At 40.1% G+C, this 144,179-nt stretch overlaps 4 protein-coding genes across 5 annotated transcripts; 2 read left to right on the top strand and 2 right to left on the bottom strand.

The window, feature by feature from the left end:
• The first annotated feature begins 24,399 nt into the window (after nt 1-24,399).
• On the top strand, nt 24,400-42,517 carry CDKN3 (cyclin dependent kinase inhibitor 3). Of its 2 annotated transcripts, XM_047079825.1 has the most exons (8): nt 24,400-24,460; nt 26,630-26,712; nt 29,619-29,674; nt 30,190-30,234; nt 33,391-33,613; nt 37,752-37,783; nt 40,064-40,167; nt 42,046-42,517. In XM_047079825.1, the coding sequence occupies exons 1-8, from the start codon at nt 24,452-24,454 to the stop codon at nt 42,130-42,132; spliced, it is 639 nt and encodes a 212-aa protein (XP_046935781.1). In that variant the 5' UTR covers nt 24,400-24,451; the 3' UTR covers nt 42,133-42,517. The 2 variants fall into 2 exon arrangements, with proteins under 2 accessions (XP_046935781.1, XP_046935782.1); XM_047079826.1 differs by lacking the exon at nt 30,190-30,234.
• Nucleotides 42,518-48,226: 5,709 nt separating this feature from the next.
• CNIH1 (cornichon family AMPA receptor auxiliary protein 1) lies at nt 48,227-62,260 on the bottom strand. Its single transcript, XM_047079633.1, has 5 exons — nt 62,114-62,260; nt 56,842-56,910; nt 52,796-52,908; nt 51,236-51,379; nt 48,227-49,143 (listed from the first exon to the last, which is right to left on the bottom strand). Exons 1-5 carry the CDS (start codon nt 62,192-62,194, stop codon nt 49,116-49,118), a joined length of 435 nt encoding a protein of 144 aa, XP_046935589.1. The 5' UTR covers nt 62,195-62,260; the 3' UTR covers nt 48,227-49,115.
• Nucleotides 62,261-76,957: 14,697 nt separating this feature from the next.
• Nucleotides 76,958-91,654, bottom strand: GMFB (glia maturation factor beta). The gene is made up of 7 exons (XM_047079632.1): nt 91,547-91,654; nt 86,799-86,895; nt 84,881-84,930; nt 84,136-84,185; nt 83,335-83,417; nt 82,347-82,420; nt 76,958-80,661 (listed from the first exon to the last, which is right to left on the bottom strand). Exons 1-7 carry the CDS (start codon nt 91,547-91,549, stop codon nt 80,590-80,592), a joined length of 429 nt encoding a protein of 142 aa, XP_046935588.1. The 5' UTR covers nt 91,550-91,654; the 3' UTR covers nt 76,958-80,589.
• Nucleotides 91,655-102,198: 10,544 nt separating this feature from the next.
• CGRRF1 (cell growth regulator with ring finger domain 1) lies at nt 102,199-131,062 on the top strand. The gene is made up of 6 exons (XM_047079631.1): nt 102,199-102,336; nt 115,799-115,938; nt 123,027-123,204; nt 123,610-123,757; nt 129,741-129,848; nt 130,066-131,062. The coding sequence occupies exons 1-6, from the start codon at nt 102,233-102,235 to the stop codon at nt 130,384-130,386; spliced, it is 999 nt and encodes a 332-aa protein (XP_046935587.1). The 5' UTR covers nt 102,199-102,232; the 3' UTR covers nt 130,387-131,062.
• The last annotated feature ends 13,117 nt before the right edge of the window (nt 131,063-144,179 follow it).

The raw sequence follows: 144,179 nt of genomic DNA, 5'->3' as shown, positions 1-144,179 counted from the left end.
CAAATAAAACTATAGAACACCCAGCTAAAATTTGAATTTCAGATAAGCAATGAATAATTAAAAATTAAGAATATTTTTAAGACTTTTTAATTTTTAATTATTTACTATTTACCTGAAATTCAAATTTAACTGGGTGTCCCATATTTTATTTGAAAACCCTACCTCTAAGTAACTCCCTTAGAGGCCACGTGGCAGCCATGGGCTAGCAGGTGAGGACAGATGTGCCTACACAGATGTGGATATGGCCACCATCACTCTCCCTTTCATAGACACTGAATACGCCCTTCTGACTGAAAAGAACAGAGGGCTGAACAGGTTTGTATGGTAAGGTATTGCTTTGCCGTGGCAGCATCAGTGGCCAAAGACAAAGGTACAGGGCTCTAGGTTAAGGTAATTCTCTAAGGTCACTTGTGGCCCCAGAATTTCCTGAACATGATGTGTGGAATGCTCCAGAAGAAGTTTGCAATGGGGGTGGGGAGTGTCGGGCAATGCAGAGAAATGTTCTCCCAGCCCAGGTAATAAACGTATTCTTTCCCCCCAAATACCGTTAAAGATGTTTTCAAAAAAAAAAAAAAAATCTTAAAAAAAAAAAAAACCCTTTAAGCTGACCTCCTGCCAAAGTATACATCAATTATACAGCTTCAGTCAGGCGGATGCTCGAGGAAAGGGGGATAATGTTACACCCAGCTGGGCACTTTGTAGTTAGCACAAATGTAATATAAAGCACAGCAGAGTTCGTCAAGTGTCTGTCTGGATTTTCAGTTTTCATTAGTGCTATAATTAAAACCACATTTTCAGCTCTATTACCTGTAACAAGAAAGGAATGAGAAATGAGGTTGTCAAGGTCAGGCTTTTCCAGCTATTTATACTGAGTATCTGCAGGCCACAAGTTGTTGAATTTGGTGTAAACCAGAGAGACGGCTGAATGTCGCACAAGGACCCATCCTGTGTGGCTTGAAAGGCACGCTTATGAGGTCACTTCCTTTGAATGGCCACGGGGCCACGCATGTCTACTGAGCAGCAGGACCAGGAAGATGGACAGTCGGGCAATCCACTCTCAGCCATGGAGACTGGCCACAGAAGGGGTACTCTCCCATTAAACCAAACTGGTCACACATCTTGAAACAGCCCCGAAGGCAGTCCTCAGACACTCTTGCTGAGGACAAGAATCCTAAAAATCTAAAGGTCATCTTCTTCCTACCTTGAGTGTGAATGTGCAAAAGAGCGCTGGATGGGAATGTAAATGGTGGACCTCTATTATGGCACTCTCCCGCCCGCATACATTTCCCAGAGGCCTCGCTACGGGCAGCAAATCCCGTTGGCCTGGCTTTCAAAACACATCTAGAACCCAGCCTCTTCTCACTGCCATCTGGTCCACAGCGCCATCATCTCCCCTCTGAGTCCTGGCCAGGCCTCCCTGCGTCTGCCTCATACTCCCTGCTACGATCTGAATGTTCACGTCCCTCCAAATTCATTTGTTGGAATGCTAACCCCCAAGGTGATGGTCTTAGGAGGTGGGGCCCTCTGGAAGGTAGTTAGGTCATGAAAGCAGAGCCCTCAGGAAGGGATTAATGCCTTTATAAAAAAGACGCCAGAGAGTTCCTTCACCCCTTCTACTATGTGAAAACACAGCAAGAAGTCAGCCATCTACGAACCAGAAAGCACTCCTCACCAGACACCAAATCTGCCAGCGCCTTGATGTTGGATTTCCTGGCCTCCAAAACTCAGAAATTTCTCAGCCAACCCAGTCTATGGTATTTTGTTCTGTTAGCCCAAATGGACTAAGACAGTCCCCCACACCCAGGCACACACACCCCCTATAGCCTTTTCTCAAGAGAGAAGCCAGATCGTGTCACTCCTTTACACAAACCCTATGGTGGCTTCCAGCCCTCTCAGAGTAGAACCTGCAGCCCTCACGGTGGTCTTCAAGGCCCCCATCCCTCTGGCCTACTGTTACTTCTCTAATTGCACCTCCCATCACTCTCCCTCTCTCGCTTCATTCCAGGCACACTCCTTCCTCTGGGCCTTTGCACTTGCTGTCCCCTGTGCCCAGAATTCCTTCCTCCTGTGATCTATAGGATATGATCTATATATATAATCTATGTCTTTACTCAAAAAGCACTGTTTCTTCCAGTGAGGCATTCCTTTGCCACTCCAGTTCATAATGTAAACCACCAGCAACCCCCCCCCCCCCGCTCTGCCAACCACAGCATTCCCTATTTCCCTTCTTGCCTTTATTTTTCTCCATGGCACTTACACCATCTGATATTTTTTACTTATTTTCTTTATCAGTCTCTCTTCACTTCCCAGAATGCAAATTTCTTGAGAAAAGCGATTTTTGTCTGTGTTTATTCACCACTGTATCCTCAGTTGTTGAAAAGAGCTTGGCACATAATAGACATTCAACAAATGTTTGTTAAATGAATGAATGGATCCAGAAGTCACATAGATCAATGGAACAGAATAGAGAGTCCAGAAATAAACTCACGCTTATATGGTCAATTAATCTACAACAAAGGAGGGGAACCTGGGTGGCTCAGTTAGTTAAGCGTGTGACTTCAGCTCAGGTCCTCATCTCACAGTTCGTGGGTTTGAGGCCTGCATCAGGCTCTGTGCAGACACTCAGAACCTGGAGCCTGCTTCATATTCTATATCTCCCTCTCTCTCCGCCCTCTCTGTCTCTCTCAAAAATAAATAAACATTTGGGGCGCCTGGGTGCACTGACTTCAGCTCAGGTCATGATATCACGGTTAGTGAGTTCGAGTCCCGCATTAGGCGCTGTGCTGACAGTGCCTGGAACCTGCTTCAAATTCTGTGTCTCCCTCTCTCTCTGCCCCTCCCCTGCTCATGCTCTGTCTCTGTCTCTCTCTCTCAAAAACAAACACTTTTTAAAATTTTAATAAACATTTAATTTTTTTTTTAAATCTACAACAAAGGAGGCAAGAATATACAATAAGGAAAAGACTTTCTTCAAGAAATGGTGCTGGGAAAACTGGACAGCTACATGCAAAAAGAATGAAACTGAACCACTTTCTCACACCATACACAAAAATAAATTCCAAATGGTTTAAAAACCTAAATGTAATGGGAATGCAAGCTGGTCCAGCCACTCTGGAAAACAGTCTGGAGGTTCCTCAAAAAAACTAAAAATAGAACTGCCCTACGACACAGCAATTGCACTACTAAGGCATTTATCCAAGGGATACAGGTATGCTGTTTTGAAGGGACACATGCACCCCCATGTTTATAGCAACACTATCAACAATAGCCAAAGTATGGAAAGAGCCCAAATGTCCATCGATGGATGAATGGATAAAGAAGATGTGGTATATATATATATATATATATATATATATACACACACACACACACACACACACACACACACAATGGAGTATTACTCTGCAATCAAAAAGAATGAAATCTTGCCATTTGCAACTATGTGGATGGAACTGGAGGGTATTATGCTAAGTGAAATTAGCCAGTCAGAGAAGGACAAAAATCATATGACTTCACTCATATGAGGACTTTAAGAGACAAAACAGATGAACATAATGGAAGAGAAACAAAAATAATATAAAAATAGGGAGGGAGACAAAACAGAAGAGACCCATAAATATGGAGAACAAACTGAGGGTTGCTGGAGGGGTTGTGGGAGGGGGGATGAGCTAAATGGGTAAGGGGCACTAAGGAATCTACTCCTGAAATCATTGCTTCACTATATGCTAACTAATTTGGATGTAAATTTTTAAAAATAAAAAATAAAACAAGAAATTTTAAAAATCATAAAAAAAAAAGATAACACATTTGTGTACCTCAAATCCAAAAAAAAAGACCTAAATGTGAGATGTGAAACCATCAAACTCCTAGAAGAGAACATAGGTAGTAATTCCTCTGACATCAGCCATAGAAACATTTTTTCCTAGGGATGTCTCCTGAAGCAAGGGAAACAAAAGCACAATTAAACTATTGGGACTACATCAAGATAAAATTCCTTTGACAGTGAAGGAAACCATCAACAAAATGAGAAGGCAACCTACTGAAATGGGAGAAGATACTTGCAAATGATATATCCAACAAAGGGTTAATATCCAAACTTATACAACTGAACACCAAAAAACCCAAACAACTTAACTAAAAAATAGGCAGAGGACCTGAATAGACATTTCCCCAAAGAACCACAGTTGGCTAACAGACACATGAAAAGATACTCATCAGTAATCATCAGGGAAATGCAAATCAAAACCACAATGAGATACCAATTTACACCTATCAGAATGGCTGGAATCAAAAAGACAAGAAATAACAAGTGTTGATGAGGATGTGGAGAAAAAGGAACCCTCATGCATTTTTGGTGGGAATGCAAACTGGTACAGCCACTGTGGAAAACAGTATGGAGGTTCTTCAGAAACTTAAAAATAGAGGGGTGCCTGGGTGGCTCAGCTGGTTAAACGTCTGACTTCGGCTCAGGTCATGGTCTCGCGGTTCGTGAGTTCAAGGCCCACAATGGGATCTGTGCTGACAGCTCAGAGCCTGGAGCCTGCTTCAGATTCTGTGTCTCCCTCTCTCTCTGCCCCCTCCACCACTCACCCTCTGTCTCTCTCTCCAAAATAAATAAACATTAAAAAAAAATTTTTAATATAATTACCATATGATCCAGTAATTCCACTACTGGGCATTTACCCAAAGAAAATGAGAACACTAATTTGAAAAGATACATGCACCCCTATGTTTATTGCAGCATTATTTACAACAACCAAGATATGGAAGCAACCCAAATATCCACTGACAGATGAGTGAATTAAGATGTGGTCACAAAAAAAAAAAAAAAAAAAAAAAGATGTGCGATATCCATCTATCACATCTTTTTATATATTTCTATTTATATATTTTTTATTTATATATACTATATTACATATTATTTGTATTTATTTTTTAATTTTTTAAATGTTTATTCATTTTTGAGAGACAGAGAGAGACAGAAAGCAAGCAGGCTGAAGCTCTGAAGCTGAAGCAGGCTCCAAGCTCTGAGCTGTCAGCACAAAGCCCGACTCAGGGCTTGAACCCACTAACCAGGAGATCATGACCTGAGCTGAAGTCAGACACTTAACCAACTGAGCCACTCAGGTGTCCCTTATTTTTATTTATATATATACATATACACAATGTATATATGTATGTATACATTTACGTGTATATATATAAATAAATATATTTCTATATTTAAATATAAATGTATATACACAATATATATATAAAGATGTATATATTTACACACATGTACACACACGATGGAATATTATTCAGCCGTAAAGAAGAATGAGATATTGCCATTTGCGACCACAGTGGATGAACCTAGAGGGTATAAAGTTAAGTAAATCAGACAAAGACAAATACCGGATAATCTCACTCATATGTGGAACATTAGAAACAAAATAAATGAACAAAGAAAAAAAGAAACAAAACAATAGACTCTTAAATATAGAGAACAAACTAGTAGTTGCCAGAGGAAAGGTGTGTGGGAGGATGGGTGAAATAGAAGAGGGGAATTAAGAGTACATTTATTGTGATTGGCATTCACTGAGTAATGTATAGAATTGTTGAACCATTAACATAACACTGTATGTTAATTATACTTCAATTTAAAAAAAAAAGATCCAGAGGTGGCTCAAGTCAATACCAAGTAGGCTCTCTCTGGGTGAGTGATCAGTAGGTCCCAGAGGCCCACCCGGTAGAAAGTATAGGAACCACCTGCTCATGGACCCTCTAACCCAAAGATGGCTCTCAAGCAAGTACTTGTTCTCTGGGTAAATCTCACAATGCTGAGACACATCCTTACCCATCACGACCACCCATGGTAATACCTTACCACGTAGGAGCTATATTCCCCTCACTTTGTGGGAGATGGAACGTTCACAAATACTGCCCCCGCCCCCTGCATTCCAGCCCAGGCCCTGAGCAGGTTGAACCCAAGCACCAAATACCCAGTTTTGATGGTTAATCTTATAAACCCAATTTGGCTGGACTCAAACATTATTCTGGATTTTCTATGAGGGTGTTTTGGGATGGGATTAACATTTAAACTGGTGGACTTTGAGCCAAGCAGATTTCCCTCCCTAATGTGGGTGGGCCTTATCCAATCAGTCAAAGGCCTGACTGGACCAAAGATCTACCTCCCCTGAGCAAGAGGGAACTTTTCAACAGATAGCTTTCAAACTTGAACTGCAGAATTGGCTCATGCCTGCATCTCCAGCCTTCCAACCCACCCTGCAGATTCTATTTAAAAAAAAAAAAAAAAAAAAAAAACAAAAAAAAACTTGTCATATATATATATATATATATATATATATATATATATATATATATGGGGTGTGTGTGTGTGTGTGTGTGTGTGTGTGTGTGTGTCCTATTGGTCCTGTTTCTCTGGAGAACCCTAATACACCACCTAAGCTGTTAGAGGCATTTCTCCTGGGGATCAGCCTTCCTGCAGTAAAACACTCTCTTCCAAGTGCCAGCTGCTGTGAAAGCACAAGCTGCTGTCACTGACAGGAATTCTTCCCTCCTTCCATGTACCAATGCTTACATAGCCCCTAGGGGTGCCAAAGGACACTAGCTGGTCACTTCCCTAGCCCAAAGGACGGACAGCGGAGAATCCCATAAGAAAGACTGCTGCTCTAGTGCTCTGCTAAGAACCGCAGAAATCTTTATTTATGATGTCATCGTTGTGAAGAATCTTACCACTGCAACAATATGAATTCATGTATCACATGCCAACATGACACCAGTACCTTGAACAAACACATGGCTGACACCTAAGAAGCTGAATAGAATTGGTTAAGAAAGTGAGCCCTAAAGGCTGACTGCCAGGATTTGAGTCTCTGCTCCATCATAAACCAGCTGAGTAATATGTGTCCATTCCCTAAGCCTCACTGTTCCCGTCTTCAAAATGGGATGATAATAGTAGTGCCTATCTCACAAGGTTGTAAGAAGACCATTGTAATAAGTGAAAAAGATGTAAGTAGCACACACATCCCCACGCTTGGCACATGTTCCCTGGATGTTACTATTATTATTGCCATGGTATGATCCTAGCCCTTGAAGAGTTTTCTAGAAGCCCAACATAGCATTTGGTTGAATGGAATTAAATCAGTCACAACTGTGGGTTGCAAGTAAAGGACAGAAAATACTTGGGGAAGATCTGGAGACCAAACAACTGTTACTGGAAATATAATGGATAGGAAGATGTTGCACAGAAACTTGGAAGCTTTGAATTGGAACAGCTCTTAGAGGTCATCCTGCCCAGCAACGCAGAACTCTCGTTGATTCACTCCCACCATACGAGGCTGAACCCACTTCAGGGCCAGTCCGACTGAATTGGAAAGAAACTCTACAAGTTAGTCATGGACTATGAGAATAAACAATAAGCAAGTAAACAAACAAATGCACATGTGCCAGGAAGAAAACAAACAGGGTGCTTTAATGGTTCAAAAGAGGAGGGTATGAATTATTCAGAATAGACAAATCCCCAGAGACAGGAGGTAGATTAGTGAATGCCAGGCACTGTGAGGAATGGGAGTGGGGAGAGACTTCATAATGGCGGGGGTTCTTTTAAGGGTAATGGAAATGCTCTGAGGTTACATCGTGGTGATAATTAATTGTACAATCTTCTGAATATACTAAAACCTACTGAATTGTGCACTTTAAAATGGTGACTTCTATGCTATGTAAAACATTGTCATGTGAATCATAACACAACTTAAATTTTTCTAATTAAAAAAACTAGATGTGCAGAGGCCTATTTTAGCTAGGGCTCACAAAGAAGAAAGCCTCTCTGAGGAATTGATATGAAGCAAGGGACTGAGAAATGGGAAGGGGCTGGCCACAGAAAGACGTGTGGACAGGCTCACTGAGCAGACGCAGAAGATGCAGAGGGCACTGAGTGTGGACCAGCTAGGCATAAACTGTTTCAGATTTAGCCTGGAAGGCAGGGAGGGAGGTGAGGGAGAGACAGAATGTTGATGGTGGGGAGAGGCTCTATACAAAAGGCATTGGTGGGCACAGTAAGAAGTGGGGTTCATTGTAAATGAGATCAGAAACCACTGAAGGCTTTTATGCAGAGGGGTGCCCTGTTCCAACTGCCATTTTTGAAAGACCAGTTACATCTCCCTGCACACACAGCACCAGTTACCAAGGGGCAGGACCCCCCAAGGTATAAAACATTAAAAAGGCTCATTCTCACTGGGTAGGGCTTGCACACTTCTTACAAAACCATCATCAAAAGATGCAAACTAGAAGATAAGTTTATTCACAAGAAATAGACAATTTAGTGTCTATTCCAAAATGCACCTTATTTCCTTCCCCATAAAATATCTAGCAATAAAAGGATATTCTCTCCCTACAACCTGGCTTCTTTTTCTACTGTTGATGGCAGTGCTATTATTAAGACACGCGCGCCCTCTACAGCTATGAGCCTAGATTGCTCCTTACTGCTAAACAACTAATCCTGGAAAAAGGCATTTTTTTTTACTTGTGTGACTGAAAGATTACCATCCCCCAAGCCCATGTCACCCATGGCAAGCTAGATCCTCCAACACTGTCCTGAAAACTAGAGACGAATATAAAAAAAGAAGTGAAATCGGCAATTTTCTTGGGCAATTATAATGTAAACACAGATTCATCTGTCTGCTCTTTTGGGTAATGTGTTCTCCCTCCATAGACCAAAAGGAAGGAGTGTGTGTGTGTGTGTGTGTGTGTGTGTGTGTGTGTGTGTGTCTAAATGATCTTCCTTTGTTCATCAAAATACTTGGTTTCAAGTCAATGAAAACTATTTGCCATAAAACAATAGAGCAATGAGGTTAAGGGGCTGGCTTTCCCTGGCCAGGGACAGGAGGCCAGGGGAAGAACTGTAATCAAGCAGCTGAACAATGGTACGGACGTGTTTGAAAATGCAATGGACACCCAGAAGGGTGGCCCTGAGTGAAAAAGCAGAAAAATACATGCAAATATGAAAATCTGGTGTGAGACGATTAAAAAAAAACAAAAACAAAACAAAAACAAAAACAAAAAAAAAGAAGAATATCCATATAGAGGTACCCAGTGTAGCAGCGGGAAAGGGGATAAGGAAAAGCTGTATGTCTGGGGGTTGATGCTCTTCAACCAGAGCTGAGCAGCTCGGAAAATGGGAAAGCACAATTTGTGAAGTGCTCTTGTTGCTCCCTGCATGGTCGACTCTTCGTGCCCAGTATTCTTAGGCAAGGCTATTGGGGAAGGGGAGATGTACCGGGCATCTGGGCACGGCATGTGAGTTCAGACCTGGTCTCCCTCTAAACCTTCCAGGCCACCTTAAGTACCAAGAATAGGGAAATGTCCCTGAGAGCCACAAGAGGCACAGGGGAGGGGGTAGAAAAACAGATTCCATTCTGCAACTCTGCTTTGCACTAACACAGCCATTAAAAAATGAAATCTGTTCACTAGACAAAATATAGTCAAACATTCCTGCGTGCTCCATCCTTTAAACAGATTTAAATATTGGCCTGTCTTCTCCGTGTTTGTTTTGGTTCCCTCAGCCCACATTGAAGTCCACGGGCTCTTTCACTCACTCATCATCTCGCCTCCCGCTGCTTCGGCAGAGAATGAAGTAATAATTCAGCAAGCTGTTCGGGGCTTCCCATCAGCCGGACGGCACAGCGCCATGTGTTCACAGCTCAGGCATTCGTGGCCTTGAACTCCACAGCCCAGCAAGCCACGGGAGGGACCTTGCTCACACTGACTCTCCCGCCTCAGTGAAGGCAATTTGGGAAGCCAAGAGAGAAAAAGCACTAAAAAAGCACATTAATTTCTCCTCGCTGGATCTCACATACACTTTCTTATGAGGCTGGATTGTTTGCAGCCCACACTTCAAGTGCACAGTGGTGAGGGGTTCAGAAATAGCTTCGAAGAGAAAGTACAAATATATCTCAGTAAAGTTGGGGAGGGGGAAGAAAAGACAGCTATCCAATAGAGGCTGGTTAATAGATTGCTTAAAAATAAATCACTGATTCTCCTTTCCAGAGAGCAACCTGCTGTGGTCTTTGGAAGTCTCCTTTTGTGTCCTTGCTTTGGCTTCTGCCTGAGCTGAAAGAGCCTGCCAGAGTCCCACTGTTTGGGTCATTACCCAGCTCATCCTTCTCCCTCGGAGCCTGGTATTAATGCACGCTATAGGATGTGCTGGTACCCAGAACTCTCCAGAGTCAAAAGGTTTCCAAGTGCTTCACAGTAACAATTTAGTCATGAATGAATTTTCAAATGTTAGAAAAACATAAGTGTTTGGAAGAAAAGGCAATCCTTCCCCCCATCTTAAAACAGAAAGAAGCGGCCTCTGAACTCTTGAAGGTACTACCCAAATCCATGAAATACTATCTTAATTATTGAACACGAGCTCTGTAGGACCCTCAGGCCTAGTGATTTTCTGGAGAAGACTTGATGTCAAAGAAAAAGCTTTCCCCCAATGTAATGTAATGTTTTGTTTTGTTTTGTTTTGTTTTGTTTTGTTTTGTTTTGTTTTAAATGGACTTTCTGTGTTAATTGCTGACTTAGTTTTGGCGCTGGAAAATCAGACTAGGCACTCCACTCTTTTCACGGGACTAAGTGTTGAACTTTCACATAATGAGCACAAAATAAGGGGACAGAGGCTGCCTGGAAATCGTTTGAAGCTGTTTCTGAACCATCACGACAGAACTGTGAGGGATGAAAGCCATAATATGGTTAACAATCCTAAAAATGTTAGGATGGGCAAAGTGAGAATGAGCAGGAGAGCCACGAGGAAAACTACATCAGATATTATATTTTGGCTGCTGATTCCTAGCAATAACACTAATAATAATAATAATAGTATTCTATTATAATATGACCAATGCACCTTTTAAACAGAAAATATTTTTACATGTAATATAAAGAGAGAAACAGAGAGGAAGCATCATGGAAAACTACACACTGTGGGTAAATGGCATAAACTTGGGAGCAAGATCCAAGAGACTCCCCAGATGCAAAGACCCTGAAAGTCATGCCTGAAACAACCATTGTTTTCATCTTAATTCACTTAGCACGCAGTCAACATGTACAGATAATTCAGCTCCAGCCACCACAGTAGGGACTGATGGAAGTTTCAGGATGCCTTAAATCAAAAGCTTCAAAGGGCAGAAACTCTGACTCCCTGGCCTACTCACTCGCTCATACAACAGCACATAACTACAAGAGGTATGGTTTTCACGCCATGTCTTTATTTTCTTATCACTCTCTGCTTCTCGATTTGTTTCCTTGTGGTAGTATGTATATATGTATTTCGCAGATAACGAGAACGAACATTTATTGTTTGCCGGGTGCCAGACACCATCCTAAATGCTGCACACACCCTCAGATTAGGCCCCATGAAGGAGGTGGCATGGTTGCCCCTCTCTTTGCCAGAGGGAAAGGCGCAGAGAGACTCACATTCTCTATCTCGATCCCCCATTCCAGGTGCTGGCAGAAATTACACTTCTGGCCATTTCAAGTTTAAAATCAGTTCTGGAGTTCCTCCTCCCCCTCCTTTCACCCTGAGTGGTCTCCAAGCTCCTGGGGCCCGTGCAGCATCATGACACCTGGAGAAGGCCTCTCGCCACTCATTGCCATCATCTGTCCTGCACCGGCTTCTGCTGAGATGCTCGGCCCTGTTCTGCCCTTGGCTCTGATGGATGACCCTCCAGGCCCGCATTTGCTGAGGGGGCTGAATTCCCATCTGGTCTCCAGCCACACAATACGTATATTCTCACCACGGCTGGTCTCCCTACCAAGAGACCCCTTCAGGCCCACCTGCTCTTGGCTAGCTTCCAAGTCCTTTTCAATGTGAAACTGTGCCTGCTCTCCCATAGCTCATTCCGCCAGGAAACATGGCGGGCCATTGAGGCCCTGTCTGTGTTGACACATTCCGCTGCCTTATCTACACTTCTTCGGGGACATCTCACCAGTGCAGTAGGGAAGCTCCGGAGTCCGCCTTGCTTTCCCAGAGCCCACTCTGAACATAATCACAGTCCCTCTGTCCTCCTATCCCCTTACACAGCTGAGTGTCCTGCTATGCTGCCCCTCCCCCAACACATGCTCTCCAAGGAGGGGGTGGGGGACAGCAGAGTTCCTTTCCCCAGGAACACAGCAGCATCCAATACCTTCATTTCTGCCTCTATCTCCCCCTCCAGGCCATAGTTTTTCACATCTGTGGCTTGTGGGAAAAAAACTAGCTCTTTAAGTACTCTTCACAAATCTTACTTATACCCATAAAATGGTTTTTTAATTTACAGTGAAGGTCAGACACTTGTGTTCTCTACTTTCACACCAACAACCTTTCTCTAAAGTGATGGTGAATAATGTTGCATGCCCCTGGCTCTGGGCAGGTCCTCCATATAAAAATGAGGAAGTTCAATGAAGCATAGGGGAGGAAGGTGCACACAAGTTATGACCCCAAGATACCATGCCCCCATAGAACCACTGGGAGAAAAGCTTAACAAGCGATAGAGACTTTGGAAGGCATCCATGCCCTCTAAAACAAAGATCAAAACATCTCATTGAACTAGAAAGGCTACAGATTATATGATTTTATTTATACGACATCCTTGCAAAAGCAAAACTAGAAAGACAAAGAAACGATCATAACCATACAATGGAATATTATTTGGCCACAAAAAGGGACGAAGTATTGATATGTGCTACGAACAGCATGAACAGCCAAAATATTATGCTAATTGAAAGAAGCCAGACACAAAAGGTCATATGTTGTATGATTCCATTTATATTAAGTATCCAGAATAGATGAATCCATAGAAACATAATGTAGAGTGGTGGGTGCCAGGGGCTGGGGGTGGAAGAGAATGGGAGAGAAAACTGTAAGGAGTCTTGCTTTGGAGTAATGGAAATGTTTTGGAACTAGACAGAGGTAGTGGCTGCACTATGTTATGAATAGTAAAGTGCCAGTAAATTAAAATAGTTAATACCACTTTATGTGTATCTCACCTCAATAAATGGTTTAAAAACAAACAAACAATAAAAGATCAGTGGTCAAGGGGGAGGCCTGACTACAAAGGGGCACAGGGATATTTCAGGAGGCAACCAAACTGTTCTTGTACCTTGACATGTGGTGGTCACACAGCTGTCTACATTTGTCAAGGCGTGCAGAGCTGTGTACTGAAAGGGTGTGCATCACTGTATGTAAATTACCTTAATTTTAAAATGGGGAAAGAGAGTTCTCCAACATCTAGAAAATAAATAAATGTGTTGACTAAAATCTGTCACAGATAATTTTGCTAGAGAATGCTCCATAGAAAGGACCATAGGAAATACTTTCTACAATTCCATGCTCATGAAACAAAAAATATACTTGGTACTAGAAGATGGAATTTATACTGGCAACTTCTCATCATCACGTCAGTCACTGTGGGAGAATTTGGTGGATACGAACCTGTTAGAAAACTTAACTAAGATTTTTTGATGAATATATAAATGTATCAGTAGTACATAATTTAGTGAAGGAAACTGCACATTTAAAAGCTCTTACCAAGGGGCACCTGGGTGGATCAGTCGGTTTAGCGTCCGACTCTTGACCTCAGCTCAGATCATGATCTCACAGTTCATGAATTCAAGCCCTGGATTGGGCTCTGTGCTGACAGTGCAGAGCCTGCTTGGGATTCTCTCTCCCCTCTCTCTCTGCCCCTACCCTGACTCTATCTCTCTTGAAATACATAAACTTCAGAAAAAAAATTTTTTTTAAAAACCTCACTGAAGCATGAAGTCAAGTAGGTTATTTGTGAAATAATGTAGCACAGAACTCCAAGGTCAATTGTAACACAACGGGTTAAACTATTCTTTTTTTTTTTTAATTTTTTTTAACGTTTATTTATTTTTGAGACAGAGAAAGACAGAGCATGAACGGGGGAGGGTCAGAGAGAGAGGGAGACACAGAATCTGAAGCAGGCTGCAGGCTCCAGGCTCCAAGCTGTCAGCACAGAGCCCGATGCGGCACTCGAACTCACGGACCGTGAGATCATGACCTGAGCTGAAATCGGACGCTTAACCGACTGAGCCACCCAGGCGCCCCTAAACTATTCTTGACATAGTAATTTCAAGCACATTTTATTTGCTTCTAAGGTGTTCTGGCTATCCATCCCTGTATTAACAAATCACTCCAAAACTTAATTGGCTTCAAATGTAATTTTATCATTATCACATAGTTTTGTGGGTTGAATGGGCTCAGCTAGGCAGATCTCACTTGCAGAGGGGCATCAGGTAGTTAACAGTGCAAAGTTGGCTATGGCTTCAATATGAAGGCTCAGTTGGGCTAGATGACCAATATGCCCCACTTCCATGCTGGCAGTGGATGCCAGCTATTGGCTTGAGGCTTCAAAGGAGTCTATATCTGGCCTACATGTGTCCTCTTCATGCCTCTCCACACAGCAGAGCAGCTGGGTTACCAGAGAGACTGAAAAATAGCAAGCATTCTAAAAAACTCAGATGGAAGCAGTAAGACCTCTTCTGACCCAGCCTTGGAAGTCATACAGGGTCTCTTCCACCTTACTCTATTGGTCAAAAAGCAAGTCACAGAGCCAGCCCAGATACAAGGGGAGGGAACTACACAAGGGCATGAATACTGGGAGGCATGTTCACGGGTGGCCATCTTTGGCACTGGCTTCCCAAAGAGGCACCAATATCATAGTATCAGTTATGAAGATTTTGGAATGATATTAGGTTTTCAACTATAAAATGACATTTTTGGTGTTTCTTTTTTATTATTATTATTTCTTAAAGTCTATTTATTTATTTTGAGAGAGAGAGAGAGAGCGTGCACGTGTATGCACAAGCAGAGGAAGGGCAGAGAGTAGGAGAGACAGACTCCCAAGCGGGCTCTGCACCATCAGCACAGAGCAGGGCTCAAAACTCACAAACCGTGAGATCATGACCTGAGCAGAGATCAAGAGTTGGACGCTTAACCGACTGAGCCACCAGGCACCCCTAACATTTTGGCATTTCTTGATAAAAACTAAAGTGAGTGTCAGTTTTAGAAAGTGCACATCTAGTTTATTCATTCAACAGATATTTATTAAGTGCCTACTATGTGCTAACCACAGTGCTAAGCCTTATGGATATGTGGATAAACTTGTCATGGAAACTGTCCCCTTGCAACTTATAGTCTAGAGACCGCATTATGGAAACAAAGAACAGAAACAAAAGAAGTTCCACAGAAACTGTTGGAGGACAAAGGAAAATGACTTGGTTCTCCATAAAGTGGAGTGAAGGAATGTCAAGAAATGCTTCAGAGAGAAGGGACTCAGGAGGAGGGACTTGACAAATTAGGATAAACTCCAAATTCCTTAGCATTTATGTGGGAGAAGGGTGGGTGGGGTGGGAGGAGTGTGAGAAGGAAGGAAGGCATTCCAAACAGAGCAAGCCAGCAAAAACAAAGGTGAGGAGGCACGCCACATGCTTAGGGCACTGGAAGCAGTTCCATGTGGCTACGATGCAGAATTCAGGGGGAGTTCTAGACACAGGCATCAATCTTGCACAATCTTGCACAGATGTGTTTCATTTAGTCCACAGATCATGTGTTTTCCTTCTTCACTTTCATAATGAACTACCGCATGTTTTTTAATTTTTAAAATTAGTTTCCAACATTTAATAAATAGAAAGCGTAACATAAAAATCCAGCTTCTTATGGAAAAAAAAAATCTTTAATTTGGCTGTACTGGGCCCAAATTCCCACCAAGCAACAACAGGCTGGAGCCACAGAATGTCCCGTTTAGATGGGGTCATAAACTCTCCAATTCACAACACCCCCATCTGGTCCCCACCGTTCCCTCCACTGTAGGCGTTTGAATCTGAGCCCCCCAACCAGAAAGCTAACATGCATAGTTTATGTGGGGGGTGGGGGAGCAATTAACAAACAATATTTTATGTGATGCTCAAGGTTTGAACTTCATCCTCATTTACTAGTGGAGAACTAGTAAATGGTATTCAAAAGGGAAGTGACATGATCAGATTTGCCTCTTAAAATGATCCTTCTGACATCATCAAAAGATTTATGTGGAAAATGCCCTGAAGAAATATAGGAGCAGAAGGAAGCAGGCAGGTGGGAAACCCTTCCAATAGTCCAGGTGAGAACTGATAAGGTCTGATCTGTGGCAGTGGGGATCTGTGGGGTCTGGTCTGTGGGGAAGGAATAGAGAGAAGGAGGCCCAAACAAAAGATGATATTTATTGTGCAATTAAGAGGTTGGGTTTATAATTATCTATTCACTCATTATTCTCTCAACAAATATTTACTGAGTGGCTACTATGAGCCAGGTGCGGATCAAGAAAGCATTGACAGTCATTAACAAAAAAGACAAAAATTCCTGACTCGTAGAACACATATCCCAGTCCTCTCCATACATGCCAGGATAGTCCTTGCTCACATCCCTGAAAAGCGTTTGGTTTCTTCCACCAATTTCCACTACTATACAGAAATGCCAAGCAACAGCCTCTCTTTCTACTAAAGGGCTGAAGCACAAAGAACAACTGTTAATCGGGTACGGTTGAGGACAGGTGGGTTAATACTCATTCAAATAAAACCGGAAGGACGTTTCAAAAAAGAATTGCCATTACTTAGTTTGGAATTCGGCCAGGCCTCCAGATTTAACAGTCTCTGAAAGAATTAGTGTTTTCTAATAACCCATCTGACACATTATGTTCTGAATGTGATTTTCTGATTCAGGCACGAGGCATGAAACTACTTCTGGATAAGCAGCAGACAGACGCTGTAAAGCTCATGCAGGCTCCCCCAGGTGTTTGCTGCGGAAGCTGAAAGGGGCGAGGGATGTGGCCATATCCTTTCTGGTCAAGTTTCAGGATAAATAGATTTAAAGGACAGAACTTAACCAGGATTTGGCCACCTTGGGAAGGAACGTGGTGTTTGAACAACATCCTTCCCAGACTGAAAGCCGCTCAGACATGGATCATCATTCCAGGCATTTGGCATGCTGCTTTATACTAGCAGCCAAGTGCATAATTGCCAGGAACTGGCCAAATCCACGGAGACACCAGTCACTTCTGAATGCTGAAAAATGTTTGTAATATACCGTAATAAATGTAAGCCTGACTCATTTAATCAGATCTCAGTCCTACACTGGGGATTTCTGCACAGGACAGAGATGTTTACTGAAACTACTTTTCTCCACTGCCATCTCCCATTCCAGGAAGAACAGAACTATTATCTGGTTGGCCTTGCCAATCTCTCTTTTATATTTTAGGTCATTAATATGGATGCTTATAACATACATGTTTCCAACTCATTCCGAATTCACTTCAGCATAAAGGGATGAAAAGAATGCTTTCTCCTTATTTTAGATTGCATTGAAAATGAACCTAAGTGTGACTGAAAGGCAGAGATTTGAGAGTCTCAGACTCTTCTCCATTCCTGACAAATTTCACAAAGTAGTTTCTCCAAAACCAATGACATGAGATGGGGGAAAAGGTTCTAGTTGCACTAGCCTGTGAGAAGCCATCTCATTCAAGGCCTTTCTGGATTCGAAGCAATTTTGGGATAGGTGAATAGCTCAGCTGGCTAACCTTTCTCCTAATGTGAAGATGGAATATCAAGTTGGCTGTACCAGGTTCTCTTCCCCAGCTTCTTTTTATGTAAAGCCTTGATTCCTCAAGTTCAGAAATCTGATTTTTCCAAACATTGACCCAACCTCATAACTGATTTATACAAAAAAACAAATTCTCTGGGAAATTCTCTGAGCCCAGAGGTACACTTTTCAAGTAGCAATTTCATTTCATATGCTACACATGAGGAGATGGTAAATCAGGTTAGGTGACTGGGTAATCAGTTTGCCAAGGTCACACAGCTAATGACAGAACTAAGACTTGCATCCAGGTCTTTGGACTTCAGCAGCCTTGCCCTTTCTTCTAGAGCACCTTGCCTTCCTGGTGGGAACCTAGCATGCAAGTGTGATAAGAGGTTACAAAACTTCCAGAGAGCAGAGTGCACTGACTGAGGGATCAGGGCTGGCACAGAGTAGGACAGGCTGTGTGGGAAAACCTGGCAGTGGACCGCAGAACCATATGACTGAGGGTCAGGAGCCAGAGTCCAGTTCCAGGGCATGCCACAGGATGGGGTAAATGGCAAGAGATCATTAGGGCCCCATTCAGAACTAAAGTACAAAAAAAGGAGGAACTCTTGGGAACACAGCAGAAGCCAGATTAGGAAATCTGGGCACAAGGGCGTGCTAGGTGGGCCCACTACTCCAAGTATTAACCTCCAACTGAGTTTCAAGCACTCCACTCCAGCTCCGTGAAAGAAGCCGTCTGGGATCAGAACAGAGAGGAGCCTGTAGGTGGAGCCAAGCGGCTGCCAGCTGGAGGCCCAACAGGAAGAACAGGGGCAAGACAGGAGGCAGGTCAGTGCACCGTCAACACCAGCCTTCAGGGTTCAAAATCCTCTTCTACATATTCTATTTCATGACTGCTCTAAAAGGTACTGTTGATTCTGCTTTACCTCTGAAAGACTTCCCTAAAGATGTTTAGAGAGGGTGACTAACTTACACCCAAACGCAGAAACTTTTGAAAGTAAAAGAGAGAGCTGTTAATAACTATGCCAGTGCAATAGTCATAAACCAGGACTAACCCAGGCCGACCCAGACGTGCAGTCACCCCAGCTTGAGACCAAGCACTCAGGACTCAGACATGCCTGGGCACAGCTGGCAGAGGGTGACATAATCTTGCCAGGACTGTTTACAGGAGAGGCCAGAGAACTCCTGGAAGTAACTCATCCGAACAGAAGAGAAGATCAAAGCACACAAGTTAGGCTCCATGACATCAAGACAGGGCCAGAGGGGAGGGATGATTCCCAGTTGTGCCCAGTGTTGGCCACACCCAACGTCCTGTGACCAGAGCTTTAAAAAGCCAGTGAAGTTAAAAAGAGCTGTTTCATTAAAATTTCCATAGGGCATGAAGGTGCATGGGTTAGCGAAATCCCGTGCCAGGAATTTCATCAGTGACAGAGAAGGTACAATTGGCACTACAAATGGGTGGGACGGCAGTGGATAGTCACAGCACCTTTGGTGGATGTCAGCATGGCTGCTGCTCCAGGCTTGGGCAGTGACCAGACACATTACCCCAGCGAGCGAGAGCAGGGCAGCCAAAGGCTGTGCCTTGCTCTTGTATCCCAGACCATATGGAAGGCCATCCATGAGGACTCACTGAACTACCATGAGGAATACAGAGAGGCTGCAGTTTCATATAGTGGATAAAGGAAGAACCAGAGGAATATTATTTCATAAAAGATGATTCCTGGGACTTTCATTTTAGCCCCAAGCTGGCGATGCCTTGGGAACTTAATTATTATTTCTTCCAACATAGTGTGAGGTGCTCATCGATGTTATCTCAATTTGAGAACCTTCTTAATTTGGAGCCACTCAGTTCATATCAGTAGCTCCACGATCTAAAGCAGGCATAAACCCTCAAAATATATATGTTGCAATGATACATACATTTCTAAAATAATACACAAAAATACATGTACATAGTAATTAACATATAATACAGAAAAAAATTTCTTAAAAGTCCTAAAAATTATGAACTTTTGCTACCTCTTAAAGAACAGCATCTACTGATTCTGTTATCCAACTGATTAGTGTTAGCCTTTCAACAATTTGAAATTAGATGCTGCTTTAAAATAAAATTACTCACACAGTGGCTAAAATGAAAAAGACAGACAATACCAAATGCTGGCAAAGATATTGAGCTAGAATTCTGACACAGCATCAACAGGAGTGGGAATAGGTATAACCTCTTTGGAAAACTGTTTGGCAATAGACTAGGAATGAACAAGTGCACTTCCACTCCTAGTATATGCCCAACAATGTATACATATGTTTACCAAAAGACATGGACAAGAATGTTTATAGCAGCATTTTTTTAACAGTCCAGCCCTGGAAACTACCCAATGTCTATCAACAGTGGATTGGGTACATAAATTGTCTTTACCATCCAGATGGCCAAACGACACATGAAAAAAATGCTCAATATCGCTCATCATCAGGGAAATACAAATCAAAAGCACAATGAGATACAACTTCACACATGTCAGAATGGCTCACGTTAACAACTCAGGCAACAACAGATGTTGGCGAGGATGCAGAGAAAGAGGATCTCTTTTGCACTGCTGGTGGGAATGCAAACTGATGCAGCCACTCTGGAAAACAGTATGGAGGTTCCTCAAAAAACTAAAACTAGAACTACCCGACGACCCAGCAATTGCACTACTAGGCATTTATCCAAGGGACACAGGTGTGCTGTTTCGAAGGGACACATGGACCCCCATGTTTATAGCAGCACTATCTGCAATAGCCAAAGTATGGAAAGAGCCCAAATGTCCATCGATGGATGAATGGATAGAGAAGATATTGTATATATATACAATGGAGTATTACTCAGCAATCAAAAAGAATGAAATATTGCCATTTGCAACTATGTGGATGGAACTAGAGGGTATTATGCTAAGCAAAATTAGTGTCAGAGCAAGACAAATATCTTATGACTTCACTTATACAAGGACTTTAAGACACAGAACAGATGAACACAAGGGAAAGGAAGCAAAAATAATATAAAAACAGGGAGGGGGACAAAACATCTCTTAAATATGGGAACAAACAGAGGGTTACTGGAGGGTTTGTGGGAGGGGGGATGGGCTAAATGGGTAAGAGGCATTAAGGAATCTGCCCCTGAAATCATTGTTGCACTATATGCTAACTAACTTGGATATAAATCGTCTCTTCTCCTCTCTGAATGCCCCTCCCGCACCCGCACTCTCTCTCAAAAATAAATAAACATTAAAAAAGAAAGAAAGAAAAGAAGAGCACCAGCAACCAAAGCACACAAAACAAGAAAGGATGCTCCAGTTTGTGTTACTTGTCTTCCCTGGACCAATAACTGTGACCAAAAGAACAGGGAACACTTATGAGTCAGTCCCATCACATGCTTAACAAGATCACATGAAATGAAAAAGGGGCAACTCTCCAAAGGGAAAAGCAATGGGGAAACAACATATGCTTACTGTCGTGTCATATGCTGTATCTGATGGTCACCACCATAAGAGAAATTCTTAAACTTGGTATGTCAAGAATAAGGAAGTATGTTCCCTCAAGTTGCATTCAACTCTAAGGTTCCAGTGTTCTTTCCCTAACACACAGGTCATATCCATTAGTATTAATATTAAAATATTTTTAAAATATGGATCTAGTTGTAGAATGTACATCCAAGTGCAACTACTGATAGCAACCATGTTTCATTTCTCTTTGAGCATCTCTCAAAATACTCATCTGTCTGTGAACACGTGTTAACACTTTTCCCACTGCTAGTTTGGATAAATATTCCACATTGTTTTGACCACATACATTTCTGTTAACAGCCATGAAATCACATACCAACAAATTAACTGAAGACTACAGGTGTGGCAGACTGAACTTAAGCCCCCGAGAGAAACCAGGTTACTACCATGCCAGGTTAACCAGACAGCTCAGCCAAAGGCCTTGTCAGTTTATGCGGGACCCTCCATAATAAAGGGACCACATCAAGCAGAGAATATTTCTTTAGCATAATAAGGCCAGGACTCTTATTTTGCAAGAAGTAGACTTAAAATCATGTTGTTAGAAGACATATACATTTCTTTCATAGACTATATACCAGGGGTGGGCAAACATTTTTTGTAAAGGGCCAGATAGTAAATATTTTAGGCTCTGCAGGCCATACAGCCCCTGCTGCAGCTACTCAGCTCTGTACTGCAAAAGCACCATAGACAATACTTATACAATTGAGTATGGCTCTGTTCCAATAAAACTTTACAAAAACAGGCCTGCGGGACTTGGTCCATTGGCCATCGTTTGCCAACCCTGGGACTAGACAGAAACATACAAACAAAAACAAACTACATCCTAGAGGTGAGATGTGTTTGTCTAGGTAAAGACAAAGCCTGAACACAGCCCTGCTAATGGAGAGAACAAACCAGAAGTTTACTCCCAGTTTACCCCCAGCCCTTCCTACCCCCTTCCTACCATGAGACTAAAGTTCATCTTCCCCAACTCTGCAGAATCAGTAGGAGCTACAACAGATTGATTCTGTGTTCACATGCAGCTGAGGCCGAGGTAGCAGAATTTACACAACATGACTCGATGGAGCTGGGACTCCATTAATTCCGAGGAGGAAGGTATATTCTGAGGAACTGAAAGATGCTGAAGATTAAAGAGATCTGTGAAGACAACATTGGGAGAAGTGGAAAGAAGAGAATTAGAGAATGAGGGAGAACTGAATATCCACCAGAGAGGACTTCCCTGGAGTCCAGGTCCCAATCTTTCTTTGGACCCTTTCCTGAATCTTTTAGAAAAAAAGCTCTTAAGCCTCCCACAAGGCCCTGATTTATTTCCTACTACTCACTGCCTCATTCACCTCCTCATTCTTCTACCACTGGCCTCCTTACTGTTCCTTGAACATACCCAACACATTCCTACCTCAGGGCTTTCGTGCCTCCTTACTTTTTATTTTTTATTTTTTTTTTAACATTTATTTATTTTTGAGACAGAGAGAGACAGAGCATGAAAGGGGGGGGGGGGGAGGTCAGAGAGAGAGGGAGACACAGAATCTGAAACAGGCTCCAGGCACTGAGCTGTCAGCACAGAGCCCGACGCAGGGCTCGAACTCACAGACCGCAAGATCATGACCTGAGCTGAAGTCGGCCGCTTAACTGACTGAGCCACCCAGGTGACCCACCTCCTTATTTTTTAAACAGACTGAAAACTCTTTTTCTAAATATTCAAATGGTTCACTCTCTTTTCATTTGGATGTCTCAGATGATGTCTCCTCAAAGATGCCTTCCTTTACTTTTCTACCTAGAACGGCATCTTTATCAGGCTCTGCTTAATTTTTCTTCACAGCACATCACTACCTAAATCTCTTCCCCAATAGCATGTGAGCCCCATAAAGGCAAAGACTTGGGTTCATTCATTCCAGTTGATTCCCAGCATTCTGAATAATACCTAGGACACAGATGGTGCTCAATAAATATTTTCTGAATGAATCAATCAATCAAGTCCAGCACATCTACGATGGCTAATTTTATGTGCCAACTTGGCTGAGCAATGGCACCCAAATATTTAGTCAAACATTATTTTGGATGTTTCTGTGGAGATGTTTTTAGATGGGATTAAAAATAAATAGTGGATACTGAGTGAAGCAGATTGCTCTGTATAATGTGGTTGGGTCCCATCCAATCAGTTGAAGGTCTGAATAGAACAAAAGGCAAGAGAGTCTGCTTGTCCTGGTTCTAGTCCTGGTTCTAAAGCAGACTGCCTTTGAATTCCAACCGCAACTCCCTCCTTAGACTCCCCTATCAGACTTTGTGGACTTGCCAAACCTTCACAATTGGGAGAGCCACATCCTTAAAATAATTCTCTGTTCTGTTTCTCTGTAGAACCCTAATACACACTCCTAGTCAAACTGTGCTATCTTCTTTACTAAAGAATTTCTCCTAATGGCTGTATACCCACTGGTTTTCACAACATGAGTAAGGGAGCCAAAATATCCACATATTCCGCAGATTTGCAGGTAATATTGCTACCAGTGACTTTCTCCCCATGGTCAGCTAAATAAGGACTGGAGAATGGGGGAGAAAACAATCAAACACAGCTCTTAAATATTATAGCCGATTAGGTAAAAACATTGGCACTTAAAATCATCTGGAGACTTCTCTTCCCTTCATACAAAACTATTTCATTCATATTTAGCAAACAGGAAAGTGGATCTACAACCTGTCTAGATCCTAGAATGTTAAAGAACATAAAATATCAAACATACAAGGTATGTTTATATTCTGTATTTTTAGCCCTGTGACCATAAGTATAAAGTCTACGAGGTGTGGTGTGTTTTCATAAGGTGCTCCAGGACAGCGCTCCCCCTCTGCCCTTAAAATTTTTTTAAATAAAAGAATTAAAAAATTTAAAAAATTTAAAAAATCAAGAAAAGAGACAAAATTCCCTACCCTGGTACCACTCTGGAATCCTGCCATGAGAAAGGCTTTCCAGCATCCTCAAAAGTGTTGGGGGCCGGTCAGAGGCTTTCTCCGGGCCCCGCGCTCCGCCCCCTCCCTCTATGGTGCCCTCCCAGCCAATCAACGTTCTACAGGGCCCTCCTCCCGCGCGTCTTTCAAAAGCCCCCTAGAAACCAATGAGCAGTTAAAGGTACTCGGGGGCGGAGGAAGAAATAGGGAGAGGGTCTGATTGGTTCCTAGAAGTCGCCGCGCCCCGCCTCACAGAAGGATGTACCAATGAGCTGAGCGGAGGGGCGGCCTCCGCGCGGGGCTGTCGCTGAGGCGCGGGTGCTGCTAGACGGAGGCGGCAGCAGGTCACGACGTGGGGCGGCCAGCGATGAAGCCGGTGAGTCGGGCCGAGGCTCGGAGAAGCGAAGCCACAGGGAGAGAAGCGGTCCCCGAAGCCAGTATGCGGGCCCAGGGACAGCCCAGGCCTGGTCCCGGGCCTGACTCGCGCTGTAACCGTCCGAGGTCGGGGAGGTGGCGCTTTCCTAAATTGGGGAGAGCGATGATTGAAAAGGAACAGGGTCGGTGGCGGACGAGGGGAAGGCGGACATTCGTTGTGAACCTGTCGTGCACAGGCTGGGAACTGTCTCCTGAAGAGTCTCCTAAGCCTCAAGAGAGCCCTGCCAGAGAGGGCTGAATCCCGTTTTATGGAGGAAACTGAGGCATGGAGAGCTTAGGTGTCTCCGTGTATCAGTTTGCCTGATACCCAGCCCCAAGGGATGTCCGGGGCTGCCCCGCGCCCACTGGAGAGCGGTCCTCACCGCAGACGGGGAAAACCTCACTATAAAAGATTGCCAATCCCCATTTGTGGGTGCTTCACCATCCCCCGGGGCCAACTGGCACCGCGTCCTTTTCTGGGGTTCAGAATCCCTGGGCCAGGGGAAGCAGAAACGTCCAACTCTGTTAGGATTTGTAAGCCTGGCTGGGAAAGGCTGAGTGAATGGGCCACACTCTCTTTCTTTCTCTCTCTGAAAATCTGGAATCATCAAAACGGCTTTAAAGAGAAAGGAAAAACAGGAGCAAGGTGCTGTGGCCCCACCTGACTCACATCACCCACCACCAGGGTTTGCAGCCTATTGAATATTTAAAAACCTTTGAGTTGATAATAATAATACAAAGAGATCCAAAGCAACTCAAATCCGTAGCCTAAATGGCTCTGTAATGTGATCTTGTAGTAACAAACAAGACCATTATAGAATATAGCTTCAGAGCTGGAAAGGACATTAGCTGGTTACATTTGCTAATCCCCGTGGTTCCATGTGGAGAGGCATCAGCTGTCCTTCATTCTTGGCCTCTTTCTCCACTTGTCCCCAGAAGGGACAGAGTGAGGGATCTGATCCCCCAGTTTGAGAGGAGCTGAACACAAGCAGCTGAACCCTTTCATCCCTTCTCTCTGCAGAGATTACTTCCTAGGGCGCTCTTGGCCACTGGGGAGCCCTGGGTTGTCCATAGCTGCCTATGACTGGGGGAATGAGTCCAATTCTGGAGTGAAGAATTGACAAGCCCACTTAACCACAGCTTTAAAGCCACGTCCTCCCTTTAACATTCAGTAATAAAACTAACCTCTTGATTTCTATTTGCCTCTCCACTGTGTTATCTCTCAGTTGGTTCCAAGTAGGAAGTAAGATGAAAGGTGCGTTTTTCACTGGTCCTATGAAACAGCTGTCTCTCCTTTAGAAAACAGGCCTACAGGATTGAGTTCCAACTCTTTAGATCATTGTGCAAAGTCCATCTCAGTGTGTCTAGTCCACGGGTTCACAAAGTAGCAGGTTATCCTACCTGTACACCCCCATCCACGAAACTAGTAGGCTCTTAGGGGGGGTTATTGTTTGAGAAATGGAGGAGGCAAACTACCCCAGCTTCATCTTCTCTGCCCTGATGTTTCAGTTCCTGAAAACAAGCTCTTTCCCCTTTTGCCTTTATTGCCTTAACTTCTTCCCTATCTGCCTAAAAACCTCCTGCCCATCCTTTAAGACCCAGCTAATGTATGTCCTCTGAAGCTGTGTCCAGCTCCCTGAGCAGTCACTCCCTTCCCTGCCCTAAAGTGCATAGTTTATGCTTCCAGGTTAGCACTTACAACTTTCTTCTGTAATCTATGCACATATCTCTCCCTCCAACTATACTGAAGCTATTTATTTCATGGCTCTTTGCATCTCCAGAGCTTGGCAAATAAAGGTGTTCAAGAAATGTTTGTGAATGAATGAATATATCTCCTCACTTTCTAGTTGTGGAAAACTGAGACCCAGAATAAATTGGAGTTGCTTGTCCAAGATTATATGGTAAATGGCAGAGCCAAGACCAGAATCCTGGTTTGTTACCAATCCAACTCTCTTTCCATCAGAGTGCTGTAATTATCAATAGGATGGTAAAATCTATTTATTTTTGCTGCCCATTCTCATAGTCCAAATTGAATAAATTGCAAACATGCATTCATTGTGTTAAGCAAGGGTCAGCTTATATGTAAATATTTTTCTTTACAGTTATTTAACATAACTGATTTCTTTTGAAGCCTAGTTCATTGCAAACAAGTGAGTTTGACTCATCAGATGAAGAGCCTATTGAAGATGAACAGACTCCAATTCAGATATCATGGTATGTTAAACTTCTGATCAATGATGAGCTAAATTATTTGATCTGTACATCACAATCCATGTAGATACATAGTCCGCATATTAAAAATATTTAGTGGGGTCCCTGGATGGCTCAGTCATTGAAGTGTCTGACTCTTGATTTCAGCTCAGGTCATGATCTCACAGTTCGTGAGATCAAGCCCTGTGTCGGGCTCTGCGCTGACAGCCCAGAGCCTGCTTGGGATTGTCTCTCTCTTTGCCCTTCCCCTGCTCACTCATATGCACATGCTCGTGTGCTCTCTCTCTCTCTCTCAAAATAAATTAAATAAATAAATAAATAATAAATAATATTTATAAATAAAATAAACAAATAAATATTTATTTTATATAAATAAATAAAATAAATATTTAGTGATTTTTTTCTGCTGGTTGTATAATTCTAATCTTTAAGGGATTTTCTAATTCTGCTTTATTTACTATCTATGATATAATAAATAAAATAAAAAATAAAATAAAATATATTTATAAATAAAATAAAAAATAAGTAAATAAAATAATATTTATTTTATATAAATAAACAAAATAAAAAATATTTAGTGATTTTTTTTTCTGCTGGTTGTATAATTCTAATCTTTAAGGGATTTTCCAATTCTGCTTTATTTACTATCCATGATAGAATAAGGCTTTCCTTTCTGGGGGGCTTAGGGGGAAATTGTTCTTCTGCATTCAGAAAACCATAGTAGAAACAAGTAACTAAGGAGTTGAGATAAAATCAGAATATCTCCCATTTGGTACCAAAACTTACTTATTCTTTTAGGACAAAAGAATAGTATACCAAACATAGGGTGAGATATTTAATTGTTTGTCATTTAATCAAATCCTAGAACTACTTGCCACAGTCATGCATCTACTAGCAGACCCTGCTTAAGATAAAAGCCATATTACCACAGATACTAGAGCAAAAAACAAATGTTTCTATATAGAATCAACTTAAAAATCTTGGCAGTGACTTCTGGTTACACCAGATTCTCTACAACAATCAATGCTTTTTCTCATCCCTGTAAATGTAATAATCTCTCTTTAAGAAAACACCATTCCCACTCTGAAAAACAGTATGGTTTTCCTCAAAAAATTAAAACAGAACTACCCTATGACCCAGAAATTGCACCACTAGGTATTTATCCAAAGGATACAGGAGTGCTGATTCGAAGGGGCACGTGCACCCCCATGTTTATAGCAGCATTATCGACTGATAAATGGATAAAGAAAATGTGGTGTATATATACAATGGAATATTACTCGGCGATCAAAAAGAATGAAATCTTGCCATTTGCAACAACGTAGATGGACCTAGAGTATATTATGCTAAGCGAAATAAGTCAGGGAGAGACAAACATCATATGATTTTACTCCTACGTGGAATTTAAGAAACAAAAGAGATGAACATAGGGAAAGGGAAGCAAAAATAAGATAAAAACAGAGGGAGACAAACCATATGAGACTCTTAAATACAAAGAACAACCTGAGGGTTGATAGTGGAGTGTCGGGTGGAGGGATGGGCTAAACAGGTGAGGGAGCATTAAGGAGGGCACTTGTTGGGATGAGCACTGGGTGTTATACGCAAGTAATGAATCACTAAATTCTACTCCTGAAACCATTATTACACTATATGTTAACTAACTTGGAGTTTAATTTTTTTTTAAGTTTCTAAAAAATTTTTAAAAAGAAAATACCATTCCCAACTATAGGAAGAGAAAAAGAGGGTGTTATCCCTAAAGTTCCTTTTATTCCACCATCAAATAACAATTATCTTTCATTTCCCTCCTTACCCCCCTTTCAAACTCAAAACCTCATCTAACTTTCAGAGTCACATGGTATTTATATGATGACCTCTGTTTTCCTCTAAACTCATCTTCTGTCTTCTGGACAAGGTTAGCCTCTACCCACTTTGTCCCTGAGTACTGTAAACTGGGAATATGATTTCTTGAAATTGTTTTATTTTAACCAAAATCTATTACAACATGGGGTGCCTAGGTGGCTCAGTCAGTTAAGCATCCGACTCTTGATTTTGGCTCAGGTCATGATCTCACAGTTCATGAGTTCAAGCCCTGCATCTGCCCTGTCAGCACAGAGCCTGCTTGGGATTCTCCCTCTCTACCTCTCTCTCTGCTCCTCCTCTGCTTGTACTCTCTTTCCCTCTCAAAATAAATAAACTTTAAAAATATTTTTTTAAAAGAGGAAGGCTACAAAGAAATCTTAAAATAGTAATATAGAATGAATGCTGGGGATGAAATCGTCAGAAGATAATTTTCTAGCTTATTCCCCAAGGTTACTAATACAAAGTATCTCAGATATCATACCACAGGGTAACTTAAAACCTTAATGCTTTATACTACCTGTAGGCAATCTAGGCATTATTATCTTTAAGGTAAGTTTAAGTTAACTTGCCACTTTTAAGACTTAAATTGTGACAAAGTAAATGATAAATCCCTGTTTTAAAACTTCCAGCCTCTTTGGGCCTTTTTTTTTTTTTTTTTTTTTTTTAAATTTTTTTTCAACATTTATTTATTTTTTGGGACAGAGAGAGACAGAGCATGAACGGGGGAGGGGCAGAGAGAGAGGGAGACACAGAATCGGAAACAGGCTCCAGGCTCTGAGCCATCAGCCCAGAGCCCGACGCGGGGCTCGAACTCACGGACCGCGAGATCGTGACCTGGCTGAAGTCGGACGCTTTACCGACTGCGCCACCCAGGCGCCCCTCTTTGGGCCTTTTTGTGAACAACACATTGATGTTTGCATATGCATTTTTGTTTTATGACTATGGTCAAACTTTAAAACACCCTTGTTCAGTGCCAAGCACACATGTGTTAAACTGAATTTCCATTTACAACTTTTTAAAAAACTGAATTAAAGTTTTATTCTTTTCAGGCTACCCCTGTCACGAGTGAATTGTTCTCAGTTTCTTGGTTTGTGTGCTCTTCCAGGTAGGTTTACAGTTGGCTTCCTACTGAGATATTTCAGATAATTTTTTATCAGCTAACACATCATACTCTGTACTGAGCAGTAAGAGAACTTCATAGACCAGCAGCCTGGGGAAGTCACTTTTGGAAGCCCTCCTGTGGGCTGTAGCTAAAAGAACACAGATCACTCTTCAACCCTTCCAGACCCACATTCATGGTTCTATATTTCTGACTCACCTACCTTAATGAAACGTAAACACTGGGGTACAGGTGAGGCTGAGGGCAACAAGCAGGTACTTGTTATAGAAAGGACACAGAGCAAAGAATCTTTGGATGAGGAGTTCCTTCAGCTGGGATCTCTGAATCCCTGCAATTATATTACTAAGAATATAAGAAATCGAAATCCATATTCAAAATGAAATCGCAACATATAAATGATCATATGGTATGACTTCTAAAGTAGCTGTGTTTGTGTTTAAGTATATTTCTTATATATGATTAAAAACTGACTTTTTCACTTGCCTTATTACTGCTTATAGGTTGTAAATTTAAAAATGTTAGAAGAAATATCCAAAAAGATACAGGTAGGTGTAACATGAAACAACCATATTAATAGTTTTTTTCTGAATAACACTGAAAATAATCTCTTTGTCAAAAAGAACAAACATTAGTCTCTGTTTGGTATACCAAATAAATGTTTGATATTTCATAGTTTTAAACTATAGATTTATTCTAACATGAGAAGATGTATTTACAAAGGGCACAGAGAACTAACTCATTTACTAAACATAGCATTGCTTTTCACCGATTGTTGTAGTTACACATAGAAATTGCATTTGAGTTTAAAATGTATACATTAGAGGGAGGAAGGTATGTAAACAGAAAACTGACATTTCACTGCCAAGATCTTTGAACACACTATCCTTTGCAGACTTGATTGTTGTGATAGCAGAAATTAAGCCTGAACTGGGAACCCAGAGGTAGTAGTGAAATTGTCCATCCTGGTTAGAATTTAGAGATCCAGCATCTAGGTGATAAAGATGGAGTAGGGCCAATCTTCACAGGCCCAAAGATGTTCATACCACTGTAGCCTCAAGTCTAATAATCCCACAAATATTCTGACAATCCACCCCAATTTGGAGTTTACATATTCCATGGTACTAAAAAACTTGGATTTTCAAAATATTTTATCCTGCTTGGCCTGGAATAGCTCAAGGCTAATAGTCCTACCAATGTCCTTATAATACAACAAAATAAATATAGAGATAAATATAATATATAAATGATATATATAAATATATAAGATAAATATGTCATATATCTTGATTCTGACCAGTAAAAATTTGTTGAATCTTACATTTTTTTCCCAGTTGTTTTGGAGTATCAATTTATTAATGTCCCTTCTCTACTTTATTCCTTACCTACCAAAAAGGACTGGAGGCTAGTAGATTAGTTGACTCTTGCAGTATTTGTAAAGATTCTCTGATTTAGAGGTATCTGCCATGGTAGGAACTTTTCATTTGGAGACCATTGAAGTCATAAGCAAAATATAATGAAAATCACTAGTTCAAGAACCAGTCTTGCACATTTTGGAAAGCCCTGTTCCCTTCCAATATTTTGGAAATTGGGGTTTCCAATAGCTTACCAAACCTTTTGTCTTCCATTGAGATCTTGAATGCAATCCAATCCAATGTATAAGAGATGACAATCTGATGATAGGAGAGACCTAGACTCTCCCTGCACCAGCTCTTGTGGCTCCTCCTCAGAGTCCTTTCTAGGAAAGCTTGAAAACCACTGTATAATAGCAATTATGTGTGCGAGAGGCAGATAGAAAACTACCTACTCTTGAAAATGGTGAAGTATGGGGCGCCTGGGTGGCTCAGTCGGTTAAGCGTCCGACTTCGGCTCAGGTCACGATCTCACGGTATGTGAGTTCGAGAGCCGCGTCGGGCTCTGTGCTGACTGCTCAGAGCCTGGAGCCTGTTTCAGATTCTGTGTCTCCCTCTCTCTCTGACCCTCCCCCGTTCATGCGCTGTCTCTCTCTGTCTCAAAAATAAATAAACGTTGGGCGCCTGGGTGGTGCAGTCGGTTAAGCGTCCGACTTCAGCCAGGTCACGATCTCGCGGTCCGTGAGTTCGAGCCCCGCGTCAGGCTCTGGGCTGATGGCTCGGAGCCTGGAGCCTGTTTCCCATTCTGTGTCTCCCTCTCTCTCTGCCCCTCCCCCGTTCATGCTCTGTCTCTCTCTGTCCCAAAAATAAAATAAACGTTGAAAAATAAATAAATAAATAAATAAATAAACGTTAAAAAAAATTAAAAAAAAAAAAAGAAAATGGTGAAGTATGCTAACTACAGGTTTAATCCTTTTAGAAGTACAAAAAAAATAATAGTATTACCTAAAGCAGCACTGTCCACTGGAAATATAATGGGAGCCACAAATAGAAGCCATGTATGTAACTTGACATTTTTAAGTTGCCACAGTAAAAAATTAAAAACAGATGAAATTAACTTGATAATATATTTTATTTAACCTAACATAGCCTAAATAGTACATTGTCAATGGCTTTAAGCATAAAACAAATTATTAATGAGATATGGGGGTTTGTTTTAATTTTTTTTTTTTTAACGTTTATTTTTGAGACAGAGAGAGACAGACCATGAATGGGGGAGGGTCAGAGAGAGAGGGAGACACAGAATCTGAAACAGGCTCCAGGCTCTGAGCAGTCAGCACAGAGCCCGATGCGGGGCTCGAACTCACGGACCGCGAGATCATGACCTGAGCCAAAGTCGGACGCTTAACCGACTGAGCCACCCAGGCACCCCAGATATGGGTTTTTTGTACTTAACCTCTGAAATCAGATCTATATTTTACACTTACAATACATCTCAATTTGCACTAGCCACATTTCAGGTACAAATTTGGAGGTTCATGATGAAAGGCACTTTGTGCTTAGTTAAATAGCCCAGGATTTGGGAGGCAGGGGGAGAGAGGAGACTGAGATCATCCAGAATTAGTTATTCATTTTGAACCTAATGGTCTATAATGAATATTGCCATAAGGACATTCCAGTGTATAGAATGGCCTATAGTACAATTGCTTGGTTCATATTCATTATAGTGAAAATTAGCTAAGTTGCATAATTCTAACACAGTTAACGTTTTATTTCTGGAGACCTAGTTCACAAAATTAGATGCATGATGGGGTGGCACAGTACAAACATAAAGGAGAACATGAGCTCAGGCACCATGGGCATGCTGGAGATTTACATACAAGGCGTAGGGTCAAACAAAACAGCAGTGATGAAAGTAACAAACATGAATTTTGTGAGAAAAAATCAGGGGGAAAAATGTGCTGTCAGTTCTTCACAAGAGTTTATCTTGAAATATTAGATGTTTCAAAATTTACTTTAAAGCAGTATTGAAAAGATCTTTTTTCAAGAACAGCAATATAATTGACTCATCTTAAATTCAGTAAAAAGCATTTTGAATTATTAAGTCAGGTTTAATTTTAAGCACCTTTTGGTTCAGGCATTTCTAATTCCTATTTTGTGCTTAGTGACTTGATTTTTACCCTACTTTGAAGACAGATTAATATTGTTTTAGATTATCAATAAGTGTTTCAAATGTATAGATTATCATTGGTTAGTTTGGCTTAAGAAATTTAACACCACATTCTCTGTCTTGACTGTATTTAAATTTGTAATATTTTGTACATGTGTATCCGTCTCTTGGTCTATTGGCAGAAGAACTAAAGAGCTATGGTATACAAGACATATTTGTTTTCTGCACCAGAGGGGAACTGTCAAAATACAGAGTCCCAAACCTTTTGGACCTCTACCATCAGTATGGAATTATCACTCATCATCATCCAATCCCAGATGGAGGGACTCCTAACATAGCTAGCTGCTGTGAAATAATGGAGGAGCTCACAATCTGCCTTAAGAATAACCGGAAAACCTTAATACAGTACGTTTTTCTTTTCTCTGTTTGTTACATGAGAAATGTCCCAGTCAGAATGATTTTTCCAATTATTGCATCCTTACTCACTTATTACTTACCTTATAGTTTGGTGCAAGGATTAAAAGGAGATAAGGCATCGGGGCACCTGGATGGCTCAGTTGGTTAAGCACCTGACCCTTGGTTTCGGCTCAGGTCAGAACCTCACAGCCATGAGATTGATCCCTGCGTTGGGCTGCATCAGGCTCCATGCTGTCAGCTCAAAGCCTGCTTGGGATTCTCTCTCTGTCTCTCTCTCTCTCTCTCTTTCTCAATCCCCCCTCTCAAAATAAATAAATAAACTTTAAGGAAAAAAAAAAGAGATAAGATATGAAATTTCTAGTACAATGTCTGCTACAGAGCGAGCACTCAGATATTTACCTGCTTTGGATTCTGTGTCTCCCTGTCTCTCTGCCCCGTTCTCACTTGTGCTCTGTCTCTATCTCTCAAAAATAAATAAATGTTAAAAAAAATTTTTCTGGGGTACCTGGGTGGCTCAGTTGGTTGGGTGTCCGACATCGGCTCAGGTCATGATCTCACAGTTTGTGAGTTCAAGCCCCATGTCAGGCTCTGTGCTGACAGCTCAGAGCCTGGAGCCTGCTTCGGATTCTGTCTCCTTCTCTCTCTGCCCCTTGCCAACTTGTGCTCTGTCTCTCTATGTCTCTAAAAAAATAAAGAAGTGTAAAAAAAATTTTTTCTAATTAGCAAAGAAATCATTCATAAGCAATGAGCAGTCTTAAAAATATGACTGGAAAATTACATTTGATGATAGGAATTTCTCACCAAAATGAAGGAGGGACTCCCATTGCTTGTCAATGGCTATGCAAAGCTGCTGGTATGGAAGTTTAAAACAAAATAAAATGTGTTAAGAGAAAAAAAAAGCACGGAGAAAGGAAAAAGGGAGTGACAATCAGCAACGGACAGTAGCAATACAAAGATTAGAAGTGGTATTATGGATAATAATAGTAGATGCCCTGCCAGCAGTGAGACCCGTAACAGTAGAGGGCCGGCCATAGGCAGCAAACTAGTCCTTCTCTATGCTTCTTGTACTTTCTGTATCCTAATAAACTGCTTAATCCTTTCTGGAACAAGATAGAGTATTAAATAGTTTGATACCTCAAAAGCCCTAAAGTCACTGCTTTAAGCTAGAAAATATGCAGACTATACCGAATAACCAGGGCGCCGGGCTCAGGGCAGCAAGGGAAAGGCAAGCCCAGCTACCTTCTCTCCTTCAATCTAGAGCTCCGGGGCCTCATGTCAACAGTTTCCATTTGAAGGCAAACCAGCTAGTACAAGGGTCTTTGGGGACACAAACCATATGTGGCTGAACTAAACTCTAATGTACAGAGAACTATAGCCAGGAGAGTAGGGAATAAAGAGAAACTATCCCACATTCTACAGTTTCCAACCTTTCTCTAGAGAAAAGCATAATCTGTAATTGTAAGCAATTACTAATTGCTTTACTAATTATAAAAGCAAAACTTTAGACTAAAGTTGTCTCTGCTAAATTTTCTAGTAAGACTAAGTTAAATAGCATTAGATGATTAGCTGTGGCTGGTGAAAAATATTTTCCAATTTTTGGACCTATTTTTAAAAAAATTTTTTTAATGTTTAATGTTTTTTTAATGTTTTTGAGAGAGAGAGAGAGAGAGAGTGCAAGTGGGGAAGGGGCAGAGAGAGAGGGAAACAGAATCTGAAGCAAGCTCTTCAGATGCAGGCTCTTCTGTGCTGAGCTGTTAGCACAGAGCCTGACATGGGGCTCGAACTCACCAACAGCGAGATCATGACCTGAGCCGAAGTTAGATGCTTAACCAACTGAACCACCCAGGCACTCCTGGGCCCATTTTTCAAATCAGTCCTGAGATTTTTTTTTTTTTAATAAATCCTTGGAAGCAGCCTCCACTGAAGAGTTTCCAGAGATCAAACTAGCTCAGATAGTGAAATTTAACAAATACTACTCGAGCAAGTTCTAGCACACCAAATGCTGTCTGCTGTTTGAACAGAATACAAACAGGATGGAAAGATGGTTGGGTAGCCCCTGCATATGTTGAATGCTTCTGGTTCCCATAAAATAAGGCATCTGATGACTGGAAATTTTCATTGTCCTAGAGCTTTCAAAGGTGTCCTATAGTGACTAGTGTTTGGATAAAGACAATTTTCTATCCATTCTGCTATCTTTGAGTGCCCACATTGCTAGACGGCTCTAGAGTTTATCTCTCAGAAACTAGGTCTGGTAAATTGTTTTCCACTGTCTTGCTGCCTGCCAATACTGTCTCACTGATTCTCCCTGTGCATTCCTGTTGCTTTATAAAATCAGGGGATGCTACTTGCCTACTGTACTGTGCTATTTCTAAAAAAAAAAAAAAAAAAAAAAAAAAAGTACTACAAAACAGGTAGCTTAGAAAAGAAACTTATTCTCCCCCAGTTCTGAAGCTACAAGTCCAAAATCAAGGTGTCAACAGGACCATATTCCCTCTGAGACTTTGACAGAATCCTTCCTTGCCGCTTCCTAGCTTCTAGTGGTGGCCGTCACTCCTTGGTGTCCTTGGGCTCACAGCCATTATCACTCCAATCTCAGCCTCTGTCGTCATATGATTCTGCACTGCTGTGTCTTCTCAGGGTACTTCCTCCTATAAGGACACCAGTCATATTGGATGACCCAGTTGGGTTAGGGCCCAGTGACCTCATCTTAACTTGATTACATCTGCAGAGACCCTATTTCCAGATAAGGCCACATTCACAGTACCAGGGATTAGGACTTCAACATAGCTTTATGGGGATACAATTCAACCCATAACATCCACTGTACACCAAACACTGTGAATACAAAACACACACTGTGAGGCACATTCCCCACCCTCAAGGAGCCCCTGCTAACAACACTACATGTAAGTGCAGTAAGATTCACACAAGGTATGCACAAGGCAGCAAAAATGACAGCGATGGTTTCTGTGGGGGCACAAGGGCAGTTCAGAGCTGGACTTGAAGGATAAGCAGGAATCAGAGGAGGAAAGATAAAGGTAGCAATGGGTAGAAAGCAGTATTCATCTTGCAGAAGACCACTGAAGTGTTCTACCTCTCTCCACCTGTCTATGGTAGATCCTTATATCTGGCATATTTGTGGAAAGCAAGTTCATGAATACATAGGAGTCAGTATCTGTTTGGTCCTCTATCTCACATCCTATCCCAAGACATGTATCTCCAGCTTCATCTTCAGTACACCACAGTAATTTATGTTCCTGATAAGTCAGCAATACCAAATTAGGTTCAGTATACCCTCTAAGAAAGTCAGGAATTGTATAATACATTTTTTTTTTAGCATCTTTGAAAGTAGTTAGAATGAATGGTTTTATTGCTTTGAGGTTAATCATGATTTTTTTCTGGAAAATCCAGTTATACAGACTGCTGATTTCTTCACAAGGCTAGACAATAGCAGCTAACATTCATTTACTTCTTACTCTGTGCCAAGCTCTGTTGTAAGCCCTTTACAAATGTTAGTTATGTCATTCAGTCCTAACTATGATACAGATTCTGTGGCTGTCACTATTTGATAGATGAAAAGGCTGAGACCCAGAGAGGTTAAATAACTTCCTTAGGTTCACACATGTAATAATGACAGATTGACCATTCAGCCCCAGACAGTAGGGCTCTAGAAACCATGCTTTAAATCTCTATAACATGCCACCTCTGTATTCTTTTTAGATAAATAAGGAGTTGTTGTGTCATATGGACTTGTCCCATAACCACTAAGGTTTTGTTTAGACAGAGGAAATAAACTGGCAGTTGGTAAAAATAGTCTGATTTCTATCTATTTAGTAACATGTTCCACTTCTCTGATGTGGATACTGGTGTTTAAAAAGATCAATAAAAAGGGCCTGCCTGCATTGATCCTTAGAGGTATTCAGAGAATACCTCCCAACAAATAAACAAGCACACTTTACTCTTTATTAATGTAAAAATATTTATTAACCTCTGTGTGCCAGGCACTGTGCTAGCAGGCACTATTAAATTTAGAAACAGAAGGCAAATTTAGAAGGAGCAAGTCTTTAGTTCTAATTGGCGGGGTGAAATGAAAATGTCTAATATTCAAATTGTGCTTCTCTTTCAGCTGTTATGGAGGACTTGGAAGATCTTGTCTTGGTAAGAAATTTATTTTCATTATTCAGTAATTTTTTTAAATCCTCAAAGTAGACAAAAATATCCTGTTTCTGGGCCATGTGCTCAGTTTGTATTAAAATGAGACAAAACACAATATAAATCTGCTAAGACCTAAAGATTTATTTAAAGGGGCGCCTGGGTGGCTCAGTCAGTTGAGCATCCGACTTCGGCTCAGGTCATGATCTCACGGTTTGTGAGTTTGAGCCCTGCGTCAGGCTCACTGCCTGTCAGCACAGAGCCTACTTAGGATCCTCTGTCCCCCTCTTTCTCAACCCCTCCCCCAGACTCTCACATGCTCTCATAAATAAATAAATGAATGAATGAATTTCAAGGCCCTTAATTCGGTATTCTCTAGAAAGCTAGGGTGGGAATGGGAAGTCTTTTCAACATTATTTTGAAGGATTCTGCAAAATATACTGTGCAAGTCTTAGCACCTACATTCTTGCGTTTTGTTTTCTAATGCAGATGTTAGGATACTGACAGTAAATTCTAAATTATATCCATGGGTAACATAAGTATGAAAACCAAAGTTAATTACTTCATGTAATTACTGTTCACTTTTTTTTTTTTTAACGTTTTTTTATTTTTGAGACAGAGACAGAGCATGAACGGGGGAGAGTCAGAGAGAGAGGGAGACACAGAATCTGAAACAGGCTCCAGGCTCTGAGCTGTCAGCACAGAGCCCGACGCGGGGCTCGAACTCATGGACCACGAGATCATGACCTGAGCTGAAGTCGGCCGCTTAACCAACTGGGCCACCCAGGCGCCCCTACTGTTCACTTTTTAATAAATGTGTTAGAAGGGGCGACTGAGGTGAAGCGTCCAACTCTTGGTTTCTGCTCAGGTCACGATATCACGGTTCATGGGTTTGCACCCCACATCAGGCTCTGCACTGACAGTGTCAGGCCTCCTTGGGATTCTCTCTCTGCTGCTCTCTCTGCTCCTCCCTGGCTCTCTCGCTCTCTCAAAATAAATAAATTTTTTAAAAATAAAATAAAAGTATTAGAAAACAAAGTTAATGAAATGCCATACTAGAGTTAACAGTTATTCCTTTTAATGTTGGAAAGTATCAAAATTAAAAGCTTTTGTGCTTCTAAGAACATTATCAAAATGAAAAGATAACCAGAGAATGGGAAAAAAATATTTGCAAACCATATATCTGATAAGTGACTTACCTAAAAAGAATTCTTACAACTCAATAATAAAAAGACAGCCCAATTTAAAGGATGGACAAAGGATCTGAATAGATATTTCTTCAAACAAAATACACAAATGACCATTAAGGACATGAAAAGATGCCTACCATCATTAGTCATCTAGGAAATGCAAATCAAAACCACAATGAGATACCACTTAATACCCATTAGGATGGCTATTACCCGAAAAGTAGAAAACATGCACTGGGATTTGGGGAAATTGGAACCTTCATATACTGCTGGAGACAGAGTAAAATGGTGCAGCTGCTTTGGAAAATAGTCTGGCAGTACTTCCTCAAACATTTAAACATACAGTCGCCCTTTACCCAGCAATTTCACGAGGTATATGCCCAAAAGAAATGAAAACATGTCTACACAAAAACTTGGACACGAACATTTATAGCACCATTATTAATAATAGCCAAAAACTGGAACCAGCCTAAATGTCCATCAAGTGACTGTGGGTAAACAAAGTGTGTATCTGTACAATGGAATATTATTCATCCCTAAGAAGGAATGAAGCAGTTACAAGCCTCAATATGTGTGAGTCCTGAGCATGTTATGCTAAGTGAAAGAAGCCCATCACAAAAGGCCGCATATGGTTGCATTTATATGAAATGTTTAGGCAAATCCACAGACAGAAAGTAGATTAGTGGTTGCTCAGGGGAGGGGTGATGGGGGACCGGGGAGGATGACAATGGAAGACAGGGTTTCTTTTTGAGGGGATGAAAATGTTCTAAAATTGTGCTGATGGGTGCACATATCTGTGAATACACTAAAATCCACTGAATCGTACCCTTTAAATGAATGAAACATATGGTCGATTAAATATAATTCAATAAAGCTGTTAAAAAGAACGAAGCCAGTGTTAAACTTCAATTCAACCGCAGTCATTTAAAATCATAATTTAACTGTCAAAAAACACATACTAAAAGACCTCAGTCATTTAATTCGTTTGGAACAATTACACCAAACTCCATCTTCTGCACCAGCTGAAGTCTAATTAAATATACAATGCTCTACCCGATCATTAATAATACACTATTTTCCTAACATGTTCTGTTAGTAGCCGCTTGTCTCCTACTATACCTGTCTGACACAGTTTCACCAGAGCAAGCCATAGACAGCCTGAGAGACCTAAGAGGATCTGGGGCAATACAGACTATAAAGGTAAGGAGGTTGACTGTTCTGTGTGGTTGTGGTTTAGGGGCAGTTATAGACACAGTGTCCTGTATCATCAAAAGGGCACTGAAAACCCACTGCATTCTATTATTCAGATATCACCTGTTCAACATTTATGTTTAAATATAACCTGGATGTCTGAAAAAGTTCACAGTGTTTCAAACAAAATGATGAAAAATCTGAACTTGCCAGTTTACTCTCGCAGGATCTACTACTGTTCAGTTTTTACCCATTTAGTTCTCAGAATGAATCCTCTCATCTGGAAAAATGAGGGGATTACCATAAACTTGGTAGTTTCTAGCCTAAAAGATCTAGTGAAGATCCTCTCACCAAAATATTTAATAAACATAGATGAGAGGCACCTGGGTGGCTCAGTCAGTTAAGCGTCTGACTTCGGATCAGGTCCCTCATCTGATGGTTCGTGGGTTCGAGCCCCACATTGGGCTCTGTGCGGACAGCTCACAGCCTGGAGCCTGCTTCGGATTCTGTCTCCCTCTCTCTCTGCCCCTCCCCTGCTTGTGCTCTGCCTCTCTCAAAAATAAATAAAAAACATTTAAAAAAAATTTTTTTTAAGTAGATGAATGACTAGAATACAAAAAATGCAAAGCAATACTAATTATCCTTTGCTGTGGATAACTAAAGTGACATCTTCTGCATTTACTTTCCCCTCAACAGTCACAAAATCTCTACAGTAGCAATGCCCCAAGGATATTATTATGTATTAATGTTCCTGAAAGATTCTGCAGATTTCACTTTATTTCTAGATATGTAAAGCTAATTTGCCTTCCTTTCCCAAGTGCCCTGTGTCAGCATTAATCGACTAAACCAGAGGATCAGGCACTCTTAAAGAGGCCTGGCCTTTAGTGGCTTCCTGGCCTTGAGTCCATCTTCCCAGGAGCAGGGGTCTACCCAAGTGTCATGGATATGAATTATTATAGTAACTAACAAAGTCACCAAGCAGCATAATTCTCAGGGCTTAAAGAAGGTTGTTCAAAATAATCCATACAGGATGCACTTCACTGTACAGGTTCTAAAAACAGAGAATTCACCTTCTTATCTGTTAAACAATTCTTCAAATTCAACATGTTCTCAAGTCTCTCAAAACAAAATGGTCAAACATTTGCATATGTGTTTTACACCTTTAATCTTGGAGTGAATTAAGCCCACATTATATAGGCTGTCCAGTTGATCACCTCAGCATTCTGTGGCCAACAGGCTTTCCCATCTCTGTGCTGATGTGCTGAGCAATGTGCAATTTCAACTTCCCAATAATGAGAAGAAATGAGATGATTGGCAGAATAAGAACATCCTCTGGGAAACTATTAAAACTCCAAATAAATTATTTAAAGTTTTTTTAATTTTGCTTATCTGTTAAGATTAGTCATTTTTTTTAAAAACCATTGTTGCAAATGGGTTATATCACAAGCAGCAGAATCTAGGGCTTCTATAAATGAAGAAATAGATTTTCTTGAATCTACCACTGTTAACTATTACAGAAAGTACCCTCTCCTCCCTACTTAACCCCCAGAGGAAAATACATTAGCAAAAAGAATGCCTTCGTGTACTATTTTTAATTTTAATTTGATCCTGCCAGTAAAAGGAGAAAGGATTTTACAGATTTATAAAACATTCATATGTATTACACATTGCCTTCTGATTTTGAGAGACTTTTCGAGTAAGTTTTTTCACACCACATGCAGCTTTATCAAAAAGTAAAACTTCTCCATAATGCAAACGCTTCCTTACCCAAAAGGATGTAGAATTGTTCTTAGCAATTATTTTTTGATTCCTGATGCCTACTAGGATTGTACTACTCTGCTAACTAGTTTTCTACAATGTATTTCAATATATCTTTACTTTTTTCAGCAATATAATTATCTTCATGAGTTTCGGGACAAACTAGCCGCACATCTATCATCAAGAGATTCATTATCAAGATCTGTATCTAGATAAAAAAGAATTTCAAATAACATATATATGACCATGTCTGAAATTTAAGAGCTATTTAACATAATTTGTATTGAAACAAAATTTACTAGTGTTATCAACTTGAATGTAAACGTGTACGTGCAAATATTCCTAAAGCTTTTATTGACAAATTTCAGTTGTATCTCTTATCTCTTCTAGAAGATTGAAAAACTGCTATATAATTTTTGAAATGTACTGTCTCCTCTGGTATGTTTTACTTAGAAATAATGCTGAAGTGAGCATATGGAAAAATGTTTCACTGCCTATTTTTATTATTTACCACACTTTTACCTCATTTTATGATTTGTAACTACCAGGTGGAATGCAACATAGTAATAAATGTAAAAATGGGTATGAGTACAAACTAAAATCAAGTAACTTTCACCCTCTGTTCCTCCCACTTTTCCTCCCATGGCTCTTCCTCCTTCATAGACATACACGAGTGAGAAGGATCCTATGAATCTTCTGGACACCTCCCTCCCATGCTGGATCATCCCAATAGGTGTTTATCCAGCATTTGCTGGAACATTTTCAGATATGAGGAATTCCTTGGTTCAGACAGGTGCTCTCTTTTTAGACCACTCATTTTTTACCCTAGGGACTACACAGAATGAATTAAATCCCTTTCACATTTCTGTTAGAAAGCACTTATCTACAGATTAACAGTCTCCAATTCCCTCCCTCACCTCACCCTATGCTACTGAATATGTCTTTTTGTCTTTAAATGTAATGTTGAACAGTTGTTTGCACTGTAGACAAGGACATTTTCACAGATAGTGGTGGCTTTGGTATCACCTGCAATAGTCCCTTGGCTGTGACTGGCACCTCCCCACGAGACAAAGTAAATTTCACATCAAAACTTTTGGAATAATCATCTAATTGCCAAAAGTTTTCTTCTGTTTCAAACTTCTCTTGCTGCTTTAATTTCATTGGGGAATACTTCAGAACAATTACTAGTGCTGTTTGGGAACTTCAGACCAGACAGCCAGTATGTTCTAGAATATAAAATCAGTATTCTAATATTTTTATGTCTACACTGATTTCAGAACTTAAGATTTTATAAGTATACTAAGGAAGATGGGAGAACCACACATATCCTACCACACATATCCAGTATGTGGGGGGTTTAAACTGTGGGGGTTTCTAATCTAAGATAATAATGTCAAAAGTTATAGATGGAAAAAAATTTTTTTCAAGTACAGGCTGCAATAATAGGTTGACCTTCCTCATGAGTTCAGTATTACAACCAAAAACAATTTAAAAATCACAATACTTATTAAACTTTAGGAAATCACTGAAATTGATACTAGCAAATCTTATATATTGCTTCTCCTCAATATGGATATAAAGCTTATTCATGAACACTTAAGAAAGTGGAAGAAAAAGGTTGGCATGGATTAATCAAATCCTTTAATAATCAAATGAATTTCCCAAGTGCATGCTTCTCTCATTTTTACTGCAAATGCCAGTTAAGCCTTCCATGTTTAAAATGCTTAACTACTTTAATACTAAGTATTAAGGGAAAACATCAGTTATTCCATAACAGAATCATGGAATGGGGCACTACTCAAAAGAATATAATTTCACATAGTTGGAAAAGTATTTTCTCTACCTAACCTGTGGAACAGCCCTCAAACCAATGGGGCAGAGAGACTACAGTCCTGGTCACACACAAGCCAGAGTTAGCTGATGAAATTGAATTAACACAGAGACTCAGCCATTAACCATAAACTACACAAGGCCACATTTGAGATGGTTTTTATTTAATATACAAAAGCAAAATAAATTAAGCTCTAAAGTAGGACTACTTAAGGGCATTTTCTTTGGACAGCGGTACAGCAGCGATCAGGCTAACTTAGATTTTAACAAACCGTGAGCACAGATGGATAACTACATTCTATGTTTCTCCCAGTAGTTTTAGGGGTCTACCTAGTCATCGACCTATTATTTAAGAAATTTTTCTTCTCTAGAATATATGAACATGGTAAGCAAAGAGATTTCAATGTTTAGAAAAAACACTGTACAATAAAATTAACTTCTTATCCATGTGACCACGTTCTCTCCATCTCCACGTCCACTATGCGCATTACTAAAATTAACGTAGGATAAAAAAACCTTCAGTCCCACAGAGCAGTCACTTTATATGGCTGACACTATTTCCCAAAAGCAGTACAGGCAGCAGAGCTGTTTACTCCTTTCAGATATTTAGCTTTAGGACTCAATTAATCAAAGTGAAATTGTTCTAAGAAAGCCATTCAACAGATCCAGGAATAGAGCCACATTTTTTTTTCTCTTGGCATCACTCTAAAGTATCAGTTCAGACTCATCTTCCGAGCTATACTGCTGGTACCAAAGACTCGCTGGCTGCTGCTCTGACCACAGATCAGTGATTGGTTTGAGCAAAAGAGTTTAAATAATTTGAGACTAACATTAGTAGTTTCCCCAAAGGATGAATATGCATACTTTGCATACTTTTAGGAACAATGCTAGACAGGTATCAATATTTTTATCTTTCCCCTTTGAATAGAGTTGTTTTAAAATATTTTTGGTGTCAAAATTTGACTTACAATTATACTGTACAACTGATTATTGAGGGATGCACATTTGTGAGTGTTGAATGATATATAAATAAGTAAACTACATGAATACTTTTAAATACATATTATTTAACCGGGGGTGGGGGGGTGTGGATACGTCACACTGCTGTGACATAGCCACACCTAAAATGAAAGCTCACACTCCTGCAGGGTGTAAGAGATACAAAGAAATCATTATTGGGGCGCCTGGGTGGTGCAGTCGGTTAAGCGTCCGACTTCAGCCAGGTCACGATCTCGCGGTCCGTGAGTTCGAGCCCCGAGTCAGGCTCTGGGCTGATGGCTCAGAGCCTGGAGCCTGTTTCCGATTCTGTGTCTCCCTCTCTCTCTGCCCCTCCCCTGTTCATGCTCTGTCTCTCTCTGTCCCCAAAATAAATAAACGTTGAAAAAAAAAATTAAAAAAAAAATCATTATTTGTACCATGGCAAGAATATTCCATGACCACTGTTCGTAAATATATAATTGGAAGAAAAGAGAAATGTAGCAAGGAAAGTTTTTTCATACTTTTAGAGTATTTCTACATTTCTATTTCCTTTCTATGCATACAGTGGACATATTTTCAAAATATGTTGATTTGGAGAGTAGAGAAGAGCTCTATGAGAGCTATTAGCAAGAGTGGTCCTCAGGCTTAAATATATTGAACAGGCTTAAAACGACACACATACTGCAAACCGCCATGTACTTTGTTGCTTTGTGAAAGACCATTATCTGGGTATCTGAACTTGACTGCTAGGTCAGGGAGTTAATGATGTAATCCAAGAGGCTTCTCAAATTCTTTCATAATACCCGACACATGTCAAAAGTCTGGTCATTTCATATCACTTCCCCTTCCCATGAAAAACAACCCTCAAACTTCAAACAAATTAGCAATTTGTCCAAAGCCTGGGACCCAACTCTCCTCAACCATGGGACAAGAAGTGGGAAATGCCAGTTACAATTGTGAAAATCATCAAACGTCATTACTAAGTTTCTATACCTATACTTCCTTAGTACTAAAGGGACATACTCCATGGTATAATATTATTACTCTAAAGAATAACTGCTAAATAGACTACATTTATTACATAAGATTTTTAATTCAGGAGAATCTGTAGTACCCACAGCAACAAAGAGTTGTCAGTATAGATATAAACTACAGCATAGTGGTATTCAACAATGGTTTCTGAAAGGTGGAAAACCCTTTAAAGATAAATCAAACCACATAATAGCAAAAGTAACTGTAACAAAGCAAAAAAAATTACCTAACTAAACAGCGGTCACTGCACAGGGAGCAATTTGGTAAAAGCTGGAAGGGTTACGCCGCCAGGCTAACTAGGCCGCAGCTGGACCTGCAGGAATAACAGAAGGCTAGGACTGCTGAAACAGATAAAATGGGGGAAACACACTGGAGTCTGAGCAAGGACAAGAGCCAGCAGGAGACTGCCTTGTGCAGGGATCTTGTTTCTGCTTTCTCTTCATAAGTAGTTTACTTTCCTAAAACACTGGAAAAGGTAAAGACGGGTAGATATCACGAGAGCTTCCAGGCACTCAATCTTTGCACAGTCTCCATGCCTAGGAACCAACAGCCTACCCCTGAGAAGGGTAAACCTTACTGGCAGTCAAGTCACCTTTGAGGAATCAGCTAAGGACTACAAATCTAATTTTTGAAGCATGAGAAAGTGGCTTCCACAAACTGCAGCCTTAATTAAGCCTTGCAGAATTGTGGAGAATAATCAGGAAAACATGATTAAAAGGTTTCTTAATACTTGAAAGTAGCACTTGCTAGGAGACAGCAAGGGCTTGTGAAAAGACTTTGACAGGAATGCCAAGGTAACAGCTCCAGGAAACCTATCTGGACTCGACAAGGTCCCTCATGATCAAAAGTACTTGTGAACCAGAAAGAAAAATGAGGAGTGGGTGCTGACATCATTAGTTGGATTAGAAACTGCTCAAACTCAGAGCATGAATCTTTAGTACCTAGCAACAGGTCAATAAATAATTTTCTGCATGAGCTGACCAACAGTTCACCTCCCTTGAGGTATCCTTCAGACCATAAAACACAGGCCTTTAAATTTTTTTTTAAATGTTTTTATTTATTTTTGAGAGAGAACAAGCGAGCAAGCAGGGGAGGGGCAGAGAGAGAGAGAGAGAGAGACAGAATCTGAAGCAGGCTCCAGGGTCTGAGCTGTCAGCACAGAGCCTGATGCCGGGCTCGAACCCACGAATCATGAGATCATGACCTGAGCCGAAGTCGGACGCTTAACCGCCTGAGCTACCCAGGCGCCCCAAAACACAGGTCTTTAAAGCTTGTCTCGTTATGAAATGGTTTGGTTCTCACTCTTCTGGCTCTACATTCTCTTCTTCCACATACTCACCCTGCTACGCAATCCCAAAATGTTAATGGCTACTCTCAAAGGTGGAGAAGCATTTTTTCGCTAGCAGAGGATTAACCAACCAGCATCTAATTCAAGGCACTCTTAGAGTACGAATTCCACAAACTCATCCATAAAACTCCCTTGATTATTAAGTGGAATTTCTAGATACTGGTTTTCTTTCTTTGATCTTTTGTTTAAGAAACTTCTGGAAAAAAAAAAAAAATGGGGTGCCTGGGTGGCTCAGTCGGTTAGGCATCTAACTTCGGCCCAGGTCATGATCTCACAGTTTGTGGGTTCGAGCCCCACATTGGGCACTGTGCTGACAGCTCGGAGCCTGGAGCCTGCTTCAGATTCTGTGTCTCCCTCTCTCTCTGCCCCTCCCCTGCTTACATTCTGTCTGTCTCCCAAAAATAAATATTTAAAAAAAAAGAAACTTCTGAACCACTTACACTATCTTCAATTGCCTTAACTACCTCATTCCAAATAAAGCACAAGAATTCTTACAAAAACATGCCATAGTTTACCTGCCTTACAAGCAGCAGCAAAAATGAATTTAACGAGTCATTTTTCCTTAAAACCTGCTGTTTCAAAAAGGAAAAACAAAGTTAACACTTCAAATGCCACAATTTTTTAAATTGGTTACAAAAAATGATGATGCTGTGGCATCAATGTTTATGAATCTTGTCAAGTGACAACACAGACTAATGTGTTTAGCCATTTAAAAACACTCCTTTCTAGGGGCACCTGGGTGGCTCAGTCAGTTGAGCATCCAACTTTCGCTCAGGTCACAATCTCTGTGGTTCTCGAGTTTGAACCCCAGCATCAGGGTCTGTGCTAACAGCTCGGAGCCTGGAGCCTGCTTCAGATTCTGTGTCTCCCTCTCTCTCTGTCCCCTCCCCCACTCATGCTATGTCTCTGTGTCTCAAAAAATAAATAAATGTTAAAAAAAAAATTTTAAACATTCTTTTTAGATCTGGGCACAGTACTTAAAAAAAAAAAAAAACGCACACACACACAATGTAATACTCTACTAGTTTTTTTAAAAACTGACAGTAATATGTCTTTATTATGGATTAAGCAAGTGTAAGAAATAGCTATTTGTAATCTTTAAAACAATGCACTGAAAATAAGTTAATTTCAGAGTTTTATTGTATTGCACTAAAGGAACAGCAGGACGGTTATACAATGTTCTCTCTCATTCAGTTTTGAAAATCTAAAGTACTTGCAAATTCTTAAGAATACCTTTACCACCAGATTAGAACATTAAGTATAATAACCAATTTCTTAATAAGTAATGTCTTACAAATTAAAACACATTTAAAATAGCTTTAAATGCATTCTTCACAAGTAATTCAGCATATATTTTTATATCATGTTCACTTATGCTTAAGAATTAAAGCAAGTATATTAATTACTCTGATGGAAATAATGGGAAATCTCTCACTCATGCAATATACAGGGATAATATTCAAGTTGAAGGGGAGAAAATCCCACTCTTCTTATTTTGTCAATGTGTCCATATATAATCACATACATGATAAATGAGGAAACCCATGAAGTTTCCCACAAGTCAGATATATATTTTCAGTTCATCAGAAGCACCTGATATCTACAGCTAATTTATAATTAGATGGCACTTCAATAAACCAAAATGAGCCCTACAAGTTCCTATAAACAAAAGCTTCCAATGGACTAAGGATAGTCAATAATTAATGCAATCATTCAAGGGATTATGGCTGTTCCTTAAGGAGTGCAAGTTCAAACCTGTCAACACCAGAGGTATCATTTTATATTAATTTATACGTAATTCCATTTAAATTCTTTATCCAAGTATAACATATGAAAACAGTCTTTCCACAAGCAAAAAATGTGGAAACATTTAAAAAATAAGGAGTCATTTTTTAAAGTAACTGATCAGATTCCATAGGCTACTCTTGGAAACAGGATCTTGCTGGATAGAATCCCTTCATTTGGTGGCTTTTTGCATGCACTTACTGGACCAATTCTTCTGTGTGTTGTTCTAAGAGCTCACCAAAACATAGATCATGCTGAAAAGAAGAAAAAGCCTATTAATTCAAACGTTCCTAATTATAAAAACAAAAAGCACCAAAAAGTTGAGTCTGCTTTACACAGCCAACTAGTTTATGATATCACACCACCACAGAAAATGAAAAGACCAATGACCAGTTCACGAGACAATCTTAATTTGCATTTATGGACTTTTGCCTAAGGTAGGACTTGGCTCAGTGCTTGTGCTGTGGTTGTCTCCTATTTTCTTTCCAATTTTAGCAAACAGAACAGCACAGCTGAAAGCTTAATAGGGGATCAGAGTTTAGAGAAGCCATCCAAACAGTGCACTGCTCTGGAGTTGTCTAATAATAGCAGTGAGCATCTCGCAAGGGCTCACTTCATGCCAGGCCCTCCACTAGGTCTTTTATGTACATGACCTCGCTGAATCCTCCAAGCAGTCCTAGGAGTTGGGTACCATTATCATCCCCATTTTACAGATGGGAATGGTGACTTAAGGAACTTTCCCATCAGAGAAAGGCTGTAGGCAACAGCAAGAGTGTTAAAAAAGAAAAGGGCACAAGTGAGCAAAATAAAAAATAACCCTTTGATTCAGACCAACTCTACCAGAGTAAGGTGGGAAAGGCATGGTTCCAAAGCATGGGTCTCTAACTGGATATACAAAGCAAAGAGTTGAGCAAACTCGACAAACAACTTAAAAGCAGAAATGAAATGACATAGAGCCACCACATGCCCACAAGTGCACATGTCTGATTTTCTCATTTATTCAATCATTCGTTTCTTTTCTTTCTTTCAACAAATATGTCTCAAGTACCACTATATGCCAGCACTGTTCCAGTTATTTGTTAAAGAAACTGAAAAAATGAAAACTAACAGGAAATGAAAATGACACATGGCATTTTGCTGTTTAGAACTTATTCACTATCTGTTTCATAAATGAACGTCTGTAGATGCACTAATGGATACTCATTTTCACAGGTATAACCTCTAAAAGCATAACATATCTTGTCCATGAATTTCAGTCTAGCACTTCATTCATCATTTTCCGTAATGGAAACATATAACGTAAAGAGAAACATGAATATAAACCTACCATCTAATACTCAGCAAGTTCTCCAGTAACAAAAAGAAGAGGGAATAAGAAAGCAGCTTAATGAATACAATTCCATCTTACATGGCCAACTTTCTTCCTATTTTGGAAATCAGTTGGAACTGTTCTCTCTGGCTGAATATATATCAATAAAAGATGAGAAAAGTATATTGGTGCAGTTTAAAGAAATACAATCCCACGTGTGAGAGTGCCCCTTCCCTCATTTTAATGAGCAGCCATTTTATTCCATCTCCAGTACACCTAGGGCGGTGGTGCTCACCCAGGGCTGACTGCGCCCCGCAGAGGGCATCTGGCACTGTCTGGAGGCATTCTTGGTTTTGATGACTGCAGAAGAGCAGGCGCTACTGGCATCTACTGGGTAGAGGCCAGGGATGTTGCTAAACATCCCACAATGCACGGGCAGCCCCCACAACAAAGATTTATCCAGGCCAAAATGTCAACAGTGCCAAGGTCAAGGACTGCTGGCCTAGAGGAATGATGCAGTCCATCATGGCTATAAAGGGAGAGGAGTCGATCGCTGCACCATCACATAGGAAAGGCCTGTTTCTTTCATGCTCCCATTCAGATGAAGCAAGCCATAAAATAAAGGGCAGAGCATACAGTTTGTAAAGAATGATAAAAAGTAAAACACCATGGCAAGAGAGATGGTGAAGCCAAGCACAAACATTTTGGCAAACTCACACTTTTTTTTTTGCAATCTTCTCAATGCCATCACTTTGCACAGACAATGAGGATTACTGTGTCTGAAAACTTAGGAAGCAGCACCCCTGACCAAACTTTCTGACTCTGACCGCACACCAGCTGGGTGTCCCGACAAGTACCAGTTTATTCATATTCAACGTGTGTGCATTTGCTGGTGTGCACTGTGCCATTAGCAGTTACCACCATTCAAGACGCTGAGTTATTCTTCAAGTGGATTTTAAGGTGTTAAGACTGTAATGCCTACAAACTTTTTAGGCAGCAAAGTGAAATTATATATTCATTTTCTTTTTTAAACTCACCCGTATAGGTAGTAAAAAAATGCTAGAAGATAAAAAGCCAATTTGCACCAGCCTTCTTTCTGACAATACGCTAAAATGTCTGCATTCATGATGGTTGTAGGGTCATAGAGTCCTGGTCCACTCATCACTGGCCTACTCATATACCTGCAATAAACACAGTCCATTAGCCACTCCAAAAAGGATGGGAAGGAGGGTTTTTCTCCTCAAATAACATTTGTTACAATGAGAGGCAGTCCACACAGGGAAGAGTGCTTTTAGTTCCAGGGTGGAGTTCTTTCCTCTTATCATCTTAATTTTAAAACAAGAGCCCCTAGGGGCGCCTGGGTGGCTCAGTCAATTAAGTATCTGACTCTCGATTTTGGCAGAGGTAATAATCTCATGGTTCATGGGATCAAGCCCTGTGTTGGGCTCTGCACTGGAACCTGCTTGGGATTCTCTCTCTCCCTCTCTCTCTGCCCCTTTACTGCTCGTGTGCGTGCACATGTGCACATTCTCTCTCTCCCCAAATAAATAAACTTTAAAATAAATAAATAAATAAGCTCCTAAATGAGAACAGGACAGTTATTTAGGCCACATCTGGTCTGCCCTATACTTTCATAAATACAAGAAAAAGAACAATAACTATAAAAAATTAAGGTTTTTTTTTCTCTTAACTTTTTCTTTTAACGTAATTTTAGACTTACAGAAAAGAACACTTCACCAAGATATTCACATTAACCACACAGCTCTACCCTTCTCTTTTTTGTTCTAGCTCCAAATATGCATGTTTTTCTCAAAAAAAAAAAACTATTTCAAACTCAGTCACAGATGTGGTATCACTTTACTCCTAAACACTTTTTCAGTCTATTTCCTAAAATGAAGAGCAATGAGATTTTAACGTGCCTATTAAAGAAAAAACAAAAAACCTCTAACTCTATTATGTAGCTCTGACATACCTTAAAAGTTATAAAAAATGAATATATTTTATAAACAACCAAATTTAAAATCATAAAGTAAAAATGGAGAAAGAAGTTAAACACACTGTACATTTTGATTTATATGAAATTCAAAGATGGGCAAAATTAATTCAAGTTCACAGAGATCACTGCTCTCCTTGGGAGGTGCAGGGGTAACAGACAGGGATAGGGCTTCAGAGTTGCACACATAACTGTATCCAAATTAAACCTCACTTTTTGAAAAACACTTCTAAAGATTAACAAAGTAAGTGCCATAAAAGGTATTTAAACAGCTATTTGTTCATCTACTTGATTTTTAAAATAAATGCCAACTGGGGCGCCTGGGTGGCTCAGTCAGTTGAGCACCTGACTTCAGTTCAGGTCATGATCTCGCAGTCAGTGAGGTAGAGCCCCACGTTGGGCTCTATGCTGACAGCTCAGAGCCTGGAGCCTGCTTCTCTCTCTGCCCCTCCCCCACTCACACTCTGTCTCTTTCTCTATCCGAAATAAACTTAAAATAAATGCCAACTAATTTTCAGTTTTCATTTAGGTGACTAGCATGTAAGATAACCATAGTATAAGTAAGATATAATTAGGAAAAGTATTAGAAATATATCTATATTACCTCCAAATATGGTATGCCAAGAGGGGCATATTGAGACCCAGCGTAAGCCATTCTGCTGCACAAAGAAACATGACACAGAAGAAAGCATGGATGAGGTACTCTGGAAGTACGAGCTGGAAGAAAAATACAAGGCAGTTATCAAAATGCCTTGGCATTAAGTCAAATGCTGTTGGAAAGCAGGTGGCAACCAAGTTCCCATAATGCAAAATCACTGTTTTCTTAGAATTAGGGATGAAAGATGCTGAGTGTTGTTTCCATATTTAAATTTTTACCAAAAGCAGAATTAGAAGCAAACTGACCAGATGATATAGCTCGCGCTAAGAAAATAAATAGAACTTAAAATTTAAAATTCAAATTCTTACAGTAACAGGTTAAATTATACAAAGTTACCACCCAGACTATTCAGTTATTTGCTAATCACTTGGAATACTTCCCACCATTCAACAATGATAAAAATATAAAAATGAGGTATCTGATCGCATGCAACATGATACAAAAAAAAAAAAAATCCACAAAAACAAAAGTTCCCTTTAGATTATTTTACACACTAATGTTTTAAAGCTTTTAACAGAAACCAGGAATGCTACATATACAATATTTAGCAAACCACACCACATTATCACAAAAGTCATTTTTCAACGGAAAGCCAAAAGCCAATAATCTCAGCACAGTCATAGGGGGAAGAACACTAATATACACAGATGCAAACAATGTGCATTCTGCAATGTAGGAGGGAAAAGACAGAGTTCTGAACCATAAAATTGGAAATTTCCCTAGTTCCTGAGCTCTGATTTCACATGGCCTTCCCGTTTCTTTTAAGCCTGCTTTCCAATGAACTGCTATAGGCACAGCAGACCAGTAGAAGCTCAGAACTCAAAAACAAAATAATTTGATTGTAGAGAAAAATTAATTGAAGAGAAATACTTTTTATAAAATAACCAAGAATTCATGCTTTAGTTTTAATTGCCTTTCTCATCCTAAAGATTTCAGCCTAATGACTCTAATTATTTAAAGTCCCAAACATTTCATTTCAAGTTTCGGCCAAGAACTTCCTATGAGTCACAAATGCAAAGCCAGTTTCTCAGATGTTCACATCGTATCAAGGTAAAGTTATATGAATCCTCAACATCAGCAGATCTTTACTGAAAGGAAACCATCGCTGTAGAAACAATGCAATTGTACTACATATTCAAGCCTGCTTTCTACTACTCCCAAATCACTTTCTTCATTTCAAAGCTGTAAAGCAAAGTTTTTTAATGAATATTTTAAATGAAATCTCAGTAAAACCAACTAATCTATACCACTAACCAGATATTTTCTACAAACTTAATATAATAAACTCTGTGTATGTATACAAACTTGTAAATAACACGAACCATTAAGCCACCATTTAATTAAGATCAAAATTAAACATCTGCAAGAAAACAAGAAAAGATCCACAGGAAATCTTTGAAACACAAAGACTACAACCAGGACAGACCAAGAAAAAGATACACTATATTAGGAGTTCCACTAGAGCTGTTTATAATACTCGTGTAATTACAGGATTTTTCTTTTCCTTATAATAAGTACTTCAGCTCTTTAAAGCCAAGTGATAGGTAACAATACAAATCATCCAAATTTTCATCCTACAATTCCAAACTGAGATATGGGGAAAAAATGATTTAGAAAGCATGATCTCTACTGCTCTTAACAATATACTTTAGTAAGAGGGATAATAAAGATAATCTGCAACTCTTCCAGTTCTAACATGAAACAATGCCACACTCCCTTCATCTCAAAAAAATCCAGACACTTTTATTATACATCTCTTACAAAAACCAGCCCACTCCAATCATTCTTTAATGGTGAAATTTCCTGGTAAGTGGCACAAAAATTATTCCATTTAGGAACCAATGTTTACACAAAAACTAGTATCCAGAAAAAAATTCTTCACACAAATATGGCTGAAATGATAATATTTAACATGCAAATCGTAACATTCTCTAGTTAAGGTTCACATTTTAACATAGAATACTTGTCTTCCCCCATACTTTGGCAGAATTGTCAAAACAAACTTTAAATAGGGAAAACTGTCAGATGCACTGCTAGCAAGCCAATTATCGGCACCCTATCCAGAATGCAACTTGTGCTGGTATAAAAACTCCCAATCTATGCCGCATTGGGGTGTCCCAAGCAAGTTATCTTTTTAAGGTGAGAATTTCCTTCCATGAAGAAGAGTCAGAAATCACACGTTCTATGTAAAAATGAAATTAGTCCCTCTTAAATTTACAATAAATTAGGGAAACACCGAAGCTTGAACTTAAAAATGTGGAGGTCTGGGTTCAAATCTGGTTCTACCTTAGCTGTTTGATCTTGTTAGTAAAGTGCTTCAACCTGGCTAAGCCTCAGCCTATCCTCCTATTCATGAGAATAACAATACACCTACCCTTTAGGACTGTCACAAGCACTGAAAGAAAAATCCCAAGTAGAGATGCTTAGCACAGGGCCTGGTGCCCAGGAAAGCCCTCATCTGATTTCAGCTATTCTCATCCTCATCATTTTTTGGTTATTTGAAGTAATGAGAAGCCAAAGAAGATAGAATATTATTAATAAACTGTCATTAATAAACAAATTTTGGTTTCTTAATTTCTTGGTAACAATTAGTTTCAACAGTGGGTTAAGGTATTTTACAGTGAACATTGTTACTTTCCAATGAGAAAGCAGACTCATCTTCTCTTTTGTTTCCTAACAGCAGAGAAAGAGCCAGTAAGTTAACACTGTTAATTGTCCCCACATAGTCTTACTGTAGCAGTTCTTTAAAGACAAGCTAGAAATCTATTCCATCACTCATATTTATCTAGGAAACAATGATAAAGTAGCAAACTAACTTTATAGATCTTTCCCCCCAAAAATCCTTCTAGCATGCTAGTGCCTTACAGTTTCATACAACTCAAGTCTACACAAGTTTTCATCTTCATTAACTTTTAAAGATGAATTATTGTATTATTGTATTCTTGAAGACGTACCCACTGCTTTCAAATAACTTTCAGTTTCTGACCAGTTAGGCAAAATCAAACCTACAGGCTAAAGGTAAAATCTTCCGAAATGAATAAACTAAATGAAGTCAAAAAATATGTATAAAAACCCCTAAGCACAATGGAGCCGATCCGCATTATAACTAAATCCATCAGAGCTCAGAACTTCGTGTAAGACAAGGCTGTTTTAGAAATTGAGAGTGGATATATACCAGAAATAACTATGTAGACATTTGTACATAAATTATTATCCATAAAATTCTGGCAGCATGAGTCCAGAGCCTAAGGACAGAGCTATCCACCTAAAAAGAGTGAAAAATTAATTCCAGAATAGACATAAACAAAAAAAAAAAAAAAAAAAAAAAAAAAAAAAGTAGACATGCTCCTGAAGACTCCACTTCCGGGCTACCTCACAGTAAGTCACAACATAAGAATAACTTTACCATCTATTAAAGTCATTGTATGTTAACCAACTTTCAAACACTGAACCAAATAATGTAATATAGAAGTGCCTATGGCTATAACATTTCAGAAATGCATAAGCATTTAACAGCTTTCCCTACTTGACTGGGCCAGCAAGCAAACATTTGCATAAAGTAAGAAACTTCATGAAATCATAAACCTCAACAGGCATATAAATGAGCACACCGAACAGAACACTTTACAGATACAAATGCCCTAACCCTCCCCATGAAATGAATGTAGCATTAAAACATTAAACTAAAAAGCAGTACACACCTTTAATGCAATTTTGACTCTTTTAATCTTTTTGACCTTTTCAACTGTCTTTGGCCGACAATGTAAAAAGCAGATTGGAAGAATGTTAGTATGACAGCTGACAAGATCACCAGCAGATTAATAATAGTCAGAATAGTCAAGCAGGAAAAAGAATATTTTTGTAAATTCTGCCTACTCAAAAAAAGTACAACTATATCATGCTACTGAGAATATTGGCCATTTTTAAATTATATCAAGTTAAAAGCAAAAACAGGTTAAAAATCTACAGAAAAATCCTTTATTATAACTTACAGGATTCAGGGTATTACACTGGTCTATGGGATTCTTGTAATCAGTCTTCAGTTCATCAAATGCTATAATCTAAAATAAAATTAAAATAGTTAGGACCTCTCACTTTATTACAATACAGCAACAAACCTGCCCCATCATCAAATGATAATTAAATTCAGTTAATAAAACAAAGCAAAAGTAGGGTATACTACATGTACCAATTTACAGTAAATTCACTATGTGCTAATAACCAGAATCAGATTTAAAGAACTGAAAACATGTTTAAATTAGTATCATTTAAATGATCTTATACTACTATAATAAATATCTTCAATTTTCAATTTTTCAGTGCCTCTGTTCAACTTATTCTTTCTTCTTGAGATTATTTTTTCCCTCACCCACAACTATTTACCAAAACTCTTCATTATAAAAACCCTCTTCCTATGTTGGCTCCTCTCTGTAGGTTACCCTGACTCCCTTGGGCCAAAATAACTGCATGCCACTCTAATATCCACATAGCACAGGACTTTATAATGCCACCAACATGGCATTTCTCACACTGAAGTATTTATGTACAGGTCTGTGTGCCCCTCGGGGTGAAGTATTTTTCATCATTTGTGCATGCCCTGCTCTGGTCACAGAATTCAGTGGGACACCAGAGATGGGCTCACATGCTTCAGTCTGTTCCCCCATTTGTGCTCACATTTCAAAGTCCTACTTCAATTTGGAAATACAAGAAAGAGCCTCAGAATAGAGAGGAACACCAAATGATTTTCAAACTTCGTGGCCAGAATCGCCACATACTGTCATGCAATTTCTACAAGACAAAAGGCCAGGGCCAGGTGGAAGCTCAAAGCCAGCCCGTGCTCCTGTGGTCATGGGCTCTACACCAGGCTCTGCACTGAGAGCCTGTGTCCAATCAGGAGGGAGGATTCTTCTCATTATTCTACCCCAACCGGGAGCAGAACTTCTTTGTTCTATTGTACCTAAAGGCATCATATAAGCAAAAGCAGCCCTGTTCAAGGCCACGATAAAAGTGATCAGTTTGACCTCCTTCTGTGTCATATGCATATTCCTACCACTTGCAGGTGGTTTCATTAGGGTCACCAAACTAAAAACTGAAGGGTAACCCAGGTAAGACCAGCTTCGCATGGTGTGATGAGCCAAACAAGTATAAATGCAATAGGGGAGAAAGATCTCATCCACTTATAAAATATATGGCAAGAATGTTTCTGTCTACATCTGGAGAAATGTGGCTATAACATTTAGGGTCACTTAACACATAACTTCAAAATCAAAATGTACTGAAAAATCAATAAGGGCAACATACCACTCAAAATAAGAAGCCAAAAGCACCAAGTTTATGGGGGAGCTGCTTTAGCTGCTGTCACTGGTCATCTAGGGAACAGAGAACCTTTCCTTTGGTGCCCTTCCTCTGGTAGGTTAGGAATAGTATCCTCGTATGTGAGACAGTGTTAACTCAATATTACCAGTGATCAATGGAGTTCTGTATTTCTAGCTTTCACTATGCTAGTTTATTTCCCTGTTAAAGTTCTTCACTTCATAAAAAGATCTTTTTTTTTATTTATTTTTTATTTTTTTTTAATGTTTTTATTTATTTTTGAGACAGAGAGAGACAGACCATGAGTGGGGAAGGGGCAGAGAGAGAGGGAGACACAGAATCCGAAGCAGGCTCCAGGCTCTGAGCTGTCAGCACAGAGCCCGACGCGGGGCTCGAACTCACAAACTGTTAAGATCGTGACCTGAGCTGAAGTCAGACGCTTAACCAACTGAGCCACCCAGGCACCCCAAAAGATCTTTTTTTTTTTTAAATGTTCTAAAATTTTATAAAACTCAACAACCTGATCAAATAAAAAATTATAAGTAAAATACGAATAGAAGAAAAATAATTAAAATGTAAACTCCATGACAGCAAAAATTTTTTGCTGTATTCACCGCTATGTCCCTGGTACTAGCACATACTTACGTGTTCAGTCAATATTTATTGAATGAAAGGCGGGGGGGGGGGGTGGGGGGGTGGAGAGCCCTAGCTTAAAAAAATACAGAACTCACCAAAAGGCATTTGCCTTTGCTAATAAACCCTACCACATATAAATGCTAAAAATATAAATGTACAATTAGAAGATACTAATTTCTGATTACTTATGGATATTAGTCAAATACCTGACATTTGTTGTGATACATCCCCAGTGCATCTTAATAATAAAGATCAAGGGGCGCCTGGGTGGCGCAGTCGGTTAAGCGTCCGACTTCAGCCAGGTCACGATCTCGCGGTCCGTGAGTTCGAGCCCCGCGTCAGGCTCTGGGCTGATGGCTCGGAGCCTGGAGCCTGTTTCCGATTCTGTGTCTCCCTCTCTCTCTGCCCCTCCCCCGTTCATGCTCTGTCTCTCTCTGTCCCAAAATAAATAAAAAACGTTGAAAAAAAATTAAAAAAAAAAAAAATAATAATAATAAAGATCAAGATAAGGACTGTCATTGCAAATAAAATTACTTGCCTATAACAAAGATCCAATTTAACAGCAGAGTATAAAACTTATGTTTTAAAACTAACTCCTTTGGACATTTTGTTCAGGTGATTTCAAGGGATCTTTTAACGAGTACGTTACTGCAATGAGTGCTACAAGCTGGAGTTTTCAAAACTCTTCTGAAAAGATTCTTTGTTTTTTTTTTAATTTTTTTTTTAACGTTTATTTATTTTTGAAACACAGAGAGACAGAGCATGAACGGGGGAGGGTCAGAGAGAGGGAGACACAGAATCTGAAACAGGCTCCAGGCTCTGAGCTGTCAGCACAGAGTCCGACGCGGGGCTCGAACTCACGGACCGTGAGATCATGACCTGAGCCAAAGTCGGACGCTTAACCGACCAAGCCACCCAGGCGCCCCTGAAAAGATTCTTAACCTAGTGGTTTTCATATCTTTTGTTACTGTGTGCCTGGACAAAGACGTTCACAAAATTTCCCCCCAAGTGCAAAAACAAAACAGATATATTCCTAAAGATACCAAACTATGCAATTCAGGATACCTTCAAATTTGATGCCTGTCTTTGGAATGATTTTCGTTCAAACAAATCTATGCTCCCAACTCTACTCCCTACAGAGCATCAATCACGTGAATTAGGACCAAACAGAGAGATGTAACCATCAACTCAAAAAATAACCTCCATACAACAGTTAATGTAAACAGGATTCTTTGAATTTCTAACTGAAATTTCCAAATGAGTCTTCTGATACTTAAAACTACCTAAGAAGATAAACTGAAGGTTATGTAGTTAACCTTATGTAGTTAACAGAAAAATTTAAACTATATATTTTGGAATTTTCAATTTGTTCCCAAAGGATGTAGAATACTCTGAACTAAGAAATCCTTAAGGATAAGGCTCTCTGTACTCTGCGGAGTACCAATGAAGTCTTAAAATTTTTTTTTAATTCTGTAACAGGACTTAAAATTACCTAGTTCACCCGGACATATATTCACTTCAAAGCTGAAACTAAATTACCCATTTTTTTAAAAATTCAGTTCAGGTATTCCTTAAGCTAAACACAACCTGTTCAAATTGTAAACGTGGCCATCCACAGTTCTCTTCTCAGAATCCTTACCATCCATCAAGCAGGAAGTGACTTAAATCCACACATACAAATGGAAGGGAATCACACATTTCACGTCCACCAAAGGCTTACTAAAGTGGAGCTAGTTTGCATCTGAAATTATCTTTATTTATTGTTCTTCCATCAAAGAGACTAAAACGCTCTTAATTTATTGGTTCCTACCCACAAGCATTTTGAGGGAGGAATTACTTAACAGCCTACCTAAGTAAGTATTCCCCACTATACAAGCAGTTGGGTTCTAAAATAATTATTAACAGGGGCTCCTGGGTGGCTCAGTCAGTTCGGCTCAGGACATGATCTTGAGGTTGGTGAGTTTGAGCCCCACATCAGGCTCTGTGCTGACAGCCCAGGGCCTGGAGCCTGCTTCGGATTCTGTGTCTCCCTCTCTCTCTGCCCCTGTCCTGTTTGCTTGCTCTCTCTCTCTAAAATAAACAAACATTAAAATTTTTTTAATAAAAAAAAATTATAAACAATCACACTCTTTAGCAAAAGAGAGTAATTTGTGATATCATTCTACTTTTGAGATTTTTTTTTACAAGACACTGCTATTTAAATCACGCTGCCCCTCTATGTTCCATAAGAAATCCTTGTTATAGGGCTGATGACACAGGACTTAAAATTTACATGGGACTGAACGTGTCCAATCATTCAAATGAAAACTAATATCCTAAAAGGTACTAAAAGGATATGAGGGCAGAAGCAAATATAAGATAAATGTTTTAATGAATGCTGATTTCCAGAAGGCTGCTTCTCATTTTGTGCTAGAGAAACAAGAATCCTTCGAAATCTGTTGTAGAACTGTCAGGGGAAACTTCCTTGTTCCTTACAGGAACCAGTAAAGATGTGCTTCAATCCTGCGGCATGATGTGAGTAAAAAGAAAAAAAAAAAAATGCCCTAGGAAAATTTAAGATTTCTGAGCATTTTCAAAATCAAATTAAAACTATCTCTACTAAATCCAGCTACCCTGAAAAGAAGGCTGTCTCTTGAGAAACTCTGGCGGTCAAAGTATGATTTAGGGGAAAAGTTCGGAGATGCAGTCAACAAAGTAATCAATCCAATCTGCATCAAAGTTCACAAGGAAACAGAATCTGAAAAAAAATCATTCTACTCGAAAAGTACCCAACAAGTGCTGAAACCAGCAATGGAAATTCATCTAAAGTATACTATCTCATTTGGGCCACACTCCTGCGGAAACCCGAAAAGAAAGACAATGTGACTAAATAATAGTAATTTGGCAAACTTCATTCCCGCTAAGCACGCAGCATGCCTCCGTGCGCCCTTCACATCTCCCCGGGATGCGGAGACGCGGAGCCCCGGGCCCGCGGAGGGTCCGCGCCAGCGAAGCGCTGTCCCGCAGGGCCCGGCGGGACCACGGCCGCCCCACCCATCCAGGGAGGAGTAGCTGCGCGCGCGCGGCCTGTTCGGGGACACAGCGGGTGCATCCACGGGTCCACCGCACGCCTCGGCTCCTCCCGGACCTGCAGCCCCCGGCCTACAGACAAGGGGCGCACGGAGCCCTGGCCGCGCCGCCTGCCCCGCCTTGGCCCCAGCCCCTGGCGTGCGGACGGACCAACGGGGGCCGTCGCCGCCCGGACAGCCGCCGACCCCGGGCGTGAAGAAGCTGCGCCGCCTCTTCGCCCTCCTTCCCCCGGACCCCGCTACTCACGTGCCAGATGGCGAAGAAGATAAGCGCGGCGGTGAGCAGCAGCGCCAGCATGTAGCAGAAGGCCGCGAACGTGAACGCCATGGCCGGGAAGAAGGAGCAGGGAGCGGCGCCGGTGCCAGCGGAGAAAGGCGGCGCAGGGCCCTCTGGGTAAAACCATTCACTTCCCCCGGCCGCAGCCACGACCGCCGCCGCCACCGCCTCTGCCGCTGCCGCCGTGCCCGCCCTCCCTGCGCGCCTGCGCACCAGCCGAGGTGCGCTGGCGCCCTCTGATGGCCGAAGTCTACGACGCACTTACATTGTCCGCGCAACTGATTGATTTATTTTTCTTTTTTTCCCTCGTTTATTCTTTGAACAAATACTTATTGAATGAGTGTCTACTATGTTCCAGGCACTGTGTTTCCCCTTTGAGATGCAAAGGGGGGAAACATACTTGCACCGAAAGAACTTAGTATAGTGCCGGAAAGGAACACTTAAATCATTACAGTATTTATGACCCTGTTAAGGGAAGTCTGCGCTTGTGATGAAAGGTCAGAGAAGGGCATCCATCCCGCTCTGCAGCGTTTAGGGCAGGATTCCTGGAGTAGCTGTTTCTTAAGCTGAGGTTTATGTGATGAGTAGAAGTTGTCCAGGCAAAGAGAAGATAGACCAGTACTCCAAAAAGAGGATTAAGCATGAGCAAAGGTACAGAGATGAAAGAAAGAAGAAAGCTCAGTGTCTTAGGTGAAACCACCAGCAGTTCTTAAATTAGTCGAACCTAGCACAAAACAGTGTTAGAAACTTAGAAAGGGGGTCCGGGAGGGTTCAGATCATAAAAGGACTTCCTTATAAGCTTGGTTTTGTTCTTACGCTGGTTGTGACCCACAAAATTGATTCACCACCCTGCTACCTGATCGGTGCTGATTGAAGTGGAAATCATCGAAGGCTTTTAAGCAAGAGAAGGACATATTTAGATTAGCATTAAAGATCATTCACACTAGCAAATTGTATAGACTGGTTTAGAAGCAGAGTTATCCAGTGCTGTCCAACAAAACTTACTGCAACAGTGGAAGTGTTCTTTTTCTGTGCTGTTTGACACAGTAGCCACTAGCCCCATGTGGCTATTAGGCATTTGCAATGTGCCAGTATGATTATGGGATTAAACTTTAAATTTTACTTATTTTAATTAATTAAAATGTAAATAGCCACATGTAGCTAGCAGCTACTGTTTTAGTGCAGGTCTATACCACCAAGATTATGTGGCACCTTTGTGCAAATCACAAGGTCCACCCTAGGGCACAGGAATGCAAGCAGATTTTGTGGTATACAAACTGCCCAACTATGTACCATGATCCTGATTGGAGGAGTGTGAGACAGCAAAGGTCCAGGAAGAAGCTACAAGGCACTGACTAAAGCAGGGAAGGGGGCGAGAGAAAGGAAAGAACAGATTTGATTGTATGGAGAGATAAGCTCAGCAGGACTTGATTGACTGGAAGCAGTGGTGAGGGAAAGGAAGGCCCCAGTAAAGATGTTCAGTACTACAAGCCACAGAAACTTAGCAAAAAAATAAGCACTGGGCAATATTCGTCCAAGAGAATTCACAATCTAATGAGAGGCAGATGCAGTTTCCTGGTGTCAAGGAAAAGTTTTCGGGGAATTATTGAAGCCAGACCATGAGATCCAACCTGGTTTGCATAAATGAATCCCATCTACACTTTGGGAAGTGATGTTTCATCACAATACACCTCCAAGTCCTCCTACCTTTCGGCAACAAGTTATTCTCCAGTTTCACTTGAAATGTATCTTTCCCTTGCCTGGTAACTATGTCTGGCACCTTACTACACAAAATGGAACTGCTCTCCAAGAACCCATCCCTGGTTCTAGAAGGGGCGTCCCACATTTCACCTGAGGAGGTGGAGAGAATTGGCAAGAGAAATCTTGTCTGCCCCTACCCCTATAACTGCTGTTATGGAAACCCCAAATCCCTCCACTTCATCCAAGGGTAGCATTTTGGCTATTGCAATGAAAATTTATTGAGCACCCATTCTATGTCATACCAATTTGCTCAGGAGCTGGGGGAGTATGAAGCCCTTTCACATTTTACCAGAGCACACAGGTCAACTGTAGACCTGCATTGTCTAGTACAGGAGCCATTTAGTCGTGTGTGGCTATTTAAATTTAAATTGGATAAAATTAAATAAACTAAAATTCAGTTCATCAGCTATATTAGCCATTTTCAAGTGCTCAATAGCCTCATGTGGTTGTTGGCTACTGTACTGGACAATGTAGATATGGAATATTTCCATCACTGCAGAAAGTTCCGTTAGCAATGCTTTAGACATTATTACACAGCTGTAATCAGTTAGAGAATGCATCCATTTTAATGAGGGCAAAGAGCTAATTAGATCAACCAACCATAGACAAGGCAGTTGGTGAGGAAAATAATGGGTTTACTTGACGTTTTGGAAAACCATTACAGGCAGTGAGTAATCTATACCATCCTCATTCAATCAACTCTCAGTATTCTTTGGAAGCTGCATTAACCCTTTTACCTCAAGGGAGTAATATTGCAGTACACACTGAATTAAGTTCCTGTGTCTACTTGTATACATGGATGGAGCTGGATGCTACTGAAAAGAAATATCAATCTTATGTGCCCCCACCTCTCTCCTGCACCCCCCTTTCTCCCACTCAAACTTCCTTTGTTCAACTTGGCTTTCCATCAGTTTACTCCCACTCCCACTGCCCATGTCCCCAACCCAAACAGCTAAGCACAGGTCAGCCACCAGAGAACTAGAAAACAAAACCCAGAAATACAAAGCACATAGTCTAAGAATGGGACCAAAACAGTTCAGATACACACCTGAAAGAACTTTCTAGCCACCTAGACTAAAGAAAGCCGGTAGTGGGAAGGAGGAAGGGGAGGTGCTGAGCAGTTAGGAGAATGTGAGCTCAAGATATCCGCAAGCATTCACAGGAAGAGGCTCAGCCTTACCATTCTCTGGGGAGCACCTCGGACCCTGAGCTCAGCTTTCTTCTTCACTGATGTCTGTTGAAAACTGCCAAGTGGCAGCAAGTCGTATTCATACCATCCATCATCCAAGTGGTAGTAACGTTTGCCACTCTGCTCAGCACCCCATCCAGCCCATGCCAGGGAGACGGTCCTCTTTCTCTGGACAAGGAGGCTCATAAACCACACACCCCCTCTCTGGGGAGCAGTAAGTAGGATACTTAAAGACATGATGGTTTCGTAAAAGGGAAAGTTCCTGGACTATCGTGAATTTGCACTCAACCAACGTGAGCTCTCCCATGCATGTGGAATAACAGGTGAACATGTCATCCTAGTTACATTTATCACATGGTACCCATGATGCTTTGGGAGGACGTGGGTCCTTGACTTGATTAACGAGGAAAGGATCCTGAGCACAGAAAATTATAGGCCAGCAGTTCCCAATCTGTCAGAAGAGGTTTGCATACTTGAAGGAAAAGCAATTCAACCTGGTGGCTGTGGATAGCACGTGGATCTGGACATCGACATGGAACTTGGAAAGAATAGCTATGGTGCTGGGAAGAATGGGAGGTGTAGCAGAAAGTATTGGTGCTCAAAAGCCATGTTCACTTCTTTCCTGATGGCAGAGCTCAGGGTTTGTCAGGGGCTCATAGCCTCCATGCCATGTGCTCAGAGGAGGAGCCCTCCCCAGTCCAAGGTATTGGGGAAAGACAGCTCCTGTCCCTCCAGAGTGATGTCTGACTCCCAGTTGCCCTCCATATGGAGCAGAACTGATAACTCTTGGTGTTATTTTCTGTTCATTATACACATTTCTAAAACTGAGTTGCAGCTGTGTGCAAATAGAGCTCCAGCAGGATGTGGCTTCTCAGTATCAGGTGGCTGTGTCATCCACCTTACCCTTTGCTCTGTTACACAACCATTATGAGAAAAATCAGTGTACAGAAATGACTCACTCAGCAATTTCATGTGTGCAAAATATGTTCTTTATTGTTATTGTTCTTTTCTTATGTGTCTTTTTTTTTTTCACAAAATCACACAAAGGTACAATCTAAAGATGGTGAAAAACAAAGATTTTAGGTGTATAAGGACTTTCAATACATGCATACATCCATGTAATAACCACCCCCAAACAAGATACAGAACCTTGCCACCACCCCACATAATTCCCTCATGACCTGCCGCCAGGCAACACTGTTCTGCTTTCCAGTACCATAGATTCGTTTTATCTGTTCTTGAATTTTATTAAATGGAATCCTATGCATTCTTTGTGTCTGCTTTTTTTGGCTCAGGATAATGTTTTGGGGCTTTTCTCTTTGAGATTCTTCCACATTGCTGCATGCATTAGTAACTCATTCATTTTTTAAAACTTTATTAAAGTATGATTTACAAAAAATAAAATGTACCCATTTTAAGTGCACAATGAACTTAGACAAAATGATACACTCAGGTAACCACCTATAATCAGTATGTTCAACATTTACAGCACCCCCCCCAAAAAAATCCACTGTACCCCTTCCCAACCCCCAGCCCAAGGCCATCACCGAACCAGCTGTCATTACAGAGTAGATTTATCTTTTCCATGGGATCATTGGAGTTATACAGTATGTATTCTTATGTCTGGATTTTTTCAGCATGTCTCAGAGATTCACCCATGTTGTTGCTGTTGTTGTTGTATTAGTTCATTCCTTTTTATTGCTCTGTAATATTCCATCACATGAATGCATCATAATCTGTTTCCCATTCTCCTATTGATGGATGTCTGGGTTATTTCCAGTCTGGGGCTATTATGGATAAATCTGCCATATATATATTCTTATGCAAGTCTTTTTTTGTGAATATATATTTTCATTTCTTTTAGGTAATTATTTAAGAGTGAAGTTTCTGGGTCATAGAGAGGGTACCATGTTCTTTTGTCGTTGTTGTTGTTCTTTATTGTTTTTAAATCATTTTACTCCGACTCCATTTCCCCTTCCTTTTAGAATCTGACTCTTGATTTCCGCTCAGGTCATGATCCCAAAGTCATGGGATAGAGCCCCATGTCAGGCTCCATGCTGAGCGTAGAGCCTGCTTGGGATTCTCTCTCCCTCTCCCTCTGCCCCACTCTCTAAAATGAAGAAGAAGAAGAAGAAGAAGAAGAAGAAGAAGAAGACGACGATGAAGAAGAAGACAAAGAAGAAGACGAAGAAGGGGAAGGGAAAGGGGAAAGGGAAGGAGGAGGAGGAGGAGGAAGAGGAGGAGGAGGAGGAGGAGGAAGAGGAGGAAGGGAAGGAGAAGAAGAAGGGTTGTTAAGGTTGGAAACTCTGGTCCCTCCAGGCACCCTAGGATCACCCTCTTTACTATGTCACCACCTCCCCAGAGCCCACAGAGCAGGGCACAGGGGTCCATTGCCTGCAAGACCCATAGACCTCTGATCCCTTTCCAATTTAGGAGCCTAACCACTATCTCTTCATTTCCTCCCAGACCCCACAAGCCTTCATTCATCACCCTACCCCTCTGGGACACCCAGCTGAGTCTCCTCAATGCAGTTAGAACTTTCACAAAAGGCAAGGAGAACTGTTGACTTCGAATGATTTCTTCTTTCTGTCCTGCCTGCAAAAATCCTCAAGCAAGGAAGCCTAAAAGGCCTAGCCACCTTCACAGTGTGGGGGGAAAAAGGGAATACAAAAGAAAAACACCAACAATTATTTCAAGAAATTATTGAGCCACCTTTTGAGCACCAGGGGGTGCCTTACATTCTCTATGATAGCTTTGCATGTTTGATTACCTGAGACTATAATCTGAACGTCCTCTGTACTTCATCCTCCCCCTTATTGGAGATTCTGCCAATTTGATCTGTGAGTTATTCAGGCTCACTGGGGTTACAAGGAACAGAGTCGTGCTCGCTCAAGTTGCATGGGTTTATGGAAGTTTATTCTAAGAATGGACCGTGAAGTAGAGGAGCTAGGTACTGAGGAGGCAGCCTCCTGGGCAATGCTGTGTCTCACCAGGACGATATCCCCAAGCAGACCACACAGATTCTTTGTCTTGCTGGGAGTTTAAACGTGACACTCAGCCACAGAGGGCAAGGCCACTTTCCCACTAAAGGGAAAGCAGTAAACAGAACCCAGGAGTACGTGGGATCTCAAAGTAAGGCAAAACCATAAATAACACAAGTTATGAGTAGACCAAAACCATGTCTAAGAAGAAGTAAAGTAACCTCTCCCTCCCACAGGCACTGCTTCTTTTCCTAAACAAGAATGGGGAAAGTATTCAAACTCTATAATAGTCAACAGTCCAAATGTTCACTGCTTGGTTGGTACTTGTTTCTACTGTTACCGATACTACCTCCTAGGCCAACCTCATTCGTCGTGAAACATCACAGAACCTGACGCTGGGAGTCTAGGAATGCCACTGGCTTGGAAAACATGGTGGGGGGGGAGCCACCCTTTGCAGATATGACATAGTAAACCTTGGTGCCTGGAGGTGCTATTCAGCTAGCACTGAGCGTCAGTCCGAAAGGCTTCTTCTACATGTGGTAACTGAGCCAGATATGAGTGCCGGGGTATGTTTTTTTCATTTGTTAATCTTTGAATTTTATACTCTTTCATGGTTAATCTTTTAATTGTACACTTTAAAAGTCTTTATGCATTTTTGCATTTTATAATTTTTTTAAGTAAAAAGTTCATAATTATTTTAATGTTTATTTTTGAGAGAGCAAGTGGGGGAGGGGCAAAGAGAGAAAAGGAAAGAGGATTTGATGTGGGGCTCAAACTCACAAACTGTGAAATCATGACCTGAGCTGAAGTCTGACACTCAACTGACTGAACCACCCAGGGGCCCCAAAAGTTCAAATTTTTTAATTTTTTAATGTTTTATTCATATCTGAGAAAGAGAGAGAGAGAGAGAGAGAGAAAGCACAAGCGGCAGAGAGGCAGAGAGAGAGAGGGAAACAATATGAAGCAGGCTCCAGGCTCTGAGCTGTCAACACAGAACCCAATGCCAGGCTCAAACTCATGAGTAGTGAGATCATGACCTGAGCTGAAGCCGGTTGCTTAACCGACTGAGCCACCCAAGCACCCCAAAATTTCATAACTTTTAAAAAACCTATTTCCCGCCAGTTCTATTGGAGTAGCTCCATTCTGTTTCTCACAGAAGGTCGCAGGCTAGTAGAACAGTAACGAAGTTCCACTTATGACCTCCAACATTACATGGAGTCTCACCTTCGGAAGCCTGAGGCACATGCCAGCCCTGCCGCGTCCCACCCTACAATGTCCTGGGCTGTTTGGACTAGTGTGGGCAGGGCTGAAGGAAACTAACGAGGGAAGGGGCAGGACACTGGGGCTTGGTGGCCAGGAGCCACTACCACCCCCAGGCCTAATGGGTTGTAAAGGGAACTTAATCTGAATTTGTAATGTGAGAGTGGCTATGAGGCAGGAAGGGGCAAACATGGGCCATGGGTATAGGAAATTCAGATTGGTTTTGAGCAAGCCAAAGCTGTGAAATGGAGAAGAGATTAGCAGAGTCAATGGCCAGGTGGTTCAACCGCAGGACCAATGGGACTAGAAAGGGAGGTACTTTATTACCCTAATGGCAGAAGATCAACAAACTTCTGCATTTGAAGTGAAAACCAGAAAACTTGGTCTGTGTAGCTGAAGCTAGGTGCTTCCATTTCCCCAGGCCATATTCCAATTTCAGTGAAGCTCAGTTGTACAGCCATCCCTAGGTCAAGCTCTTCACTACCATGAGTAACCTCACAATTAATCTCACGACCAGAGATGGATTAAACTGAATACCCGGAAATTTCAACAAGGAATGTGTGCTACCAAAATGAGAAAGACTATACCACCTCACTGAGAAATATAAAACACATAGCTAAAAGATTTTCCTTAACTGAAGTTTTAAAAGATGTCATTTTTTTCCCAAATTAATTTATATTACCACGATTGTAATCAACATCCCAAGGAGATTTGGAACTAAATTATTTTAAAGGTTACTTAAAGAATACATGAAAATACCAAATAAATATTTGAAAACAAAGGTGTATATATATATATGTATATATATACACACAAATAAATAAATAAATATACATACATATATATAACATCTTATAAACCTGCAGTAATTAAGTATGATTGAGATACAAAAATCATCAAACATTATCAGTACATTAGAATAATTGCTCCAGAAAAAGACCAAACTTCATGTAAGAACTGAACACTTTCTTTAATGTTTATTTATTTTTGAGAGAGAGAGAGACAGAGAGAGACAGAGAGAATGTGCAGGGAAGGGGCAGAGAAGAGAGGGAGACACAGAATTCGAAGCAGGCTCCAGGTTCTGAGCTGTCAGCAGAGAGCTCGACTCGGGGCCTGAAATCACAAACCGTGAGATCATGACCTGAGCCAAAGTCAGATGCTTAATTGACTGAGCCACCCAGGTGCCCCAAGGATTGAACACTTTCTAAAGGAAGCATCCCAAATTATTAGGAAAAAATATTTTTAGATGTGTTAAGCTTTGTTGAGGTATGTTTAATAATTTAAATTCTTTTTTATATCATATAATTAGGTCAATGCATGGCTAACCATAAAATGGTAAGAAAACACATAAGGTTGTCAAATCTTTGGCCATGGGTGTAGTTTTTAAACCAAAAAACAGTAGAGCTATGGGGCGTTGGATGGCTCAGTTGGTTAAGCATCCAGCTCTTGATTTCAGCTCAGGTCGTGATCTCATGGTTCATGGTATATAGTCCCATGTTGGGCTCTGTGCTGTTAGCTTGGGATTCTCTTTCTCCCTCTCCGTATGCCCCCGCTTACACATGGGCACTCTCTCTCTCGAAATAAATAAATAAACTTAAAAAAAAACTTAAAAAAATAACCCTCAAAAATAATCCAAAGCATGGAAAAATTCTTTTGAACAAAAATATCTTTAGCAGTAATTTTGGAAACATCCAAAATATCTAACAAGAGAACTGTTGAGTACACTATGATATATGCACTCAAAAAAATATTATGAAACTAACTACATTTATTAATAATTTTTTAAATGAAGAAAATATATATTATTTACAAAAATTGGATAATACCATATACAATTATCTCCTATACATAGGAATGGATTGAAAGGAAACTAACATATATTAAAATGTTTTTTTCTAGTTTTATTGAGATATTATTGACATATAACATGTAAGATTAAGGTGTACAGTCTGATGATATGACCCTTGAAAAACACGGAAGTTAGGGACACTGACCTACCGCATAGTTGAAAATACATGAATAACTTTTGAGTCCCCAAAAACTTAACTACTGATAGCCTACTGTTGACTAGACACCTTACCAATAACACCAACAGTTGATTAACACATATTGTATATGTATTATACACTGTATTCTTACAATAAAGTAAACAAGAGAAAAGAAAATATTGGAAAATCATAAGAGAAAATACATTTGTAATACTGTACTGTATAAAAAAAAACCCACATATAAATGGACCCATACAGTTTAAACTCGTGTTATTCAAAGATCAACTGCAGTATTTTTTTCACATGTGTTTATAAAATATTTAACTGTAGTGATGCTGTTAGCTGCCTATTCCAAGATAAAAGACGTTTGTTGAAATATAAAGTGTTTATAAAATATTTTAAGGACTCTGAAGAAGTTTTGTTTTCCTTGCTTAACTGTTAGATCTTACTAATAAAATCTGTATAGCTTTTAAACATATAACTGAAAAATTTAAACCAACAGGTGGGGTGGAAGAGAAAGTTGAGGTAAATCTCCCAGAATAAAAACAAAAAATATAAAGAGATGAATAATATTAAAGATAAGAAAATTAGAGAGAGCAAGTAGTCCACCATCCAAACCAGTAAGAGTGCTAGGAGGGAGCAAAAATACGGAGGTTACCAAATAAATAATGGGAAAAAAATTGTTCTTTGAATTGAAGAATGTGAATCTCGGGGCGCCTGCGTGGCTCAGTCGGTTAAGCGTCCGACTTCGGCTCAGGTCACGATCTCGCGGTATGTGAGTTCGAGCCCCGTGTCGGGCTCTGTGCTGACTGCTCAGAGCCTGGAGCCTGTTTCAGATTCTTTGTCTCCCTCTCTCTCTGACCCTCCCCCGTTCATGCTCTGTCTCTCTCTGTCTCAAAAATAAATAAATGTTAAAAAAAATTTTTTTTTGAAGAATGTTAATCTCCAGATTCAAATAATCCACCAAATATCTACCACAATGAATGAAACCAAATCCACACCGAATCCCATCATGGAGACATTGCACAATATCGTAACTAGGGAGAAGATCCCAAAGGAAAAACATAACTTACAACACAATTGGAGTCAGACTGGCATCAGACTTCTTAACAGCATGTTGCAACTAGAAGGTGGGAGGAGCAATGCCCTTAAAATTCTGAAGGAAGATAATTTCCACCCTAGAATTTCAACCCAGGAAAGGGGATAGATAATTTGAGAAGGATTTGATAAAGGGCTAAAACTACAGAGTGAGAAGAGATACCACAGTCTTAAAAACTCTGTGTTCCCATCCCGAAGTCCATGGAAGGAAGGAAGGTAGTGGTTACCAGGATTCAGAAAGAGAAGACTGTCTTGAGTAGATAAGTGACTTTCAATGGAGGGCCATAGCCTGCCGAGGCCCTAATGTTGTGATTGAGGGAATAAATACCTGTCTTCCCTTTCCATCCTCCCTAGAGATTGGTTGACCTCCAGCAGAAACCTGAGGGCAAGGGAGCCAGCTGATGTAGTTCCTAAAGGTTGGCCTCCTGGGGACAGAGACCAGAGTGAAGGGTGGAGACTGACAGGTTCTGGAGAGACAATCAGAGAATATCTGTCACAGCAGCTGAACCACCAATCAATTGTGATGACGGAGTAAAAACATTTTCTGAAATATGAAAACTCTCCTCCCATGTACCATGAGCTTCAGCAAAATGAGTTAACAAGGTAGGGAATACATGAGACCCAACCAAATGGTTCCAGCTAAGAAGCTTCAGAACAAAATGCTCATGCCTATAGAGCATCCAATACAGATTTTAGAGGAAGGATGGAAGGTGGGGAAGGAGGTCTCTAAGAAGGGGGGGGGGGGGAGGGGGGAACTGATAGATTTTTTTTTTTTCCACTGAGAGTTATTTAACTACAAGTTACTTAAATGTATGTAATTTCGACTCTCCTTTCATACTTGAAATCTTTTGGAACTGACAGATTTTATTTGTTGAAGCATTTGGAAGAATTGCTAGGCATTTGACTAATCTGTTGGAGGTGTTCAGGAAAAAAACAATAACTACATTGAAAACAAAGAAAATGGGGGGGGTCATTATTAATCCAAGTAAAACAGAAGTTATAGAAAGAGTAATCGTGAAGAAACCCTAAAAAGCCATCCAAAGATGCAAAAGATGACTTCTAGGAAAGAATCCAGCATTTGAATGCTTGCCCTATTCTTGGAACTCATGGCCAATCAGTGTTAAATAGAGAAGCAGTGACATCCAAAAGAACCACAACCTTCTTTTACCAACAACATGTGCATCCACAAAAAGGAAATCAATCCAGGAGGCTAGTCTTCTCACCAGGAGCAGGCACAGAAGCTAACGTCTTCTCCCTCCCCTCTCCCACACCAGGGGGATAAGTGCCAGTGGCAGAACAAGAGAACAGGACTTGAGGGCAAGTATTTCCTCCCACCTTCCCCAAAGCCACAAATTCGGCATGTGCTGAAGGAGAGAAGAGGTTTGATTCAAGTACAAGATTGGATTTTTAAAATGAATCTGAACTGAATCTTAGCAATAGAAAGAGGGACTTATAACAACCAGCCTGAAATATGATGGAAATAGATCACCAAGGAAGCTTTTTAACCAGAGGAAAAAAGAGGCTTGATGGGGAACAGAGCAATTTTTGAAAAACACCTCCCAATTTTTTTTTTACACGAGTACATTTGAGATTCCCTATTCAGACCAGTTACATAAAATAGAAAACTATCAGATGGTGGTAAGTGCTAGGCAGAGAATTAGAGCAGATGTAAAAAAAGAAAAGAAAAAAAGGAAAAAAACCCAGATGTGATACGATGGTGACTGTGTTGCTACCTTAGGATGAATGATCAGGGAAAGTCTCTGTGAGAGGCAACATTTAAGCTCAGTTCAGAATAAAGAAGCCAGTCAAAGGAATATGGAGGAGGTGAGTGCAGAGAAGGGAGAGTGGGCAATCTTCCCAGGAAGAAGCTACAGCTAGTGAGAATGCCTGAGCATGGTGTGTTTGACAAATAAAAATAGGCCCAGTATGGCTTGGGTGTAGTGGGTTAGGAGAATAGGACAAAATGAGACCAGAGAACCATGCAGGGGCCAGATGTGAGAGCTGACACTGATGACAGAGGAAGCAAACTGTACCCTCCCTGATGGCAGCAAGGCAAAGAGGCATGTTTCTTGTGGGCTGAGGAAGGGAGCTGAACAAGGGACACAACTCAAGATGTCTATCTGGAGAAGCAGGGTGCCTATGCCAGAGTTGACTACCAGAAGCTAAGACCTGGGAGGGACAGTGGTAAAGCCACTAGCCATAGAAGACATGACCCATGTCAAGGGACTTCTAGCCAAAGTCCTCAATGGGAATTGGCAAAAAGCCCACAGAAGCATTCAATGGAGAAATAGAATTGGTATTTGACATTGGCCACACCCCAGAAGGCCCCAACTCTGATTACATTTGTACCAGGTTAATGAGTCTTTTTTTGCTCCCTTAAGTTGCACCCCTCCATTAATCCCAGAGGGCCCAGAGACAACTAGGGAGTGGGGGAGCAAAGCAGGACAACGAGGAACAGACCACACCCCATCCCCACAGTGGGTTCTCAGCCTGAAGTGGACTTGATGAAAGTAGAGGCTAGGAAAGAGAGATGAGGGAGGGAGATTTTTTTTGGTTGTTATTATTTTGGTTCTTTTTTTAAGTTTATTTATTTTGAAAGAGAGAGAGAGCAGGAGAGGACAAGCAGGGGTTGGGTAGAGAGGACAGACAGAACCCAAGCAGGCTCCTTGCCATCAGCGCCATCAGCACAGAGCCTGATGCAGGGCTGGAACTCACCAACTGCAAGATCGTGATCTGGGCTGAGATCAAGAGTCGGACGTTTAACCAACTGCACCACCCAGGTGCCCCGATGGAGGGAGCTTTAAAGGAAGTAAGACATTGACATTTTTGACATTAGACTAGACTGGAATTTTTATTACCTGAAAAAAATGGGTTATAGGGTGCCTGGGTGACTCAGTCTGTTAAACGTTGGACTCTTGATCTCTGCTCAGATCATGATCTCATGATTCATGAAATCAAGACCCATGTGGGGCTCTGCACTGACAGCATGGAGCCTACTTAAGATTCTCTCTCCCTCTCTGCCTCTCTCCCTTTTTCTCATTCTCTCAAAATAAATAAACTTAAAAAAGAAAAAAAAGAATATAATTCCATAATTATTTAGGGTTCCCAGAAAAACTGTGGGGCCAGAGGATTCCTCCTACAGAGAAACCGATAACCAAAAACATCACAATGGATTTCTTGGAGCAGATGTTTTCTTCCTTTTGTTTGTTCGTATTTTTTTTAATGTTTATTTTTGAGAGATAGCAAGAGACAGAGAGACCACAAGTGGGGGAGGGGCAGAGAGAGAGGGTGACACAGAATCTGAAGTAGGCTCCAGGCTCTGAACTGTCAGCACAGAGTCTGACGTGGGGCTTGAACTCATGAGCTGTGAGATCATGACCTGAGCTGAATCGAACACCCAACCAACTGAGCTACCCAGGCACCCTGTTTGTTTGTATTTTCTAATTTTTCTCTAATGGTATTGGTTTTTTTATTTTTTTGACAGAGAAAGCATGCGCATGCACGTGGGGGGGGGGCAGAAGGAGAGAGAGAGAGAGAGAGAGAGAGAGAGAGAGAGAGAGAGAGAGAGAGAGAGAGAGAATCTTAAGCAGGCTCCGCACTCAGCAGAGCCTGATGTAGGGCTTGGTCTCACCATGGTGAGATCACAACCTGAGACGAAATCAAGAGTCAAACACTTAACTGACTGAGACACCCAGGCACCCTTCTCTAATGATACTGGTTTAATAAAAGTTTTGTGTTTTATTTTCCTAAAGAAGTTACTATATTTAGTTTGACAAATAGACTTCACAGTTCAAATGACATTTGAGATCATTATTGAAGATTGTTATTTTTGACAGGCAGCAGCAGCATGTGGAGGGTGCTGGTAGGGGATGTGGCCCAGAGCATGTGCCCAAGAAAGAAGGGTGTTCCATTAGGCTGGAGTGTAAATGTAGGGAATCGTGGTAGGTGAAACCAGAGGTTGTGCTAGAATTAGGTACCTTTGCGTGCAAGTAAACAAAATAAGTAATGGAGGGTTTCTGATAGGGGTAGAACCCAGAAAATCCTGACCAACCAACCAACCCTCAGAAAGAGGGGGCTCTGGGGGCACCCAGGTGGCTAGGTTGGTTAAGCATCCGACTTCGGCTCAGGTCACGATCTCATGGTTTGTGGGTTTGAGCCCCACATCGGGCTCTGTGCTGACAGCTCAGAGCCTGGAGCCTGTTTCAGATTCTGTGTCTCCCTCTCTCTGCCCCTCCCCTGCTCACACTCTTTCTCTCAAAAATAAACATTAAAAAAAAGAAAGAAAAGAAAGAACGCCCTCTGCCACTACAATCATTTTAGCATCAGACCAAGTTTTAGAAATTTTTATAATCTTGTTACATTCTCCTTCACCCATCCTATTTTTGCCAAGTGATTCCTGTTTATTTTGCCTTTCAGTTTTTCCAGAGAAAGTAAACTGAATCTGTGTGGCTCATGCAAAGACCACAACTGAGCCAGGCAGGTAAAAGTAACTCTAAAAGGCAGAGGAGGTGAGAAAAAAAAAGAAAAGCCAGAAGCCTTTTCATGTTAACATTTTATTTAAACCAGTACAAGCACCATGCTTAACAGAAGACTGTCCAAAATAAACATGCAATATGAACTAGCAGAGACTGAAATCACAGCTTAAGAAGTTGTGCCAGTTGTTGATTTTGTTAAATGATGACAGGGAACTGTTAAAGTTCACAAGACTAAACCATTAATGTTTCAAGCCTCCTGAATGAGATTATATTGGACCATCTAGGTCAGTGGGAACTGCCCTGGCAAGTTAGTGATCTCAAACAATATTCAAGTAATATACGTGTATGAACTATATTCCAAAAAGCAAGAAAACACAGTTTCTATCACAACCTTAACATAGTTGTTTTGAATATTAACAGGAACATGGTCACGATTTGAAATGTCAAATGGCATAACAAGAAACAAATTTCTCAAGAATATTCAACTTGGGACCATTGATGTTAAGTGGCCTATAAGATTTACATTCTTCCAGAAATACAAAATGAGATTTGTCCAGAAATGTTTGAGACACTTCTTCACATAAGTTGTAAAGGCTCAAATTCTGTAGATTCCAGTATTATCAGTCTATTGAACAAACAGGGAAAGCAACCGTACTAAGAATATTTGAATTGATAGAATACAAGTTACTCTCTACTTCCACCAAATATCAGCATTTAAACTCTTATGAAAATATCTATTCATCACTAGTCCACATTATGGATTAATGACATTGCTCAGGTTTTAAAGGAGTCCAAACATTTTTTTTAAGTATACCTTCCTTACTATCTATATACGTGGGGAATAAAGACAGCCAAATTTAATTTGGCAATAAACTCCTCTAACTGGAAATTTTTAAAGTGTCGGACCAAGATACAGTTTATGGCTACATGTGACTCCTGAAAATAGGAGATAAAAGGGGACAGAAAAGTGCTGACAGACATTTTGCTACAAAGATTATTTAGTAATGATAATAAAAAATTTAGCAACACCCTCTTAAACAAGAGTATGTTTAACTGCACTAGGCATTTGGTAAACTTTTTAGAAACAGACAATTTGAACATTTATTTTAGAAGTCAATTAAACAAAAACAGTCTAACAACCTTTCTCCTAACATGATTGCTTCAATACCAGAATGAAGTGAATACTACTCAAAATGACATTTTGGAATTTCAGCATAGTAACCTGAGAACAGTTTTCTTCATCTGTCAGTTATGCTGCCACTAAAACCATACTAAACACATGCTAGAATTACTAGTTAGCTCTATCGTTACATTGGATGCTATGCAGAACTTATTATGCAAGCCCAACAATTTCAAAACTAATGCTGACTTAGAAGACCATGAAGGAGTTTCCCAGGAAAAAAAGCTGATGCCAACAGGGAAAGATTAAGATATGAATGGGAATAGCTGCACCAGAAAGCTATGGAATGTAAAAACTGCAATTGTCAAATCTGGAGTTACTTTTTGAGAGAAGGCAGAAAAAGAGAGCAAATAGAAATATACTTGAAAAGAACAATGCAAAAGTTTGATTAGATGGAAAGGAAATTTATATAAAAGTCTGAGAACACTCTGGAGCATACAATTTAGAAGTCTCCCTAGAGGACAGAGGGAGTAAAAACACATTCTACTGCTTCCCCAGTCTTATTTACTGTCTTGTAAAATACATGTTATAGACAAGGAATCAAACAAGGTCAAAAAAGCATGATTTATCATAGCTCTTTGCCCCTGTTAGAGAACAGGGGAACTCAGTTCTGTTTATGGAGGTCAGTGAGGACTTTCAGTTTAAAAAAAACAAAAACAGGCAAGACAAAAAAGGAACCTCATTAAAAAATACATTCTTGCAGCACTAGTTTCTCTTATTGCTGCAAACCAGGTGAAACGAAATCTCATTTCCTTCATTTAAAAACATTAAAAACACTCTCCATTCACTTGGGTTATATCTGCATTTCTACAGAATTAGAAGCATTATTCTCCAATATCAAAATAGCTGTTTAAAGAATTCATAAACTTCCTGGGTAAAGTTCTCTCTCTTTCTCTTTCTCTCTCTCTCTCTCTTGCTCTCTCCAGAAATTGGAATAGAGAATCTTTCCCATTCGATAACCAAAACAAATGTCCACTCTAGCACTTCCTCATCTCCAACTAACTTCCTATTGCTTCCTGTTTTTTAGATTAGTGAAGCCAAACAGCACTGGCAACAGAAGATTCAATATTGTGGAAATTCCAACTATCTTCACCTCTTTATTAAAGTTGGCACAGAAACCTCAAAAAGAAAATGTAAAGAATGGATGAATGGAAAATACGCCAACATAAAAAAAATGCCTTTCTAGTTTTGAAATGACTAAGACATTCTTAATATAAGAATCTGCTCACCAAATTTTATTAGTCTTTAGAGTCTCAACACTGTTTGTCAAATTAAGTTCAACACTTACTTACATGTTGTTAAAGTACACTACATATTAGAATCCTTGCTTCATGTCAAAGATGCCAACAAGACTGATGTACAGTTTAGAATATCTTCTGACATTTAGGATAGAAGATGCAATTTCTATTGATGTGTTAATGTTATTAACTCTGGCCATGGTTTTAAGATAAATAATTTTTCCTATGGCACGAAACTAATCATAAATATACCCAAAGTTACAACTCTCAACTGCCATATATTCACCAATGCAAGCAGATAGTTGGAATTTTAAAAATATGAAGTTGATTTTATTACAAATTTCAGATAAACACATTTAGAAAATTGTTTTACTTGGACCCTTTACAAAAGTATTAATTTCACCAAATCTGGAATACTGGCAGTGTAAAAGTCTTAAACTAACTTTAAAGCTAACAAATCAAAGGCACAGTATTAACACACTTAAAGTAACTAGTGTTCACAGGACAACACTGAGAGGTGCTTTATAATTAAAGTGTTATCAACCTAGATCCAAAACTATCTAGCTATGACACAACCAGGAATGAAGCCCTTGATTAGTTCCAACCTATCAATTTCCAAGACTAAGATGCTATTTTCTATTAAGAAGAAAACCTAATAGTCATAACTATTATAACATCTAACTCCCAGACCTTAAGAATGAACGGCTGATGAACAAAGTTTCTGGACTTGATTAAAAAGATACAGGAAACCAGAGAAGGCATGAACTGATGAAAAATGTACTTGTAATGTAGATTATACTACAGTAAATTACTTTTCATGGCTCAAAATTGGGTCATTCAAGTCTTTTACCCCAAAATAATTTCAAAGATTTGACAAGTGATAATACGCTATTTTCATATATAAACTGCTAATATCCAGTATTTGTCAAAAGGAGGCAACTGTTGTCTATCACAATCTAATACCCACTTTCCAATAGTGTCTGTAAATAGTAACAAATTCTGAACCATAAGTTATAGAAATTAGTCACAAGAGTGCAAAAAGTCCCTGGAGAGAAGTAGTCCACCTAACAATTACAAATATAAGGAAACACTTTACAAAGTTTCATTACTATGAAGATGATTTCCCCTTTGTTCAAACTTTGAACAAACGAAGAATTTTTCTTTACTGCAGGAAACAAACTGTAAGTAACAGTGCATTTTTAGGCATAAGTATTTATGTCTGGTTCCAGTATGGTCAGGTTAATACATAAATACTTTAGAAACACAGAAGTTCACATTAGTGGAAAAATCCAAGTTTCTCACGTAACCATTCTTCAGTTAGGTCTTCGGTGTTTCTTATTTCAAATACCTTAAGAAAAAAACCTTACGTCATACTTTAACACTCTCAAAAATATATATATGAGTGATGAATATCAAATTCTCCTTCCTTTCATTCATGTTGGTCATGACTTATCTATGTAAATTAGATATACCTTTACTTTTTTTATTTTTTATTTTTTAAAGTAATCTACACTCAACATGGGGCTCGAACTTAACACCCGTGAGATCAAGAGTCACACGCTCTACCAACTGAGCCAGCCAGGTGCCCCAACCTTTACTTTTTTAAAATGCTAAGTACTAAGTTACCAAAGTTTAGCAATCAAGATGGCATAAAACCAAAACTCTCTTAAAAGCACAAATCTACAAATATTCTAAAAGAACAGTTCTGTACATCTTACCCACTAGAAGAGATACCCCAAGTATACACAACTAAAATCAATCAATTAGTTAGGAACCGGAAGAACATACACTGGTCTTCCATAGTTGGAGGAAATACAAGCTGTAGAATGTTTTGATAAGGACGGACTACAGGCCCACAGCCACAAATCTCTGTATACACACAGGCTGGGGAAGTATAATGGCTATAAAGAAACAATGTAATAGAGCAGAAAGGATGGGATTGAGGCCAGATGTGGGTTTGAATCCTAGCTCTGTCATTTACTATTATGCAACCGTGGGCCAGTCTTTCATCTTCTGAAACTCAATTTTCCCACCTACAGAACAGGAATATCACCATCAACCTCACAGTGTCGTGGTGAGGATTCAATGTGATTATTTGTAAAAGTCACTTATAAATTGTAATGCCTTAATTCCAGCACTTTATGGTGTGTGTGAGATTAGAACAGAAATGAGGCTGTCCTTCCTAATCACCCACCCCTTAGATCAACTCCAGGGTGTTCCTATGGTACGAATGAGAAAAAGTAGGGTCTATAAGTTGGCACTGTCAATGACAATCACATGGGCTAAAGGTAAAAGCAGGGGGAATGAAAGACATCTCCTGGATTGATGATTAAACACCTAAGGAGAAAACACTGATGCTGTTCTTAAAATAAAACCTGAAAGGCAATGTTATTTAATATTATTTCAGTGATGTAATGGTCCATTTCAAAACCTTAAAAGTACACACTTTTACAACTCAAACTAATACGTGGAAGTTAAATAAAGTTCGAGAACAGGTCTCTCTCTTACCATTAAACTTCAAAAAATGCCATAAAACAATGGGGACAGTGGAGGCATAAGGACAGTGTCTCATATAAAACAGAATGTTCTAGTTTAATAAAGCTAGTAAGTATTCTTAACAATTTAACTTTAGACTTGGGAACAAGATAGTTAACTGCATAATGTGGAATTTGTTTCATTTAGGCTATGGTAAAGGGCTATGAGAAACTTCAATACTTACTTTTATCTACTAGAAACTACATTACGGAAGATAAAAAAACTTTCAATAGATTGAATAGTTGCAGTGGCTTTTCTAAAGCTGCCTATATTTTGAATGTGATTTCTTCTAGTTAACTTGTAATTTCCATTCAAAAAACACACTTTGATTAATGACTTGTATCATTCTTTTTTTCAAACAATAAAACTCTCTAAGTTCACTGCTCTGTTCTAAATAACTTTCACCTGCATAAAAAATACTTAACTCTTCAGATTACTTTAGCTATTGCTCTAAGGGAAAAATACTATCTCAATAAGCAAGTAAAATACAAATACCACCTTGGTTAGTTCAGCTGTTTGGACTAACTTATTCTTACTCCCAGCATACATCATCTGTTGTTCAGGCTTACATCCTGGAAAAGAGATTAGTATAGACATGAGACTTAGAAATTTAAAAAGTGATGAGTTTTCACTTTTTACTTTCAAAAAAATGACACATTTAGGATATTCTTATGCTATTGAGCTTACAAAAAACTTCAGTCTCAGTGTGTATGGGTGTATTTCGAGAGTCTTACATTGCATATTGCCTGCACAAAGCCATAGCTAAATGACAAACAAGGCTGCAGGTCAACAAAAATAAATGAGGCTACATCTCTGTAGATCTTTTACAACCTCATAAATACTTAAGAACTATTTTAATTTTGACATTAAATATCAAGGTCAATTTTATGGATGCCTAACATACATAGGTTTGGGGATGGTGATGGATCAGTGTGGGGAGATGCACCCTGGACAAAAGTTACTATTTTAAGTGCTAAGTAAAGGATACAAATAGTAAAGTTTAGAGTTCAGAGTTGTGGGCATAATGGTGACAGTACTGGGAATTCTGGTTATAATGGATATACCCTGAATAACAATAAGCCACTTTAATATCTAATGTAAGCTACTCTGAAACTATTCTCAAGATTATAGGCGTTACCATCAGTAACTACTATTTTACACATAAACACAAATATATATCATGATTATACATGAAGTTCATGTACTCACACACAAAACTAAAACAGAAAATGTATGCTGGTATTTTAAAATGTCACTACGTTTCATATTCCTTAAATGTATGTATGATTTGACTGATGAATTACACTTCTAGAAATGTATCCTAAGAAAACAACTTCTAAGGATGAATTCATGTGCACATGCACGCATACCTCTATTTAGGTTAAGTCAACACTTTACATCTTTAAAACAAGCATAAAATTTGTCTTATATAAAAATGGTTTAATTAGATCAGGACGAAATATACTATATAAAGGAATTCACTCACCAACAGGACTGGAGAAAATAAAGCACAGAGGATATGAAACTCTTCCATCATCATGTTGGTATTTATAACTATACACAATGAAGGTTTTTCTCAAGTTAAAGAAACTAAAATTATTGCTCTATTTGAGACAAGTATCTACCGACAAAGTTCTGAAAGAAATATACACCTGGGGAGCTAGTGAGTGGTAAATATCTCTCTTATCCATTTGGGCCATACCTTTATTATCATTATCTTTCCATAAAAGTATACACGAGCCCCAAAGTTAAGTTATTAAATCATATTATCTCTCAAAAATATATTAAAAGTGTAGATTTAGTATGGAGGTTTTCTTTCTAAATTTTTATTGTAACCACATAATAGAAGGAATTTTTAAAAAAGGAAATAATTCATCCCACTAGTACATCAGCTTCCCATTTTTCTTAGTCCAATATGTGCATACATTTTTTTTTTAGAGGGACACAGAGAGAGAGAGAGAAAGAGAGAGAGAGAGGAAACATAAGTGGGGGAGGGGTAGAGAGAGTGGGGGACAGAGGATCCAAAGTGGGTTCTGGGCTGACAGCAGACAGCCTGATGCAGGGCTCAAACTCACAAACCCTGCTATCATGACCTGACCTGAAGTCGGACACTTAACCGACTGAGCCACCTAGGTGCCCCCATGCATACATATTTTGATTGTAATCATGGTGTAGGAGAAAATTTTGTAAAATATAGGTCTTTTAAAAATTGAACAAACCAACTTCGTAAATAAAATTCTGACCACTAAAGGAAACAAATCTTTTTAAAGCACCAAGAAAAGGATATCGAGGTTGTCGTTCAGGCAGTTCATCTTTAAGTTCATCCGGTGAAATGCCCTGGCACCATAAAGAAAAAAACTTTTTAAACATTTTCTTACCCATAATACCTTAAGTATATACCAAGTACCCATCTATTAACAGATATAACTTATACCAAGTACCCATTCTATTAACAGATATAACTTCATAACCACATCCCACAACATAAAATTTTAGGTTACTACGTTGTATATAAGCTGAGATTCCTAAACCCTCAAGCCAATGAAAGCCCACACCAGCCCACTCAGTTTAGTTCCACTTATTATCTAAATAGCCATGTTCATGTTCCAGCTGTCAAGAAATTCTGAATAAGATAATAGGCCACTCCTCAAAGGAGCGTCTGATTTGGAGAGAGAAAAAAGTTAATTTTTTTTCAGTCTAAATTAGTTACTTAATTTGACAAACTAAACGCTTAGGTTATAGCATTTTAGATTTTAATTACTGGCCGAACAAGTTAGAAGTTATAAAGTTAACTGAGTTTTTACTGGACGTGTAGCCCTATCTTCGACCACTTACTACATTGGTTTCATTAATGTTTTAAAGAATGTGATTAAATTAGCAAGACAATGTGCTACATAATAATTAGCACATGCTTTTCATGCATAATGAGCATGTACTCAGACTCATTTTAAAAGGACACGTAACTAACACCGCATCTTTCAGGCAACAGTAATTGCTTAACTATAAAACTGTACTTAGCTGATTAAACAAACCTCAAGCTCTTCATCCAGTACCACCAGGCGTTTATCCTTATCAATCTTCACTAAAATAAAAATACAGTATAAGTAAACTGTGATTCTAATGTGACCTTGATCTACCCAAGCCACAGTCTCAGTCCTTTTTCTGGCATCTAAAATTAAAACATTAAGAAACACAAACATAAAACTCATTTGCAGTTTAGTTTATGGTCTAATTAGCTAGCTGTGCTTTTCAAGCAGTCAGCATTTAAAGGCTTTTACCCACAATTCTCATCACCTAATTTGCTTATTTAGAATTTTACATCAACTCCTTACATTTCCTGTGTATCTGAAGAATTTTGTAACTCAAATGCAACTTCCTTGATAACAAAAAAAGGTCTGAAAGGGTGACTATAAAGGAGCGTGGTCTATGTAGCACGGTCAGAACTGCAAAGGAAAAGCGGACCAGGGGTTAGGATAGAACCACCACTAGATTTCCAGCTTCTCCAGAGTCCATATTTCATAGCGCAGTATGATTATTCTGACAGGAAGAATTACCAAACAGCAGTGATATCTATATACAAATATATGTAACATAACCTTAAGCCAAATTGAAAAATGTTTGGATAATCTATGCCTTTATACTTTTCCATTACTCTGAAATGTTGGCCAGTTTTCGTTTGTAATAACTTCATAGTAAATTCTGTAAGATACAGTAAGATCTGAAATAGCTTTATCTTTTGCAGCAAAATGGCACTGACATGAATGTTCACTTTTAAGAACTGTATGCCTACGTTGTAGTATTTATTTGTAATAGAACCAACATTCGTGACAAGTTGTCACTGCCTTGTTAATTCACATCTGCTGGATGCCTCTCTATTAAGCATAGTTATAGAGTTCTACACTGTTACCCCCCTGCCCTTCCTTCATCCTCCTAAATCATCACCCACATCTTAAATATTACTTAAGAATATCGGGGCGCCTGGGTGGCGCAGTCGGTTAAGCGTCCGACTTCAGCCAGGTCACGATCTCGCGGTCCGTGAGTTCGAGCCCCGCGTCGGGCTCTGTGCTGACGGCTCAGAGCCTGGAGCCTGTTTCCGATTCTGTGTCTCCCTCTCTCTCTGCCCCTCCCCTGTTCATGCTCTGTCTCTCTCTGTCCCAAAAATAAATAAACGTTGAAAAAAAAAAAAAATTTAAAAAGAATATAAAAGAAATCTGCATAACATCAGCTACAGCTCACAGCAGAAGAGGCTATATGCAAATCACTTTCCATCGTCAGAAGTTGGCAACACTTAAAAGTACTCTCCATGAAACTGGGGTTCAAGTCTAGAATTGAAATAAGGCCCCAAATCACTTTGAAGACAATGCTGAACATTTTACCATTTTAGGTGCAGGCAAAGGTTTCTGGCTGAGATTGAATGACCAGGAAATTTTTAGTTTCCTGAGAAGTTAAAGGATGGAGCTGGATGGGTCACTACCATGACCAGGTGACTAAGATCATCTTCTCCAGAGCTGTGTAGGCAGCTGAGGAGGGAGGCAGGACACTCCACCTCTGTTCTATGATAACAAATATTACTTATTTTCTAAAGTGATCTAAAAGCAAGGGGGAGGATTAAAACAGGAGGAGGCGGGGCGCCTGGGTGGCTCAGTCGGTTAAGCGTCCGACTTCGGCTCAGGTCATGATCTCGCAGTCCGTGAGTTCGAGCCCTGTGTCGGGCTCTGTGCTGACAGCTCAGAGCCTGGAGCCTGTTTCAGATTCTGTGTCTCCCTCTCTCTGACCCTCCCCCGTTCATGCTCTGTCTCTCTGTCTCAAAAATAAATAAACGTTAAAAATAAATAAATAAAATAAAACAGGAGGAGGCATATTATTTCCTAAAGTCTCAGTTTATTCAATGTAGCTATAAGATAAAAATCAACAAAGACCATGTAACTGAGGCAATCACTTTTAGCTTACTTATGATGGCAGCATTGTTCGTTTCTTTGCGAAAACGAAACTTTCTCAGCTTTTCCACTAAATCTTCAGCAACATCACAAACCACCAAAGACTCACTCTAGAAAAGAAAAAAAAAAAAAAAAAAACATGTATAAAATGCCATGACTTCAATACATGTACATGTGAAAGTTATAAAACTTAATACCTTTAAAAACATACTGACATCTACATATGTCACAATTAAGTGAACTAACATGAAACACCTGAACACTTAGAGCTTTTAAATCTACCAACCTTTATCTACATTAATCATACACATTTGCTCATCTAATGTGTAGGCTATGCCTTAACTTTCTCTTTGGCTAATAAATATCTCAAAGAACTAGATATAATAATGCGCAATTTCATCAGAACCAGAGAAGGGAAGCATACAGGAAAAGTCAAGGATCACTGCTGTTAGAAAATACATTTTTGCACTATGCAGGAAGAACAGGAAAAATCATCTTTATTGTACTTAGAATTAATAAGACCTTGGTTCATTTTTGTGTCTCGCAACTGTGAAAAAATACAAATAAACAAAAGTAAGAAAAGTAAGTCACAAGAGTAAATACCAATACCATTTTATATCTTAACTAAATTACTGTGGGGATTAAAAAAAGAAGTTATTAAGAATTATGAAAGCGGGGCACCTGACTGGCTCAGTCTGCAGAGCATGCAGCTCATCTCAGGGTCTTGGGTCTGAACCTCACATTGGGTGTAGAGAATTATGAATTCTTAAAAAAAAAGAATTATGAAAGCAAAACTAGATGAAACAAATATAAACTATACTAAAAGAACCTTTTACAATTATGAAAAAGTGTTAGAGATTCTTCTCCAGAAATCTGGCAAGGAAATGACCTAAAGCACTCTTCTTTTAGTAATGCAAATGTATTACTGATTGAAAACACGAGGACAGAAGTCTTTTTTTTCCCTTTCTTAATGTGTAAAACTTTGAACACATAGAAAAGGAGAGAGAATAGTATAGTGGAACCTTATGCACTATATCAGTTTCAAACATTATCAACACATAGTTGATCTTACTGCATCAAAACCCTCCATACTGCCCCCCATGGAAGTCACACGGCAAAGGCCCAAAGTCATTTCAACTGTATATATTTTAGTACGTATCATTAAAATGATAGTATGTGCCATTAAGAATATAAGGATAATAACAATATCTCACCTTAAAAAACCTAACCATAATTCCAGTCTCAAATAATCAAATAGAATTCAAATTCCCCACATTGTTTTTCCCCCCGCAACAGGTCTGATTGAGTCAGTACCAAAAGAAGGTCCACATTCTTTGATCTTTTCAAACATGTTTCCCTCTCCTTCAAGAAAATTAGAACATTTCAGAAACCAATGCTAAATACATGTCTCATTATAACCCCAAAAGTTGAAGGCTTCCAATTTTAAGTTAAAATACAAATTTAATAAAAGCCTACTTTTTTGACCCCAGGTTGGGTAAATGAGGGCATAAGTTAAATCAGAAATAGCCATTATTTTAAATTGTCCTTTAATTCAGAACACTGGTAATATGTAAGGTATGACAGACCACAGGATATGCTATTTACAATTAGAAAAGACATCCCGTCAATGGGTATTGTCCAATAAATAAGGTCCTATCCAATAAATAAGGAGTCAAGTGCATGCATCCTATTAGTTCTCCTTAGAAAAAGAGATGTTAAGTCATAAGGAGCTTCCTGAAGGTAGTATTCAACCATAGTCTATTTTCAAGAAAAATACAGAAGTCAAAAAGTTAGAATTTCCATTCTCTCTTCAACCAAGGGTAGAACCCATTAGCGAAACTAGTAAATATTTTAGATTCTTGTTTAGGCAAAGACCACAACTTATCACAAAAGTCTTACCTTCCAGCTCTGACACTCAGAGCTGCTTGTGCAATCCTGACATTCTGAGGATCAGAAACCAAATGAAAATCATGCTGTGGTTTGATTTACAGAGCTTGTTTTGGCATTTTCACCCCTCCCAATACCATAATAAGGCCAAAAATTCCTTCCTACAAGAAAAGGGACGCAGGCTCAGTCAATTCTAATTGCTTACAGTTAGCAGAAGCATTTAAGAGTAAGTATAACACCCTGCAAACAACTCTATGTGGGTAAATATCAATATACAGTTAAGTGGAATGTTGAGCTCGATTGTTCACTTATTGGTTTCTCCAAGTAAGAAACATTTAGTGAGTGTAAGCACCACGGTAAGTGCTAGGAATACAATCATATAAAATAAATAAATAAATAATATGGGCTTGCCCTCAGGGAGCTTCTATTACAGTCTAGTAGAAGACAGACCTACATCAAAAGGATCAGGTAAGGGGCGCCTGGGTGGCTCAGTCGGTTAAGGGTCTGACTTCAGCTCAGGTCATGATCTCGCGGTCCGTGAGTTCGAGCCCCGCATCAGGCTCTGTGCTGACAGCTCAGAGCCTGGAGCTTGTTTCCAATTCTGTGTCTCCCTCTCTCTCTGACCCTCCCCCGTTCATGCTCTGTCTCTCTCTGTCTCAAAAATAAATAAACGTTAAAAAAAAATTAAAAAAAAAAAAAAAGGATCAGGTAAGAAAATGTGTATTTGTTTGTACCTGTAGTAAGAACTAGACAAGAGAGACACAAGCTGCTATGAGAACTTAGGACCAGAGAAGAACACTATGGTCACAAAAGATTTGCCTGAAAAAGGTATCTGAAGGACCAAAACTGCCTATGCAGAAACCCTTTGATTAAAGTGATCATGGTACATGTAAGATAATGAAAGGCCAGTATGACTCTAGGACAGAGAATGAGCAGGAACATGGTATAAGAAGAGGTTGGTAGGGACTAGACTACATAGGGCCTCGTGGGTCATATTTTGGTCTTTATCCTATGAGCAAAGGGAAGTCACTAAGGAGTTTTAAGCAGAGAGGTGATGGGAAACATGATCAGATTTGCATGCAGGAAACAGAGTGCCAAGATGAATAGAGCAAGACTAGTTACTTGGCAAGACTAGTCCAAGTGAGAGATGAAAAGTAGCTTAGATTGAGGAGGAACAAGAGAAGTAGGGAAATATTGCTAAGAACAGTTAACACATTATTAAACACTGTGAGAGAAACATGGTGCTATGCCCTTTACATGCACTTCCCCTCATGCTCAAAATAATTCCTTAGGATGAGTTTGTTTTATTATTCTCATTTTGCACGAAACTAAGGTTTGGAGAGGTTAAGTTCCTTCCCCAAAGTTAACACAACTAGTGAAGCCTGATCTCTTAGACACTCTCTTAACCACTACAAAGGAGCTAATGCCAGACTGGATATTGGAGGGGTGACTTAGGAAAAAGAGTTACCGAGATAACTCCAAACTTCTCACTTGTGTAACAGACAAAATTATACCTTTCACTGAGTTGAGGAACACTGAGGAAAAACCAGGTTTGCAACGAAAGAGAATGAGTTCTACTCTGGACAAACTGAGGTGGCTTTGAAGCACCCAAGTGGGGAAAAGCTTCCTAGAAGGTAACTAAATAGTGGGAAATATAGATCTGGACTGGATCTCAGAAGCAAATGTGATACAAATTCACAAGTCTTCTGCTTATAGGTAGGAGGTAATTGAAACTATGAATGTAAGAAAAGATGGATAAAGAAAAAAAAAAACAGAATGGAAAACCCAGCATTAGACTGGAGCCTAGAACACCTCCATGTGATGTCCAGGGAAGAACAGTCTGCATGGGACACATATGGACCAACAGTAAAAGTAAGAGAAAAACAAGAAGTCAAGGGGAAAGTCTGGGGAAAGCGAAAGCTTCAAAAAGGGGAGAGTAAACTGTCCAGAATGCAGATGAAAGGTCAGTTAAGATGAGAATTGAAGAGTCCCTTGGATTTGGTGACCATGACAAGATCTATTCGAAGGAGATGGGTTGAGAAATGAGTGACAGGTCAGAGATAGGGCAGTGGGGAGCTGTGTTTTGTTTCTAATTAAAGAAACGAGCATATTTGAGCATATTTAAACACCCGATAGGAAAGATCCAGAAAAATCCTTGTTAGGCAATTGATTTAATTCTCCACTTTATTTTCAAGCATGGGGTTCAACCCATTCGAGGACAGAAGCTAAAGCCCCCAGAACAAACAAAACTAAAGCATTTGACAGGCACTTTAAGGCTAAAGCATCAAAGCCTTGGGTCAAAGGTTTCCAGCTGCCCTGACTCAAGGAAAGCAAGGATACGGAGAAATCCCGAGCGGCAGGCCAAGGAAGGAGGAGACAGCAGCTAAGGCGAGGCCGAGAGAATGGAATCTGAATTTCCGAATCCTCCCTGAAAAGGCCGCCAGGCGGAAGGTGCTCAGCGCCGGTCTGCCCCTCAGGCCTGGCCGGGGCCCTGGCAAGAAAACGGCGTTTAGGGGAGCCCTTCGCTGAGCCAGACCTCCAGCCCCCTCCGACCCTGCAGTTCAGGAGCTGGCACTCTCCATCCAGAAGGACCCAGGCGAGGGAGACCCAACCCTACTACTGGCCGCACCCCAGTCCCAGGATCCGCTGGGCGGGTCGACCCCAGGCCCGGCCGGAGGATGCTGCCTTCAGGCCGAGTGGAAGCGGCTGCGGGCAGAGGCCAAGTCTCTGGCTGTGGGCACGCGCCAGCAGCCGGGGCGGAAGCGGCCGCCGACCCACCCCAGGCGCTGCCCGCAGAGCCTGGCTCCGGCAAACAGGAGAGCCAGGCTGGCTGGCCCGGCCCTCCGGCCCCCGCCCTCCCCGGCGGCAACTCACCATTTTCCTTCCGGCAGTCAGCAGCCTCTCGCCTTCCCTGGGGCCCCTTTAAGAATGGCACGACGACCTCCTCCCTTCCTGCCCCGGCGCCTGGCAGAGTCTCCCCCACCCATCAACGCGGCCGGGGCGGGCCGGCACGTGACGGCGGACGGCGGGAGGCGCGGCTCAAAATTAGCCGGAACGCGAGCGCCCGCCTGCTCCAGCTCCTGCTCCTGGGAAGGGAGGTTCTGTCTCACTGGGAGTGGGCCACAGTGCTAAAAGGCATTCTTCACATTCAAGCCCGTTCCTTGCTCCCCTTTAACTTTCCTCAAACTCTGAGAGCAATTTCTTGGTGACGTGATTACAATCATTTCAATGGCAAATATGTGTGTTGACCAAATTTGAACTCCCTCAAATCTAGGCATGCCTGCCTTTCCTTCCATCCTCTCCAGAACCCCTCCCCAAACCCCTCTCCCCAATCTAGGATTGGTGAATACATTCCTTTTCTCAATCGTGTTTATTTATTGAAATATAATTGAATAATGATTGTTGTCGACATGGTGTTATGAACCACTGCCTAAGACATTTTAAGAAGTTTCTGTAGGAGTTGAACTGATTGGAGCAAGCTTATTTTTCAATGTGATGAGAAAAGTGGTTTCGAAGAAGTAAAGTTTGAACTCTAGAATTCGTACAGGTGCCTTCAATATAAGCTTCCTGGGGCAGGATATCATGGTGTTTACAGCATAGTGCTAGCATGGTTCCTGGTCCATAATAAGTGCTCAAATATTTGCTGAATGAGTGAAAGAACCAAAGAAAAAGAAAACTCCACAATGGTCCCACCACCATCCTTCTTCATCAGTACTAAGCTAAATTATTAGAATGTTTAAAGTTTGGGGGGGGGGGGTGCCTGGGTGGCTCAGTTAGTTAAGCATCCGACTTCAGCTCAGGTTATGATCTCATGGCTGGTGAGTTCAAGCCCTGCAGCAGGCTCTGTGCTGACAGTTCAGGGCCTGGAGACTGCTTCAGATTCTGTGTCTCCCTCTCTCTCTGTCCTTCCCCGCTCACGCTCTGTCTCTCTCTCAAAAGTAAATAAACATTTAAATAAAAAATTAATAAAAAAAAAGAATTTTTAAAGTTTGTATTTAACATTTAAAGTTAACAAATTGTTAGAACATGCCCCCACTGCCATCCTTCTTGGTTAGTACTAAACTGAATTATTAGAATTTTTTAAAGTTTGTATTTAAGGTTTAAATTTAACAAATTGTTAGCATGTTAGTAAATAACATTAAAACAAGGTTCAAAAAACTGATTTGATACAATACCTATATTTTCTCATCAATTAGAAAAGATAAAAGTATTAATTATTAGAAATTCCACAATTCAACTACATCCTCACAGTGGTCTGCCCCCATAATACTTTTTACAATGAAGAGAGGACTGGTAAGCTTGACACATAGTACCATCCAACAAATGATGGGAGAGAAAATGATGTTACTGGTCCATGAGCAATTATATTTAACTTTAAATAGATTCTTCCTCCACCTCCACCTTTTTCCCATCTCCTCTATTTCTATCTATAGGAGGAATTAGAGGAAAAGGTGAGAAAATTAACATTAAGCTACATGACATCACACCCAATAAATAGTATATCTATTTCCCTTTCATTCTATTCTTTTAACATTTCCCAAGCTAGTCTTTTTTTATACCCAAGAGAGGTTGCACTGGGTGTACTGACAAGAAAAGGACACTGTTGAAAATGATTTATTTTATTTTATGGGAGATATAAAATTAATATAGACTATGTACAGAAACTTCAAACTCAGTCTATAGAACATAATTTAACAACAACAACAACAACAACAACAACAACATGGTATCTATGTTAAAGGAGGTTTAGAAATGCCATTCTGGCTTGGGTCATTCACAGAGGTGGGGAGATATGTGTGTGTGAAGTTCCAGAATGTTTTTCCAGAACTTTTCTGCCTGGCTAACCCCTCTAAAAAGGTCAAGAACCTATCAACGCTAAGCTGTGTTGCGATCACTAGAACGTGTTTTGTCCCAGGGAAGCATTTGACTATTGATCAGGGTCAATAGTAAAGGAGAATTCTAATTAAAAATTGAGGGAAGATCAGAACTAAAATAATCTTTTCTGGCCTGAATTTTTTCTAAGTCCGTTATTCTCTGTAACAGCACCTTTGCTAAAGTATGTTTATATTACTTATATATTCCCACCCATTTACTCCATCAATAAATAGTTACTGAGGGCCCATTATGTAATCAGCTCTGTCCTGGGCACCAAGATTCAAAACAGACTAAAAATCCCTACCATCATGGAACTAACATTCTAATGGGAGGAGGACGTATCAGGCAATAAGAATAATAAATTTGTAAACACTATGGTATGTTAGAAGGTGATTAGTGTTGGGGTAGGGGAGAAATAGGAAAAGAGAGATTGGGAATACAGGGGATGAGGGATTTGTGATTTTAACTAGGGTAGTAGTCCTAGTCCTCACTAGGAAGGTCATGTCTGAACACAGATTTGAAGCTGTGGAGATTAGCCATGTGAATATCTGGGGGAACATTCCACACAGAGGGAATAACATTGCAAAGGCCCCGGAGGCAGAAGCATGCAGGTTGTTGCCGGGAACAAAAAAAGCAATCAAATGACTGGAGTGGATGAGCTGTGTTGAATTGTAGATGAGGTCATAGATAAAATTGGAGGCCTGGGTCCAACAGCCTTGTAAATAATCATAGGGACTTTGGCATTTACGGAGTCAAGATACAGTGTTATTGGAGAGAGAGAGAGATTGAGGAGGGGAATGATGTAGTCTCTTAGGCATTTTAGCAGGATCATTCTGACTTCTGTGTCCTTTTAAGAAGATCCTTCTGTTGTTGGGTTAGACTATAGAGATAAAGGGATTTCCAGAGGCAGCCAAGAGAGAGTAACCAAGATGCAGTCTCTTCTTTCTCACTGATTACAACTAAAAGCTCTGGACAGAACATAAAAACAACTACCTGAGGCCTCTAAAGAGTAAATAATAACAAAATAGCCAGTGGATTGAAGAAGGAAAGTGTTGATGGCCTCCTCTTCATCCTGTTTGTGAAGGGTCTGTGATGGCTCTAGGGTTATGGGGATAGCCAAAGACACAAAACTTAACACTGGACAGATGAGACTGATGGCAGTTTTTTAGTCACATGTACTCACAGGCTGGGGGAGGGGGACAGCAAATGTCATGCAGGGCTACAGGGAGCTGCCCTTGGGAGCACAGTGAAGAGGCTGTGTGAGGCAGGCTTTGTAGTCTCAAGAGGGTGTGGTGCCCAGGCTGGCAGGGAACTGGAACCTACCACTCAAGGATGAGCAGGCACTGTGTCTGGTCCCCATGATGAGGGTTGTCTGGTTAGGGAACCTTATCTGTGCGAGCAGAATAGGGAGAACAACTTGCAGTTGGGTCATTCCCAATATCCCTGAATGTCACGGCAGCACATGATAGGAGACCTTAATTTTAGGCCTTACACACCACAAGAAGGCAGATCCTGAAGAATGACCAGTATGGTGCCAGTGAGTTTTCTAGTTGGTTTTTTTCTCCTTTATTGCCTGAGCAGGATGGATCAGGGAAGAGTGTGTAACAGGAAAATGTGGAAGGAATTACCCCATCCCACCCCAACCATTTTTCCTCTCCTCGCCCAGCCCTGAGGGCAACACCAATGTGTTAGCACTGTCTCAGCAGGGCAGGGGCACAGGCACCTAAGCCCTGAGAGAAAATCGATGCAAGAAATTTGAAAAGGGGCCCTTGTTGTGCACAGAGTGATGGAGGTATCCCAGTGACTTTTTTTTTCCTACCTTTTTCTTGTCATTTCGCCTGAAGGACAAGCTCAGTCACACACAACTACAGGACAGTATACAGTGCAAATACTCTGGAGATCCGCATCTTTCAGGCTAGAAGAACAGGCAGAGGGGGCCTCTGGGAGCCCAAAGGTGTAGGTGAAGCCCTGAAGAGGACAGATTGAAACTGACACAGGGCACATACCCAAGCTCCACACGTGCAGAACACACCCACAGAAGCATAGCAAAGCCTAGGAGAACTGAACTACAACATAAACCATTGCCAAGACTCAAATTAACCCCAGAGTGGCTCGTGTGAGGGACAGTCCCAAACAACATAATAAAGACTTTGAAAATTGAGCTGCCATTCTGTATCTTGATTGTGGTAGTGTCCTATGACCTCCATACATTTGTTAAAACTCATAGAACTGTACACGGAACATAATGCATTTTATCGTACGTAAATGAAAATTTAAATTTTTTTTTAATTTTTTTTTATATATATATGAAATTTATTGACAAATTGGTTTCCATACAACACCCAGTGCTCAACCCAAAAGGTGCCCTCCTCAATACCCATCACCCACCCTCCCCTCCCTCCCACCCCCCATCAACCCTCAGTTTGTTCTCAGTTTTTAACAGTCTCTTATGCTTTGGCTCTCTCCCACTCTAACGTCCTTTTTTTTTTTTTTTTTCCTTCCCCTCCCCCATGGGTTCCTGTTAAGTTTCTCAGGATCCACATAAGAGTGAAACCATATGGTATCTGTCTTTCTCTGTATGGCTTATTTCACTTAGCATCACACTCTCCAGTCCCATCCACGTTGCTACAAAGGGCCATATTTCGTTCTTTCTCGTTGCCACGTAGTACTCCATTGTGTATATAAACCACAATTTCTTTATCCATTCATCAGTTGATGGACATTTGGGCTCTTTCCATAATTTGGCTATTGTTGAGAGTGCTGCTATGAACATTGGGGTACAAGTGCCCCTATGCATCAGTACTCCTGTATCCCTTGGATAAATTCCTAGCAGTGCTATTGCTGGGAAAATTTAAATTTTAAAAAAGTAAAACAAAACAAAAGAATAGACCATGGAAGATAAAGAAGCAAGAAAACCATTGAGGAGACTACTGCGGTAATCCAGGGAAGACATGGTCTGGATCCACATACAGCCAGTGATTTGGTGAGAAGTGCCCAGAATCAAAAAAATTTTTCTGTATCAGGGTTTCTCAGCTTTAGCAATACTGACATTTGGAGTTAAATAATTCTTTGTTGTGGGTGCACTGTGCTATGCATTGTAGGGTGTTCAGCAGCATCCTTGGCCTCTACCCACTGGAGGCCAGTAGCACCTCCCCCGTTGTGAACCAAAAATGCCCAGATGTTGTCAAATGTTGCTAGGGCACAGGGATGGGAAATCACCCCCAGTTGAGAACTGTTCTAGGTGAATGTCCTAAGCTTTGGGCCACAGACCATGTACCATATAAATCAACAGTGGCAGCTCAGTTGGGGTGGGCTTCAGGTAGCCTTCTGCCACATAGTATGTATAGATGGCAGAAGCCCAACAGCTAAGATCACGAGAGGTTTTTACTAGAGACGCTTAGGAAGTTCAATGAGCAAGAAAGAGTTAAGTTCTGCCAAGGTACTACAAGATTTTTCACAATTCCTGTCGTCTATGGGACCAGACCTAAATTGCACATTCATTCAGTTCTGTTGTGCAGTGCCTGTCTCAAAGTTATGATGCTTATTACGTTCCTCCTACTGGTGTCCTCAAAATAGAGATAAATTTGCTCTTCCAAGAAATAATGTGGGCTAGAGAAAGGCCATATAAAATGAAAGGGTTAGTAGCTCCAAGAAAAATATATAATGCAGATAATAATTTTTAAAACCACATTCATATTTTCCTGCATTTCTCTTCTGAGACCTTCTCCTTGGTCAGTCAGAAGCATGTATAAACTTCAAAGGATAAATAGAACTGTGATGTTGGGAACGCAAAAGAGAGCAAGCAGCTTTCAACTGCCAAAAAGGGATTTTTGAGTCCCCAGAAACACAGTAAACTAGAAAAAGCAGACGCTACAGAGAAAGGTTTTATCAAATTTTAGAGCTCTATTAACATTTCAAAGTCCTGGCCATGGCAAAATTAAAAGTGGCATTTAGTATATGCCATGTGGTAGAGGAAACTGAGGTCATGACAGAAGGCATGTATCTGCCACGTGCGAAGGAGAGGAAGGAAGTCTTTCCCTTCCAATGTGGTGGAGTGTGACAAGAAGGAGGGGCCTAAGTGCAGCCTTCCGTCAAATCCAACCTGTTCCAGCTTCCCCTCCAGACTGCAGTCTCAGATTGGGAAAGGGGTGGGGCCTGGAAGGAGCTGTAGCATCCAAATAGGTATGGTATTGGAGAACCTGAAGGGACTGGAATTGGTAGTCCACTTTCCCTTTAAGAAAGAAGGAGAGGATTTGCATTTGGCTCTACACCATCATGAACAGCAGCAATAGTGTTCAACAGCAGAGGTGACTACCCTGAACAAAGACTGCATTTTCCAACCTCCTTTCCAGTTAAAGGTAGACACCAGGCTGAGTTGTGGCCAATGGAATGAGGGATGTATCCTTAGAGTTTCCTTAAATTAAGTGTTTTCTCATTCTCCCTCTCTTTCCTCATTCCTTTTTTAAACAAAATTTTTAATGTTTATTTATTTTTGAGAGAGAGACAAAGCACGAACAGGGCAGGGGCAGAGAGAGAGGGAGACACAGAATTTGAAGCAGGCTCCAGGCTCCGAGCTGTCAGCACAGAGCCTGATGCAGGGCTCGAACCCATGAACCATGAGATCATGACCTGAGCTGAAGCCGGATGCTCAACTGACTAAGCCACCCAGGTGCCCCTGCTCCTTCCTGCTAACAAGAATATGGAAACGGTGGCTAAAGCTACAACAAGCATCTTAAACAGGAGGTGATCTTAGGGATGGGGCTACACATGGTGGAACAAAATAGAAGCCTGAGTCCCTTGCACTCAGTGCACTCTCACCGATACTCTTGTACTGTGGACACCATAACAGTCCTGGATTAATCTACCTCTAGACTTTCACTTAAAAAAGAAATACTTTTCTATCTCCAGTGAGATACTGGTATGTGGTTTTTTTGTTTGTTTGTTTGTCTTCACTTACAGTTGGGATGATTTCTAATAATCCACCTCACTGCAAGTCCTCATGACTATCCTAATCAGAATTAACAATACTTCTTGCCTGGACTTTTAAAAGAATCTGTTTATGGATAGCCCCCTATTCACTCACATCCATCCTAACCTCCTTCCAATAGCTTTTCTACACAGGAGCCTAAGGGACTGATTGGAAATGCAAACAGAATGTCACTCCCTGTATTAGTCTGCCTGACTGCCATAATAGAATACCACGGACCAAGTGGCTAAAACAAAAGAAATTAATTTTCTCACAGTTCTTGAGGCTAAAAGCCCAAGATCAAGGTGCCAGCAGACTTTCTGGAGAGAACTCTCTTGGTTTGCAGGCAGGACTGCCTTCTCACTGTGTCCCACATGGCCTTTCCTCTGTATACACCTGCACAGAGAGAGTAATCTCTGGTGTCTCTTCCTTTTTTTTTTTTTTTCCACAAGAATACTACTCCTATTGAATTAGCTTCCTACCCTTATGACTTCACTTAACCTTCACTTAATCTTACTTCCTTAAAGGCCCTATCTCCAAATACAGTCACACTATGGACTAGAACTTCAGCATATGAATTTTAGGGGGACACAATTCAGTCCATAACATGCTCCTTTTTCAATCATATCAGTGGCTTCTCATTGCTCTAAAGGTACAGCTGTGCAGTTAAAATAGCAATACTCATGTGGTCTGGGCCCTACTTATCGCCACTTTTTATCTCATAGCATGTTTCTCCTCCCTCTCCATGCTTTAGTCACATTGGCTTTTCATTTTCTCAGGTGTGCTAGGATTTCTCCCTCCTCAGAGCCCTTGCACATGCTGTAGCTTCTGCCCTAAATGCTTTCTCCCTTCCTGTCCCTTTGCCTGGTACATTTCTATCCATTAGGTCTCAGCTCAATCATCTGTTTTTCGTGGAAGACTTTCCCAATCTTCCTTGTATTTCACCATTCCCCTGTTATATGCCCTCATAGCTCCATGTACCTCTTTTTAATGGCATTTATTATAATTTTGCCTTTATATTTTGTTCAAGATTCTTTGGTTAATGCTTGTCTTTTCCATTAGATGATAAATTCCATGAGAACATAGCTAAATCATTTTTGGCTTATTATTGTATCCCTAATGCCTTCTACAGTGTCTGGAACATATCTGACACTCAAACAACATTTTCTGAATGAGTAGGTAAGAGGTTAGTCATGTAGAGATGGTTCAAACAAGGAACTTGAGACTTGATCATAAAGAATATACAGCACGGCAATTGAGGATTTGGGGTGGTGGAATGAAATAAGATATATGTTTAAAAGTAAAAGATATGTGTTAAAAAGAATTTTTTGCCTGTACTGTGTATTGTATATTATGTGTTAGAAAAAATCAATGTTGGAAACAATGTTTGAATGGTTGTAGCAGATACCTAAACGGGAAATAAAGGCTTGAATTAAATTTGTGTTAGTTCCTGGTTTTTTTGAGACTTTTTCAGTGTAAATCAAGTTGAATCTCAGTTTTCTCTACTGCTGGTTTTGGATTTGACTTTCATGGCCTGGTTAGTGAATTATCCTTGTTCAGCTGTTTTCCATCTTCCAATATGTGCTGTTCTTATTTTATTTCCTGTTTTTGTTGACTTATTATTTTTTTTTACATCCCTTTACTGTAGTTTTAGTGGAGTTTTGGGAGAGAGCAAAATTATAGGCATATTTTTAATATACTACTTTACCTTGGAACTCCGTTTGTTTATTATGAAAACTATTGTTTATTGCAATAAAATTGCCTTTCACATTGGCTGAGATTTTTAAGTGACAATATCAAATGATTGCAAAACCGAGGATGAAAGGGTGGGAGCAAAAATCGGTACAATATTTCTGGATAACACTGTTTCTCCAAAGGCTTAAAATGTACATACTTTTTGAACTAAAATTTCCAACTCTAAGAATTCACCTACGGAAATGATTTAGCTTTACGATTGTTCACTGCAATGTTGTTTATGATAATAAAAAATTGTGGGGCACCTGGGTGGCTCAGTCGGTTAAGCATCCCACTTTGGCTCAGGTCATGATCTCAACGTTTGTGAGTTTGAGTCCTGTATCTGGCTCTGTGCTGAGAGCTCAGAGACTGCAGCCTACTTCGGATTCTGTCTGCCCTCTCTCTGCCTCTCCCTCTTTCCCCTCCCCCTCTCCCTCCCAAAAATAAACATTAAAAAAAAAAAAATCAGGGGTGGCCTAGGTGGCTCAGCCAGTTAAGTGTCTGACTCTCCGTTCTGTTCCAGCCCAGATCATGATCTCACCGTTTCGTGACATGGGGCTCTGTGCTGACGGTGTGGAGCCTGCTTGGGATTCTCTCTCTCTCTCTCTCTCTCTCTCTCTCTCTCTCTCTCTCCCTCCCCCCCCTCTCTCTCTCTCTGCCTCCCCCAACCCCCTCTCTCTCAAAAATAAATAAAATTTTTTTTACATATTTAAAATATTGTCCAACCATAAATAAACTATATAATTTCACAAATCATATATGTAGTTGTTAAAAATTATATTGTTGAAGCAAGTTTCTTACACAGCACTACTCCAGAGAGTACACAATACATGGTCATTTGCCAAGATATATGCGAACCCTTAGAACAAATTTAGCTCGTGTTTCTCTAGCACTAATTTTACTAGTGATTTGGGAGTGTGGAGGGGCTACTAGTGATCCATCCCATGGTCCTCTGTCCCTTTCTTCCTTGATAACAAAACTCTGATTTTGTAGCAAGGGATGTTGCTGCTGAGAATAAAAGATTACATTTCCCTGTCTCTGTGGTAACTGGGGGTGGCCTAAGGGCTAAACACAAACCTATACGAAGTCAATGGAGTTGTGAGAGACTTCTAGAAAGGCTACCTTGATGGAGTTGACTGTATGGGGATGAGGAGAGGAGACGAGCATTTCGCTCCTTTCTTTACTTAAAGGCCTCTGCTCGTTTACAAAAAAATTATAAATACATATTTAAAATTATTATTAAAGTAAAAATTAATACAAATATTCAAATATCTAATTCAATTTGAGGGGTGTAGGGAGAGGAGAAAAGGAATGGGATGTGGGAGGGCAGTTGATTTGCTTCTATGAGAATCTTGATAGGCAACGCTAATTTTCCTCTATCATGAAATCCAACTTGAAAGGCTGGCAAGGCTCATAAACTGCTTGCGAGACTCCTTTCGGTGTTTCGTATAATTGTAACTTTTCTAGATAAAATAAGAGCAGGTGTGGGGTTACTTCACTTTGTAGAACCCAAAATGCCGGCTCTCCTCCTCCCAAATTTGCCGCGGATCTCATATGCGGGATTTAGACTCTATGACGTGGATTTCTCACTGTGCCTCCTCTCTGTGGCATCAGAAAACCTTACCTGAGCCTTGGACAGAGATGGCCGGCATATGTGTTTAGAATTTGCCGCACAAAAGCCTTGACCTCTAGGACAGACAGACGCTCGCTGGGTACCAATCCGGTGAGTCGAGCCAGGCACCGCCCCTCTGCGAAGCCAATAGCTCGGGACGGAAGCAGTAGAGGCGGGGCCAGCCCTGCAGGCACCGTTGTGATTGGCACGCCGGCTCCCGCAGCCTGAGAGGTTGCCCCGAAGACTAGCCGGAGAACCCGGGGCGAGTGCGGATCTACAAAGTTTGTCAGCTCCGGGGCGCCGTAGCGGCTTTTACCCCAGCGGGGTGGGCTGGGCTGGGTGGCTGGAGCTCGGCTCAGTTTTGGACATCCTGATGGCCGCGGTGTTTCTAGTAACGCTGTATGAGTATTCGCCGCTTTTCTACATTGCGGTGGTCTTTACCTGCTTCATCGTGACCACTGGCCTGGTATTGGGATGGTAAGTGCCCCGTAGTTAGAAACAAGGAACACAGGGGCGGACCGCTGGGGCGTGGGGTCGCTGAGAGCAGCGGGCGGGGGGCAGGGGCGAGCATCGGAGGCGGGGCGGGGGTGCTGTGGGGCTGGGGCGCCTGTGGCTGTGGGGGAGCTGGTGTCGAGAACTCCTACTGGCTCCTGGAGGAAAACTAGGTGCGGGGCGCACCTGCATCGCTGCTGTGCATCACTGTGCCGTCCCTGTCGCTGCAGGCATCTGGGGGTGGTGCCGGATTGAGGTATTTTACCCAGCTTTGTGTCTAGCAGTTCGTGAGGGCCTCGTCTTGGTGTTGGAATAGAGTGCTTGTCCAGCAGGCTTCTGTCCCGGATTGGGGCCTACTGTGTGCCCAGAGTGAAGTCAGTCACCTGCGCTACAGTGCGCCGACGTGGACAGTAAACACAGTTGATTGTTGTTCTGACCAGAACTGAGCACTTGGCCTCAGATCTTTCAGCGTAACTCTGAACTCTGTTACCGTTTGAGAATTTAATGGTCTCTAGATAAATTCCACGCCATTTGGAGTAATATTTAGTCGAAAGAGTTACGAAGTCACAATTTTAGAGATAGAAAAGATCTTTGAGATAAGTTATATTAACGCGTGGGGACAGTTTACCCATTGGAGACAAGGAGAATAGACTGTTAGATAATCCCTGAGCCGTTCTTCTAGCTCAGAGATTCTAAAATTTCTCTCTTGAGGAGGTGCCATTGTATCATGTTTAGAGAAGCCTTATGAATACAGCTAGTTGAAACCATCTTTCTAATTCATCCACTGAGGAGAGAAACATGGGCTGGATTTTGAAGAATAAGTATTTTGAGAAACAAATGGAGTTAAATGTTTATGGTAGAGAATAGAATGCGTTTCAGAGATACAACATGAGCAGAGGGGCAGAGGAAATGTGTTATTGAATAGCTCAGCCTGTGTAAAATGAGTTTTAAAATAACCTGTGATCACATATATGGGATTACTGTACAGACAGGAAACAAGCCCCCTTCCCTTTTTTAACATTTATTTATTTTTGAGAGACAGAGTGCGAGGGAGGGGAGGGACAGACAGCGAGGGAGACCCAGAATCTGAAGCAGGTTCCAGGCTCTGAGCTATCAGCACAGAGCCTGACGTGGGGCTCGAACCCACAAACCGTGAGATCATGACCTGAGCCAAAGTCAGATGCTAAACAAAACAAACTGAGCCACCCAGGCACCCCGGAAACAAGCCCTTTTTAGTTTCTGAAACTATATGCCATCTTTCAAAACTAAGCACAGTTTTAACATTTCCATACTGTTTCCCACTCTGCCAGCAGTAGAGCACAAAATTCCTTGTTTGTGGGTAGGAGAAGACTAAGACGAGTCTTAACACAATGTGTTATTCTTGGTTCATCAAATTTTATTGCTATTTATTGTTCATTTCAAGAAAGTTTGTAATTGGATTTATAACTTGGTTGCCCAAGTGAGAAAAGCAGTCTTTACACAGGATTTCTTAATGACTATAGTGTTAGTATTATTCCCTTAAAGAAATGTAATTTTCTTCCATTAAATGTAATTTTCTTCCACTAGGTAACTAGTTGGTCATTGCATTATATCCTTAAATTTTAATTTTCAGTAGGCCAACTAGTTAGATATCTTAGATATCTATCTATAGTATTGGGAAGAGAAAAATGAATGAGGGCCGTATGGATAATGACAGTGGCATCTGTGGGTAAAGGTAATCAGGAACCTCATGTTTATAGTGGTTAAGAAACAGACTTTGGAGTCAGACGGGCCTAGATTCAAATTCTGGCTCTGCCCAGTTTTAAGATTTGTTTTGAGAACTTAATGATTGCCTAACCACTCCACTGAGGTATGACTTTGGAAGGGTAGAAGGCCAGGTAATTGTAGAATTTTTGGAAGTCTGGGCTATGCATTGCTGAGGCCACAAGACCATGTAAGTGCCAGTCACTTTCATTCTGATTTAGACCTAACCAGTTATCTTGAGTCTTGGTTCCCTGTACCTTGGTTAGCTTTGCCCATGTAGATCAACTTTTTACTAGTGTTTATTTGCTAACCTAAGCCAAGGCAACAGGTTCATTGAGCAGAAACAAAGAAAACCATTTAGATATCACAAAAGCAGCTTTCCAATAGTACCCCAGACCGAAGGTAAACTCATTAAACCACTGTGCTTTTCACCCATGTTATTTCTTTTTAAAGTTTATTTATTTATTTTGAGAGAGACAGAGAGTACATCTGGGGGAGGGGCACAGAGAGAGGGGGAGAGAGAATCCCAAGCAGGCTCTGCACTGTCAGCACAGAGCCTGATGTGGGGCTTGAATCCACAAAGCCGTCAGATCATGACCTGAGCCGAAACCAAGAGTCGGATGCTTAACCAACAGAGCCACCCAGGCGCCCTCCCCCATGTCATTTTTTTTAACCTCCCCGAATATAATCCCTGTTGGTCTTGTGTCTTCGCTGTAATGGCTGTTATCTCAATACTACTCTGATTTTCTTTCCCACTGCTTCTTTCTACTGTTCTCCTTGTCTGCTTGCACTGTGTGGGAGTGGAGAAAAAACAGGAACATCTGACTATTGGAATCCCAATAGCAATGGCCAAAAATCATGCCACTGAGAGTATGGTATTTCTATTTAACTCGGTGGTGGTTTCTGTGAGCTCTAGTAGCTTATTAGGCTCTTGCTATTTGCCAGGCACTGTACAGAAAGGAGACCAAAATGCCATACCTCCTTTAACAGTTTCAAATAACGAGGGACCCTGACGCTGCAGCTGCTCCCTGCTTCCTCTTGACTACAGGTCATGAAGCTTTTGTCCCTCAGCTTTGTTGCACCTCTTTATATTCTGTTATGTGAATCTGGGACAGAACCTCTAAACCACATTTCTTCTTTGCTGGCTGGCTGCCAAGCAGGCTTTGCCCGCAGGGGAGGAAGAATGGAAGGCTAGAGGACACCAGGCCTTGCTGCTTCCTGTGTGACTCTTTTTCTTGTCTGTCTCACCACAGAGATAGTGCCTCACTCTGCCATTAACAGTTGGTCCCAGTGTTTTCAGTTTATAGTTTTGCACTCTCTTAGAACCGCCTATCACACCCCTTCAAAGATACCAATACCTTTCCTGAGATCTGAGCCCCAGCTCCATGGGGGTCCTTCTCCAAACTTCTAAGCTGTAGTAACTCTCCTCTATTACTGTTCTAGGAGTGATAGCTTCTTCCTACTGGTACTACTTCTATGATAGTCACTGTCCCCTTTTTGCTTTTACAGTTCTTCAATATCTGGTTAACAATTCTTCATATTAAATTCTCTCTGTTAGGGGCGCCTGGGTGACCTAGTTGGCTAAGCATCCAACTCTTGATTTTGGGTCAGGTCATGATCTCACAGTTTGTGGGTTCGAGCTCCGCGTCGGGCTCCACGCTGACAGTGCAGAGCCTGCTTGAGATTCTCTCTCTCTCTCTCTCTCTCTCTCTCTCTCTCAAAATAAATAAGTAAACTTAAAAAAAATTCTCCCTGTTAAAATAACTGGTGTGCTTTTGGTCTCCTGATTGGACTTACAAAAGATATTAATAAAGAAATTGTTACTAAGATTGGGATCCTGGGGGAGAACCTCTCAAAGATGGGCTTCAGAGATTGCTTTGGTCGTATCTTTAGCTCTTTGTCAATGGGATAAAAGGTCCTAGTAATGCATGGCATGTATTGGCATCACAGTTCATTAAATGACTATTTTTGGTTGATTGTGATAAAATGATTTCTGACGTTAAGTGCTTTGGGGACCCAGTGGCTAAAGTACTTTTTGACTACAAGGACTGAGGGATAGTTAGGTGGTTGTCTGAGACCACTGGAGCCCTTACAGAAAGAAAATGACAAGCTAAGATCTTAAAACACCCAGGTCAAGTCTTAGAGTCCAGAATCAGAGATTCTGTGGTTTTAAAGCACTTTTATTTCATATAGCCCCAGAACTAAACATTGAACATAGTTTTAATTGCACTGGGAATAGAATTAGGGGTGGGGGGCGGGGAACAGAAGATCCCAAGCAGGCTCCATGCTGACAGCAGCAAGCCTGATGTAGGGCTCGATCTCACCAACCGTGAGATCATGACCTGAACCGAAGTCCGATGCTCAACCGACTGAGCCACCCAGGCACCCCTGAAATGCCATTTCTAACAGTTTTGTGTTTTCCTCTAGATGGTTCCAAGAAAATTCATTCCAACGCAAGTATATTTGGCACCCTAAGCAAATACAAACTAAAGTCATAGCCTTTTCCTAAGGAGGAATGTGGCCTCATTTAGGACACTGAGTGGAAAAAAGTAGAGCCCTTAGACTTAGACTGGAGACATCTAAATTGACTTGGATAAAGCTGAGAATCTTGAAACCCCAGTCATTCTGACTCTCCCTTGTTGGAAGCAGCCTGCTTTCCATGTGTGAGAAAATTGGCCTTCCCTTGCTTGAAGGTCCTGTAATAACCTTGCATAGGGTAATTGCTTTGCAAAGGATGTCTTTACTCAGACCTATGTCTGTAACCTATTGCTATGAGGCCTAGATCTCTTCATGCTCCAAAGGACAGGGACAAAATATAACCTGGTTGGAAAGAGCCTAGCCTCGAAAAGAATTGCAAAATTTTACTAATTTGTATCATTGGGAAGGAGGAGTATGTGTGAGAACAGATTGTAAATAGGTTAGGCCAGGGAGGAGAAACTGTAACACTAAATCAGATAAAATTTATTGATCTGGCTTTGTTCTCAAGAAATTCTGAATCTAAAGTATTACCTCAGATTTGGTTGACTAAAATTTGGACTCAGTGGTGGCCTATATATAATAAGGTTAAGATGGATAAAACTTTCCTGTCATAATGAGGAAAGAATCTGAAGGCTTAGGAAAATAGGAATATTGGACTGGATTTAATATGTGCAACTTGCACACCCACCCACCTATTGTATCCTTCAAGAGTGCACAGAAGATAGACTTTTCATGAAAGCACTGAGAAATAAATTTCCAAGAGGAGACTTGTATCCTTGAAAATTTCTGTTCTTTGTAGTCTGTTTATGATAGTGGGAGCTCCTGATGTGAGGTCCAGGAGCACCTCACAGGAGTCAGGGTTGACTTGTGTTCCATAATGGGCAATGGAGGACAAAGTGGAGATTGTTTTGGCCCACAAGGATCTTTGGCAGTGACTAATGGCTTACAGTGCCTCTAGGAATAAAATAGATGGGTAGCCTACTAAATGCTACATGAACTACATAGGAAAAACTTCATGTCTGGAGCAGGAAACCTGACTTGGGTCACAACAGTGGAGAGTTACCACCTTTCACCCAGTTTATAGATATAAGCCAGTCCATAGACCTGGAGCCTCTAATTAAAGGGGAGATCAGGTCCCCTTGAGGAAGGACCCCATATCCTTCAGTGCTTCCACAAGGACATAACTGTAAATCATCTGCCAGATCTTCCTTAGAGGTTGTTCTTTCTCAACTGCAAACATGCTCTTCTGTACTCTGTTTGGTGATACTGGGGCTGGGACTTTGCAAACCGCATTTCTGTTGTGCTAGTTTGCCCCCGATTAGGGTCTGCCAATAGGTGATGCTAGAAAGAAACTGGAAGGCTAGAAGAGGAAGAAAGGACTTCCTCTTAACAGTTTGCTTCCTTTTCCTGGTCTGTGTTCCTGCAGCACTCGCCTTTATCCTGGCGGTGGCAGCTGGCCTGAGAACCAGCAGTTTATTTACAATTTACAGTTTTTCCTCGTACCTAGAACTAGCCTTATCGTACACCTCCAGAGATAACAGTACCGGCTGGCCAGCACTCCCACCACCAGTCTGCATGCCACCTCTGGGGGGTCCCTTATCCAAGTTTCTAAACGGCATTAATCCCCACTCTTCCCTTTGTTTCCCCAGTCTGAGGAGGGCAAACTGCTTCTTGCTAGGATACCTCAGTGTATCCTAGTGTTTCAGTCTTCAGTACTTGATGAACAGTTCTTTATATTAGTATTAAATTCTTTATGTTTAAATAGCAGATGTGGCTTCCAGTTCCTGCCAGCCCTGCCTGATACACTGACCTTGACCATTTCTCATCCCACTTGTCAAATGCAGTAGGTTGTGTGTGTGTGAGGAGGTTGGTGATGAGGCCCACATTCCTCCTTAGGAAAAGGCTATGACTTTAGTTCGTATTTGCTTAGCGTGCCAAATACACTTGCGTTGGAAAGAATTTCCTTGAAACCATCTAGAGGAAAACACAAAACTGTTAGAAATGGCATTTCAGGGGTGCCTGGGTGGCTCAGTCGGTTGAGCATCGGACTTCGGTTCAGGTCATGATCTCACGGTTGATGAGATCGAGCCCTACATCAGGTTTGCTGCTGTCAGCACGGAGCCTGCTTGGGATCTTCTGTCCCCCCCCCCCCCCACTCACACGCTCTCAAAAATAAATAAACAAGTAACAAAAAAAGTACTTAGAAATGGCATTTCAAACCTTCGTAGGGCCTTAAGATCACTTGTTCTAATCCTTCATTTTACAAATAAAGGCACAGAATTTCAGAGATTGTGTCACTTTCCCAAAGTCTTATCGTTAGCACAGTGGTTCCCTCAGAGACAAACATCCTCCCCCCACCAAGGGCTTCCCCATGAATGGTCTTTATATCCTGACCTAGTGTTCGCATCCAGCTAGCTGTGTGAGACCGTCTTTGGGAGACCACCGGGAGAGAAGCCCTGCCCAGCCCAAGTTAACAACTGCCTGTTAGTTTTCTGATTGGCTTGAGAACTCAAGGCTGAATGGGTGATCAAAACTATTTACAACCGAGCCTAAAATTTTAGCTTCAAAGTAAACTTTTTTACGAGGGGCTCCCTGAGACTCCAGACACAAAGAAAGGAGGTCCAGTCTACCAGTTCAGCCTCTGGTGAGAAGCTTTGGAAGTGTGTGTGGGGTAAGACATTAATTATATAGGCAGTATGAAAAATGTGGTCAGAATTGAAAGTCCACAGATCATTGCTGTGCTGGAAGTTTAAACAATATGAAGAAGTGCAACAAACAACTTAGAAATGGGAAAAACTAGAAGTATAGAAAAATCCAGGAGGAATAAGTATAAAAATGTAACAGTAAAGGAAAGAGAATGGAAAATTCTCCATACGGAAAAAAAGGGGACTAGGTTTATATAAAAGAAAGTAATGTTTAGAAACATTTATTTAGTTGGTATTCCATTACTAACAGTTGCCAAAATGACTTTGAGTGGAAAAAGATAAAGATGAAATTTGATTGGAAGGAAAATTGATCAGTTTTCTATTTTATTATTCCTTGTAATGTCATATCAGATACACGATCTGATACACAGGGCGTCAGTGCCTTTATTCAAGTTTTGGACTACAATTGTGGAAAAGCCCAGATGTTAGGATGGTGGCCAAAGACACATCACTGGGTCTGTTTATCAGTATTTTACAGAACTGTTTGTCAGCAGCAATTATGGATTACTATTTGACCACTCTCCAATTTTTAACTTCACTCCAGGTCATCTCTGCATATCGGCTTTTGAGTAATGCGTTAAAGATAGAAATATTGGTCACATCAAACAGATTAAAACTATGAAAGTTATGGATTTTTGTGCAAAAATGAGCAAGTTCACACTGAGTCAAGTATGTGAAAAAGTTTACTAGGCTGAAAGTTCAACATGAGTCACCAGTGTGTCAGCTGCCCAAAAAACAGCTTTCGTGATCTTAGTCTACATTAAACATAATGTTTAGGACAAAAGGTGTGGTCAGTCTATGACATCACTCTATTACACAGTGAAGTCTACCCTCTCTCCTCTCAAGCCTTGTTTCCCCCAAAGCATAAGGATATTGGGGGAACAGGACTGGTGAAGTCAAAATGGACACAGAGCCTTGCTTCAGCATTGGCTGCTCTAGCCATGGTTCACTAAGTCCTTTGGGAGGACAGGAAAACAAAAATGTCCGAGATCAGGGGCGCCTGGGTGGCGCAGTCGGTTAAGCGTCCGACTTCAGCCAGGTCACGATCTCGCGGTCCGGGAGTTCGAGCCCCGCATCAGGCTCTGGGCTGATGGCTCAGAGCCTGGAGCCTGTTTCTGATTCTGTGTCTCCCTCTCTCTCTGCCCCTCCCCCGTTCATGCTCTGTCTCTCTCTGTCCCAAAAATAAATAAACGTTGAAAAAAAAAATTAAAAAAAAAAATGTCCGAGATCATAATTCAGAAACGTAGCAGTGTTCGGACATAATTCAGATAAGGCAGTAATGAAAAGCCAAAGAGCAAAAGCATTAACCTTAAAGGAAAAGGTTAATAACTGTGTTAAAATTAAGAACTCTGTTCATCAAAAGAGACCTAGTATGAATGTGAAAAGGCAAGATGTAGAAAGGGCGAAGATATATGCAACAAAGGGCTCATATTCAGGACATATAAAGAGTTTCTATAAATAAGAAAAATCAGTCATCTGAGAAATAGAAATGAAAACCATAATGCAATGCCACCATACACCTACCAGGATGTTCGTAATGTTTTGGCAAGGATTTGGAGCAAGGGGAGCACTCATTCACTGCTGGTGAATATACATAAAACAATTGGTAGCATTATCCATTGAAGTTGAAGAAGCACAGATCTTATGACTGAGAAATACAATTCCCAGCATGTGTAGACCTACTAGAAATGCATCTAAGTGTATGTGGACCAAGCACCTTGTATGAAAATGTTCACTTAGGGGCACCCAGGTGGTTCAGTCGGTTAAGCGTCTGACTTCGGCCCAGGTCATGATCTCACGGTTCATGAGTTCGAGCCCCACATCAGGCTCTGTGCTGACAGCTCAGAGCTTGAAGCCTGCTTTGGATTCTGTGTCTCCCTCTTTCTCTGCCCCTCTCTAGCGCACGCTCTCATTCTCTCTCTGTCAAAAATAAATAAACTTAAAAAAAAAAAAGAAAATGTTCACTTAGGCATTATTCATAATGGCCGATATGTGAGGACAACTTAAATGTCCATTAAAGTAGAATGAGTAAGCAAGTTATAGCACATTTACTATACAGAATACTATACAGCCGCAAAATGCACTAAGTATAGCTACAAGGATGAATCTTCAGGCATAATGTTGTAAAATAGTAAAAAAAAAAAAGTATACACAGCACACTTCCACTTACATAACAATTCAAAAACAAGTATTCTAAATTAAAATAATGGAAGTCAAGATAGTGGAGAGGGAAGGGGTAGTGCTTGGGAGGGGACACAAGAAACTTTCTGAGGATATCGTTTGGGTTCTTTTTTTTTTTTTTTTTTTAAATGTCTGTTTATTTTGAGAGAGAGAGAGTGTGAGCATGCGTGGGGGAGGAGCAGAGAGAGAGGACAACAGAGAATCCCAACAGGCTTCGCACTGTCAGTGCAGAGCCAGACATGCAGCTCTATCCCACAAACTGTGAGATCATGACCTGAGCTGAAATCAAGAGTCAGACACTCAACTGATTGAGTCACTCAGGTGCCCCTATTGTTTGGATTCTTAACCTAAATACCAATTGCTTTCTAATTCATTGAACTATGTTTTGTGTGTTTTTCTGTGTGTATGATATCCTTCATGGTAAAAAGGTTATGTAAGATAAAAAGGCCCAGGGTTTAGCATCATTCATAATACTGATTTTAAAAAATGTATATAAGTCAAGTCAAGGACTTTAGGGTATTAGAAAATGCAGACCCAAGATTAAGCATGAGGCAGAGAAATAAAAAATCAAGGGAGATGAATTTCTTTTAATAATAGGTGTGCTTTGGCAGCTCTTGATAGGATGCTGGGCCAAGCAGCCTTGGATAAGCATGTTTAAAAAGAAACACTTTACATCTCAAATTACTTGTTCCATTCTGAAGTATTTACAAAGCCACAGAACAGATACGGCATATCTTCCTCCAACATTCATTTTATGTAAAGATTTGGACAAATAATATTTTTATATTAAAACCAGATATATCATGGACTAAAAGGAGAGGAATTCCATGCTCACAATAGATTGCTTCCAGATTTTTCTCCAAATCCCTGCTTTTTGGGTTTCTGGACCCTAAACCTTTAAGATTTTTTAATTGAAATTTTTAGGTACAGCATGATAAAGTACCTGAAATATAATTCTTGAACCACAGTAGCACGGAACACAATGAGCTCTGCATTCTAGTTTTTACTGCTGGTAGTATGGGTATAAGGAGTAGTCAGGGAGTGTGGGTAAAGAAAAAAAAGGGGGGGGTAGGTGACGGGGGGATAAAAATGATGAAGGGGCCAGGGAATATAATGAGGAGTATAGAATGGTGTTTTCTTCCTTTGTTTTTCACTCCAAGGGATGAAAGAAAGAAGAGGAAGGTGTCATCTTATGGCTCTCATAAGAAGGTTATATCTCAGGTCCTAACATTTCACATTCCTGACTTAACCTCTAAAAGGCACTGGGCCAGGAGTGCCTGAGTGGCTTAGTTGGTTAAGTGTCCAACTCTGGATCTCAGCTAAAAGCACTGGGCCAATGTTGAGCAGTGGAGTGGACTCAGAGCCTATGGGGTAACTGATTCTGAGGTTCAAAAAGGAGAAATTGCTGGATTTGTTGTTTCTCTCTTGCTCTCCTGCCAACTCCGAAGTCTACTCCATCATCAACATTATCATTGCTTAGCATGCCAAACCCTGTTATAAACGTTTCCAGAAGGGAAGACGGTTACACCGAATTGAGTGATTGCTTAAGGACACATGGCTGTAAAGTGTCTTGTTTTTTATTTTAGGAGGAAAGCAGTTTTTCATTAAGTACAATGTTAGCTCTACATATTTATGGCTGCCCTTTATTGGGTTAAGTTCCTTTACATTCCTAGTTTGCTCACAGTTTTTATCAGGAATAGACTTTAGATTTTAGCAAGTGCTTTTCCTGCACGTTTTGAAATAATCATATGGTTTTTCTTGTTTAGTCTGTTAATGTGGTAAATTATATTAAATTTTGTATTAGCCTTTTAATATATTGTTGGATTTCATTTGTTAACATTTTGTTAGGAAGTTTTGCATCTGTGTTCCTGAATAACACATCTGTAGTTTTCTTGTTTATCTCTGTCCCTTCTCTGCAGACTGCGTGAATTTATCCTTCACCTCACTGATGTTTGGGAGGGAGGGGTTGTCCAGCCTTTTTTTTTTCCTCTCTGTGTTTCATATTGGATCCTTTCTGTTGTTATGTCTTCAAATATACTGATGTAATGTTCAGTTAGCTATTAAGCCTGTCCAATATATTTTTCATCTCAAATGTTGTATTTTTCCTCTTCAGAAATGGACTTAGGTCTTTGTAAGTATTTTCCATGTCTCCATATAATATTCTCAATCTTTACTTACTCTTGAAAATATGGAATATTGTTATAACAATCATTTTGATGTTCTTGTCTACTGATTCTAGTATTCATATCATTTCTGGGGTCTATTTCTTTTGATTAGTTTCCTCATTATGGGTCACATTTTCTTCTTTGCATCGCTGTTGATTTTTTATTGGATGCTAAACATTGTGAATTTTACTTTATAGGTGTTGGATGTTTTTGTATTCATATAAATATTCTTGAGTTATGTTTTGGGACACAATTAATTTACACAGTTTGATCTCTTAGAGGCTTGCTTTTCAGCTTTTTTAGGCAGGACCAGACGAGCCTTATCTAACTGTTCTATAAAATGAAATTCATCTGGAGTGTAACTTTATTCCATGTGTTACTTTTATTGGTTTTCCCTTGGCATTAGATTTATTCACGTGTTTTGAAACTTTGGTTTGCGACCTAAATTTTAGTAGAAGTTTTTCCCCCTCCCTTTGTCATCACCCTTGCTGTTTAACCATCTCACAATTGCCTTCAACCAGATTCCTAGATGCCCCCTAGTCAGGCACCAGGTCTTATAATGACATATTGATATTGATATTGGCCTAACTCAGCTTCTAGATTCAAGTTATGAACCTAGCTCTGGCTCTTGTCTTGAGTGGACAACCTATAAGGTCCTCTTACTGTGTGAAGGCTTACTTGCCACAGCCTGCTGCCAGACTCAGGACCCATCAAACCATGGCGTCAGCCTTACTCATTACCTTATATTTCTTTCCTTTTTCAGAGCCATAAAGATTTGTCCTTGAACCCAACTAAGTCTCTTTTTCCAACATTTTATTATTAAAATTTTCAAATATACAGAAAACTTGAAAAAATTACAAAATGAACATACATATGCCCATCACTTAGGTTCTACAATCAACACTTTGCTGTCAAGTCTTCATTACTTATTTGTAATCTTATTTCTCGATCACTTCAAAGTAAGTTGTTACTCTTCCCGTAAATACTGAAGTATTGCATATTATTAGCTAGAGCTCAATGTTTGTTGGTAGTTCCCTTTTTTTCTTTTGAGGTATATTTACACGCAATGAAATGTATAAATCTTCAGTGTTCTAAAACACATCATCTATACAACTCAAACCTCTATCAAGATATACAACATTGCCATCACCAGGGAAAGTTTCCTTATGCCCTTTCCTGGTTAGTTCATACACCCCCCCACCCCCCCACCCCTCCGCTCCACCCCCACAAGCAACCACTGCCCTGTTTTTTTTATTTCTGCCATAGATTAGTTTTGCCTGCTCTAGAATTTTATACTGTGGAATCATATAACACGTACTCCTTTGTGTGAGGCTTCTTTTGCTCAGCATGTTGTTTTTGAGATTTATCCATGTGGCTGTAGCAATAATTTACTCCTTTTCATTGCTGAGTACTACCATTCCTTTGTTTAAACTCACCACAGTTTGTTTACTCATTTCAGTGGGGTCTCTTTGATTTCTCTGTTTATTTTTTTATCTATCACTGTTAAGTGTCTGGAGAGAAGAGAGAGCATCAAAGTATGTATTTAACTGTGCCATTTTAACTAAAGTCCTCCGGCTTATGTGTATTCATATATATATATATTTTTTAATTGAGTAAACTTAGCTGCCTTCTAGTTTTATGAGGGATTGAGTGTAGTCCCTTTCATTTTCCTTCTAATCCGTTTAATATTCATTATTGCATTTTTATATGAAATTTGAAAGTAGAAAATATGTTATATAAATGAAGTGCTGTATTTGGTATTTAAAGGTTCTCTTGTCCCATTAATTATATCAAATAGTCTGCATATTAAATATGAATTTGTTTTTTGTGTTATATAAAAAGTTCAATAATTCTTATGTTTTTGCTGTTATATTTGGTACAATTATCTATAATGACTGTACTACTTTGTTATCAACAATAATGTTAACAATAGAACTCTTTGTCTTCAAGAGTATGTCGATTCAGCCAGCTGAACAATATATTGCAATTATGTATGGGACCTCTAATCCCTCAATTCTAGATTAATTCTGTGATATAATATAGATTGAATAACCTAATCTCTTTTGTGATGCTTGTGTTAAAAGGGATAACTAATAAAGCACAACATACTTCACATAGAACAAAGTTTCAACATTTGCTAGAATTATGTATTATTTTATTTTTATTTTTCTTCAGGTTTGGCTGGGATGTTCCAGTAATCCTGAGAAATTCAGAAGAGACCCAGTTCAACACAAGAGTTTTCAAAAAGCAAATGAGACAAGTCAAGAATCCTTTTGGCTTAGAGATCACTAATCCATCTTCAGCTTCAATTACAAGTTGGTGACTATTTTCCAGAGACTTTTTTTTCTTTCTGTGCCCCTTTCTCAGCACTTTTCTTTCTTTACAATTTTCTTTCTTTATTGCTTTCTCTTCTTTGGACTTAACAAGTATTTATTGAACATCTGTTTTGTTCTGGGAGCTATACTACGTATTACGGATACAGAGACTAATTATTCACAAAACTTGCTCCTCGGGAACTTATCAACTAGCAAACCAGAGGCAAATATTTGTGTAAGAAGAATTAAGTATCACAGATGTTAATAAGAGAAGTCTGGCATTTTCATGGGTCTTGAGTGCAGTGAGAAATGTACGGATGGTGTAGTGTGAGCACAGTTAACGTAAGGTTGCTAACCTTCTGAAGAACAACTTTTTAATCTGAAATAATGGTATTTTGGGTATAAGTTATTTTGGTATAAAATGTTATTTTGAGAGATGGTAATAAGATGATAGTTGTTTGTTTCTGTGCTTTTTGGAAAAGTAAATTGTCTGCAAGACTATCTAGGAACCTCTGGAGTGAAAGATAGAGGGAAAGAAAAGAAAAAGAAAACAAAAGAAAAGAAGGGGGGTGGGAGGGAGGAAGGAAAGAGAGAGAGAAAGAAAGAGACAGGGAGGAAGGAAAGAGGAGAAAGACAGAGAGGGAGGGAAAGAGGGGAGGAAGGAAGGAAGAAATGGTTAAGTTTGCTGACGTGGGGAGGCAGGCATAAAGAAAAGCCTCATAAAGAATGTGCTGGGTCTCTGTCTTATTTTTCTTTTCTTTTCTTTTCTTTTTTTCTTTCTTTCTTTTTTTTTTTTTTTTTTTTTTTTTTTTGAGTAGACTCTTGAAAGGTAAGTAAGTGTTTATCTCATGGGGTTGGGAGAAATTCTAAGTAGAGAAGAAGCATGAACAAAGCACTGAGACAGAAACAGAGAAACAAAAAGTAGTTTGTTATGGAGAAAACCTAGGGTGGGACAGGTAAGAGAGAAGAGTGGAGGAAGACTCAGGTTCTTTGCAGGGGCCCTCCATAGACAGATCCTATTACCAGGATAAAGAGTACGGGAGGAACAGCAGGTTTTGGAAGAAAGGTAATGAATTCAGTTTTGAACTTCTGGACTTTGAAGTGCTTTTGTAGCAGTTAAGTAGAGATGGGTGGGCAGTTCCAGGTACAGTTCCCATAACTCTACAAAGATTTCCAGGCTGAGACCCTATCACCTTTTACACTTGCTCACATTTCAGGTATCTTAAAAACAAACAACCCCAACCTCTCTCAGCTTTTTACCCTATTGGATCTACTGTCCCCTTTCTCTCTCTTCACAGCCAGCCTTCTCAAAAGCGAATTGCACTTGCCTTCTTCCCTTAGCCTGCTTCACTTTCCACAGATGTGATTTTTGCCTGTATCCCTCCATTGAAATGGCTTTCCCCAAGGTCACTGATGACCACTTCTGCTCCCTGACCCTGCCCTCCTGCCCCCACAGTCAGAAAATCCAGTGGACACTTTGTAGGCCTGAGTTAGCACTATCTCTGCAATTTCACGGAGTTGACCAGTCCTTCCTTCTTGATACCCTGCTCCCTTGGCTTCTGTGACCCTTCTGCATAGCCGTCTTCCTGTCTATAACTTCCAAAATCACTTGTCGAAAAGCAGCGTACTTAGGATTATCAACCTTAAGTAAATATTGATTTATAATGAAAAAGTACAAAGTTTCTTATTCTTCCTTAGCTATAAGTACTATACTATTAGCCTATGAATTGGAGAGAACTAAGGACCTCTTTTTTTTTTTTTTTAATCCTCTAATGGTGGATAAAGGGTTTGTTCTGACATTTTTCACTTGGGAAAACCATGTTTAAGATATGACACAGATAGATAAATAAATACATAAATTAAAAAAAGGGGTGCCTGGGTGGTTCAGTCAGTTAAGCGTCTGACTCTTGATTTTGCCTCAGGTAGTGATCTCACAGTCGTGAGATCAGCCCTATGTCAGGCTCCACACTGGGCATGAAGCCTGCTTAAGATTCTCTCCCTCTCCCTCTGCTCCTACCCCACTCACATGTGTGCTCTCTCTTTCTCTCTATCTCAAAAAAAAAAAAAAAAAAAAGACAGAGAAAATTAACCTGTTTAGAAAATATGACTAATTAAAATGTACAGAACAGTTGTAGTTCAGGGGTGCCTGGGTGGCTCAGTTGGTTAAGCTCCCGACTCTTGGTTTTGGCTCGGGTCATGATCTCACGGTTTGTGGGCTCAAGCCCTGTGTTGGGCTCTGTGCTGACAGTGTGGAGCCTTCTTGGGACTCTGTTTCCCCCTCTCTGCCCCTCCCCTGCTCTCTCTCAAAATAAACAAACTCATAAAAATAAATAAATAAGAACAGTGGTAGTTCAAACAGTGGTAGTTTGGCGACCTCTGACCTCTGTGGCCAGGCACTTGGACCTGCTCCAGTGTCACATCTGGGCCTTGAGCAGGACTCCCGATATAAAAAGCTACCAGTACAGAGCCGTCCTTCCTGCCACACAGTTCCACAAGCCTGGAAACGCTGAAAAAGTAAGAACTGATTAATTGTAACCAAGCAAACACACTTGTGAGTTGGGAAGTGTGAGGAAATCCGTCAATTTTCCTTTCAGGCAGAAATAGTTCCCCTGTAAATGTTAGAAGCAAATGAAAAGATATCCAGTGAGTAGAAGACCTGTCAGCCACTAACCAACAATACCATTACCAAAGTACACAAAAAATTTTTTTGATGTGTGGGTTTATAGCTTGCTTCTTGACGTATTTTAATTTTTAAAATACCAGTGCCTATCATTGATTGTCTTTCTTCTATGGGGAAATAAGGAGAGGGATTTTGGTGGGAATTAAATTCGGCGGAATAGATTTCATTTGTTTAAACTGTAGAACAGTGGATATCATTAAAGATGTCTAACCAGGATATTAAAATAATATTCTGGGCAATATTTGTGACATTTTAAAAGGTTATTTCATCGGATGTGTAGATAGTTTAAAAATCCAGGTCCTTGGGGCACCTGGGTGGCTCAGTTGGTTGAGCATCCAACTTCGGCTCAGGTCATGATCTCAGGGTTCGTGGGCTCAAGCCCTGCATCGGGGTTTATGCTGACAGGGAGGAGACTGCTTTGGGTTCTCTGTCTCCCTCTCTCTCTGCCCCTCCCTGGCTTGTGCTCTCTCTCTCTGTCTCCAAAATAAATAAACATTAAAAAAAAAAAACAGGTCCTTTTTCACCACTGTCCCCAAAGTGCTGGGCATGTAGGGGAGGGAAGGGGACTATCTGGAGACCTGATTTACTTGAAAATGAATGAGAATCAGTTTAATCTTAGTCATTTGGCTCTCTTTACTATGGGTGGGTTGCTGGGATTTCTTTTGTTGTTACGTGGTGATACTATGTTTGGATTTATGATGTTTCCATGTCCCCAGTGTAAAAGGTTTTATGGATATGTTGGTTGAGTTGAATTCATTTGGGCCAGAAATTCTCCTGTCCCTTTGTAACAGCTTCCTTATTTTGGCTTATTTACCCTGGTGACACTTAACAAAGGTGAAAGGGTAGACAAAATGACACACATTGCATTTTGGGAGGAATTTGTGAACCTCTATTCTCTCCAACGTAAAATTTTCGTCTCCCAGTACTCCAGATTTATTACCCTCATGCATGATCACCTTGTACGTTAGTTCTTTCTCAGAGTTTCTCCTCAAGAAAGTTTGTGGCTTTTCTGCTGTATTGTTTCTCCTTTTTTTAATGGCTCAACTCATTGACCATAGTCCTTGTTTTTTGCAGTTTTTTGCAAGGCTGTCTCTTATGCTGGGCTTTATTTGGCTGTTACAGCTAGGCAGGTTAGGGCAGGCTGAGAGAAATCACCCCCCTTTCGGTTAGTTTAGATTCTGAATTTTCTGCTTTAAGGCCGTGTTCCAAGTCTGCTATTGCTGTTGATCTGACATGGCATTGTGTTTGCACTGAATTTTAGAAGACTAAGAAAATGTAAGAATGAGACTGTCTGCAGAACAAGTGGGAAAAACTAAAGGGAGAACAGCTTTGCCCCGGGGGGATTTGAACTGACATCAGTTAGTGTAAATCAAAACATTATCTTCTCAGTCTGTGTCCTAGACAAGTTTAGGAAAGATTGTGGAGAGTAGAATTTATAGATTCTATTCTTCTTTCTCACAGACTTATAATATTAATTTCAGAGACATACTCTGTTGAAGTCTGCTTAGTATCCAGTTGTCACTGGTCTCTGACACTCTCCCCATTTTAGTCAAGTCTTTTATGCAGCTCTGAATCTCTGGAACTCCAATTCTTTTTACACAGCAAATAAACTGGGTAGTTTTACATGTTTTAGAACTTATCCTCCCGTGGTTCTTTGTTAGTGTAAGCACACACATGGGTATGGATGTCCCCTCCTGTGACATAAACAGTACTATGCTATAAACTTTCCTCCACCTTGCTTTTTTCGCTTAACAATATATTCTGAAGATCATTCCGCAGTAGAATATACAGATATTTTGCTATGCTTCAATTCTTTTTTAAGAGCTGCAAAGTACTTCATTATAGAGCATTCTATATTTTATTCATTTAATCCCCTATCAATGGACATTTGGGTGGATTCCTGCATTTTGATACAACTGATGCTCCGTACATACAATTTTTCACATTTTTGCCAAGAATGTTAAATCATTTTCTGGGTTCCTTTTTTCTCTTTTTTTATTTTCTTTTATGTGCCTTTTCTATTTTTTCCTTCCTTATCTACTTCATCTTTTTTTTCCTTACCTTATGTGGTTCTGTGGTAACATAAAGAAAAGGATGTATGATTTTTAATATATATATTAACTTCAAACATGTACATTTTATGTAAAATAGTATAAATGGTATATACTGATATGTTTTATTATAATATGTAAATTAATATGATGTATATTAAATTTAACATATAAATATATATTTAAATGTGTATTGTGGAGTGGTTTTTTTTCAGCTATTTAATAGCTAATTGAAAAATAATAGCTAATTAAATTTCCCATTTTTTTTAAGTTTATTTATTTATTTTGAAAGAGAGAAAGAGAGAATCCCAAGCAGGCTCCAACACTCAGTGCAGAGCCCAACATGGGGCTCAGTCTCACAACCATGAGGTCATGACCTGAGCCAAAATCAAGAGTCTGACACTTAACTGACTGAGCCACCCAGGCACCGCAAAATTTCCCATTCTTGAATTAATACCCGATGATTAGAATCATATAAAACTTTGAAATCAAATTCTGTTCCAATTACCTATGCAAAGTTCCTGCCAATTAAAATTTTTGCCTAACTGTGATTAGAAATGATACTATGTCATTGCTAGTATGCATACCCCCAATCTGAAACTCTATGTACATACTACTGATTACTGAGCAGAAAAGTGAAAAACTCAATATTTGGCATCCTGTAGAACATCTTCTTATGTTTGTGTATATCCTTCCAACACATACTCTTGATCACCTTTTAAAAAACACATAATGGGGCACCTGGGTGGCTCAGTTGGTTGAGAGTCCGACTTAGGCTCAGGTCATGATCTCATGGTTCATGAGTTCAAGCCCCACATCGGGCTCACTGCTGTCAGCCTGTCAGTGCAGACAGAGCCTGCTTTGAATCCTCTGTACCCTCTCTCTGCCCCTCCCCAGCTTGTGCTCTCCCCAAAATAAATAAATATTAAAAATAAATAAATAAAAAAGTATCTAAAAAAATTACACAACGTATCAATCAGAATTCCTATTAGCATATGTGCTGCAGAAGTGAGCACAAGAATTCCTATTAGCAAGCAACAGAAATGACCTCAATAAAAGGATATTGGGTCGCTGACAGAATTGCCAGTAGGTTTGGAGAGCCAGAATCAGAGACCAAGGCTATTCAGCCAAGAACAGTGCTCCAAACCATGTACTTAAAAAAAAAAAAAAAAAAAAAAAAATTTAATGTTTATTTATTTTTGAGAGAGAGAGAGAGAGAGAGAGAGAGAGAGAATGCGAGTGGGGGAGGGGCAGAGAGAGAGAGAGGGAGACACAGAATCTGAAGCAGGCTCCAGGCTCTGAGCTGTCAGTACAGAGCCAACATGGGGCTCAAACTCACGAACCGCGAGATCGTGACCTGAAACGAAGTCGGACGCTTAACCGACTGAGCCACCCAGGTGCCCTTCGAACCGTGTACTTTTGATCTAGTAAGTCCAGTGCCACCGAGCAACAGATACCGCACTTTCCACTAACAGCTGTAGAAGACACTAGATATTGCTGCCCTTGAACTTGATACTGCTGCAACTGCCATAAGCAAGGGAAAAAATCATACAGGTGGCACACAGTAAGTCCTATGTGAGTGTTTAATAAACAGGTAAAATGATATAATTTGTAGGTCTGCTTATAATTTACTTTTTCCACTTAATCAGGTTTACTCAAATTGTAATTTTTTTTTATGCTGAAAGCAAATAAATGAATGAGGACGTTGCTATTAAGCTCTTCATGTTTTGGAATCCCCATTCTTTCCCTAGGATATTTTGCATATTACATGGGACATTAACTGTATGACAAGAACATATATTAATGTTGTCAGTATGTATATTAATATTAGTAAGGCTTGATTTCTCTTTAATATTTTTTCCTACTGCAGTGGTCATCTTGTGGACCCCATGAGTTAGGTGTGTCCACTTTCAGAGACAGCTCTGCTCTGAAGGTTGTATATATCCACTTTTGGAGACAGCACTACTGTTTCTTGTCGTTAGGATTATATTTGCTGTTAGAGTGGTAGGTTACCAATAGTGAATGATATTTCAGTTTTTAAGATGTATGTGAGAGAAGTCTTTAAGTCACACACTCAAAATGAACTCGATAATTTCTAAGTATAAATGTGTAAATAATAAAGAGTTTACTGATGGTGCTTCAAAATTGTGTAGATGTGGAAGTTTTTATATCACTTGTTTAGGGACCAGTTCCTTCATTTACAGGCACATACCCTTTAATGAGTTCCTTTTATGACAGACATCACCTTGGCCAGCATCCAAAACGAAGCTTTTGTTATTCACTGTGTACCATTGTATTAGAAATTACATTAGGTAATTTTCTTCTCTTTGTCTTCTTTTCTTCTTTGTTTTCTACAGCTGGCATAACTTTGACAACAGATTGCCTTGAAGATAGCCTCCTTACATGCTATTGGGGGTGCAGTGTTCAAAAATTCTATGAAGCTCTACAGAAGCACTTTTATTGCTTCCGAATAAGCACTCCCCAAGCACTGGAAGATGCTCTGTATAGTGAATATCTTTATCAAGAACAGTATTTGTATCCTTTTATCTGATATATCCATTGACAAATGAAAATTTTATTTTATTTTTTTAATTTTATTAAAAAAAAATTTTTTAACCTTTATTTATTTTTGAAAGAGACCGAGTGTGAGCGGGGGAGGGGCAGAGAGAGAGGGAGACACAGAATCCGAAGCAGGCTTCAGGCTCCAAGCTGGTCAGCACAGAGCCCGATGCCGGGCTCAAACTCACAAACCGTGATATCATGACCTGAGCCGAAGTCGGATGCTTAACCGACAGAGCCACCCAGGCGCCTTGACAAGTGAAAATTTTAGACATTAGACTTTTTATGGATAAAATAAACTATTTGCTAAGTTACTGTTACCTTTGGTGTATTACTGTATTTTTGGTTACAGTGGCAATTTACCTTTACATTTTCAAAAAGTATTAAAAAGGACAGCAAAGAAGAAATATATTGCCAGTTACCAAGAGATACTAAAATTGAAGACTTTGGTTCTGTGCCCAGATCTCGCTATCCATTGGTAGCACTGTTGACCCTAGCTGATGAGGATGACCGAGAAATTTATGATATTGTAAGTAATTTTAAAATTCTGGAAAAATTCCTTCGAGTGATTTGGATGATAGGTAATAATTATTTGGCAAATAAAAAAAGTTTTCTTGTAATTCTTGAGGACATACATTTGGCCCAGATATATTTTTCTTGAAAAAGGAATCCATGGGAAATACAGCTGTATGATTTTTATACATATAACAGCTCCTTCGGAGTATGACTTTTTTTTCTCCATATGTTACAAGAATATGATATTATTTAAAAAACAAAAGGTATATTGTAGTTGGCTAGATTTTGGGAAGCATGTTTATTAACATTTTTAACACTGAGTAAATAAGCATTGGAATCATCTGCAGTGCTCAATTTTAAGAGTGTTCCCTCTTTTCTTTGCATGCTTACAGTCACCTTGTTTCCCTCTTAGCCCCTGCCACACATCTGCATCCTCTATGTGTTTGGTTCCTATATTTTCAGTAATCTCCATTTCTCATTATGTGCCAATTATTTCTTTAGTCTGGTAGTTTGTCCCTATTAGGAAGATAAAATCATCTTAGAGATCTAAGAGGACCTGAGCCCTGACATTCCTCTAAGTATAGTAGAGGCTTATACATGAAGTAAACTTTTGGTGAAATCCTTTCATGGTAAGAATGCCCTTATACACAATTTACTACTTTTCTGAAGTGCATGATACAGATATGTTTATTAATAAAGATATGGTAACATTTTATGATGCTTTCTAAAGTACACAATATATTCGCTAACATTAACTCATTTACTTCTTCCAACAACCTTGTGTGTTAGAACCAATATTCTTTTTATAAAGACTGAAATAGAGTCTGAAGAAAAATCTCAGTCATTCAGGAAGAGATGGAACCAGGGCTTGATGTGATAAGCCTTTGTAGTCCTGTGCCAAGTGCCTTTAAAAAAATTTTTTTAAAGGAATATCTCCTTGAAACAAGTGTACATTTTCTTGCATTTGGAAGGTGCAGACCCTTATTGAGAAATCTAGACCCTGCTCATACAGTTTGGGTTTTTAGCCTTACCAAGTTGAAGTTCCATTGAACCAAAGTCAGTTTGGTTTTTCTAAACTAGTCATACTAATAGTGGTGTGTTTCCAGAACCTAATAATACACTGCACGGAACACAGTAGGTGCTCACTAAACTTGATGAGTGGGGTTGGGGTGGGGGGAATACCATACCAAGCAATGTTGGTGAACCTCATGGAGCTTCACAGCAGGTCAGTTGACTGTGCACGAGGAGTGAGGAGTGCATAGGAGAGATCCTCTGGTTTCCACCCCTTCCTGCCCTTCACCCCCAGCCCCCCACCCCTTTCCAGTTGAAGGTAAATAAGAACTGTCAGGTTGGTGTTTCATATTTCCAGCCTCTGTTCTTTATCCTGCCCACCCCAGCAAGGTAACCCTTCCATCACCACTGTGCCTCCCATGTCTTCTCTGCTCCCCTACTTCCTTCCACTCATTCAGAACAGATAGGGTCAGATCTGTCACCTTCCTCCCAGCTTCTCCTTTTGGTTTCTTTTCCCCTCACTGAGGGGAAAACCTAGCGAACCTATCTGTTTAAGGTATTCAGTGTCTTCTTCGTTTTCTAACTTTCTTCCTCAGTCTAGACAGAGGAGAGTGTGTATGTGTTAAAATGTATATAACATAAAATTTACTGTTTTAATCACTTTCCAGTGTACAGGTCAATGGCATTATAAACAGGGAAAGATTTGCTATCAGGTCCCTGATCCAACTGGAATGAAACCTATGTGGCCCAGCTGTGCATGTGGGAAGCTCATTCCCACAGGGGAGCCGGTGTCCGGCCCTCAAGGGTTAATAGGCATTTTCTTTTTACTTCTGTTTATTTTTTCAATGTTTATTTATTTATTTTGAGAGAGAGACAGTGCGAGCAGGGGAGGGACAGAGAAAGAATCCCAAGCGGGCTCTGCACTGTCAGTGCAGACTCTGATATAGGGCTTGAACTCATAAATCATGAGATAATGACCTGAGCTCAAATCAAGAGTCAAACCCTTAACCAAGTGAACCACCCAGGTGCCCCACTTTTCCTTTTAAAGTCTCCCTGCCTGGAACCTCCCCTGGGTCTTTTCTTCTTCTCAGGCTCCCTCCCCTTTGTCCTGTTAATCTTGCTTCTTATCTCTCAGATTGGGCCTAATATTGGAACTAAAGCATATTTGTTAGCATAGTATGTATTAATGTTGTCTGTTCTTAATTTTAAAAGCAAACCAAACATTTGGTTTTTCAATATTTTATCTGGGGGTGAGAGTAAATATATATATAACTCTACCATTCCTATTGTAACAGTAAAAATTACATTTTGACAATGTAGTCAGTTATTTTAGGTAGATTAAGGAAAGCAGGGTTGTTACTGCAATATTTTGACTTTGAAATTTTTTTCATTTTTACTCAATTATATTAAATTTCTGTATTACTCAAATAATATATGTTTGTGGCAGGAAATAGAATTAGAAAATCTAGATAAGCCAGAAGGAAAAAAGCATAATCTCCTATATTGTGTCATCCAAAGTTAACCACTGTGAATATTTGTCTGTATCTTTGCAGACCTTTATATATGTAATTTTTTAACAAAAACAAAAAATTATATGTACTATTCTGAGACATGTTTTCATTTAGTATATTTTGAGCATCTTTTCCATACCAGATTTATATCTATAGCTACATATGTATTTATAACTCGCATGATAGTAGCTTCTGAAGCTTTTAGTATTAAATCCAATGGCAGGATTGTTCATGTGAGATGATAACATTTCTACCAGTCCTGTCATTTTGATTCAGTATTGCAAGCTTCTGAAACCATTAACCATTAAATTATGAAATCCTGATAGAGCTATAAACAATATTATATGTTTACAGCCATAGAAGGGTTCTGTTTTTAAACTTTTTCTTTGGATATAATTTCAGAAACTTGCAAAAACAAAGAAGCAGAAGAACAGCCCTATACCTTTTACCGAGACCTCCTATTGTTAATTATTAACATTTGCACTGTTTGCACCATTACTTGCCTATATGTGTGTATTTTTTTAAATGAATTGAGAAGTTGTATGAATGATTCTTTACCCTAAATATTTTAGTGTGTATTTCCCGATAATAGGAATGTTCTCTTATATAAACACAACATAGTTATCAACTTTATAAATCTGACATTGATAAAATATTTGATCCAACCTATTACCTATATTCCAATATGTCAGTGGGTTTAGCAGTCTTCTTTACAGCATGTTTTTCCCACCAGTACAGGTTCTAGTCTGGAGTCAGATACTGTTTATCATGTATCTTTAACCTCTTTTAACCTAGAACTATTTTCGTAGCCTGTTTGTCTTTTACAACATTAGTATTTTTAAAAAATGTTTACTTATTTATTTTGAGAGAAAGAGAGAGAGAGTGTGTGCATGCATGGCATGGGATCAGGGGTGGGGCTTAGAGAAGAAGGGAAAAGATCTTAAGCAGGCCCCACCCTGTCAGTGCAGAGCTGGACAAGCAGCTGGATCTCTTGAACCCTGAGGTCATGACCCCAGCCGAAACCAAGAGTCAGATGTTTAACCAGCTGAGCCACCCATGCAACTCATGACATTAGCATTTTTGAAGAGTATAGTCACATGCACCCTTTTTGTAAAATAGTACAGTTCTCATTTTGTGTGTCTGATGTTTCATCATGATTAGATTGGAGTTGTGCATTTTCAGCCAGTCTACTTCACAGGTGATGATGTGTGCTTTTCAGGGCGGCACCTTTCCAGGCATGGGCAGTTCTTTCCCCTCATTGGTGATGTTCATTTTGTTCTCTTGGCAAGGTGTTATTTAATTTCTCCTCTCCCAATTTTTTCCCCTCTCTTGCAAATAGTAAGCAGTTGGTGTGGGAGGGGCACTTTTAAGACCATGCAAATATTCCAGTTTTTATGAGAATTTCCCCCTGGATATAATATCCATTGACAATTCTTACCAGATTTTATCTTTACTATCATGGTTGCAAAAATGACTGTTTTCCAACTCCAGCCCTTCAATCAGCCCTCAGTATTCTACTATAAGCAAGAGACCTCCCATTTATTTATTTATTATCCATACAGCCTCAGGAATTCCTTTTTTCCCCCAGTGGTTTATAATTCATTACTGAATTTAATTATTTTGGTGCTCAACTGCCCTCTCGTTACTTTCTGCCTGAAGATTTATAGTCAAACTCTGTGTCCATAAATTACTCAGATTAGTTCTCCTAAAAGTCAAAAAATACTGTATAAATTAGAGGTGTACTCAGGTGTTGCTCTCATCCCTTCCTCCCATTCTTATATACCCCAATTCTTATAGATAACCAAGTTCATTGTTTTCTCATTTATCCCTTCTATGTTTCTGATTGTAATAATGAGAAGATACACACGTATATATTTTTTCTTATTTTCTCTCTTACTCAAAAGGTATCACACTTTATATATTAAACATGTTCCTGCTTTTTTTACTTCATAATATCTCCTGGAAACCACTCCAGATCAGTTCATAGAACACTTCCTCACTTTGTTTTTCAGAGCTGCATAGCACTCCATTGTATGCAGGATGTATGGGTACCACAGTTATTTAGCCAATCTCCTGTAGTTGGACATTCAGATAATTTCCAGTATTGTGCAATAACAAATAATCTTGCATTGAATAATCTGTGCATATGTATTTTCATATTGTTGAGGTTGTGTGGTTGGAGGGTAAGGGTATGTCATTTTGTTACATATTGCCAAATTCCCCTCCATTGGGATTATACCCTTGGAATTGTACCTTTTTTTTTCTTTTTTATACATTCCACTAGCAATATATGAGAGTAACTATTTCTTCATAGAGTATATTAACAAACGTTGAAATCTATTAATCCAATGAGTGAGAAGTGATATCTCAGTGGTTTTAATTTGTATTTTGTCATATTGTGAGTGAAATTGAAGATCTTTTTTTTTTTTTGGTTTATTTCTTTTGAGAGCAAGAGAAAGACAGCTTGAGCATGAGTGGAGGAGGGGGAAAGAGAGGGAGAGATGGAATCTCTAGCCAATTCCACACTATCATCTTTTAATATGGCTAAGGACCATATTTATATTTTTTGAGTGAATTGTCTATTCATATTTTTTGCCCATTTTTAATGGGATTTTTGGTTACTTTTTATCAGTATTTAAAAGTTCTTCATAAATTAGGGATATTGTAAATATTATTCCAGTTCTTCAGATGTCTTTTGACCTTGCCTATGGTGCTTTTTGGTATACAAGTTTTCAATTTTTATACAGTCAAGTGCGTCTGCCTCTGGGTCTGTGTCATAGTTAGAAAGTCTTTCACTACACCGAGAATAAAAAGGAATTCACATTTTTTCTTCTAGTGCTTGCACAGTTTTTTTTTTCTTTTGTACAATTAGATTTCTTATGCTTTTGGAGTTTATTTTTATGTATGATTATGAGAAATGCATATAATTTTATATTTTTCCAAACCGCTGTCCAGTTGTCCCAGTACTTTTCATTAAAAAGACTATTTGCCCAATGATTTCAGATCCCACCTTTATCATACTTGTATAGAAAGTTGGGTCTGTTTCTGAACTGTTCTGTTCTAGCCACCTGTCTGTTCATGTGCCTGTACCATATTATTTTAGTTTTAGAGACTTTGTAGTATGTTTTAATATCTGACTGGGCTCAGTCCTCCCCACAGCTTTCTTTTCAGTATTTTCCTAGCTATACTTATGTATTATTTTTCAATGAGAATTTTTGAGTTAACTCATATAACTCTATGAAAAAGCTCATTGGTATTTTTGTTGGGATGGCATTAAATTTATAATTTTGAATATAACTAAAAATAACTCTGGCAAAAATGTTGCCACTATTGAAATATTCAGTAATTGATCCTTTTTAATGACTGTGATTTAAATAAAATATTGTAAGTTTTCCAATTTGTCAACCTTTTATTTTTATTTCATATGTCTATGAAATAATGTAAGTACTGACTGGTATTTCATTTTTATTTTAGATTTCCATGGTGTCAGTAATTCATATTCCTGATAAGACTTATAAACTTTCCTGTAGAATATTATATCAATATTTACTGCTGGCTCAAGGTCAATTTCATGATCTTAAGGTAAGTACCCTGTCATCTTTCTCTGTCCCTTTTGTTTGCAGAGTTTCAAAGAATGACTATTTAGAAAGAGATAATGTTTCTCAGTTAGTCACAGAGTTAGCTGTTGTTTGCTGCTGGGTTTGCTAACTCACAAATTTTTAGCAGCTTTTATGACTCCCAGATTTAAAAGGTAATTGTTGTTTGTGTTTATCCTTAAACTTGTTTCTTTGGTTTCCAGCAACTTTTCATGTCTGCCAATAGTAACTCCACTCCCTCCAGCAATTCCTCTCCAGGAGAAAAAAGCACAGACCGAAGTTTGCTAGAAAAGGCTGGACTGTCTGAAAGTGAAATGGAGCCCCCTGAGGAGAATAGCAAGGACTGTGTTGTTTGCCAGAACGGGACTGTGAACTGGGTGCTTCTGCCGTGTAGACACACGTGCTTATGTGATGGCTGTGTTAGGTATTTTCAGCAGTGCCCTATGTGCAGGCAATTTGTGCAGGAATCTTTTGCACTTTGCAGTCAGAAGGAGCAAGAGAAAGACAAACTGAAAGCTCTTTGAGAGTATTGTTAAAACTGAAAAATACACCTTCCACTGAAGATGTCGAATTTGTGTTCTTGGAATTAATTGTCACGTGGAATCTACAGTATTGACCATCAATGAAAATTCTATTTTAACTTCACATTTGTATGGTACATGGATGATGAAATTAATTCCTTCCTGTTCACTATGGTAAATACTGGAATACCATCTGTGTTGATAACATAAAAATTCATTCAACTCTTGAGAAGAATGTAAATGTTTGGCCTTTTATCAGCTAGAAGGTTTCATATAATGTTGATTAGGAAAATTCTTAAAAGCAATTTATCTAAAATTTGAGGAGGTAAATGCCTCAAGATTTCTGGATGTTCTGCCTTTGACATAATCTGGAGTGGAATTTGGGAAAAATTGAATTCTTCCTAAAGTAATTGTATGTTCCCCATTTTATAAAGGAGTAGGACAGGGCTCCCAACTTTAAAACTTTTCCAAAAATAACAGTTTTTATAAATATCCATGTAATGGTTTTTAATTTTCCTTATAGTCACATAAACACAAGTCTTAATTTTAATATAGCTTCTTAAATCATAAATGCAAGATACAATTCTTGACTGTTCTCAGTATATCATAGATTAAAATGATACTCATCTGTAGGAGGCAGATATATGAAACATATAATAAAATTTCTTGGCTAATTAAATTTATTGTCAAATATGATTAGGTTAGCAGAATGTGACCTATCAGGGAAGATCTGTGAGACTCGTAATGCCTTACCTTAGATTTCCTCCCGCATAGCAAATCCATCCAAAACTGGAGAGGTTTTGGATCCAGAAAAACTGGTAAGAGAAACAAATAACTATTTTTTTCTAGCATATTTTTATTCCACATAAACCCATATCTTTCAGAACAGTCACATGATAGGCAAAAAGCCCCATCCCCCATGCTTTCCAAGATGACGAAGAAAAAGGTAAATCAGAACTTTCTGTGTCTTCAGGGGAAATTATCTTCAGTTCACTAAGAAATTAGATCACGGCAAATAAACTGAACTTCAGGGAGATTTTCAAGACGTTTTTGTCCTGTTTGTATTAGAATAATGCCTTATCTTTGTATCAGTGTTTTTACATAATGTCATTTCATTTTAATCAAATACAACACTCTGAAAAAGACATTACCTATTCTCCATTGTATACACCAAATCAAACTTTCGTCTCTGTTCAATAGCTATGTAATAAATACGTTCTAGGGGCCAGATTCCTTTGGGGGTCTGGGCTACAAAGAATCAGGCAAGACTTCTGACCCCTAAGTATTTGTGCCTCCAAGGAGCATTGACAGCATATCCCACCTCAGAAATTCCTTGAGCTCTGTTCCAACGGTACCACTGGAAGGAGGGCCATTAAAAGTCTGCCGCAGTCAGCTAGCAACAGTTCATCTGGGAAACTCACTTGGGTGAAAATTGGGGAATTCCTCAGAGATCATTTTGCCCATGTCAGCCATCCTGTTTCTCTTCACAGATCTGTCCAAGACATAGTTGCTTTCTCATATGCGATGGATTCCACCGGCAATCTTCCTCCATTCCTCATAATTTTTTTATTGTAGTAAAATATACATAACAGAAAATTTACCATTTTAACTATTTTTTTTGTTTATTTATTTTTGAGAGAGCGAGCACAAGCGGGGGAGAGGCAGAGAGAAAAGAGGATCCGAAGCAGGCTCTGCGCTGACAGCAGAGAGCCCGACATGGGGCTCGAACTCACAAAGTGAGAGGAGATGACCTGAGCTGAAGTCATGCTTAACCGGCTGAGCAACCCAGGCACCCCCCATTTTAACTATTTTTAAGTGTACAGTTCAGTGACCTTAAGTATATTCACATTGTTGTGTGACCATCATCACTATCCATCTTCAGAATTTTTTATCATACGAAACTGAAATTCTATGCCCATTAAATACTGACACCCCATGCCCTCTCTTTTCAGCCTTTGACTATTGGAGGTACTTCATATATATGGAATTACACAATATTTGTCCTTTTGTGTCTGACATTTCACTGGGTATAATGTCTTCAAGTTCATCTGTGCTATGGCATATACCAGAATTTCCTTCATTTTTAAGGCTAATATTCCGTTGTATGTATATACCACATTTTGTTTAGGTATTCACCCATCATTTTTTATAATTCTTAAAGATGATTTGCCCTTATCTCCTCTTGCTGTGACTAAAGTAATTGATTTTCCTGCCCTTGGTAGTAATAAATATAAATAATTTGGTAGGTAATCAAGTAAAAACGAGTGCAGTGACACCTAAAGGCTTATTTCAGCATTTTCCAGTAGCAGTGAATAAGTGACATTTTGTGGGAATATCTATAAAAGCATTGTATTTGAATGCGTTGTTAGGGAAAGTATTTGGCTTATATAGATTAGTGACTACTTTCCAAAGATATATAAAATTTATCATCCTAACCATTTTTAAATGTACAGTTTAGTAGTGTTAAGTATATTTGCATTCTTGTGCAACAAATCTCCAGAACTTTTTTATCTTGCAAAACTGAAACTATACTCATTAAACTGTACCTCTCCTCACTACAGCCTACCACCATTCACAGTATAATTGTGGTTTTGATTTGCATTTCCCTAATGGCTTAATGATGTTGAGCATCTTTTCAAATGTTTATTGGCCATTTGTATACCTATTCAGATCCTTTGCCCATTGGGTTGACTTTTTATTATTGGCTTGTAAAAGCTTATATTCTAGATGGAAGTCTTTTATCAGATACATGATTTACAAATATTCTCCATTCTTTGGGCTGTCTTTTCACCTTCTTGATGGTGTCCTTTGAAGCACAAAAGTTTTTGGGTTTTTTTTTTTTCTGTTTAATATTTTTATTTATTTTTGAAAGAGAGAGAGATAGAGACAGTGTGAGCGGGGGAGGGGCAGAGAGAGGGAGACACATCTGAATCTGAAGCAGGCTCCAGACTCTGAGCTGTCAGCACAGAGCCTGAAGCAGGGCTTGAACCCACAAACTATGAGATCATGACCTGAGCTGGTTGGATGCTCAACCGACTGAGCCACCCAGGCTCCCCAAAGCACAAAAGTTTTTAACTCTGATGAAGTGCAACGTATCTATTCTTTCTCTTGTTACTTGTGCTTTTGTTGTCATAACTAAGAAGACTTGGCCCAAGTTAAGGTCACAAAGATTTACTCATATTTCGTTCCAAGGATTTTACCATTTAGTTCTATGATTAATTTTGAGTTAAATTTTATATATAGTGTGAGGGAGGGGGTTCAGCTACATTCTTTTGCAGGTAGATCCTCAACAAATACTAGCAAACTGAATTCATCAATAGGTAAAACAAACCCCATGATCACATGAAATTTATTCCAGGGATGTAAGGATGTTTCAATATATGCAAATCAATGTGACACGCCACATTCACAAATGAGGGATAAAAATAATAAGATCATCTTAATAAATGCAGAAAAAGCACTTGACAAAATCCAACATCCATTCATGATAAAAACTCTCCACAAACAGTATAGAGGTAAGGTATCTCAACACCCATCCAAGTGAATTCCATAAGGCTAAGTAAGGACTTGCATTTATCTTGTTGATCCTCTATCTCTAGCACCAAGAACAGCAGCTAGTTCAAAATAGGCCTTCCAAGTATTTGTTGAATGAATAAGTGATTAAATGAATGAACAGTGTTTTGGGAGTAGAAACAGGAACAGGAGAGTCTGGACTCTGTTGAGCAACAATCTAATGGGAAAGATAGACATGTCCTCTCAGGTTCACCAACTGTTACCATTCACTGTACCCAAGCTGGAACCATAAGAGTTACCCTAGACTCCTCATTCCCTTACTCAAAAATTTACCAACTCTTTAGATCCTTATTCTCAACTGAATTACTGTAATAGCATCTTGATCCTGATTTTCCCATCTTCAGACTTTCCCCATTTCAAACTCCAAACCATCCTCAAAACTTATTTATGTTATTGACATTTTCTGCACCTATTCCAAGATTAGTAAAATTTAATTTCTCACACAGATGAAAATAAACATGACTTCCAATATTTTTTCTACACTACTCTGTAGGTTGCTACACTTCAAACCACCTTTAATACTGATATCTATAATGCAAATTGGATTCTATTGCTCAGTTTAATATAACTGCAATGAGTCTTCAATACCTTTAAGATTCATTCATTCATCTGTTCAGCAAATATCCGTTAAATGGCAAACTCTGTGCAAAGCAATGGGAATACACAGATAAACAGGTCAGTTCATGTCTTAGGCAGTTTCTAATCTATTGAGAGACACAGAGAAGTAAACAGGCAAAGTCGTAAGTGCTAAGATAGGCTTAGGCTGAGCATATTATGGGAGCTTATGGAGGAAGCTATCTCAGACTTGGAGGATGAGGAAAGGCTTCCTAGAGGAAGTGACAGAAAACCAGGACCCGAGGGACAGTTTGGTGTTGACTACGCAGGGAGAACAGCATTGTAGATCCTTTTATGTTCAGGGAAATGGAAATAATTCAGACTAGCTGGAGTGCAGAGTAAGAAGGAGAAAGAGGGAATGAGTCTGCAGAGATGGTCTTCTTCAATTTCGTTCATCAATGTCTGATAGTTTTCAGACTGAAGATCTTGGCTAAATTTATTCCTATGTATTTTATTCTTTTCAATGCAGTTGCAAGTGGGATTGTTTTCTTAATTTCTCTTTTGATAATTCATTTGTAGTTATGGAAACACAACTGATCTTTGTATATTGATTTTATATCCTGAAAATTTACTGAACTCATTCATTAGTTCTAACAGTTTCTTGGTGGAGTCTTCAGGGTGTTCTACGTATAATATCACATCATCTGCAAATAGAGACTGTTTTACTTCTTCCTTTCTGACTTGGATGCCTTTTATTTCTTTTTCTTGTCTAATTGCTCTGGCTAGGACTTCCAGTACTACATTAAATAAGAGGGGCAGGAGTGGGTATCATTGGATAAACTGAGGCAAGATCAGCAAGGGCTTGATGAGAGTTAAACTTTATCATGAAGGTGAAGAGGAGTCGTTGAAGGCTGGCTGAATGTGGTGAAAGAACTGGTATGTTGGTGGGGACAAGGGGTCAAGATAGAAGGCCCAGAGACTATTAGAAAACTAGTCATTTGGTGGTGGTGGTGGTGGTGGTGGTAAGCCTGGTGCTTGGGAGGATGAAATAAAAAATGCAATGGCCTAAAGTGAAAAAGAGCTTGGGTGTTGGAGGAACAGAGAGAAGGCCTGTGTGGCTGGAATTGAATAAATAAGGAGGAGCCATGTGGATGGGGTTGGAGAGAGGCCAGGCCTTATGGGCCGTGGCAGGAGCTGAGACTGTCTTCTATGCGGTGGGAAGATACTAAAAGTCAAAGTAGGGAGGTGACCTTGTTTGAGTTGCACTTTTAAAAGACTGAGGGAGGAAGCATCTGGGGAAGAGGGTGGGCAAAACCAAGAGTTTAGACATTTTAAGTTGAAGATGTGACATTATACCTACCTTACTTGTTTTATTTAATTGGTTGAACCTCTAGCATTCAATCTCTTCTGTGTTTATCATAGCTACGTCCTACAGAAATTCTGCAAATTTGTACCAGGTATAGGACTGAGCCAATTAGCCAGGTTAGGAGGAGGAGGAATAGCTGTCATGTAGTTTCTATGATCTGAGCACTTTGTGTTTGTGCCAGTGACTAAGCTATTGCCTCCCAGCTCCAGACCCACCCTTATCTCCACTTTGTGATGCTGGGGTAAGACTCTGTAGACCCGTGGGCTGCCTATAAAGCTTTGCAAGTCGAGGGAGACTGGCAGGAAGGAGACTCCTTCCTGTTTCTTTCCTGTGGGCTTCCTGTTTTTTCAAGCATTACCTCAGTCTACCTCCTTTCCCTGGCAGTGGTGGTTGATTCCAGGAGCAGCAGGCAAATCTCCATTGCAGTTCTTCCAACATTTGCCAAACCTGCCTTCTTGTCTTCCCACTCAGGACACCAGCCCCACCCCAGCAGCACCCCCTCCTCAGAAGTCTGAGTAGTTCAGCTCCCGGAGGCCCCTCTTCCACACCTCTCAGGCTTTATAATCCCAACTACTTTACTATGTTTCTCCAGCCCTGGGGGATGGTAGCTGCTTTCTGCAATTGCTACTGCTGAAATTTGCTACCTCTGAAATACCTTCATGTTTTTCCGTTTGACTTTTCAGTCAACAACTTTTATGTTAATAATCACTGATAAAATAACTGTTGTGTTTTTTTGTCTCCTGCCTATACTCTAATTGAGACAATTACCTCCCATCATCCTGGCTCAATTGACTCAAGTAGACAGAAAACTGAGACCAACAGGTTAATGGCCCATATTACACGGCTACTAGCTGGTAGAGTTGGGATTTGAATTCAGTTTTGCTTTATTTTATTTTGCCTGAAGCTTGTGCTCTTACATGCTAGTCAAGTGACTACATTTGGACAACATTGTCTGAAAAAACACATGGTTTTTCATCACTGAACTGTAGATACAATTTAAAAACTCTTTCATCATTTTTGTTGCTCTTCTCGAGCCTATTTTCAGAGCCAGCATTTCCCAAAACATAGTCTAGGCAACACTGTACAACAAGCCCCATGAAGGATGGGTTCTGGGCTCAAGTAAATTTAGGGCCTGCCCTGGACTATACTCTCCAGAAGACGTATAATGAACATTAGCTTAAGAAACGCTTTGAAAAGCCTTGCAAAAAAATATGTAACCAGGTAGTTTTCTTGTAACTTTTCTGACTGGGAATATTCCAAGGATGTGGAAAATGTTGGACTAATCAATATTAAATCAAATATATCCTGGGCAACAGTAGCACCTGGTTAGGAGAAAGTTGTTGGTGCCAGAACTGGTGGGATGTTCTTATCATACAGGGGTTGCTGCAGAGAGTATTGGGGAAAATTATAACAAATTACAAATATAACAAAGCTGACTAATACCACAAGTATCACAAAATCTATAGACAAGATAATATTAAGTAGAATTTTAAAAGTTTATTTATTTTGAGAGAGAGAGAGAGAGAGGGAGAGAGTCCTAAGCAGGCCCCACACTGTCAGCACAGAGCCCCACACAGGGATCGAACTCATAAGCCGTAAGATCATGAACTGAGCCAAGATCATGAGTCGGATGTTTAACCGACTGAGCCACCCAGGTGCCTCAGTATTAAATAAATTTTAAAAGAATATTGGGGAAGGGGAGTCTGACCTTTGGTTAGATTGTAGAAATATGACCCTTTTGTACATTTTAAATTTTCAACTAATCAAACTTGTGGACACATTTCAATCACACTTTTAGTGGAAAAGACATTGGTAATTCTGAAATTAATAACCAGGATTACAATAAAGATTTGATGACTTCTGGGACAAGTGATTTTACTCTCGTTCTCTTATGCCAATCTGGGACAATTTATCCCTCCAAAAGGCCTAAGGTCCCACTTTTACAATTTTGACCTATATAAATCCTGTAAACAGGAGTAGTTTTGCAATGCTTACATTTAATCTTCTGACTATATTTATTTGAAAATTTATCTATGACACCTTGTGAGATGCTTTACTGTAAAAAAAACTATAAAACTTCATACATTTGTTTATTTTTAAGAAATGTGAATCCATCTACATTTGTGTTTGAAACTGTGGTTCAAAATTTGCTTATATTTATATTTTATTTAAATAATTGTTCCAATTAATTGGTTTGAATTATATTGTTTAGAAATCAGTCAAAATGTAGTATACCTGACTAAGTGTTCTAAAACTTAGAGTTAGCTCCTTCTTATTTAACTCCATCTAGAGAAAGCTGTCATAAAAGTTTTCTTCATAGAATATTCTTTAGTCTTAAAAAGGAATGAAATTCTGATACACACCACAATATGGATGAATTTTGAAAGCATCATGCTCAGTAAAGGAGACAGAACACAAAAGGACAACATTGTGTGATTCCACTTCTGTAAGGTCCCCAGAACAAGCAAATCATATAGACAGAGTAGCTACTGGTTAACAAGGGCTGAGGGAATGGGAGACAGGGAATTGTTTTTCAATGGCTACAGAGTTTCAGTTTGGGATGATGAAAAGTTCTGGAAATAGTTTGTAGGGATTTATGGTACAATGTGATGTACTTAAAGCCACTGAGTTTTGCACTTAAGAATGGTTAAAAGGGTGGGGCCCTTGGGTGGCTCAGTCAGTTAAGCATCCAACTCTTGATTTTGGCTCAGGTCATGATCTCGTGTTTCATGAGTTCAAGCACCGCATCGGGGTCTGTGCTGACAGATCAGAGCCTGGAGCCTGCTTCGGATTCTGTGTCTCCCTCTCTCTCTGCCCCTCCCCTGCTCACATTCCATCTCTCTCTCTCAAAAATAAACATTAAAAATTTTTTTTAAGTCCTTTTTTTTTTTTTCCGGAAGAATTCTTTAAATTGAGGAACTGAAGGAAATTTGAAAGCTATCCCAAGAGAAATAAGAACTTTAGTGAAAAGTGAAACTAGATTCCTCAAGAGTCCCACTGTCTTACCTGAGGTTCACCTGGCTAGGTTGATGGTGGGGGGAGGGCAAGCACCTCGGCTTTTGGCCTGGATGGGGCCATGACCCCATGTGAAAATGTACTAGGGATATGGGAAGCCGGTGAGGGAATTACCACCGTGCCCTGGGCTCATGAAACCCCACTCTCTACCCTAGTGTGTGCCCCTGCCGACACAGGTGTTTCTGAGGTTCCTCTAATGAGACTTGAACTCAAGGTTAGTCTCCCCAAGCCACGGCTCCTGGGCCTCACCCAGCTTGCCTTTCACTGTTGCTATCTTAGCAAACCTGACTCTTGCTCTAGCCTTCCCGCATTCCATCTGTCACCAGTTCTGCGGTTCCTTCCTCCACATCTCTCTCTTTATTCCCTCCGATAATGACTCAAGGCCTGGCAAGGCTGTCCTAGGCCTTACTGCATGAATTTTGAGAGAGCATGTCTCCATGTGAGGCAGACCCAAGAGGTAAAGTAACCAAATGAACACACTCTAATCCAGGCACAGAAAGAAGGAAAATTAATATTTATCAAGTACTTAACTATGTGCCAAGTAATGTGCCAGTTGTTTTCAGGCCTCCTAACAAGTTGATGAGAGCCAGCAGTGCACTTATGTTTAAATAACATCTTTTTTTAGTAAGCTCTATGCCCACTGTGGGGCTTGACCTCACCACCCAGAGATCAAGAGTCACATGCTCCACCAGCTGAGCCAGTCAGGCGCCCTTAAATAATATATATATAATTATGTATATATATACATATACATATGTATATACATAATATACAAATACATAATTATATATATACACACACATATATATATGTATATACATATATATATACATACACACATATATATGTATATACATATACATATACATAATTATATATATATACATATACATATACATAATTATATATATATACACACACACATATATATGTATATACATATACATATTTAAGTTTATTTATTTATTTTGAGAGAGAGAGAATCCCAAGCTGTCTCTGCACTGGCTTGGAGCCCAATGCATCCCTCGAACCCATGAACTTCAAGACCATGACTTCAGTCAAAATCAAGAGTCAGACGCTTAGCTGACTGAATCAGCCCCCCTAAATAGTATCTTTAATGCAGAATAGCTGTGCCTACTTCTCAGGAAGCACACTAGATCCTAGTGGCAAATACAGTTCTATCTGGTGCAGATATCGACTTGGTTGACTTCCTTTTTTTTTAATGTTTATTTATTTTTGAGGGGGGCGGGCAGGACAGAGGATCCAAAATGGGCTCTGCTCACAGCAGAGAGCCTGATGTGGTGTTGAACTCATGAACCGTGAAGTCATGACCTGAGCCGAAGTCCAACACTTAACCAACTGAGCCACCCAGGTGCCCCCTGGTTCACACTATCTTTTTTCAAAATTTATTTATTTTTGAGACAGAGAGAGCACGCAAGAGAGTGAGCGCACAATCGGGGGAGGAGCAAAGACAGGTGGAGACACAAAATCCGAAACAGGCTACAGGTTCTGAGCTGCCAGTGCAGATCCTGATGCGGGGCTGGAACCCACGAACTGTGAGATCATGACCTGAGCCAAAGTCTGACACTTAACCATTGCTAATTCCTTCTCTACATCTCGACCTGAACAGCCTACTCTCACCAGCATGCACATCAGCGGTTGTATACCTTTTCTGAGGACCGAGGACAGAGAACCACCTGGACTCATCCCTCTCGACCAGGAAACGGATTCCTCCGTTTGGCACCTCTGTTTCTAGCTCACCTACATCCCATTCCACTCACATGACTGCCTAATCGTCTGCTCTTCAGAAGTTAGAATTTGCACTAAAGCTCATTTTACATGAGATTGTCTGATACGACACATTAATAACCCTAGGAGACCTTCATTCAGCTCTTTCAAAATGTACAACTTTCAAAAACTCTATACTTTTGTTCACTTTTCCCTTGAACCTATAAAATGTTTCTTCATAGATCAGAGCAGCTTTTGAACAGACGTTTCCGCAGCCTCACAGTGACGGGGGTGGGGTCATGTAGGGACAGGCATTGCATTACTGGGCATCAGGCACTGGGAGGCAGTGCATGTGCTATTCACTCAAGTTTCACAACAGCCCTGTAAGATGAGTAGAATTTTCTCCATTTTATGGGTGGTGAGATGGATGGTCCCCTCTCCACGATTGCACAGCCGGTCAGATCACATTTGGAGTCCCTTGTCCAATTCCTAGGGTCACATGAAGCCAGGGGATAGTATGTCTGTTTAGGATGGTCCTTCAACAAGGAGATGCCAAGATTAGATGTATACGCTATTTATTGGGGGAAATACCTGTGAAGGTTCAATGGGGAGAGAGTGGGACAAGGCAGGGAGAGCCTTCAGACCAGGACTGTGAAAACAGAGAGGAAAGAAGGACTGAGGAGAAAGGGCCTCAGACCACAGCATAGTCCTGAGAAAGTCTCCACTAAGTGGATGGGGTGTCCCTGAGCAAAGAGACAGCAGCTGGTGTTGGCAACACCATCCTGTGGCAGACCCTTGAAGGGGAGTTGACAGGTGCATGTCCATGGCTGCCATGGGTGCAAGTTACAGAGGGACAGACCAAGTACTTACAGAAAGCACATTTTAATCATCAATGCCAATGGCCACTCCAAGGTCATCAAAACGGCCACTTAGATGGAGGGATGTGACCTCTGAATGCAGAGGGATGCAGACTTCTGAATTTCATGGGCCAGGAAAACCAGGAGACCAGCTAAAGTCACCAAGTTTTGTTTTGTTTTTTAATTTCTCCAAATAAGGATATCAATAGCCCAATACTACTCACTATCATTTACTATAAGATACTTTAATACCTCCCCTACCCCCCAAGCAGGAAGAGCATAATGTTAGAGTGAAGTCCTTGAAGCTGAATAAATTTGGAACAGTGAAAAAACGAGAATATGTTATTCTTGCTACTCTTGTTTTGCTGCAGTTTAGGTAAAAGTATGCTCACGGACTGGGTCTCGAAACACAGTTATAGGGTATTTAAGTACAGGATGGGGCACTGGACCCAGAGTCTTCTGAGGGAGCTTCCAACCCCAAGATTCATTCATTCAACTCACAAATAGTTACTGTGCACTTCTGTGTGACAGGTCCTAGAAAGTACTGAAGGTCCTGAGGATAAATAAGGCAGAACGGGTCCCTGCACTTGTGGAGCTGGAAATCTAGTGAGTGGAGAGAGATCAGGAACAAGCAATACAAGTTACGCTGTGGTACCTGCTTCGGTAAGGAAAGGGCCTCTGCTTTAGATAGTGGGCTCTAAAAAGGCCTCTCTAAGAAGGTGACATTTGAGCTAAGACCTGAGGGAGGAGTCAGCCTTTTGAAGTGCTGGATGAGGAGCCAGAAAGACATAATTCTCCAGGAATAGTAAGTGCAAAGTCCTCCAGAAGAGAATGAGCTTGGCACATTTGAGGAACTGAGTGTAGGCAGGGGGTGGGGATGCAGCATGAAATGAGGTAAGAAGGGGCAGCCGGTGAAATCAGGCGGGGCATAGTTCGAGGGTGTCTGGCTCAGAGTCCACTCTACCATTATGACAACCTTATTTCAGTGACAGATATTCCTCTTTGTCGACATACGTTGCACAATTTCACAGGAAAGTAGAGTATAAAACTGCTTGAAGTGAGATGTCTGGGTATTTCCTTAGGATCATTCAAAGGGACGTCCTTACCGTACGAATTCATCAGGCGTTTCCTTTTGCAGGCTAAGAAAAAAGAATTCGTCTATCAGGGGTTGACATATATTCAGCAAGCTTGTGAGATTTTGGCATATATCTGGCATGGCCGAGTATTAATTTGCATGACAACTCTACCTTCCAAAAATCCACACATTCCCCACCAGCACCTTTTCATCTGTAGCTGCTCCATGTGGGAAGACATCCTCTATCCAGATTCTTGGGACTGGAATGTGGGGACTAGGACACTTAGAGATGGACCCGAATGACACACCAAGAAGAGAAAAGTGCTATCTTTCATCTAGTGAGAGCTCGCTCGGGACCTCTCCTCTTAATGCTTCTGTTGCTGCTCCCACCGCTTCAACAGGCCGTCCCTTCGGATGGCTTTGTACACCTGTGCACTGATGCTCCCCCACTTGTCTGATCTTAAGAATCACCAGGGCACCTGGATGGCTCAGTCAGTTGAGCATCTGACTCTTGATTTCAGTTCAGTTCATGACACCAGCCTCTGCCCTTCTCCCCCACTTGCGGGCATGCTCTCTCTCTAAAATAAAAAAAAATAATAAAATAAAATATTTATATATTAAAAAAAAAGAATCACCAGGGGCTCTTGATAGAAACATGGACTTCCAGGCCCACTCCCAGAAGATTCTAATTTAGAAGGTTTTGGTGAGGGCTGCAAATATGAGTGCCTTCTACTAGCAGCCCAGGTGATTCTTACCAAGCGTGCTTAGGAAACTCTACTTTGAGGTTCTTCAGAGTTTTCTAACTCAGTGTTTTCCAAACTGATCCAATCACAAAATGACCTAGAACATTTTCTAAATATACAAATTCTCAAGTCCCCGCCCAAAAGAATCAGAATTATCAGGCAAGGGGCCTGGGAATCTGTATGGTACTAAACAGCCAACGTTCATCTTGTGACAGGGGAAGTTTAGTAAACACTCTAATTGAGACTCACATGGAAACTTTAAGATTTAAGATTCTGATTCACTCCATCTTTTTGGGGGGCAGGGAGGGAAACAGAGAATCTCAATAAGGCTCCATCCATGCTCAGCACAGAGCCCCACATGGGTCTCAATCCCACGACCCTGGGATCATGACCTGAGTCAGATGCTCAACCAACCGAGCCACCCAGGCGCCCCCTGATTCACTACACCTACAGAGGAACTCAGAGATCTGCCTTTTAAAATAAACTCCCAGGTGATTCTGATGTGTAAGGTTCATGGACTCCCACTTTGAGAAACACAGCAGTCAAGTTTAATACTATTACAACTCATACCTTTGTTCTTAACGCCAAAGCATTGACAGCATTTACTATGAACTTGCACATCTCCTTGCCTTTGCAAATGGTGTTCACAAACCCCATCTCTGTGTTTTTAAAACCTTAATACTTAACTTTATTTTTCAATTTTTTAATTAAGAAAAATTTCAAACACACAGAAAATGCGGAAAGATAGTTCAGTGTGCACCCATTATACTCACCGCCTGGTTCAACACTTGCCACATACATTTTAACCATGTACCTTTTTGCTAAACAATTTCAAACTAAGCTGCAGACATCTTGACCCCTCACCCAAACACCTCAGCATGAAT

The sequence above is a fragment of the Lynx rufus genome, unplaced genomic scaffold, assembly GCF_022079265.1.
Source record: "Lynx rufus isolate CCGP_SWC_20201006 ecotype Redwood Valley unplaced genomic scaffold, mLynRuf1.p SCAF_17, whole genome shotgun sequence".
Classification (NCBI taxonomy): Eukaryota; Metazoa; Chordata; class Mammalia; order Carnivora; family Felidae; genus Lynx; species Lynx rufus.
Note: the sequence above shows the minus strand (reverse complement) of the source record. Positions and strands in the feature narration are given on the sequence as shown.

Excerpts from the sequence above, each read along its gene's own strand:
- CDKN3 (XM_047079825.1), top strand. Across the intron at positions 29,675-30,189 it reads TGGTTTGTGTGCTCTTCCAG|GTTGTAAATTTAAAAATGTT; the intron begins GTAGGTTTACAG and ends TACTGCTTATAG. Across the intron at positions 30,235-33,390 it reads AAATATCCAAAAAGATACAG|AAGAACTAAAGAGCTATGGT; the intron begins GTAGGTGTAACA and ends GTCTATTGGCAG.
- CNIH1 (XM_047079633.1), bottom strand. The coding sequence starts at position 62,194 with ATGGCGTTCACGTTCGCGGCCTTCTGCTACATGCTGGCGCTGCTGCTC. Across the intron at positions 56,911-62,113 it reads TCTTCTTCGCCATCTGGCAC|ATTATAGCATTTGATGAACT; the intron begins GTGAGTAGCGGG and ends ATTTTATTTTAG. Across the intron at positions 49,144-51,235 it reads TTTTTTTACTACCTATACGG|CATGATCTATGTTTTGGTGA; the intron begins GTGAGTTTAAAA and ends TCTTCTTTTCAG.
- GMFB (XM_047079632.1), bottom strand. Across the intron at positions 84,931-86,798 it reads GAACAATGCTGCCATCATAA|TGAAGATTGATAAGGATAAA; the intron begins GTAAGCTAAAAG and ends TTTTTATTTTAG. Across the intron at positions 82,421-83,334 it reads TATTTTCTCCAGTCCTGTTG|GATGTAAGCCTGAACAACAG; the intron begins GTGAGTGAATTC and ends TCTCTTTTCCAG.
- CGRRF1 (XM_047079631.1), top strand. The coding sequence starts at position 102,233 with ATGGCCGCGGTGTTTCTAGTAACGCTGTATGAGTATTCGCCGCTTTTC. Across the intron at positions 123,205-123,609 it reads CTTTATCAAGAACAGTATTT|TATTAAAAAGGACAGCAAAG; the intron begins GTATCCTTTTAT and ends ATTTTCAAAAAG. Across the intron at positions 123,758-129,740 it reads ACCGAGAAATTTATGATATT|ATTTCCATGGTGTCAGTAAT; the intron begins GTAAGTAATTTT and ends TTTTTATTTTAG.